The sequence below is a fragment of the Ovis aries genome, chromosome 19 (assembly GCF_016772045.2).
Source record: "Ovis aries strain OAR_USU_Benz2616 breed Rambouillet chromosome 19, ARS-UI_Ramb_v3.0, whole genome shotgun sequence".
Taxonomy (NCBI): domain Eukaryota; kingdom Metazoa; phylum Chordata; class Mammalia; order Artiodactyla; family Bovidae; genus Ovis; species Ovis aries.
The window spans coordinates 28,925,654-29,069,832 of record NC_056072.1 but is presented as its reverse complement, the minus strand read 5'-3'; the positions used below and the strand labels follow the sequence as shown (position 1 = coordinate 29,069,832).

The following is a 144,179-nucleotide window of genomic DNA, read 5'->3' as shown; positions in this document are numbered from 1 at the left end:
TGTTCATGTTATAGCATCCGCTGACTGCTTCACGAACTCCCAGAGACTGGTAAAATGTCACTTGGAGAACAACTCATTGCTGGCCCAGGCCTGTGGACAGGCTTCATGGGTCAACTGTCTTTGGGTTTAGTATTACATTTCCCATAAACAGCCTCCCTTTACTGAGCTCTGACCATGGATCAGACATCGTGTGAAGGGTTTGCATGCATTATCTCAAGGAATCTTCCTGCTCATCTGGAAGCTGGTATCATCATTGCCCCATTCTTTAGATAAGAAAACTGAGGCTCGGTGAGTCTTAAGTAACTTGCCCCAAATCACTCTGCTAAGGAGCTAAGGAGCCTCCAACTGGTCTGTACAGCTCCACATAATACATGAGTCAATATGATACACTGCTCTTTGTGAGGAGGCCAAGGTGTCCCACTTACCCATCCTGCCCCACTGAAGAACTCAGAAATAAGGAAGACAGAACTGTCATCTTGGAGTTAAACCATACAATCAGCGCACAATGGATCAGATCAGCAAACTGCAAAGTGGTTTTCAAGAGACAGTCTGTCTTCCAGGTTTGTAAGAACAAAGATATTAGTAAATTTAAAGAAAATAATTGTATCCGTTTGAAGGAAGCTTGACTACTATCAGTAGACACTTTCAAAAAGAGGACTGAGGACTTGCCTGGTGGTACAGCAGAAAAGAATCTGCCTGCCAGTGCTGGGGACACAGGTTCAGTCTCTGACCGAGGAAGAGTCCACATGCCACAGAGCAACTAAAAGCCCATGCAACCCAACTCCTGAAGCCTGTGTGCTTAGAGCTTGTGCTCCACAACAAGGGAAGCCACCGCGATGAGAAGTCTGCGCCCTGCAATGAAGAGTAGCCCCCACTCACCGCAACTAGAGAAAGTCTATGCAAAGACAAAAACCCAGCGTAACCAAAAAATAAATAATTTTTTAAGAATTAAAAAAGGGGGGACTGAAAGGATGGTCACCAAGTGCCATCCAGGAGAGAGGTGAGTACACCAAGTCTGCTCTGTAAGGCTATGCGTTCATTAAACTATCATGTACAGAGCACCTGACCGGTGTCAGCCATGGTCCCAGCACTCATGGATGGAGCCTACACTCTACTCAGGAGTTCACTTATCAAGAACTAATGAAGTCTGAGCATCAAGGCCCTCACCTGCCTTGGGCCCCTTTCAAGAGCCCTGTGTTCATGAGGTCATGTGGTTTTATAAAACTTGCCAGAGTAATATCCTTCAGTGGCCATCAGTTAAGGCCATTGCCTCCACTTTTATTTTCTCACTGTATTTAAAATAAATATTCACTTCTGTGCTGACTTAATTTGGTTCCCCTGGAAGCAGCCCTTGGGACAAGAATGGGAATACGGTTGGTTTATCTGGGAGGCGTATTGGCAGGCATGTGGGGAAATGAGACCAGGAAAGGCAGTCAGCCAACAAAGGCTGCATTATCAAGCCAGCTCCCACTGTGGGTGTCTGGAACGTAATCCCATGGGGGCCTTTGGGGAACAGAATGTTTTAAAATACGGTTTTTATTATTATTTAGCTAAGACAAGGCCAACAGATCAGGAGGCGACTGCCATTGAAAAGATAGCTTCTTACTCATAGTTCCCAAGAGGAGGGAACACAGTACATTGGGAGCCACATGGAGAAGCACCAGGAGGCAGAGGGAGGGGGTGCCATGAAGAGACTTTATTGAGGTCTCTTACAACGGAATGGTTGAGGCAGGTTAAGTACATTTGTGACTGGCTAACTTGACTAATTTCCATGGGTTCTGGGTACAGGGCTATTCTTAGTTGGCTGGGACCTGGCCCTGGGGTAATTAGGGAAAGGGGATGATGACTTGAAGTGTGAGAGCCTGATACACAAAGAAGGTGCTTGGATAGGTTGGTTTGAATGTGAAGGATACATGGATGGTGCAGATTTGCTATCTCTAAGACTTAGCTAACCCTAGGATGTGGGTATTCCCCCACAGTGGGTCAGCAAGGCCACCTGTATTGCTATTGAGCAATACAGGAAATAAAGACATGGTTGACGCCGAGGATAGAACATATACCTCACTGACGTCCCTCCAGAGGGGCGAGGCAGTCACTGGCCAAGGGCTTCTGAGTGTTGTGGTAGGAGTTATTTCCCCAGCACTGTTGGTGGGCAAAGGCCCCTGGAGACATCTGGGGGTTCTCACACTGAATGCCAGTGCCTGTGGGCCATGAGTGGGGCAGCAACAGCTCTGCTCCCTGCACTGAATTCTACATTCACAGTTGCATATTCCTTTTTTTTCTATTGGTATTTTTATTAAGAGTGTATAGAAATCATTTATGGGAAGTTGACACCTTCAAGGCAGCAATGTTCATTTGTAAGTAGACTAAATCATGTCATTGCTACTTAATATTCTTATTTTTCTGCCTACAATAGTAATAGTAATTTTATCTCATAATTTCTTTAGGAGAAAGGATAGTTAGGGAGTTTGGGATTGACATGTACACACTGCTATATTTAAAATGGATAACCAACAAGGACTACTGTATAGTACAGGGAACTCTACTCAATGTTATGGGGCAGCCTGGATGAGAGGGGAGTTTGGGGGAGAATGGATACATGTATGTGATATGTATGTGTATATATATTCTTTATCAAGAAGCCTTCCAACATTGTATAAGCTTCAGACTATAAAACTGGGTCTGTCCCTATGGGGAGATAATCAATATCTGATCATTATGAACTGAATTGTGGCCCCTCCCAAAATCACAAATTGAAGTCCTAACCCCAAGTACCTCAGTATATGACTATATTTGGTCTTTAAAGAGGTCATCAAGTTAAAATGAGGTTATTAGTGTGGGTCCTAATCCAATATGGCTGGTATAGTCGTAAGAAGGGGAGATTGGGACAGAGATGCACTGAAGAGTGAAAACATAGGGAGAAGAACAGCCATCTGCAAGCCAAGCAGAAGCCTCAGAAGACACCAACTCTGCTGACACCTTGACCTTGGTCTTATAGCCTCTAAAACTGAGGAAATAAATTTCTGTTGTTTAAGCTACCCAGAGTGTGATACTTGGTTACAGCAGCCCTAGCAAACTAGTATACTGAGGAAGTTCTGACAGGTTGGTACCCTTTCACACGGGGGTCCAAGAACCTCCCAGGCTGGGTCCAGCCTCCCTCTGCAGCTGTGGCATCATCTAATTCTTCAAAGAGCAGGCCTCCAGCTGGATGGGGCTGTGGCCCTCCAGAAGGTTCCTGTTCCTTCTAGAAAGGGCAGTCATCCTTCGCTCCAACTGACCGTTCCCAGATCCAGATCTTCTGGTTTCCCAGGAGAAGCCAGAAATCTGCATTCTATATGAAAACTCCCTATTTTTAAGAGTTGGTAATAAATTCAAACATTTTTAAAGAAATACTTTTCAGGCCAAACAAAACAACACTACAAGGAAGATTAGACTAGTGTACATGGTTTGCAACCTCCAGCTGTATTTCTTCCTCACAGGGACCTACGAGGTGCTCATCTGCTGGACATTTCCATTTCTTGTTGTCAGTGAATCACTTGGCATTGACTTGGGAGCCAGATCAACCTGAGTTAAAAACCCCAGCTCCACCACCTACTCCTGCTGGAGCTCACGCAGCTCACTTCACCTCTCATGCCTCAGTTTCCTCATTTGGAAAGTGAATGTCATGAGGACAGATGCGCTGTGAAGGTCAGAAGTAAAGTTTCAAAGGGCTGAGGGTACAGCAGGCATTCAGAAAATAACAGCACTTTACATCCCACCTCATCCATTTGCTTTACTGGCTGATCTCAGCCTCCCAGCACCGCTGCAACAGGCAGTGTCTGAGCCCATGTGGGGCCTGTGATAACTGAATCACAAGGTAAATATCTCCTGGTCATGACCTTGTCAGGCTGCTGTCCTCTCCAGGAGATGGTCTGACCTTGAGACACTCTCCAATGTCTGCACAGTGGAATGAATCACTGTTAGTTTGGCCTTAGAGGATCCCCAAAGCTGAGATTCAAAAGTTGGAGCTTCTTCCCTGATCAAAATCAGTCTTTAAACACACACTTGGACACTTGCTTCCTGGGCCCCTGATCATGATGTCAACTTATTCCAGAAGGAGGTCAGCTCCAAAGGCATGCCAGTTTCTGCTGTTGGATTCACTGCATCACACACGTTCGTTTTAAATTCCCAACCAGCCACATAAAGACAGGAAGAGACTGCCAAATATCGATCCTGGGAAATGAGACATAAATCAAGCTAATTCTGTCCACCCGGGCCCCATTCCCACAGGCAGGCTAGAAAAGCAGGCAGAGCCAGCATCTTCCTTTTTTTTTGGTATTTTTCATAAATTAAACCTGACGCTTGGTCCATGGATCAATCTGTGAACACAGGCAATAGTGCAGTTACGATGGGCCAAGTTTTCTGTAGATCTGGGGGATATTCTTGTGAGCGTTTGTTTGCTAGAAATGAGACAGCACAGCCAGGTTGTGGGAAACAAGTGCCTCAGTCATAGCTTGATTATTTGTGAGGACTTTGAGCAAATCTTTCTGAGTCTCAGTTTTCTTATCTGTGAAATGGGTAAACAGTAACACCTATCTCATTGAGAAGGTAAGAGGAATACACAAGGTAATGTTAAATACTTAGTCTAGGGTTGCCCTTAGTTGCTAAAACAATAGCGTGCAGCTCTTTATATGAACATGTATTTTCTAGACTACATGATTTTCATGGCAGGTTCTCTGGTTTATCTCATAGAACTCAGCAGACGTAGAAAAAGTTTTTAATTATTTGTACCAACACATGTCTTGACATGGATGGGCCTTGAAAACATTAGGCTAAGTGAAAGAAACCAATCACAAGAAAACACATATGTGATACTACATAAATGAAATGCCCAGAATAGGCAAATCTTTGGAGACAGAAAGTAGACCAGTGATTTCCTAGGGCTGGGACGTTTAGGGGGAAATGGAGAATGACTGGTAATGGGTATGGTGTGTCTTTTCACGGCAAAATTGATTATGGTGATGGTCTCACAACTATGAATACACTAAAAACCACTGGATTATACACATTAAATGAGTGAATTGTATACAATGTGAGTTATTTTTCAATCATACTGCTAAAAATTATTTGTTAAATGAACGAATGACTTAATAATTGGATGATTCCATGTATGAATGAGTTTCCTTGTTTCCTTGGCTATTTCTTGTCTCCTTGGCTGTTACCAATACACTTTGGTATTTATCTGTAATTCAGCTCACTTACTGGACGTCTGGTGCTGCTGCTGCTAAGTCGCTTCAGTCGTGCCCGACTCTGTGCGACCCCATAGATGGCAGCCCATCAGGCTCCACTGTCCCTGGGATTCTCCAGGCAAGAACACTGGAGTGGGTTGCCAGTTCCTTCTCCAATGCATGAAAGTGAAAAGTGAAAGTGAAGTTGCTCAATTGTGTCCGATTCTTAGCAACCCCATGGACTGCAGCCCACCAGCTTCCGTCCGTGGGATTTTCCAGGCAAGAGTACTGGAGTGGGGTGCCATTGCCTTCTCCACTGGACGTCTAGTAAGTACCAAATATGGTAATAAGGGTGAGGGTTCAAAGACAGAGGAGACACAGGATCCATCTTCTCAAAGACATACGCTTGAGAAAGGGAAAACAGATTGTAAATGCAGCTGCGATAGATAACACTGACAGATCACTTACTATGAGCCAGGCACTAAATATAAGTAAAAATATATGTTCTTTCATTGAATCTTCACAGCAACCCTTGAGGAAGGTACTAAAATTATTTGTAGTCTATAGACTGGAAGACGGATGCACAGAGGGTCAGTAACTTGCCCAAGGTCACCCAGCCAGTAAGTGGTCAGGTGGGACTTGCAGCCCAGAAAGCTTGACTCTATGCCCCTGGCCTTGTCTCCTGTGCTCCACTGCCCATTCAGGGTTACACTGCGCTAATGGCAAGGGTCCTAGTCATGGCAGTGACATGAGAGCCAAGGGCACAGTCTCATCCCCACCTTGGGCTTGGGCTCTCAAACCCTTCAAAATCTGTCTTTATACTCTTTCCCTGCCCCCTCTCCTCTCACCAACTGGCCAGCCTCTGGCCCTGATCACACTCTTGAGATCACAGGAAAGGACCCCTACTCCTATCTCTGGTATCAGGTATTGCCTCAACAACTGTCTGCTTCTCTTTCTTTCCTGCAGCAGAGCAGAAACACCACATCACTTGTTATGGACTAAGCAGTGGCCCTCCCAAACCCATCTCTTGATTTCCTACCCCCAGTGTGACTGCATTTGGAGATAGGCCTTTATGGAGGTGATTCGGTCATAAGGATGGAGCACTCATCTAATTAATAGGACTGGTGCCCTTACAAGAGGAGGAAAAGACACCAAAAAAAGGCCATGTGAGGACACAGCAAGAAGGTGGCCATCTACAAGCCAGGAGGAGAGGCCTCACCAGAACAATACTGATGGTGCCTTGATCTTGAACTTCTGGCATCCAGAACTGTGAGAAATAAATATCTGTTGTTTAAGCCACTCTATCTGTGGTATTTGTTGCAACACCCCAAGTAAACTAATATACTGCTCTGCACCTGCTCCTCTCAGAGAGGAAGCAGGCCTGACTGGGAGGGACAGTAACAAAGGAAGGAAGGTCTGAAGTGCTGTGGCCCTTCATGGACATCTCATCTGGCTATGGACAGTGGGTTGGATCTCATCAAACCACTGCTGTGCTGCAACCTGCTCATACCCTCCCAAGAGCTGACATTAAAATTTTTAGGAATTTTCCAAGCTGGTTATTAAACAGTCATAATAAAAAGTTAAATTATATAAACTTCTAGCAAATAACTTATATTAAAAATAAAGGTCATAAGTACTCAAACCACCTCTTCCTAACCATTTTACTACATTTTACTATTATGTGTGTTTCTGAGGTTATTTATATCTCCTGTATCTGTACAGTGGGTACACCATATAAGGGTGTACAACCACACAACTCTTCCTAAATCCAGTTTCACTGACATCACTTGGGTAGCTTAAAATAGGAAGGTAGGAGTCTTTACACCACAGATGTTGGCCAACTGCACATCAAACCATCATCTATTGTTTGCACATCAAACCATCATCTATTGTTTTGTTGATATCTAGATTTAAGAGGGTACTGGAAAAATGTCAGTAATTAGATGCATCATATATACAGTTGTTACACTGTGAGTAGCACAAAAATCAAGGAACTATTCTTCAAGTCTTCAAACATTGTTATCCATTTCAACAAAGAAATCACTCATGCCATTGATGAATGCATAATATCCTGACATATGTCTTTGTTCTTTCACTGTCATCTTCCTCTTTAACATAAACAAAAATATCAACAATATTCATGTCAGAACTACAACCATTTGTCAGTTGCAACTGTTGGTTGGATACTGATAGGAGAGTTGGGCAAAAATCAACAAAAACATTTTGTGAAAATCAGTTGACTTTGTGGAACGTATAATAGGGTACTCTATGTTTTATTATTTTCAATTAAATACTACACATCAGTAATATTAATAAACTGTATAATAAACACATGGTACATATGCAAATATATATATACATATTTATATACATACACACACACGTATACACACATATGTAATTTTTTTTGGAGAAGCATTTAGTGAGTATTAAACATTCACCAGCGCACTACTGCATCAAATCTTTCCCATGTGAGAAGGTTGGGGTCATGGAGCACAGCACCTGCTCCAGAAAACACACTGAGGCCTCCTGACCACCCACCCCCACCCCGGTTTGCTGCCTCCACCTAACCACAGCCCCCTCATCCCATTGGGTTAAAGAATGATAACCCAGTAAGATGAGAAAAGACTCTGAGATTCCATCATTTATATTTGTTTCTGAAATTCTTTCCATGCCATATAAACAATAAGCCATAAATCCTAAGAGGTGCATACTTTCATTGTTCTTATGATACTTAATTAAAATAACACTGAGTCTAGGTTAGTGATTAACTCTCTCTCCACTTCCCTCAGCCTCCCATTGGGGTAATTTGTTTCTGAACTCACCGAACAAGCACAGGCAGGGATTGTGTTTTTCCGCTGGGTATTTTGGTTATTTTTCATGATTATTTTCATACTCTTTGAGGGTCGTACTCCTCAATATGGACCTTACTTGGGAAAGTGTGGAGGAATGAAGGGCAGACAAACCTTGGATCAAAAATGGCTCCAAAATGGGACTGAGACACCATTAAGGAGATGAAAAGACAGGACACATACTAGGGAGTGGAGGCAGATCATATTACATTGTGTAAATGCGTGCACAATGCGTAAATGAACAAATGCATAAAGTATCACTTAATCTCAGTAACAATAAGATAAACAATCCGATTAAAAGTGAGCAAAATATATGAATAAATACTTCACCAAAGAGGATATATTACTGGCCAATAAGCACATGAAAAATGATCAATATCACTAGTTGTTTGGGAAATGAAAAGTTAATCCTTGAGGAAGTAGGGCTGGCATCCACTTCAAAGCTGAAAGTTAAAAAGACTGACCACACTAAAGGTTGGAGAGAATGTGAGACAGTTGGAACTCTCGTATGCTGCCGGTAGGAATGCAAAATGGTACAAACGCTCTGAAAAAGCGTTTGCACATTTCTTCTAAAGTTAAACACAGAATGGTTATACAATACAGCAAGTCCACTCCTAGGCATCTACCCAGGAGAAATAACAACAGATACACATACCAAACTTGTACATGAATGCTCACAGTGTCTTTATCTCTAACAGACACAACCCAGAAACAATGCAAATGTCTACCAACAGACAAATGGATAAAGAAATCATGTTCCACTCATATAATAGGACACCTCCCAGTACTGAAAAAGGAATGAACTGTTGATACACAGAGCAACATGGAAGAACCTCCAATTATTATGCTGAGCCCAAGAGTTGGGCATAAATGAGTACTTGCTATATGTTGCCATTATGTAAGATGTTCTAGAAAAGGCAAAAGTATAAGGACAGAAAACAAATTAGGGATTACCAGAGGATGAAGGATATTGTCTGCAAAGTAGCACAAGGGAATTGTTGGGGGTAACAGAGAGGTTCCACGTCTCAGTTGGGTGATAGTTATATGTATCCACTTGTCAATAATACATTGGATGTGGATACATTATAGGAAATTCATACCTTACCAAAATTCATTTTCAAAGTAGCTTTAAAAGTATAACCTTTGGCAACCTACTCTACTTTTCTGGGGCATAGTTTCCTCATCTGTAAAATGGTGATAATAGCAGTTGCAATGTTATGAGAATTAAAGGAGAGAATACTGCAAACACTGAGAACATGCGTGTGCACAATAGGCTTAGGGTACTTTCCTTGTTGGTTTTCATTACACTACAAAAGGCCATATAATGGGTTATTGGTCATCCATTCATGAAACAAATATTTCTTAAGCATCTACTATATTCCAGGCATTGTTCACAGCACATGAAACACCAGCAAACAACAATTCTTGTCTTCTCAAGACTTTAAATTCTATTTGGGGAAGACATAACCAATAACAAAGACAATACAAATAAATTATATATGTTATATATTATATTATATAGATATGTGAGAAGATGACAAGCACTATGGAAAAAAAAAAAGAAAACAGAATAAGGTGACAGATAAGAGCATTCAGGGCTCACAGTTCGCAATTTAAAGTAAAATAGCCACAAGGGGGTTTTAGTCAATAGATGATGTTTGAGCAAAAACTTGAAGAATGCATACTGATGAGAAAAACGAAAGAACTCAGGCAGGAAGCGGGTGAGGGAGGAATTATAGTTTCCCAATTCAATAATCTATCAGTTGCCTAAAGCTGAGTATTAATTCTACCAAGTGGGGTTGGGGATGGTCATGTTTTTCTATCATATCAGGTGGAATGATTTTGCCGGAGTATAAGCACTGAGAGAATGACAATCGAAGTGAAGAATGTTTGAAATTCACAGGAAGGCACCTTGGCACGCCAAAATCGAAACACCTACACTGAAAAGTCACCTCAGCCACCTATTAGCCATGTGACCTCTGGGAGGTCATTCAACCTCTCAAAGACTTAGTTTCCTACCTGAGGAAAGGTGACAAGGGTCCCCAAGAGTGCTTTGAGGGTTAAAGGAGCTAACAGAGTAACGTTCTAGCATAATCCCAGGTGCCCTTCTTGGCTGAGACCCATTTGGATCAGCGTGGCTGCCCCTACGTCCAGGGCCCCTCACTTTGCCCACCATGGGCTTCAGAACAACTGTCCTGCTCTCTGCAGTCCCACCACTGCTTCCGTGACTCACCAGTTAGCACGTGCAATTTCAGCACTTCTCCAATGAGATGATGTTAAGTTCATAGTCAACAATTTATGGAAATAGATGCTGGTATTTTCCCCTCTCCCTCTTTTTTTTTTCAACAACACTTTAAAAAGATGGCCCAATCTTCTGACACTTGACAGAGTCGATGAGCAATCTGCCTGGTGGCTGCATGGTGCCACTTCTGCCAGAGCTGGGCCTCCTGGGGAGACCCAGGAGGAAATAGAGCTTTCTCAAACATTTTCATTGTAAGTGGAGCGCATTAGTTTAGATCCGATTACAATAAATTATTAGCCACTGCTTTCAATCTTAACAAAATGGACACTACCATGATTAGAGTCTATGTTTATACAAAGACCCTATAATAAACCACACTTGATGATAACAACAGCAGATTGGTTCTCAACCAAACTGGCTATTTGTCCCAAGATGGAAGGCCCCACATTTGACGAGTAAAGTAGAAACCTGGTTTTCTTATGCTCAGAATATTAACAATGGTCCGCTGGCAAATCTGATCATAGCAGTTGTCAGCTTAAAACCTTCCACAGTTTCTCATCATGCTTAGGAGAAAGTTCTGTCAAAAAATCATATTAAGAAGATAAAACCCATCTCTTTTTTTCCCCAGTTACATTGAGATATAATTGACATATAACATTACATAACTTTAAGGTGTATAACATAATGATTTGATATGTGTATATATTATGAAATGATCACCACAGTAAGTCTAGTTAACATATGACACTTCACATAGCTACAATTTTTTTTTCTTGTGATGAGATGTTTAAGATCTACTATCAGTGACTTTCAAATATACAACAGGATTGTCAACTATAGTCACCATGCTGTACGTTACGTTACCTCTCTAAAACTTATTTATTTTATAACTGGAAGTTTATACCTTTTGATCCCTACACTCATTCTGCCCACTCCCCACACACCATCTCTAGCAACCACCAATCTCTTTCCTGTATCTTTTCTACTTTGTTTTTTCTTTTTTTTGGTTCCACAAAGAAATGAGATCATATGGTGTTTGTCTTTTCTCTGTAACACCCTTAAGATTCATCCATGCTCTCACAAAAGGCAGTATTTCCTCCTCCTTTATAATTGAATTATTGTTTAGTCACTAAGTCATATCTGACTCACTGTGACCCCATGGACTATATATAGCCCACCAGGCTCCTTTGTCCATGGGATTTCCCAGGTAAGAATAACTGGAGTGGGTTGCCATTTCCTTCTCCAGGGGATCTTCCCAACCCAGGGATCGAACTTGCGTCTCCTGCATTGGCAAGTGGATTCTTTACCACTGAGCCACCAGGAAAGCCTCTTATGATTGAATACTATTCTATTTATGTACTCTATATGTACACCATGTTTTCTTTATCCTTTCATTTGTCATTAGATACTGAGTTGTTTCCATGTCTTGGCTGCTGTGAATAATGCTTCAGTGACCATGGGGATGCAGATATATCTTTGAGATAGTGATTTCTGAAAACCCAACTCTTATCGATATAGAATAAAAACATTTTGGATGTTTACTTAACTCATTAATGAAAGAACCAGTGGTATGATAGACCTAAAAGCATTTGATGACAGGGGTTTACACTGCCCCTCAGAAAAGATGTAAGGAAGTTAACTGTTATTTACTGTCTTCCTTTTTCTTTGGCTACACTGCGTGACTTGTGGGATCTTAGTTCCCCCCAAGCAGGGATCAAACCCAGGCCCACAACAGTGAAAGCATGGAGTTCTAACCACTGAACCACCAGGGAATTCCCTACTTGTTCATTTTTTAAGTTAGAAACAAAACTGACTAAAGTCCTTCAGGACTATAAAGAGATGTCCTTAGGGGCCATCTTCTCTACCAGGCAGAAAACACTTGGTTCTCTGCAGAAGGACAGCTCTCTACAAAAGTACATACAACTTCATAGAGATCAGGCCCAAACAGTAAAGAGCAAAATCAAAGAAAGGTACAATCTCAGAGAATTAAGTCATTGTTTGGGTGGGTTTGGTAATGATGCTATAGTCTGACATCAGAAGAATCTATGGTCTTCCTTTTAGCTCTCTTTCTAAGTTTTGGATCGTTCTTTGTAAGAGTTCTAAGTTTTCAACATGGCTGACAACATCAGCTAATTCCCCAGCTCCAGCCCCATCCAATACTGCTGCCCTCCTAAGATCGGCTCCTCCTTCCCCTCTCTGGGCCCTGTGGCAGCTTCCTTTGTCTGGAAGACAACCCTCCTGCTTCCCTTCTCCTATGCTCACATTTCCCAGCTGAAGTCATGGCCTCAAGGGAACTTTCCTAACCCCCTGGACTAGGTCACACCCACTATGAACACCTAAGGCAGTCTTCTGTTGGCCTCCATCTGGCACCTCTACAACTCTGGTTAGCTGCGTTGTTGTACGGTTCGTTGTTGAAAGTCTGGCTCCTTGACTGGAATACAACCGCCTTGAGAGCAATAGTGGGTCTGTTTCACTCATCACCGGATACCTGGGGCCTAGCACAGAGCCTGGAGCAAGGCAAGTGCAGGAGGGTGGTCTCTCTCCATAGGATCACGAGGCTCCACACCCAGGGGTCTTGTGCCCAGTTCTGTCCAAAAGCCAGGCTAATCCTTCCATATTTCAGGAAGCTCACATGAGGCGAGCTAACTGGTCAGACAGACAGACACAGAGCCTGCAGCTCCGCCCCCTACCCTCCCTGGCTATAACTGCCTTTACCCCTCATCCCCATTTTGCTTGGCTCATGGAACGTTTTCAAACAGATTTCAATTAGTTGTCAACATTCAAGGTTTAGGATCCAGAATGTCCGGTTCCTCTTGGAAAATCATTAGGCCCAAGAGGCCACACTTGGCAGGAGCTGAGGAGCAGCAATTTCCTGCAGTCTCTTTGCTGACTGAGCTGAATCACCAACTGCCGCCAACGTTGGTGTAGGCACCCAGCCCATGTCACACGTGTCTCCCTGGTATGAGAGCATTTGCGTTTTCAAGCCTCGTGCAGAAGTCTCCAAGAACCAATGAGGTCATCAGAAAGAAACACATCACGCTGGCTCCCCATCAATATATCCTGCCCACCTCACTCTGGGACTCTGTGATGTCCCCTCTACTTTCAGAAATCACCCAGAGGGAATCTCCACACATTTAGAAAAACTAAATCATCTGAGAAATTTAAATAGTTGCCGATGAATCCTCCACTGTATCTCTCAGTTCCCCTTCCTCTTGGGAGGAAAACCTCCCAAGAATGTCTGCTTAACTTTAGTTGAGGAAAGCTTTTCTTTCCTAATAATCTGCTTTGCCTTGTTTTATTAGCAGATGAGAAACTCTGAAACCCACTCACATTTCTTTTTGAGCTTTGATTACCAGGAAACTCAGTGTTAAATTCTGAGCTTGCTTCCTGCTACATTCTTTGGTTTCTTTTTTCTGGAAGCTTGGACACTTTGCTCACTCTGCCCTACATCCTCACTTTCTTTTGGAGAATTATTCATCCTGCCCAGACCTCCCCTACCCTTACTCAGAAGCAACCAGGATGTCAAATGTGTTCCTAACCCACTCTGGCCAAAGATGATGGATCCAGGAATGGACTCCTGGCTCAAGACAGCCCCTGAGTCCTTAGATGAGGCATGCTGGAACTGAGAGATATATTACCCTTGAGATGCTGGATTGTGGAAGTCAAGTTTATATAATAGAGGAGCTGTTGGCTCCATGTGGACTGAGGTAGAGAGAGTACAGAGAAGACCCAACATGGGGGTGAAGAACCCCCAGCTCTACTCAAACCCAACTTTATTTTTGCTTGTAATTTCTCTGACATATTCCCACAGTCTTTTAAGAAATCCCTCCTTTAAAAAAAAAAAAAAAGAAATCCCTCCTTTTGTTAAAGCTTCCTTGAGTTGGGTTTCTAAATGTTTTAAAATGGTAAAGGAGACTATGCCATTTCTCTGCTTCAAGGGCCTGAAGTTCTGAAAATAATAGTTGAACACTTTATTATACTGGATAAGACCTCACAGGATCTGGCCTCATCCAACCAATACAAACTGCTCTCCTTCCCTCATTTTGTTCCAGCCACAATCATCTTCTTTTTACTGTTCTTCAAACTCTTCAAGCTCCCACATACCTCAGGGCCTTTGTACATGCTGCTCCCTCTGAATGGAGAGTTTTTGTCCCAGAGTGTCATGTGGCTGGTTCTTTCTTGTCCTGTCACCTTCTCAGAGAGACCTTTCCTGATCACCCAACATATATTTGCCCTCCATCCCACCAGGCCCTTTCTCTCTATCCTGTTTACTTACTTCACATCTTTGTCACTCTGAAATAATCTTATTTATTTGCTTGTTTTCTTGGACTTCGTACAAGTAATATTCAAATGTGAGCTCCATGAGGTCACTGCTGTAAACCCAATGATGAGCGCACTGCCTGTACCTGGTAGGAGCTCAGCAGACAGTCATTGGATGCATAAATGTTCCTTGCAGCCCAAAGAGCCTTCCTTAATACAAGATATGACAATCCTCTCTTCTTACCCCTTTCCTTATGTGGTGCTTGAATTCCTCAGTCTTCATTTTACTTGTCTTTGTGTATCTTCATTTTACCGGTCTTTGTGTATCTTCATTGGAGGACTTCTCAGAGCCCTTTTGGAATGGACAGAAAAATATAACAGAATTTACTTACTTGTGTCAGGTATGTTTCCAAGCAAATATTAATTCATTTAATCCTTCCAACAATGATATGAGGACTGTAGCATTATTATCACCCCATCTTACAGATGAACAGTGGAGACACCAGAGATGGAGTCACTTGTCCAAGGAAACCAGCCTATCAGGGGCAGCGCCAGGACTCACAACCAAGGAGTTTGGGTTTGAGCCCACATCTGTGAGCTCTTGGCCAGTGCCCTCCTGGGTGAAAGGGAGGAACCATCCTCATTCCTGGGAGGTGATCATAGGTCACATTCTACTTCCTTGAGTTCCTTTCTCTAATATTTGGGCTCTTGAGCACGGCCCAGGAAAGCGCATATTCAACCCAGCACAAAGCCAGGGTGAAGTGCGTCTGATTAGGAGTATGACAGATTGCAATGAGACACCGCGGGATGATTGAGGGCTTCCTCTAATCACACCAATTGATATAAATTACTATGCTGGCCGCCCTGAGCAGCATCTGTGGGATTTACACCTCATTAGATCGGTGGTGCCAAATGAAGCAACAGGGTTGGGTCGTCCCCTCCTTAGGAGCTGTGTCTGTGCTGGGCAAAAAAAATTGTCAAGGGGAATCAGAAAGTAGGATCCAAACCCTCCAGGGGATGACAGCAACCATGCTGGAGAAAACAGAAACCAAAGTAGGCACAATTTTGCATTTGGGAGCTTCTGATTTGAAAACTATTTACACTTCTGCCAAATTCCTGCTTTAGCTCTTCTGCAGTTGGAGATTTAGCCTGAAAACAAGCAAAATCACAGCCTCAGGTGGTTCAGGGAGAGTGTTGGGAGGCTCAGCATGTTCTGAGGTTTGGGGACTCAGCAGAGGCAAGGATTCAGCTTTGTTGGGGGTGATGCCAAGGGTTAGTTGAACCTCCTCCAAGTTTCCACTGGCCACCACCCCCATTAAATAAACAATGTCAGGGAAAACGACACACACAGCTTCAAGATGACCACCCCCCTCGCCCCGCAAGCCCCTCTCCTGAGCTTCGTGCAGTCACTCCCGATCCTGCCAACTCCTCCGGAGGTCTGTGGGATAAAAACAGGAAGGCAGGAAGCCAGGAAACCTGGATTTCCTTATTGGCTTCCGAATGTGGAGGGGAGGAAGGGAAAGAGGCAGAAAATGAAGAAAGGGCACATCAGAGCCAGGAACAGAGCCCAGACTTGATTATAAATTTGGGAGCCTTTATGTCATGATGATGTTTTAGCAGTCATGGGCCTTTTTTCCAAAAACAATTCTTATTTAGACTGTGTGAGGACAACATCACAGGTAAGTGCCTATATTTATACTGCAGTTGATGGATGAAGTTAGGGGGACAATAGTTTGGATTGCTTGGATCTGGCAGAACAATAGTTCTGGACACAGTGACAGGCTCACGTAGAGGGTGCCTAGGTGGATGCTGACCACACCCTGCCCAGGGCAGCTCAGCAGGAACAACTGTGACCTCTCAGGAGGACTATCTGCCTTCCTGAGAGCATAGCCTGTGGGCAGGGCAAGAGGAACAGCCGTTGAAAGCAGTGCTTAGTGATGGCCAGTGAGGCGCTGGAATGACTTCAGGGCAATGTCCTCTGCTGTTGCCCAACGCTCCCCAGCAAGCCTGGGCTCTGGCTGTCCACAACAATACCCACCTTGATACATACCTGGACAATTCTGGTTCCCCCCTTCCCTGTCTTACGCCCCTACTTCCTACTAGTGCTTCTTGGGATCATCTTCAAGACCAAAGACCTTTCCTGCAATACTGGTGTCTGGGTCTGCTTCCTGGAAAACCCAAACTAAGGCAGTGTCTTTGTTCAATTTATTATGAAGCACCTGTCTGAGAGGATGTGGTCCCAGGGGCACAGGACTTACAAACAGCACTCTCCAGTCTGATGAAGCCCAACACCAGGGTATGACTGGCAGGTGACATGCAGGTTGGATTTCAGCCCCCACCTATTCCTCTGCTGGGTATCTTTGCCCAACACAGAGGCACTGCAGCAGGTACTACTTCTCTCTTCTTGGCTTCAGGGACGGAACAATTTACTGGAAGGGACAAGTCTTCTATTTTTGAGGCATATCAAAAATTCCACCAACATACTCTTGAGAGCCTGAACATCCCTTTGAATTTAGGGCATGAGCAGAGTATGAAAAAAACAGTGCAGGGTTTGAGTGTAAATTCTCTGAATTCAAATCTCACCACTGCCAAGTCCTAACTGTGTCACTTTGGGCTCATCATTTTTACACTCTGTAGCTTCCACTGCCTCAGCTGAGAAAGGACACACAATTGCTTGAGGCATAAAGTTAGGAAGCAAATTGTGGGTGCAGCGCCTCGCGGCCAGAAGGTGCCCTTCCAGTGCTGGTCTCTCCTCACTCCTCCTGCACCCCTCTCTCGAAATAGCCAGCGGGGCTCACCAAGTGGTTGGGATTGGACTGGGACCCATGTGCATATGTCTCCAAGATCTGTTGATACTCAGAAATGGGTCAACCTCATGTTAGTTTTGAACGTTCACCACTGTTAGTGCCAGGCTACAAAATGTTAATGAAAGGAGACTACCAATCAGATGATGGTGACAAAGCTCCCGTCCCAATCTGTTCTTCCCTCTGCTTCAGCCTAGCATGAAAACAACTTTTCCAGTACTTCTCTGCTGGGTGAAGTGATACATGAACACATGCCCACCAAGAGACCCAGTACCAGGGGCGAGCACCTGCCTTCCCACTTAATTTCTTGACTTTTATGTGTCACTGGATTTCTTAGCAAGTCCTCCTAGCTTTGGCACCATCTGAGGTTTTCCTCACCTGGAGGTGCTGAGTGACCATGAGTCCTGGGCTTCCTTACCTAAGCACAAACCCTGTCAAGCTTATTGTTTCAGTCAAGGGAAAGAGCCAGTAAGAGCTGCAGAAATAAGACTCTGGAAGCCTGGACATCCTGGCAGCACCTCTTCTAGGTTCCCCATAGACTGACCCCTGGCCAGGCAATCTTGTTTTATCCCTTAGGAACATACATACACATATGCACACACAACACACATGCACACACACACGTCACCTTCCAGGTCTCATAAACATGTCAGGGATCACGAAAAAATAAAAGGAACAGGCTCAAAGTATTTAAAGAAAGATATGCAAAATCAGAATGAATAAATGTTTAATTCAACATTTACATTCAGTTCAGTTCAGTTCAGTCTTTCAGTCATGTCCAACTCTTTGCGACCCCATGGACTGCAGCACGCTAGGCTTTCCTATCCTTTACTATCTCCCAGAATTTGCTTAAATTCATGTTCATTGAATCAGAGATGCCATCCAACCATCTCATCCTCTGTCACCCCCTTCTCTTCCTGCCCTCAATCTTTCCCAGAATTAGGGTCTTTTCCAATGAGTCAGCTCTTTGCATCAGGTGACCAAAGTATTAGAGCTTCAGCATCAGTCCTTCCAGTGAACATTCAGGGTTGATTTCCTTTAGGATTGACTGGTTTGATCTCCTTGCCGTACAAGGGACTCTCAAGAGTCTTCTCCAGCACCGCAGTTTGAAAACATCAACTCTTCAGCACTCAACCTTGTTTATGGTACAATTCTCACATTCATTCATGACTATGGAAATACCATAGCTTTGACTATATGGACCTTGCAAACATTAGATCTATTTTGTTCATTGTCAAGTTTAGTTTTCATAAAGATTTTATTACATATGAAGAAAATTTGTGTGGTACCTTGCTTTGCAAGAACTCTTGAGTATGCATGATGATTGCTTAGAAAGTAGAGCCAATAGCAAATTAAATAAGTTACTATTTATAGCCTCATAAGTTCACAAGCAAACCTCTAAAATTTCTTTAAAATATATATAATACATAAAAATAAATATATATATATACATATGTTATGGGTACATTATATGTGTGGTATATAAATGTATTACATAATGTGTATTATCTGTAATATATAAGTACATATGATATGGTTTTAGTATAAATACTTGATACAACATATAATATAGGGTGAGGTTCTAAAAGTAAGAGTAAGTATAAGAAAAGAAACATCTTTAAATACTCTGCTATGAGGCAAAAGTCACAACTGCTATTTGTTCTTGGGGAACTCTTTACTAGAGTATACCCTCCTGAGGAAGCCTATATTTTACCCCCCTGGAGACCTTCAGTCACTGGTCACGAAAGATGTGGACAAATAAATCCTGCCTTATTATTTCAACATAGGAAAAGGGCCATTTTGCCCCTTAGAATTAAGAAAATTCACGACCGGCAACCCATATGTGTGTATATATATATGCCTTCCTTGGCCCCTTATCCTACAGATTTGCCGCCATACCTCTTACCTTCAGAGGTTTCTGGAAGTTGGTTGGGTTCACAGACAACTGAACCTCTATCTCAAATCTCTCAAATCTTACTGCCTTTCCCCCAGGAGCCTGTGGGGTTCACCAGCCCTCCCAGGACAGCCGCCACCAATGTGCAAGTGATCAGGGCCCCCATCTTCTATTCCTGGTTCTTGGAGTCTGTGCCCTGTGAGACTGCTGAGACTAGAAAGCCACGTCCTCCCCATCCTACCACACACACTATTCTGCCAACCTCTTCAGAGCAAATGTGTGAGGAGGCAGTTAGCCACAGGTCATTAGCAGAGCTGGAGCTGAGGTGGCGCCAGGGCAATCCCCTCACAGAGGGCATCCCTCAACCTTTTGTTTTCATGCCGCTTCAAGGAGAAAATTGATTTCAAATACACACTTTAGAGCCTCTTGTTCACCCCATCATCCCTCCAATTAAGACAAAAGGCTCAGGGAGGCTCATCTTCACTCTGAGGAAGCCAGAGGCAGGCCAGGGCTGGGGGTGCCCTGGGCAGTGTTGGGCACAGAAAGGTGTGAGCAGTGCTGACTGGAGACAGATGGGTGCTGGGTTTTTCGATGAATAATTCACACCCTCAGAGAGCCAGGTTGATACTTGGCATCAAAGAAGGATTCTTTCTGAGCCTGGCTGCTGTGCAGATGGGTAGGGGCTCCCAGGCAAAGGCCAGGACAAGCCTGGGAGAAGGAAGAGAGAGGCAGGGATGCAGCTGCATCCACTGACTGCTTTAGGACATGCATCCAGCATCTCCAGCACCTCCCAAGCTGCTTTCCCAGACTGGGCAGCCAGGGCTGAGTTCAACATTTCAGTCCACTAGGCCTGGCTCTTAGAGGGCTGTTGAGTGAAATGAAAGTGGATCTTTCTCCTCTTTGCAAAGCTTTGCTCCTGACCCTCCTCTGTCTCCTGGTCCCAACCAGCCCTTGGAAAGCCACTGCTAGTCACATGTGACAGAATCGCAGACTCACAGAAAGACAACTCACTCTAAAAAACATGCATTCAAGTTCTGGTGCAGGGAATACAGCATCAACAAAATGACTTAGGGAGCTGTGGACTCTCTGGAAACCAGAATGATCCAGTCTCCTCCGGTGAAAGAAAAAGTAAAAGGGATTGAGCTTCAACTGTTGCCCTAATGATGTGCCAGGAGCTTTATATCTCATTTGAAATTATCAACACTACTCTAGAAATGACAAAATCAAGGCCCAAGGAAGTTTGGTAAGATGCTCAAGGTCACAGAGCTAATGGGCAGTAAATCTTGATCATCTTCAAAACAGGTGATGTGTATCCTTCATGAAGCCTCTCCATTTCTCTAACCCATATGATGTCTTCCTTTAAAATAAAACCAAGTTTAGTTGCTAATGCCAATATTTAACAACTTCGTATGCTTGTGTAAGGGACTCATTTTTCTCATCTGTAAAATGGGATTGATGGCACCCATCTCCCTGGACTGTAGTGATGATTATACGAGATCAGACCTGTAAAGCCCTCTGTTCAGAGCTTGGTGCTGGGTAAGCATTCAATAAATCTGAACTGTTATTATTATTAATAGTATTTTCATATTTGATATAAACAATCTCACCTAGGGAGGAAATTATAATATACCTAGTAAATCACTCCTAATAAATGAATAAAAACTAAGTCACAGAAACTTTAATACTAAAAATGAAAGTGTACTAAGTCAGGCCTATAGAAGAACATATGGCAGTAATCATTATAAATTCATTAGGTGTTCAAACACTGCAACCTTTTGACTCTGATTGTCACAGCTTTAGGAAAGCCTAAGAGAAATTATAAACTGTCAGATGTGTATCTGACCACTCCATCCTAAAGACAAATCTGTGCTGGATGCAACAATTCCAGTGAATCCTGGCCAGAATGGCTGTCATGGGGCAGCCACGAGTGGTGCCTATCTAGGTGACTCCACTCAGAATTCAGCATCATGGACTCCATGCTTATTACAGCCGTACCTCATTTTACTGTGACTTGATTTACTGCCATGGGTTTCCAGAGTGTAGTGTCAGCCCTTCAGACAGACAGGAACAGAACACTATCATCAGAGAGGGGAAGAGGGATGGTTTCCCCAGGAAGATGCCAGACAGACCAAAAGGCATGCCCGCTATTGCCCAGGAGTTCAGTTGGTTACAGAAAGATGCTTTGTAGAAGCTTTAAAAAATGCTCAAAAAAGATGGGATGGGCCCTCCAAAATGGATCACAAAAGGGCCATTGCTTTTGGAAAGAGAACCTTGAAGCAGAATGCCACCATTCCTAAACCCAGGAATGATCAAATAGTTCTAAGTCACTCTCCATCCTAGAAAAACAAGTATGACCATGGCAGACCCATGTGACAACTACCAGTGGTTTGTCTCTGAAAGCAGCCTTCATCCTCCTCCGCTTGATGGCCCTCCCAGACTGGCACACAACAGCCTCCCCCCACCCCCACTCCAGTTTTCCTCAGAGTCTACCCGATGTGGGCCTGGAAAACCCAAAAGCCCCAAGCCAGGCACCTAAACTGCTACTGGATAAGTATCCATATCCCACTTCTCCTAAACCAGGGGTCAGCAAACTTTTCCTGAAAAGGGCCAAATGGTAAAATAGTCTAGGCTTTGCAGGCCAAGAGGCAAATTCAAGGCTATGACATGCAGAAAAACATACAATAAGATGTAACATACAACAACAACAAAAAATTTCTACAAGTTCTTTTTAATCATTTAAAAGCATACTTTAAAAAAAAAAATCTCAGTTTATAGGCCACACAGAAATAAGTGATGGGATGGATTTGGCCTGTTTGAGGTCTAGTTTGTGGATTCCTGTCATAAACCATTCAAGAGGGAAGGAGGCACAAGTAAGCTGAATTTATATTGAAGGGAAGAGGATACTGTAGGATCAAAATCACAGCCACAGAGGGAGAAGAAGGGAGAAAGGAAAGAAATGGTGGGGGCAGAGATTGAGAGTCAGGGAAATTTGGAAAGGAAAGGTGGACTCTTCATTTGGTGGTAGGTAGAGAGGATGATCAAACAGTGAGAAAAAGAGGAAGGGAGATGACTTACAGTATTTGCTGAGCTCTTACAATGAAATGCACCAGGGACTACAATATTCAATTGATTTTCAGTTATTGTGTATACTAGGTTTTCTACCTCCCTTCCCTGCCCCCTGCCCTTTCTTTCTGTGCCACAAAGCTGAGTCTGGGCCCACAAGTAGACGTGATTTTTATGGGTTGCTTCCCAATCTAGCGAGGCGGCTAACCTGCCCCCTTCTCTGTCCCCGCCATCAAAGCACTCTGGTTCCTTCAGCCATCACATCCATCCACCTGGGACATGCTTTTTCACTCCAACCTCCGTCTCCTTAATCAGCTCCTGTTCATCCTTTCTTCTCCACTGCCTGCTTCCTCGGTTCTTGCTTCTAAGTGCCTCCCTCGAAAGCCTGAGCTCCAGCTTTGAAATGGGCCCACTCCTGCCTGCCCCTGTTGAAAACCAGGCAACGGACAAGAAAGCGCTTTGCCAACTGTAAAGCTCATATTAGTCTTTGGTTCCAAAGACAGACTACTTCTGATCCTCTTCTCTGTGCCTTTTGCTCCAGGCACTACGTCCATGGGCCCCTTGAGTCAGCACTCCACACACACAGAAAAAATGTTATTGGGAGGAGAATGAAATATGCTTGTGATTTAAGGATCAGCTTCGTGCCAAACAGTTTAGTCAGAATGGGCGAGAGTAGGCGCTCTGAGTTCTCTATTAAAGCCTCCTGGGGTTCCAGGTGATTATTTTACATATCAAGAAATTCTGGGCGCGCCACCCCCAATTAAAGAAGCAGATGTCTCCTCTCCGCGGCAGCTTCCAGTCTGCTACTTCTCGAGCTCCGCTCAGAGCTCCATCTGAACCTGTCTCCTACAATTCTTAACTAAAACAGCCCCCTCCGTCGACTGTAATTAAACATACACTCAGCCACCGCTAGTTTGGCATCTGCACCTGCCGCTGGGATCCCCTTTCTCCAGGCACCTGCGCTCGGCCGCGCCCTGCCGCCTGGCCCTCGCCGGTGCGCACGCGTAGTCGCACAACCCCTGCCCGCGCCCCCTCGTCCGCCTCCCGTTGGCGCCGGAGGAACAGATGGAGCGATCATCCTCTTCATTCCGCCAGAAGGGCCTCGCTGCTCTGGGGGGAGTTCTGCGGTTGTAAGACACATAATTAGACACGTCAATGGACAATGCGGCGGATTAGAGGGGGGTGGGCTCGCGTCACGGAGGACAGGCGTCCTCATTGATGTGCCGCACGCCGATGCCCGATCCTCGGCGCTCACACCCGCGCCCAACCCGGAGGGGGCAAGGGCCACGCGAGCGCCTCCAGGGTAGCAGGCTGCCCGCCTGCTGCATCGCTTTGAACTCCGGCCCTCCTCAGCGACATCTGCATTTGCTTTATCTTTTAAAACACCGTGCCAGGATGAGTTATGCGCAAAAGATGACCGGCGCCTTGATGGCTCACCTGTCAAGTTCCCAAGCTCCTCGGGGCAGTGGGTCCCGCAGCTCACAGGGTAGACAGGCAGTGACGATCTCTACCGACAGCGCGAGTCATACCCCCCTCCCCCTCGGGTGTGAAAGAGTCAAGAAAATCCCTCTGGAGTGGGCACAGGCTGAGACTCACTCTCTCCTCCCACAAGGAGCCAGGTGACCTTCAGTGACTCAGGCCACCTCACCAGGCTCCATGGGGACAGCATCTAAGGTTGTAAAGAGCCCTGGATGCAGAGAGGGAAAGATACAATTTGGAATCCAAGGCTGTCCCTTGCTGCCTGGGGGGACATTAGGCAATTCACTCAGTCTGGAGCCCTGGTCTCCTCTTCTGTATAGTAAGGGAGGTAGTCTCTACCCTACAGGCACTGTAGGGTACAGTATATTTGAGCTGAGCTCTTTTTGTTAAATCAGAGGCTCACTCAAAACCAGTGTGTCATTTGGGTCCTGTGGGGAAGCAGGAGCCAAGAGATAATTACAAGCGCATCCTCCATGAAGGATAAAGAGAGGAAACAGGAGCAGGTGCAGAGGGCCTCAAGCAGAAAGGGGACTGACACACGTGAAAGAAAGGAGAGGAAGATTTGGTGGAGGGTCCCAGAGGGTCCGTAGCCTAAAAAGGTCTCAGAGCTATGAAGGCGAGTCCAGAGCAAAAACTGCCTATGCCCACACTGGGCAGCAGTGGCCCAGTGCTAGCATCTGGGAACAACCTGGGACAATTGTGACACGTTTGTGAACAGTGCTTGATCAGGAGGTGAAGGTGTCAGCCTGAAGCTGTCAGCTCACCATACTCCCCTGAAGGGTCTCCTTGGAGGGAGAGAACTGGTATGAGCTGAGCTGACACCACCCCCCACCCCCATCCCCCCTGGCTCTCCTGCTCCAGGGCTGGCCATTTGGCCGAGACGAAGTCAGCTAGCACACTTCATTGGGCAACCATGAATGATTCAGGGTTTCCCTAAACTGATCCAATCAGAGTAATCCAGTGACATCGGCTGAGGATTCAGTTCAGTTCAGTTGCTCAGTCATGTCCAACTCTTTGTGACCCCATGAACCATAGCACGCCAGGCCCCTGTCCATCACCAACTCCTGGAGTTCACTCAGACTCATGTCCATTGAGTCAGTGATGCCATCCAGCCATCTCATCCTCTGTCGTCCCCTTCTCCTCCTGCCCTCAATCTTTCCCAGCATCAGGGTCTTTTCAAATGAGTCAGCTCTTCACATCAGGTGGCCAAAGTACTGGAGTTTCAGCTTCAGCATCAGTCCTTCCAATGAACACCCAGGACTGATCTCCTTTAGGATGGACTGATTGGATCTCCTTGTAGTCCAAGGGACTCTCAAGAGTCTTCTCCAACACCACAGTTCAAAAACATCAATTCTTCTGTGCTCAGCTTTCTTTATAGTCCAACTCTCACATCCATACATGACTACTGGAAAAACCATAGCCTTGACTAGATGGACCTTTGCTGACAAAGTAATATCTCTGCTTTTCAATATGCTATCTAGGTTGGTCATAACTTTCCTTCCAAGGAGTAAGCATCTTTTAATTTTTTGGGTGCAATCACCATCTGCAGTGATTTTGGAGTCCCCCAAAATAACAGCCACTGTTCCCACTGTTTCCCCATCTATTTGCCATGAAGTGACAGGACCAGATGCCATGATCTTCATTTTCTGAATGTTGAGCTTTAAGCCAACTTTTTCACTCTCCTCTTTCACTTTCAACAAGAGGTGCTTTAGTTCCTCTTTACTTTCTGCCAGAAGGGTGCTGTCATCTGCATATCTGAGGTTATTGATATTTCTCCCGGCAATCTTGATTCCGGCTTGTGCTTTCACCAGCCCAGCATTTCTCATGATGTAGTCTGCATATAAGTTAAATAAGCAGGGTGACAATATACATCCTTGATGTATTCCTTTTCCTATTTGGAACCAGTCTGTTGTTCCATGTCCAGTTCCTCCCTACACCATCATAGTTTTCTTGCTTTTTCCTCATCTTAATTTTACACAAGTCTGAATACAGAGCTCTAGAACCCACTGTTTCTGAGTACAGCCTGGTAGAAACCCCTCTTCCCTGCTCCAATTCCTTTGGCTTTACTTGGATTCCAGGTTCTTCCAGCATGGTTGGCCCTGCTTCAGCAGGAGTTCAGAGGAGTAAAATTATTTCCAGCCAGGAAGAACGAAGGGTGACCTCCTGAAAGAGGTGGCATTTGCATGGGGCCTTGAAGGATGGGTGAAATGCAAATCTGGGCAAAGTCACAGGGAAAAGAGAAAGCATTATGCAAGCAAACAGGTGGAGGTGGGAAAACACAGCATGTACAGAAACATAAAGACAGTGAACTGTACAGTGGGCAAGGCTCCATGGGAGCCTCTGGGTTGCAACACAGCTCTTCTTTTCCAGGCATCTCTAGGCTGGTGGTCAAACTGTTGGAGCTCCAGGCCAGATGGACTATAGGCAGCGCTCTTAAGTTGCTCGGCTGTTCCTGCTGCTGCTGCTTCTGAATGTTCACTTCAGCAAGAGCAGTTGGGTAAGGTTGCCCTGGAAGAACTTAAGAGGTAACATCCTATCACTTTGAATACATAAAATACCAGAGGCAGAGCCTTCAGCATGTGATCCTAGCTAGGACTGAGGCTCACATGGCCAAATTGCTGCTTCCAGTATGTTTAAAGGGAAAGGAAAGCGGATACACATAGCCAGACTCTTCCAGGAGGTACATCCTTTCTGTTTTTTTTTTTCAAGTGCTCAAGCATCTGCTTTCACATTCATCCTTTTCCTCCAGCTTATCTTTTCATGACTTTGGAGAGAAGTCTTCCTTATCTAGGAAACAAATGGCTTTCACAGAGAGCTCACAACAGCCAAGTCATTTATCTGTTTGACATGTGTTTCCCTGTTTGTTTTCTCCAGCCTTGAGACAAGAGTTGTGTCAACTGTGGATGTCTGTGCCCCAGTCACTGGAGAGGCATGAATCAATTTCCAGCAGCATTTATCACTTGCTGCCTTAAATCAAGTCTAATCAATGCTTCCTTCATTTGGTATGGATTGAAACTATATATAACACACTCAGAAAATGGGCGGGAAAGGCAGCAGCCGATCACTAAAAAAAACTGTCAGGGATTTAGATGGAATGATGTTAAGGAAACATTTGCAATCTTTGATTTGCTTTCATGGAGACGCCTGACCAAACAGTCACAGAGATTTGTGTTTATGAAGCTTTAACTTCAATCTACCTGACAGGCAGTGACATTACATGACAGATCATTTTATACAAGAGGATGTCTGCATCTTCAAAGATTTTATAATTAACACATTCTGAAGAGTTGGAATATTTCTGATAGCGCGACAACTATAAAGCTGCCAAGAGTTTCCTATTATTGTCTTTCATTCATTTCCATTTCTTTTAGAGGTATCTCTTTTGTCACCATTGACTATATGGGTCAATTTCTAGTCACAAGATAGAAAATAAAAATCCCCTTATAACAAAAGAGATATCTAGGAGCCCCCTCTAATTTAGAATTTTATAAAGTCTTACGGCTGAGAAAACTTGACCCTTTCTCTCCTATGCCCAATTTTTGGTAATAGAATTTGATCCATGCATCCAAAATGGATTTTTCACTAGCAGGTGTGAAAACCACCCCCCAGCTGTTCAACCAATTTAGAATGTGGTAGGGAGCAGCCCTGTCTCATTTGTAAATTAATCCCATGCCAGTGAAAGATGATATCAGCATAGTCCCTGGCACCTAAAACCGATCATGCCCACAGCAAGGCCCCACATTGTTCTTCAAGGATAATGGGAGAAGAGACAGAACATAGAAAAATAGGTCAATAATTCCAACCGGATGAGGCAGTGCTGTGATTCACTGATACAATTAATATTTCTATCTAATCTGCTGAACTGTGCAGACTTTTACCACGAGCATACCTCAGAAGCGATTAAGAGGGCTCTCACTTTCCAAGTGCTGGCTCCCCCAGAGGCTTGTTGTCAGGTAGCTGAAAAGAGCCCTGTGCAGCTCTGGGAAGTGTGACAATAATAATAAACTCTTGTGCTGGTTTAATACTTTCTAGTTTATAAAGTGTTTTGAATATACAGTCTCCTCATCCTGTAAGGTGAGCAAGAAAAGTAGTTGTATTCCCATTTCCAAGAGGCTTCCCCGGTGGCTCAGAGGGTAAAGTGTCTCTGCCTGCAATGTGGGAGACCTGGGTTTGATTCCCTGGGTTGGGAAGATCCCCTGGTGGAGGAAATGGCAACCCACTCCAATAGTCTTGCCTGGAAAATCCCATGGATGGAGAAGCCTGGTGCAGGCTACAGTCCATGGTCGCAAAGAGTTGGCCACGACTAAGTGTCTTCACTTTCACTTTCCAAGAGGAAGAGAGAGGTTTCGAAGTTGGCATACCCCCAGCAGGCTGCTCACACTCGAACTGTGTCTGTGGGACTCAGTGCCTCATTTCCTCAGCCCTGTCACCGTGGTTCTTGCCACTAAGCTGCAGCTAGTCAGCTGCTAAATCCCCCTCTTTGTGCTTTCCCTAACTTTTTTTTCACCATCACCCAGGGTTCTTGGGAATGCATATGGTTATGAGATCCCTCGAGTTGCCTGCCAATTATCTAGTTAAAAATATATATATTAAAAGCAGCACCTTTGGCTGTGTTTTGTGTTATAGACATGGTATAGTGCTCTTAACTCATCTTAAAGACAGGGTAATATAATAAAGTTTTAACCCTCAGCAAACAAAGACAGGGTAAAAGAAACACTGCAGACATGGAATCTAAAATTAAAATGCTCACTCTCTTTGTCTTTCCAATGCATGAGACTTGTACGGTGACAAGAATGCTTTGAGGATATCCAGGAAGGATCATATTTGCCCCTCCTCTGAATAAGGGAGTCACAAATTTTTCCACCCAAGGTGAGTCTCACCAAAGTAAATCCTCTTTAGATTCCTAAGTAAGGGCAGAAGTTGATGGAAAGAGAAATTTCCACAGCTTTAAATTTTTAGACAAGAGTAGATTTGCTCAACTTGACATTAGTAGTAGTAAATGAGAGGAATAACAGATAATGCATTTTCAAACTGGCCTCAGGTCATGTGCTACTGAGGAGAAATGCATTTTCAGTGGTCATAGGGATTTTGAAGCTCTCTGGGAGCCTGAGAAAAGTCTTGAACATATTCTAACAAAGCTGTTACAGTGTTCAGGAGTTAACGTGCGTGTCAAATGGCACAGTCACCCCAACTATCCTGTTAATATAAACTGGAATTTACAGTGGAAATACAAATACTCGCAACCTACAGAGAAGTAGAATAAAAGGGATCATACCCTTTCCTGAAATAAAAATGCTACTGAGATTAATACATATCAGATTTCATTTCATTTCCTCCCCAAAGTAAATTGGTTTATTTCATTTGTTCATTCACTCAACAAATATTTATGGTGCACTGAGAATATGGGCTGATGATTCAGTGGTAACAAGACACGACACAGACATCATTCCCAAGGAGCTTACACTCAAGTGAGAAAATTCACATATAAAATATTAATGGAAGTTTATGTTTCTAATCAAGATGGAGTAACAGGGACTAGGTTTAACCTCCCCCCTTCTGATATAATCAAAAAAGAAAACAAGAAATAATACATGAAGCAATGGGTTTTTAAGGTACCGGACATCAGGCAATGAAAGACAGTGATCCTGAGGAATGGAAACCAAACCCTAGGAGGGTAAGAGGGCCTCACCTACTGTCCCAGATGATTGTCCAGGCTGCACAGGGAGGGGCAACCCAGAGAGAACCCAATCGACTCTGGAGTTCAGGAAACAGAGCTGGGGACTTGGGGGGCCAGAGTCTACAAGGCAGAGTATGGGAAAGGTGAGAGCTGTGGAGAACACCAGATACCAGGAGAGGGTCAACTACTCACTGAGGAAAGCCTGTCAGGGAGGCTGGGAAAGAGCCATGTGAAAGGATTAGAGGGACCAGTATTCACACAGGTGTCTATTTTCATCAGCCGGACTGGAAAACACATAATCCCTGGGGCATGGGAAAATCTTTCCTTAGGACTGGGAAATTGTCCTAGATGGAGCACTGTTTCAGACCTATGTAACAAGTTAAAAAAGCAAGACCCACAAGGATCAAAACTATTTCCAAACAACTGCATCCCAAAACAAAGCTAAAGAATACTTATGAGAATACATATATCCAGCACCCAATGAGGTAAAACTCACAATGTTATGCAATCAAAGATTATCAGGCATGCAAGGATGACTCATCTAATTTATAAAGAATTCTGCAAACTCAGAAATAAGAAAAGCAACCCAGGTCAAAAATAACTGGCAAGAGATTTGAACAGACACTTCACCGAAGATACGTGGATGACAAACACACATGTGAAAAGATGCTCAACACAAGTAGTCTTAAAATGCAAAATAAAATCACAATGAGATACCGCTTCACACTTATTAAAATTTTAAAAATTGACCACACCAAGTGATGATACCAAGTGGTGACAAGAATGAGAAAGCAGAGCTCTCACAGGCTGCTGGTGGGCGTGTAAAATGGTACAGTCACTTTGGAAAACAGTTTGGCAGTTTCTTACACTGTTAAACATACACCTACCATACGGCTCCATCATTCCACTCCCAGATATTTACCTAAGAGAAATAAAAGCATATGTCCACACAAAGACTTGCACACAAATGTTCATAACAGCTTTATTTGGAACAGCCAAAAGCTGGAAACAACCCAAAAGTCCATTCAATGAAATACTACTCAGATATGGAAAAAAAACAACAAATCCTAGATACACGCTACATTGATGAATCTCAAAATAACAATACTGCATGAAATAAGCCTGATAATATTAATTACAGTTTGTTTTAGAACTTTGTTCTTAAAGGTACAAGAAAACCAACTGGTGTCAATATTAGCTCACAAATAATGTTGTATATACCAAGGAAAAGTACAAAGTGAAAATGAAGAATTTTAATTCAGTCAATAAAACCAAATCTGACATAATTCTCAATAACAAATGAGACCACTCAAGAGTCAATCCTCAGGTGTCTTTCTGCTTTCTCTCTCCAGCACACTCCCCTGCTGTCCAGCAGCAGAGTCTTTGGGCTCGGAAATCTGAACCGAAGTCTCCAGTTGTTCTCCAAGCTCCTGGATCAGAGGCCCAGATGCTCTGGAAGCCCGGGGGGAGGCCAGCGGCTGTCCTCGACCATCATCAGACCCCAGGAAAGTGGTGCTTCTACACATCCCACCATCGTTAAGAAGCAGGGCCATGCTGCTTTCTTCAACAAAGGGACCGAACAAGGAATGCTCTGTCTCAGATTCACCGCCTCCGGGCTCCTCTTGTTCCGATTCTGACTCCTCAGTCTCAGGTGATGCACTGCTCTCTGATTCCTCTGAACCACTCGTCTCAGAGCTGGAGGCAGGTGTCTGCTGCCTGGAAGTGGAATGGACCCCTGCTTTTGATGTGGTTTCTTCCTCCTGGACCAGAAATGCTGCTGCCTCCAGCTCCTCCAGTTCTAACCCCAGCTGGGCCTTGGTTAGGGATGCTTTCTTTAAGGATTCAGCAAGAGCTGCCAACTTTTTGGACCTTGAAAACCATTTTAAGAACAATTATTAGGACTATTAACTGGTCTGGGGATAACAGGGTCCACAGCTTAAAGAGATGACAAAATTAAGTTGGATCCAAAGAGATGACAAAATAAAGTTGGATCCATACGTCACACAGCACAGAGGATGAACCCCCAAACAGATCAAAGATACAAATGGAAGAAAGGAAACAAGTATTACAAGGAAATGAAGGAGATTCCCTTTATGACCCCAGAATGAGGAAGGCCTTCTTATGATCAAAATCTAGAAGCCACAAAAGAAAGGCTAAGACTGATAAATTCAACTAATAAAAATAAGACAATTTCTGAAGGGTAAAAAAAATAATAATAATAATAAGAAAAGTCAAAAGGCTAATGCAAAATTGAGAAAAGTATTTGTGATTCATATCATAAAACAAGGCCTAATTCCCCTAATAGAGTTCTTAAAAGCAGAGATAACAATCCATGAGGAAAATGGGCAAAAGATACAAGCAGACAATTCTCACAAAAAGAAACAGAAATGACTCTGAAAATATGTGAAAAGGTGTTCAACAACTTCAGTCAAATAAAGAAATACAAATTAAAGTCATGCTGAGATATATTTTCATTTATCAGATTGGCAAAAATCCAAACATTTGGTAACACTGCCAGCAAGGCTGTGGACGAAAGGCGCTTTCATTCACTGCTGGTGAGAGAGTAAACGGTTATAATCCTGATGCAGGAGAACCTGGCAATAACTTTTAAAATTGAAAATGTACATACCCTTGACCCAGCAAAACCACATCTGGAAATTAAACACATATGCTACAGGACACAGGTCCAAGGTAATATTTACTGCAGCATTGTTTCTAATACTCCAAAATAAGAAATACCCAAATGTCCACCAACATGGCACTGGTTAAATCAGTTGTGGAAGAGCCACAGGAAGGAATAGTCAACCGTGACGTGATGTAGGAGGCTCTCCAGGGACTAACCCAGATATACTGTTTAACAATGACAAAAGGCTTTCTGTATGTATATGCTGCTTTTTATGTTAAACACACACAAAAAGTAAAGAAGCAAAAACATATTTGAAGTTGCTTGTACACTTAACCATGAACTCTGGAGAGCTACAGAAAATACTAATATTTATGTAGAGGGGGCACTGCAGGAGCTGGAAAGATGAAGGATGATAGTGAAAGGGAGACTTTTCATGCATATGGTTTATTTTTAAACTTATGGGAATGGAATACCTATTCAAAATTCTTAACTGAAAAAGAAAAGAAAAGCAGTATAAAAGAGCAACAGAGTGCTTTTTAACTGAAAACCATCTCATGCTATTTCAGAGGATATTTTTGCTAAATTTATAACATTACATGATAAACACTATACTAATACTACTACTACTAAGTCACTTCAGTCGTGTCTGACTCTGTGTGACCCCATAGACGGCAGCCCACCAGGCTCCCCCTTTCCCTGGGATTCTCCAGGCAAGAACAGTGGAGTGGGTTGCCATTTCCTTCTCCAATGCATGAAAGTGAAAAGTGAAAGTGAAGTCGCTCAGTCGTGTCTAACTCTTCGAGACCCCATGGACTGCAGTCCACCAGGCTCCTCCGTCCATAGGATTTTCCAGGCAAGAGTACTGGAATGGGGTGCCATTGCCTCCTCTGGATAAACACTATACTGAACAGATAAAACTTTTCCATTAACTTAGATGCATTTTAGTTGTTTTGTTTTTGAAGCAATGTAAAGCATACTGCAGTTTTCCAAAAAAGATGTCTTTGCTGTTCCGTACAGGAAAATCTGGTGTGACAAGTGAAAAACAGTAGCAGTGAGTGAAAACAGTTAAGCGTGCTGACATGGCTCCTGTATTTCTCTGGCTCCAAAGATGAAATGAGTGGCTTGAGACAAACTGAATGAGTTGAGTTCACAGGATACATTCATTCATCCAAAGTGCAGTCCACCCCATAATACTGGAGACTACAGGCTTCATTTCAATAGAGTGATGGATGGGGATTTTCATCTAAGTGCCTGGATATACCTGAGAGCCCTTTGTCTCAAAATATTTAGCATAACAAAAGATTCCACAGGGGTGCTTCCTCCACCCACAGCCCAGGTCTAGAGAGTGTAAGCTCCACTGCAGTCAGTGTCCAACGCTGGGTGGGACAAGGACAATCGCTGTTGTGGATGTGCAACTTTCTCTTAAACGAGGAAAACCCTGAGTTTTGGTGCTGGAATTGACGGAGCTTAGAAAAGGAAAGATAGCCTGCGGGTGAAAGGAAAGCTTGGGTGAGATTCACTGGAGTTAGTAGATGATCTACCAAAGGGCTGTAACTCTCTGGGTAAGCTCTGGTGGATTTGAGACATCTTTAAAAGCACAGTGATAAAATAAGATGTTTGCAATACAATCTACATCCATGTCCAAGACAGTTGTGGATGATATACATAATATATTTTGAAGCTTTGGCTACCGGTTGCCAAGGATCTTGGTCAGAGCTAGTGGACCAGTTTTAAACCTCCCTGCCACAAGGCTCTGCCAGCCTAAGGATTAGTTCACTGTCATCTTTCTCACTAAAAAAAAGGTCCTCTCTGGGTAATGACACATAGCCTTAAGAGATAAAAAGCCATGAACTTGGGAAAGAAGAGAATGCTTCTTATTAAATTATAATATCCAAAATAAAAATTTTAAATAAAAGCCTTTACACTTCAGTGACCACACATCTCACATTTTTAACAGACATAACACTTTTGACAATATATGAAGGATGACGTTCTACAAACATTGTTGTAATTGCTCCTATGACAATCCTGTGAATCAGCTTCATTTTCATCCCCACATGACAGATGGCAAAATAGAAGTTTGGAGGAATTGAGAGACGAGCTAAAGTTTGCTCCGCTGAGCAGGGGGGCCAGTCAGGAGCAGAAGCCCACACCTCTGAGCTCTAGTGCTCTCTCTGCTCCACCACAGGGCCTCTCAGGAATATTCTGAGGGCTCTGAAAAGGTTCCCATGATTCCTTCCCAATTTGATGCCACTCAACACCTTCCCAAGGAGCAAGTTCTCACTTGCATAAGGCCCAGAATTCTCCACAGAAACTGTGACAGGTCTCTTTTTAGCTCAGCAGTCTTAAAGTATGCATCTAAGCTTTACCTACAAAGACTGCAGGATCTGAGGAAAAAATGTGGGTATTAGTGAATACCACAGAAATATCTACTCAAGCTAAAACTATTTGGATTTTTATTATTGTCTACTATAAAAATATTACATCTGTCACTTATAACTACATAAATTTGGAATTCTGAAGTTCCTCACCTGTAATTTGGGCTCTTTTCGGAAAGCATCCCTCACAACACTGGGACCAAGAAGTGTCAACTCTAACAGGCAGGAAAGTGGCAAAGATGAGCCAAGTGATCTTTGCCTGTTACCAGCTGAGGTAAATTCCTATCCTATAGGGAAAAGTTCGTTTCTCACTTTTAGCCCAATATTATGTTTAAAATGATCCATTATATAATGTATTAAAAAATGGATCATATGTAGTTTTTTTGTTCCTTACCACTCTGATTCATCTTTATTTCTTATTATCCCAGTTTTACTACCTCAAGCTATCTAGTTTCTCAAATTTATATTAAACTTCTGATAGAAACTTAACAGAATAAGCACTTTGAACTCTCAAAGAATGCTAGAAAGAAAAAAAACTAATTAAAATTTCAAAATATCATTGGTATAGAATATGACCCAACTAATCTCAGGAATGAAAGTTGGGTTTGTTTCTGTTCAATTATTTGACACAGATAATTTTGCAGTCACTGTTCACAGAAAAGGAAATTATTCCTTTAGAGAAAAAAACCAAGCCACGAAAGAGTAACCTTTTTGTTCTTTTCAAACACTGGCACAATTGGAGTTGGTTCTAAGTCTGCCACTCCTTGTAAATTCTAGAATCTAACTGTAATGGCCTTTCCATTTCAGAAAGCACCTCATTTAACGCAGTTAGTGGCTTTTCACTGTCACACTCAAAACAGACCAGGCTAGGTCATGTCAAAATGCCTTGTCAAATGACATTATTAGTTAGCCAGAGTGCTTACAAAAACCAGGTACATGTGGATATACTCAACCGACACATATGTTGAATTACTAGTTGTACTTATAGAGTATATTTTACATCTACGTGAAGAATACCTATCTGTTGCTGCTGCTGCTAAGTCACTTCAGTTGTGTCCGACTGTGTGCGACCCCATAGACGGCAGCCCACCAGGCTCCCCCGTCCCTGGGATTCTCTAGGCAAAAACACTGGAGTGGGTTGCCATTTCCTTCTCCAATGCCTGAAAGTGAAAAGTGAAAGGGAAATCGTTCAGTCGTGTCCGACCCTTAGCGACCCCATGGATTGCAGCCTACTAGGCTCCTCTGTCCATGGGATTTTCCAGGCAAGAGTACTGGAGTGGAGTGCCATTGCCTTCTCCACCTATCTGTTAAGATGTATTAATTATGGAGTGAAGAGATTCAGCATCTAAAAGACACATGAGAGATCATACTAATGTCATATTTTAATAAAATTATACTCAATGCAGGTTTTTCTCAGAAAATTTTTGCAAATGTAATCCTGCCATATTAACTTTAAAAAGAAAAAAAAAAACCCTTCCATTCTGTTTATATATGTGAAATAATTTCCTATTGGAGAAGTTTTTTTAAATTAAAGACTGACAAGCTACAGTAAATCCAACTACCAATGAAGAGTAATAGTAACAGCTAAGGGTGTACGCCTTTACTGTGGCTAAGCTGATATAAAATTTCCTCAATTATTTTATATTTGGTGACTGATTTTAGGGGGGCAAAAAGGGAACTGTAACCTTATGAAACCGCCAAAACAAAGTGCAAAAGGAGCCCTGAAATGTAGGCAAAAGAAAACTGGGTATAAATAGAAAGCATACATCCTGTTTCTTGCTGTAGAATTTTGTCTCAAACCATCAATCAACTTTTCACCACTTCCTGCAATAGCAGGTCTACTATAAATCTCATAGTAACTGACTAGGTTTCATTTCCTCTGCCAAAACCTGCTAGCCTGCCAGCCATGACATACTGACACTAGAGCCAGCAACCGATAATGTAGGACAGGACTCCAGTGAGGCCACTCCAGACACATTTCATACTAGATGATGAATACAGTGACTTGGCTTTTAATTTCAAAGGACACAGACACACACACACACACACACACACACACACACACACACACACACACACACACACACCCTCAGACTCTTTCTGGGAACAAACCATATATCAACATTCTTTTTAAAAGACAATGATGACAATGACATATAATCATAATTCCTCTCTGCTGAAAAGAACCAGTTTGAAACTTCAAACTCCCCCACCTAATGTACATTTATGCAACCTGATCTAAATAAAAGGTAACGCATTAGCTTTAGGTAGAAGTTGCTGGTGAAACTCATCTCTGAAAACAGGCGTGAAAGACAAATACCAGTTCATGCACAGATGAACATAGAACTAACTGCCTGCCCTGACTCTGTAAGAATGAAAAGCATTACCAGCTCAGTCATTAACAGAAACAACTGATCTTTTTGAACAAGAAAATACCAATTTAATACAGAAAACACTGCAAGCTAAGAGTTATTTAGGCCTCACTGAGTATAAGCCAATGAAATATTTTTTCATCCTATTTTCAACTTGACTTAATACCCTTCTCTGGGTCTGCATTATGAAAAACAATACCTAGTCCATGGGTCATTAGATCAATTTTCCCCAAAACTCCCTCTATTAGTTACTAGTAACCATCATAACAAACTATTACTGGCTGGCTTAAAACAACAGAAATTTATCCTCTCATAGCTCTAGAGGCCAGAAGTCCATAATCCAGGCATCAGCAGGGTTGCCTCCTTCTGAGGGCTCTGAGGGGAGAATGTGCTCCGTGCCTTTCTCATAGCTTCTGGTGTTGCCAGGAACCCTTGGCTTGCAGATATATCACCCTGAGCTCTGCTTCGGTCACCACCTGGCGTTCTCTTGGTGTTTTTCTTCACAAGGCTGTCTTCTGTCTGGATGTGTCTCTTCTCCTAAGAATGCCAGTCATACTGGATCAAGGGCCCACCCTACACCAATATGACCTTATCTTAACAATTAATTTCATGTACAAGAACCCTTTTTCCAAAGTCATGTTCTAGGGTTCTGTGAGAAGATATGAATTAAGGGGAGGCACTATCCGACGATGCAGTCTGTCTTTTAGCCTCTGCCTCACCCCCAATTCATGTCTGTCCCACATGCAATATATATTTACTCATCTCAATACTCCCAAAGTCTCAATCCATTCCAACATCAATTTTAGGTCCAAACTTTCATCTAACTCTCATCTCAAACAGGTTTAGGTGGAACTCTGGGTATATTCTATCCTGAGGTAACATTCCTCTCTGTCCACAGATCTGTGATTAAAGAACAAGTTATCTGTTTCCAAAATACAATGGTTGTACAAGTGTAAAAAACAAAAATTTCTATTTTAGAAGGGAAAAAATGAAATGGATAAAAAAAAGGTAACCAATCTAAAGCAAATTCACAGTGCGGTAGGCCAAATTCCATTAGTTTTGAAGCCTGAGAACAATCCTCTCCGGCTTGATGCTCTGTCCTCTGGGCCCACCCACTAGGGTGGAAGCTCCACCTACTCTGGCCTCCGAATTCCTGGTGCTGCCCTCAGACCCATTCTCCCTTCATTTCCTCCCATCTCTGCCCTTCTCAGTCCAGGCTGGTTGTTCCTCTGCTGCTATAACATTCTCAAAAACCTTGTCAGTCTTCTGTGACAGTCAAGGGGATGCACACCATTAGACAAGAGAATTCTCTCCATATGTCCTTTCTGGATGAGCCCACCTCCATTCCTGACTTGTGCCAGATGGCTGAGTGGATCCAAAATTCACATGCTTAATCTCTTTAGCCAAAGGCTGTCTACCCATACCTGTGGCCCCAATTCCAGAGCACAGTTAGGTGAACAGGCTCATGATGATGATGAGTGCATGCTCAGTCCTTTCCAACTCTTTGCAACCCCGTGGACTGCAGCCTGCCAGTCTCCTCTGTCCATGGCATTTTCTAGGCAAGAATACTGGAGGTTGCCATTTCCTCCTCCAGGGTATCTGACCCAGGGATAGGATCTGCATCGCCTGTGTCTCCTGCACTGCAGGCAGATTCTTTACCCACTGAGCACTGGGGAAGTGTGGACAGGCTGGGAAGTTTCCAAATCATCAAGTGCTGACCCCTTTATACTCAACAATTTCTTCCTCAATTTCTCTTTGCCTTCTCTCATTCTACTCTAGTTAACAAGGAGAAAACAGGCTGCATCTTTAACCCTGTGGAAATCTCTTCAGCTAAATACCAAAGTTCTACTCTCCACATTGAATGGCTGGCCGGCGCAACACAACCAAGTTCTCCACCTTTGCAACAAGGGTCACTGTTCCTCCAGTTTGCAATAACAAGTTCTTTTCCATCTGAGATCTCACTAGAAGTACCTTTCACATTCCTGTTTCTAGCACCATTCTACAGGAGATGATATGTAAGTTTTTTCTAAGACTACAGAAGCTTTCTCTGTAGCTCTCCTCACTTCTTTCTAAACCTTCACAAGATTCACCTTTAATGTCCATATTTCTACTATGTTATCTCTTTAAGTAACCTAACATTCTTCCATTATGCACACATTCCCAAACTCTTCCAGCCTCTGTTAAGTCACTTCAGTCGTGTCTGACTCTGTGCGACCCCATAGACGGCAGCCCACCAGGCTCCCCCGTCCCTGGGATTCTCCAGGCAAGAACACTGGAGTGGGTTGCCATTTCCCTCTCCAATGCATGAAAGTGAAAAGTGAAAGTGAAGTCGCTCAGTTGTGTCCAACCCTCAGCAACCCCATGGACTGCAGTCTTCCAGGCTCCTCTGTCCATGGGATTTTCCAGGCAAGAGTACTGGAGTGGGGTGCCACTGCCTTCTCCTGATGACCTAACTCTAAAGCCACTCTTACAATTTCAGGTATCAGTTACAGTAACACCCCACTCACAGTATGAAAATCTGTATTAATTTCCTAGGACTGCCATAACAAACCATCACAATGTGGTGGCTTAAGGCAACAGAAATTTATCCTTTCACAGTTCTAGAGGCTAGAGATCCAAAATCAAGGTGCTGACAGGGTTGATTCCTTCTGGGAGCTCCAATGGAACAATCTGTTCCATGCCTTTCTCTTAGCCTCTGGTGTTGCCAGGAATCCTTGGCGTTCCTTGGCTTGCAGACGCATCATGCTATGCTCTGTCACCACATGGCATTCTGTGTGTCTGTTTCCTCACAAGGCTGTCTTCCTTCTGGATGCATCTCTGTGACTCTTTTTCTCCTTATAAGGAGAAAAAGTCATATTGGATCAAAGGGCCATCCTACTCCAGCATGATCTCCTCTTAACAACTAACTACATCTGCAACAACCCTATTTCCAAATAAGGCCACCTTCTTAGGTTTGGGGAGGACGTGACTTTTGAAAGAGAGTGGAGATGCTCATTAATGGAAGATAATTAAGATGAAGAAAAAAGAACACTTAAAGTTGATCAACATAAAATAGAAGTCAAAATTTAACAGTAAAAAGTGATTTTTAAAAGGTGAAGATTTCACCTTGAGACAAAATGACAAACTACACAAATAAGTTTAGAAAATATTTAACAATATTCAGACATAGGTTATAATTACAACTAGGCACTAACTCTCAAAATAAACAAAGAATGAACCAAATATTAATTGTATTTGTAACTATTCTAAGAAAGTTCTATTATAGTAATGTATGACATTTCAGGTTGTCTTTTAGAGCAGAATCGTAAGATAGTTTTTAGAAATAATTATGATGGCACCATGAGTTCAAGGGCCTCTCAATCATGTGATACTCAAATCAATGCTTTAATAGTCAAAATAAAGACTTTCAACTTGTAACTATTATTGTAGAATTTTCTGCTTCAGATGTTAATAACCCCACACATCCAAGCCTCACTGTCAGCAGTTCTATGTGTGGTTCAAATCCAGCTTCTATATTACTTCTGCGTTTGTGAAATCCTTGTCCTTTTCCTCAATCTGCAGTTTATCTGTACTATATAATATCAACCATCATCAAGAGGTTAAAGAAAAAAAATACTGGCAGGATGAGTAGGGGTGATGCTAGGAAGGAGAGTGATATACTAGAATGGGGACTAAATTTATTAAATGGTTTGATCAGTAGTGTGTATTTTTGTGTGCTGACTATCACCAGTTCTCTTTGTAATTTTCTAAGTGTGGAAACTCTAATTACAGCTATTCAGAAAGAATGACCACCTCAAGACATATATGTGGTATACTAGATATACAAACACCCTCCACACTCACACATTTTTAGAGCAAAGTAAAAGAGTTTCTATTAAAAAAACTGATATGGCAATTATACATACTTAAGTACAGTTAATAGGTAAATGAAGTAGGTGAATGAAGGTTTATCCAAATCCAGAGAAGCTATCATTTGCTTCACCACTTAGGTGGCAGCATCCACCTAAGAAGCAGACAATGAGGATGACAAATAGATTAAGAAGGACGCAGTGTCCATAGTTTGAGAGAAATGCACTGCATCCTGTCCTTGAAACCATTTTGCATTTATGCCAGACTGAATCAAATAGTAGAGACGGAAATGTTAAGTGTCATAAATTTGCCACATTTCCCTCTATGCCCCCCCTGCACCCCAGCAGAACTGTGTTAGGGAAATGTGCTTCATTGTAATCCCCAAAGCTAGAATTCAGAGCCAGTTTCAAAACTGGCCCCATGAAACACTTGGAACTATGCCAAGTCAAAAGGTCTCCCTTTCTACACCAGCAGTTGTGAAGTTCCAATCCGTGATCCACCTGCATCATGGGACAATCCAGTGGCTCCTTCTCACCTCTCCACTTCCATTTAGGTCTTTACCTCCCCTCTGCTTCTTTTACCCCAACCCTAATCAGCTCATCTTGTTTATGCACATAAGAAAGATGCTTTAAATAATTTCTGGTACAAGGCAGGAAATAAATATATAATCCTATCAGTGAACCCAAACAACTGGTTGAGTAAAACAAAGGACAACAACAAAAGACTTCTGTAGGGTATAAAAGGATATGGGAAAATGGGGACTATAGGTCCAAGGTAGAAACACATCTCTTCCATTCATTTTTTTCTCTAAAAGTATCCCATGAAGCAAGACATTTGGGGGTATGTCAGACTTGTACACTTCTGCCAATATTTCTACCTTTCATCTATGTGAAAAGGGCAGACCATACTGTTCAACCACAGAGGTACAGTATTTGGACCTACTAACTGTTCAGATGACATGGCTATCTGGATTCCACTAAACTGAGTAGAGGTCAATAAACTAAAGGGAGAAGGCACTAAGAAGCTGGTAGCAGAAAGAAGGTGTTCTGGTTGAAGTGTACCCCCCGCAAAGATATGTTCAAGTCCTCATCCCCAGAACCTGTCAGTATGACCTCAGTTGGGGAAACAGGGTCTTTACAAATGTCATAAAGTCAAGATGAGGTCATACTGTGTTAGGGTGAGCCCTAAATCCAATCACTTAGTAGGGACTGGTGTCCTTACAAGAACATCATATAAAGACACAAGGATACACTAATGGTGTGTGATGTCTATCTTCTTTGTGAATTATACTTATTATCAAAAAAATTTCATCTTTGTTTCATTTATAATAAGTAAGTAAGACACAAGGATACAGAGAAGACCACTGATAATGGTGGCAGAGACTGCAGTGCTGTGTCTATAGCCAAGCAAGGAGTGTCAAGGGTGGCTGGTAGTTAGAAGCCACAGAGAGGCATGGGCCAACTCTCTCTCAAGCCTGTACAAAGAACCAACCCTGCTCAGACACTGACTTTAGACCTCTGGCCTCCAAAACTGTGAGGGAATAAATTTCTGCTCTTTTAAGCTATCCAGTGTTCAATCATTTGTTATCACAGCCCAAGGGAACTAATACAGAGGTGTATACAGGGATTAAGATCTTTAGAGCCAAAAAGAATTTAGAAGGAACCTCATACAAGTTCCTGATTTTACAAATGAAATAAATGATACCACCAAGAATATCAACAGCAGCAAGACATAGAAAAGTTTCCTTCACATAATAAAACACAGTGAATGGTCAGTCTGTTTCTAGTCTCTGAGTATAAAATGCTATGCTTTTACACTTCTACATTATGGTCATGATGTTCCGCTGTTTAAAACCTGCAGTGGGTTCCCAGAACACTCAGGATAAAATCTAAACTTCCCCAGTGAAGACAAGGCCCCAGACACAGCCCTCTGGGCCTGTCTGCCTCTCAGGGGGGCTGCCTGCCATTTGTTTCCACATCATTGTGCTCTGGAGCTCCACTCATCACCCTCTCTCTGTCCCAAGGACACAATGGTACATTCTTTCTTCAAGGCCTTTGCAAATGCTCCCTCTTTCTGGAACATTCTTCCCCCAAGTCTTCCTAGGCTGGCTCCTACGCACTCAGTTTTAAGCTGAACTGCCCCTCAGACAGTCTTGCAGAGTCTATTTAAAGCAACGCTTTCCAAGCTGTTTCATGCCCTGGGACACAGAAAACAGTCTCCGTCTGGCATGGCACAAAAGTTACTGTCCAGGCTGGCTCCTATCCCACCTGCCATCCTGACGGCTGAGGGGGCCATTATTTCCATTTCTCCTGAAAGCCACCAGTGAGGCCGCAGACCACCAGCTGGGATGCTCTATCCCTTGTCCTCCAATTTCTTGCACAACAGTGAACTTGGCATTCTAAGACAGTCTTGAGGTCTACAGAAGCGCAAGTTCTGGCTGCGTTTTCAAACATGTCCTTTTTGTCTCCACTTTCCCATCTTGAAAGCAGAAGGAAAATGACTGTTCCCAAACTTCCTGGCATCCTCTGAGGAAGAAAGACTGGGACAAGTGATTTAATGTGTTTATTTCTTTGTAAGCTTGTTCTCAATGCTAAGATTTTCCCTGGTTACAAAACACAAAGTTTGTGCACTGCGTTGTTTTCACAGTACTGAAACAGGAAAATACTCGAGTGCCGGAGTGTTCACCACACACCCGATGCAGCACACAGCTCTCCAAATTATGAAGGAAGTCAAGAAACTTTGAAAACTCAGAATATTTATCCACTCGCAAGTATGATGGTCAATGAAATGTTTTCTCCAATGCATCCTGCAATGGCATGAATCAGTTAAAAAAGAACTATTCTGCGTTTTCTTAATAACGATCTTGTTCTACCAAATGAATGACAACCATGCACTGCCTGCTCCCTGGTATGGGTTTTCTGGAATTACTAAATGTCTGACATATCACATAAGCTCTCTGCCTCTTCCCACACACTTTGAACCAGTTAACATGCTCTCTAGAGAAAGTTGGGAACCTCTGCTTTCCAACATGATCAGACACAGTTACAGAACAGACCTCCTCGCAGAGGGCCAGTCATTATGCTAAGTGGCCACCTCCAGGGGCAGACCTGCAGGACCTTCCTGTACTCATTCTTACACAGAACGATTCCACAGAATGCCAATTGGTACAGCCTGCTGACATGATAAAGATAGCTCTAAAACTTGTCTCCCTCTGTGGGGAAGCCAGACCCAGGAGCTACAGCATTTAGCACTCAGCTTCTTAAATACGATGCATTGGGTTCTCCTCAGTTGAGGAAACAGTTCAGTTCAGTCGCTCAGTCGTTTCAGACTCTTTGCGACCCCATAAACTGCAGCATGCCAGGCCTCCCTGTCCACCACCAACTCCCAGAGCTTACACAAACTCATGTCCATTGAGTCGGTGATACCATCCAACCATCTCATCCTCTGTCGTCCCCTTCTCCTCCTGCCCTCAATCTTTCCAAGCATCAGGGTCAGGGTCTTCACAAATGCCATGAAGTCAAGATGAGGTCATAATGGGTATAACCAAGAAATTTTGCTATAGGAGCCCCCAGAGAGACCTTTAAAAACTGATACTGAATTAGACTTCCCACCAAAATAACTCTGAATAGATGAAGCCACATGCAAAAGAGTACACACTGTATTATTTTAGTTATACAAAGTTTCAAAGCAGGCAAAAACCAATGGGTGGTAACACAATGTGAGAAGGTACAAGGGACTTCTGGGTGGTTCTTGACTTGGGTGATACTTACACAGGTGTTTTAAAATTCATTATTTGGATACTCTACTTACTTAACAAAAACAAGTTCTGGAAAAGAAGCCTCAGGCTTCTGAACATTTGCTCAGGTAAAGGGGGCAGAGCCAGAGAGAGAAGGGTGCAGAGGGTCACAGGGATAGCTCTGGTTTCCTTGGGGCAAACAACAAGATTTCTGATACAGTGCTACTCATCTCAAACTACTTTTTAAAAGGCCTGGAACATTTTATCAAACACAAAGAGAATCTCAAAATATGCCTAGAGAAAGATCCATTAGTCATTTCTTTCAACAAGCATACTCTCCACAGAAAGCTGTTCTTTGCAGAAGTACATAGTTCACTGCAATGGAGGTGATTCCTATGATATTGGTTAAAGCACTGTCTGTGGGTCATTTCAAATACCATTTTTAAAGGCATGCACTCAGAGCCCCAATAAGACATTTGATCTACAGACCAACCTTAGTACTTGCCCAAGTAAGAATAAAAAAAGAATGTGTATTATTTTTCTTTTTAATACTGTTTTCAAGCCTTCAGCCTCTATGGAAGGGAGTTTGGGGAAGAATGGATACATGTATATGTATGGCTGAGTCCCTCTGCTGTCCACCTAAAACAATCACAACACTGTAAATCAACTATACTTCAATACAAAATAAAAGGTTTAATTTAAAAAAATTTCATCTTTCCCATTAAAACTCTGAAAACTAGCCAGCAGGAATCTATCACTTGTATGAATATTTTCCACAAAGTGAGCAATTTTATCAAATTTGTGTAGTACAGACTGAAGCTTGCTTTCTAAAACATTTATTTATTTATTTGGCTGCACTGGGTCTCAGTTTTAGCACATGTGATCTTTAGTTACAGCATGCAAACTCTTAGTTGTGGCATGTGGGCTCTAGCTCCCTGACTAGGGATCTAACCCAGGCCTCCTGCATTGGGAGTGAGAAGTCTTAGCCACTGAACCACCAGGGAAGTCCCCAGATAGTTTTGTTTTTAAATGAGTAAAAAGGTTTATAAGTGTTAACTGCTCAGTCATGTTTAACTCATGTCATGTTAAACCCATGGACTGTAGCCTGCCAGGCTCCTCTGTCCATGGAATTCTCTAGGCAAGAATACTGGAGTGGGTAGCCATTCTCTTCTTCAGGGGCTCTTTCTGATCCAGGGATTGAACCTGGGTCTCTCACATTGCAGGTATATTCTTTACTGTCTGAGCCATAACGGAAGCCCAAGGTTTGTAAGACTCCAGGCTATATTTTCAATTCCAATTAAAATTTATACAGGGATTAAAAAAAAAAAAAAAAAAAACAACTCTTCCCCTAGAGAAGGAGAAAAGACAACCAGATTCAGTTTCCGGGTGCTTCATTATAATAATTTTCTTTATTATTACTAGTAGAAGAGAAGCAGATGGGAAAAACTTTTTTTGGCAGACCTCTGATACTGTGGTTCTTTTGCTATGAATTTTTTTTTAACAGAAGAGTATGTTTTACAACAACATCCACTGGATCATCGAAAAAGCAAGAGAGTTCCAGAAAAACATCTATTTCTGCTTTATTGACTATGCCAAAGCCTTTTGACTGTGTGGATCACAATAAACTGCGGAAAATTCTGAAAGAGATGGGAATACAGACCACCTGACCTGCCTCTTGAGAAACCTCTATGCAGGTCAGGAAGCAACAGTTAGAACTGGACATGAAACAACAGACTGGTTCCAAATAGGAAAAGGAGTACGTCAAGGCTGTATATTGTCACCATGCTTATTTAACTTATATGCAGAGTACATCATGAGAAATGCTGGGTTGGAGGAAGCACAAGCTGAAATCAAGATTGCTGGGAGAAATATTAATAACCTCAGATATGCAGATGACACCACCCTTATGGCAGAAAGTGAAGAAGAACTAAAGAGCCTCTTGATGAAAGTGAAATAGGAGAGTGAAAAAGTTGGCTTAAAGCTCAACATTCAGAAAACGAAGATCATGGCATCCAGTTCCGTTACTTCATGGCAAGTAGATGGGGAAACTGTGGAAATAGTGGCTGACTTTATTTTTGAGGGCTCCAAAATCACTGCAGATGGTTACTGCAGCCATGAAATTAAAAGATGCTTATTCCTTGGAAGGAAAGTTATGACCAACCTAGATAGCATATTAAAAAGCAGAGACATTACTTTGTCAACAAAGGTCCATCTAGTCAAGGCTATGGTTTTTCCAGTAGTCATGTATGGATATGAGAGTTGGACTGTAAAGAAAACTGAGTGCTGAAGAATTGATGCTTTTGAACTGTGGTGTTGGAGAAGACTCTTGAGAGTCCCTTGGACTGCAAGGAGATCCAACCAATCCATCCTAAAGGAGATCAGTCCTGGGTATTCATTGGAAGGACTGATGTTGAAGCTGAAACTCCAATACTTTGGCCACCTGATGCGAAGAACTTACTCACTGGAAAAGACTTTGATGCTGGGAAAGATTGAGGGCCGGAGGAGAAGGGGACGACAGAGGATGAGATGGTTGGATGGCATCACTAACTCAATGGACATGAGTTTGGGTAAACTCCGGGAGTTGGTGATGGACAGGGAGGCCTGGCATGCTATAGTTCATAGGGTTGCAAAGAGTTGGACATGACTGAGCAACTGAACTGAACTGAATGTTTTACAAATATATTTTTCTGTGAAATGATAGTTGATTTGGACATTATGATCAGTCTTTCAAATATATCCTAAAATTCAAGGAATCTCTTTTTTTAATAAAAGACTCACATTTCTGATATTTATGATAAAGTCTTAAGATTAATCAACTCCTTCGCTTTTTATTTAAGCTTGAAGCTTAAATAAGATTTAAGCTTTCAATTAACATAAAGAACTATTCTCACCACTCTTCAAACTTACCCTGGGACTTTACTCTATACATTGTTCCTGCAGGAGGTAAACTATCAGATTATATTACTTAACCATCTCCTCATCTTCCAGAGGCCATAATCATTTATGTCTCTAATTTGTTTCTAAGTAAATTTGCTTCTTAAATAAAATTTCTACAGAAAATCCCTAATCATACTAAAAGTGAATAAGACATCATCTGAAACTCTTGGACCTAGATGAGTTCCAAAATTCCAGTTTGTTTTACATATCAGACAGGTGTTCTGGATCTGTAATATTATACTACGCATTACTTAACATCACCAGCATCAATCTGTAATCTAACAGATTAATATTTCTATGCAAGATGTATGGTTAGTCACTCCAAGTTGAATAAATATTATAAATAGCCTCAGGTCACCTGATGAATTTAGGTCAGTCAGGTTTTGCTGTCCATTGCCCTGAAAATACTTCTGATTTCAGAACTTTGCAGGTTTCAGAGCTGAGGAACTGAGATTAAAGGGTGGTGGACAAGGACCAGGAGCAAGTAAACTGAGCTGCAGCTTTTCAGTTCAAGTGCCCAGGTCCAAAGTCAGTCTTCTGACAAATACTTATGGACCATCTGCTATGTGCCAGGTTTGGTGGATGTAATGGTGAATATAAAACACAGTCTTTGCTCTGAGGATCATATCATCTTAGTCTGGACTTGGCAAGGAAGAAGACATCCTACTAGAGTGAAGGACATCTATGGGAAGGATCAGCCTGGGGTGCCTCAGGCATTGAAGAGACAGTCTGTTCCCACATATAATTCCACAGGAAAACCATTTTATGCCTTAAAATGAGGGTAAGATGAAAGTTGACTTACCATTGACTACTTCAATGCTTATCTTAAATTTTTAAATATCAGATTCTTGGAGAGAAGCAATAGTTACTTCTTCTCTTCTGCCCCTTCTGTGTAAATCTGTATACCAATGTTTACAGGCTTTATTATTCACAAATTCCGTACTGGTAAATCTGACTACTTGTCACAGTTTTCTGTAGCCTCAAGATCAATACTCCTCAGCATTATGTAGCCATTCGTGGCTGCACAGAGAGCAGTGGGCATCTTCAATACCCAACACACATATTCTGAGGGATGACTGGATATAGCTCTGCCTTCTTCTTTCAGTTTTCATACTGTAAATATGGTCCTTCTTCACGGTCAATTTAGTGCCATGGTTTTTGCATCTGGGGGCTTTTGTTGACAATTTTCCTGTACATCATGGCCTCCAAGTCCAGTGTCGAACTGTTATCTACTGCCCAAAGTCTAGAATGTGTCTTATGAACACATATAAAAACACTTGTTCTTAGATAAGCTTTGTTCAGGCATGAGTTATGGTGCTGTTGGCCATGAGTTCACTGTGAATGAATCTATAATATTGGTATATATGAAATAAAGTATCTTTAAGCAGAAACACTAGTAAGACAAGGATATGCGCTGATTGGTTGATGAAAATGCTGTGACCAGAGGCTCACAAGAAACTAAGCCTGTATTTCAATGGTTGCAAGTTTGCTAACTGAGTGTCTGCAACAACTTCATATAACATGCCTGCTGTAAATGATGAAAGGTGACTGTAACTAGGTATTGGCCATGAGACCAGAAGAAGGGGCAACCATTTCAGGTTTGGAATAATGGTGACAAAGTGAAGACAGTAGACAAGGTTTGCTCTTACAGAAAAGGTCATCTAAACTGAAATGGTCTCAAGGACTATGAGAAGCTGTCCAGGGGAGAGAAATGGGAAGAAGCTTTAAGCAACATGGGAACAGTGGCAGCACAGAACAAGGAGAAGAGCACCATTAGGTCCATGGCTCCATCCTCAGACCATGGGACAGGCTGATTGCATTCCACAGGGACTAAACATTCTATCTTGGTATGGAGAGAATGGAGAGATGCATGGAAGAGGGTCTATTTATAAGACATCTTGACTCTCAGAACACAAATTCCAAAATGCTCATGGTTTCATCTTTCCTACTTCTCTCTCTTAAGTCTTCCAGACAGCAATAATGATAAACGCATGGAGAGCCTTCAGTGTGAGTCAGGTGCCACCAACTCCTCTGTACCACAAGAACAGATTTCTCCTAACCCTGATCCAGGCCCATGTCAAGACCAGCTTGGTCAGTGGCTCAGCATACCACACTACATCCTGCTGGGCACAACCACCTCTTGCACGAAGGGAACGGACATAAAAGTCCACTCAACTCAGGCTTGGAGTACTCAGTGACTGATTTGGGAAGTCTTGGATTTGAAAGCCAGACTGGACAACAGTACCGACAATCATTCATCTACAGAAAATCAAAATTGGGGAAGGCTGATTTTCTGAATGCTTATTTATATTCTCTCAAAAATTACTTCAACTAAAGTGAAAAGCATTTGCCTATCAGAACATTCTCAAGTGGCAGCTCCCAGCCCTTCTAAGGGGAATTTTAAAACAGTTTTAATAAGAGCAATTGATATCAATGACATATTTAGCTTCTCTCTTTAATAAAGCCTTGCTACTTAAAGTACAGTCCCTTGCTACTTAAAGTATGGACCAGTAGCAGCAGTATTACCCCAGAACTTGTTAGAATTACAAAATCCCAGGGCCTGCCCTAGACCCTTGAATCACAATCTGTATTTTAACAAGCTCCCAGAGGACCTATTTGCTCAATAAAGTCTCAGAAGCACTGAGTCAGATAGCTGTGACCATCATTTTCATCAGAATGAAGATGATGACCACCTTACACTTTATGGCTTCAACATCACTGACTCAATCTGATCAAACACCTGGGAGGGTGGGGCAGCATGAGGCTCTCCCTGACTCCTGGGTCAGTTCTTGAGGGTGAAGCATTTGCTTTCCCTTTACAGGTTCTGGAAAGGGTGGCCTGACTTTGTCCTAGCCCTCTCTTACCTGGAGCATAAACCTGAAATCTTCAGCCTGCAGCCACTCAGCAACCATGGCTCCAGGTCAAAGGTGCAAGGAGCCCTTCTCTAATGGCCCTTTGGCTCAAGGTTCTCCCTATGGCCTTTCTTCTAGGCCAGCTTAATCCTGAGGCTCAATCTCAGAAACACCTTATCTCTCAGCCCTAATTCTACAAAGCTAAAGTCAGCTGCTATCTTGTACAGAATCTTCAACCTCCACAGGGACCTCTACCAAGGTCAGGCTCCCAAAATCTGCCCTGACCCCTCTGCTGTCCAAATAGCCCCAATCCCTTGCCTGCCTCCCCCAACCTCCACCCATTACTTCACCTGGACCCTCCTACAAGTAACTTCTACCTAGAGGTCTCAATGAAACAATGTAGCAGGTAAATTTTTTCATTCATTCATTCAGTAAACATTTACTGAAAATATTATGTGCCCAAGGACTGAGCAAAACACATAAAGATCCTCATGTTCATGGAGCTTATACTCTGCAAGAAAAGACAGACAATAAATGTGCCACATGGTATAAGTGCTATGAGGAAAATAGCTAAAAAGTGGCCTAGGAGTGCTAAGGACAGAGGAGGTTCAATTTTTATAAGTGTTTAGAAAAGACCTCACTGAAAGGTGACAAAAAGACCAAATATGCTGAAGAGCCTGAAGTGTGGGACCTGGCATTACTCTTTCTTTATACTAATCCATTTCTTCCTGGCTTGACCCTCCAGCCCACAGAGTAAGGCACTCAGACTGACTCCCTGTTTCCAGTCCTAAGAGCCATATGGATATCAATTCCCATGTGGTTGTCTAATCTCCAGATATATAGATCATGTATCCATGCTTAGACAACTGCTTCTCCTACCTGCCTTCATCTGAGCCTGATAGCCTACCTGTGTGGGCCCATGTTCATGGGACATGACAACATGTTACTTTGTTTCTAAAAAGGAAGACCCAGAGGTTTGGGAAAAGAGGAGAAAAACCCTGCCAGAATTTTACAGTATTTCATGTGATAAATATAAGCTATATAAAATTACTTGAAGGCTCAAGAATGTATCCTTCTACAGTTAAATTTTCTCTGCTAAGAAACTATGAAAGGTGACATAGGAAGACCTCATGCTCAGCCACCAGGGAAACGAGGGCAAAGATTACAGCAGATCCATGCAGCTGGTATGAGTGGAGGATGGGACATTAGAGGCACAATTAATTCTCCTTTTAAAAAAAATTCTCCTAAGGACTGAGCAAGCTACTGTTGAGGTCTACACAATTGCAGGTTGGAAGGAACCTATTGAGTCCAGGGTCACCTAGCGGAGCTTTATGAAATGATGCAAATATTCTAGATCTGTACTGTCCAACATGCTACCTATAAGACACACATGCCAACTGAGCACTTGAAGTGTCCAGTGTGCCTGAGGAGTTGAATATTAAATTGTATTTTAATTAATTTGCACTAAAATAGCCTTGGAAGGCTATCAGTATAAAATTGGACCACATAATTAAAATCTAAAACTCTAATTTTCTGTGACAAAGATGAGGCCTAGACAAAGCTAAGACCACTGGGCTACCTCAACTTGGAGCATGAATATTCAAGACGAGCACCAGACTGGAGGCTTTTCAAGCTGTGTTCACATGCATGAGCCCATGTGATTCTTTCTTCAGCCCTGCAGGCTAAGCCGGGACTCTCCACACTTAAGATTCTCCACACTTTACCATGGCCCACAGGGCAACGCGTGCCTGATACTAGAGGGAAAATCCGGGGGTAGCCTGGGCTTCTAACATACACACACCTGCTGTGTGCTGGCTCCCAGGAAGCAGTGACATCAGCTGGGTACTCAAAAGCCTATTACCCATGTGAAACAAGATGCTGGAAGACTGCACTGGCCAGAAGAACTACTGAAGAATCTTTCCTATGTTGGGGGATGCAATTCTTGACCAAACATTTATGCAAATCAAGTCTTCCAGGATACAATTATACTTGGTTCTCTATTTTAGGGTAGTAACCATGACTTTCAAAAACTAGGACTCAACTAGTTTGTTGGACATCTCTTTAAAATCCTATGTTCACTTTAGCATCAAGACATACAGGCAAAAACTCTGCTATAATTAGAACTGAAGAGTTGCCAAGATGTCCAATCAGACCCAAATTACTATCTACAAAAATTACTGATTACTAAAAATAAGAATGAAAAAGTGGATCCAAGATATCATTTGACTAAATACAGGCATACACAGCACAAGTGAAACCCCCAGTTAGACAGCTGTGAGAAACAAACCTGCTGGCTGAACAGCATTTCATGTTCCTACAAGAACTAGATGCAAAAGCCTAATTATGGTTTGATTCAAACGATGTTATCAAAACACTTCCCGCGTGGCATGAGAGATGTAAGTGCTTTTCTCCTTTCATTATTTGTCGGGGCAACCGGGTTGGTATTTTCCTGGAGCCACCTCACTCCAACGAGATGAATCCAGCCCCACCAGGAGCACTTGACAAAAAAGCAGGGTTGGCTGTCAGCAGGGAGTGCAAGGCTGGGCTTTGATCGCAGCTGAGCTCCCACCTGCTTAAAAAGGCAGCCGTGGAGCTTCCTCCTCTTGCTCAAAAACATAAGAAATCGGCAGAGATAAGCTGACAGGGAAAACATTACACAAATCGCTGACCCTGCTGCAGGCAGAGAAGAGCTGCCTCTGCTTGGCTTTGATTTTCTGGAGCCGAGCCTGAGGGTAGAGGCGGCTGGACTTTCTTCTTTCCCAGGGCTTCCCATGGCAAGGTGCATGCAGACAGAACCCTGAGGAATACCAAGTGTGGAAGAAAGGGAAAGAAAGACAAAAACAAAACAAGAAGCCAGACTAAACTAAACCGTGGTGGAAAGCTGCCATCAGCAGCCAGGAGGAAAGATCACATCCCTAGTGAAAAGCAACAAGGGTTTTACAGGTTTTGGGGAAACCATGTCAAGCCAGGAGCTCTGTGATCTCTGTCATGCTGCTGTCCTGCTGAGTGAAGCAAATAAGTACGTGCCCGAAGTCCTCCTGAAGCATTTTCTACTTCTATTGTTTAGTTTGTGTCCAAAGAAGAAAATAAGAGCATGTCTACCTGTGTCCAGGAGTAGTGTTGGAAACAGAGCAACAAACAACCAGCAGCTCTTTCCTTGACACACACCGTGACCATTCTCAACTTCATAAGTGACCTTTTTGCTGCTTAAGGGTCATCTACAGTTTGCCTTTTTAAGTGGATTTAAAATGAGCCACTAGGTTTACTGGTGTGTGCCTCATCTGTATTTAGCTTCCAAAACTGAGCCCACTATAAAGTGGTAACTGGTGCCATGAGATGTGTGGGACAAATTTCCAGCCTGAGCAGTGCAGTAGTGCATAAGCAAAGCTGGCTCCTGCTCACATAGAGCTTGCAGTTGGGCAGGAAGAAAGGACAAGGTCCTCTGAGCCATTCTCAGAGCCCGTATCCATGAGGTCAAGGTCACAAACTCTGCTGCCCTCACCAGCTAGGCAGATGGAGTCGCAAGGAAGTGGAGGGGGTCTGCGGCAGAATGAAGACACTTGTCCCACATGATGGAGACAGCTGGCCTCAGCTCCAGCCAACTGTCACCATGTGGGAATCTGGGCTCAGCAACTGCCAGAACTTCCATTAGTTCAGGAGCAGCTGTAAATCCAGACTTTGACATAAAATCTACCAATTTTTAAGTGCTGACAACCAATTAGAAGTTTTACAAAACTGAGTACCAACAGTGACCCAATGGCTGCCTGCTTGCAACCCTTACATTCTGCAAACTTAGATGCATCTTCCCACTGCTCCAACCTACTCTCAGTACCCCAACACGTCCCCGCTACACTGGGGCAACCAGTTTGCTACTTGTCTCACTCCCAGCACAACTGTTTTAACTGTGGGGATTTGCCTTGTACACCTCCCTCCTTTCTCTCTGTGCCTGGTTAGATCCCACCCATCTTTACTTCCCAGGTCAAGACCCTCCTACTGCACTCAGCCCTGTAGACCACTTCAAGTTCCCTCTTCTCTGAGTCAATATCTTTCTTACGACTGTATCACTGGCAACGAGGCAGGGATTCACTCAACAATCCTCTAATTCTTCCATTTGCATATCTTATCTCCCCAAGAAGACTAAATGCTCCATAATAGAAACCACACTGGAAATCCATCAACTGAGATGGAGTACACAGTGTTCATGGAGAGAGAGGGTTAACGATCTGGAAGACAACAGGGATTGACTGACCACAGCAAGGTGGTTAAGAGCTTAGGTTCTGAAGACAAGCAGGCATGGGTTTCTTCATCTCTTTGAGCTTCAGTTCCCATACCTGTAACCTGGGGCCACAATAAAATGGGGACATAACCCAAATCATATAAAACCTGTGAGATTAAGAGATGATTAAAAAAATATATAAGTAGATATAAAGCACTTAGCACAATGCCTGGCATGTAGTAGTGAAAGTCACTTAGTTGTGTCCAACTCTTTGCAACCACATGGACTATATAGGCCATGGAATTCTCCAGGCCAGAATACTGGAATAGGTAGCCTTTCCCTTCTCCAGGGGATCTTGCTAACCCAGGGATTGAACCCAGGTTTCCTGCATTGCAGGAAGGTTCTTTACCAGCTGAGCCACAGTAAGCTCTTATTATCATGGACTAATAGTCTGATTTAGTCAATATCATTGTTAAGCAAGCACTGCATCAATGGAGGAACTTTCTTGTTTGCAAACTATTGACTACTTATTTTTCGCTAACATTCTCTAAGCATACTGAATGTGTCAGCTCATCCACTTTCTTAATTTTACCTATTTTATGGATAGCTGAGGCACAGAAAGGTGAAATGACTTGTCCTGGCTACACAGATCTGAACCCAGCCAACTGGCTCCCATACTCTTAACAACAATATTCAATGGCTTCTTTATATTTCTAATGGCAAGGGACATCTTTCTGACCACAACCTTTTCAAATCAAAAGCAGGATTTCACTTTGCAGACAATCGTTTAAGAGGACAGAGTGATCAGGGCTTGGTTTGAGCCAAACTATATTTCAGAAGTTCCAAGAAGAGCAATTTGCTTCTCTGTTAGTTTGACCAAGGGCTATCTGTCCTATAAAATGAAAATAATGAGGAAAAAAGAAAAATGCTTAGGAAATACTATAAAATTATAAATATCATTATGGAAGGCAAAAACTCACATAGATTAATACTAACAGAAAAGGCATTTTGCTGACCACAGAAAAAACCTGAAAAGGAATCAACAATATTTCTAGCTCTCAATAGCCCCAGAGAAGACAGGAAAGAGGGAAATGCATCTTGCCTAACTTTCAGAAGGTGAAGAAAAGTGGTGAAATCACAGACAGTGAACTCAAAATCCATGAACTGTGGGGCATTAGGAGATAAAGTGGTATCCTCAGGAGTTGGTGTCAGTTCACGAAAACAGATGCCATCCCTTGGAGTGGCCTGGGCAAAGACTGTGCCTGGGTTTTAAGAAGGCATATGACAGTCTCCCATGGCTTCTTTTATGGATGAAAATAGAGAACATGGGATGTATGGTTATAAAGCTGACTGGACTCACATTTGACATCACAGATTAACTTCCATCTGAAGGAAGTAACCTAGTGGGAGAATAAAAAGTTTTGATATCAGACTTCTTCATTCAATATGTATTCACTGTCTTAGATGAAAACACAGAATGTTCATTCTAATTCATTAAGGTTAGAAGCCTTAGTAATTCCTCTTTAGTTCCCCAGTGCCACATCTCATGCTTCACACATGAACAGAGCTCCATTAATGGTTACTTATTGGATTTCAGGAGTCAAGTTTACAAAGAGTGTTACACAAGTAAAAATATCCAGAAAAGATCAGGAAATATCTGGGATGACAGCTTATAGCTCCAGAAAGATTTAAAGCAGGTAGACAGAACAAAACCAAATCCAGTAAGGTAAAAATCAAGGAAACAAAGTTCTTCATAGCTGATACAAGAGAAATTCTAATTAATTAAACAACAATGTCTGAGAAACAATCCTAAGGGTTAGGGTTAATGGTAAACGAAGAGTAAGTAGCGTGTTGAGGTTTCCAACTGTAAGTAAATGGGCTCCTAGACTGTATGAATACATGAATGGTGATAAAAAATGAGAGCAACAGCTCTTTTCTACTTTCTGGCCAAAACTAGAGGATTATATTTATCTTGGAGGATGCTCTGAAAAGATATTGACCCAAAAAAGGAGGAGAAGAGGTAATGACAAAGTACAGTTTGCTTTTTAAAAAGAGACCAAGAAGGGCAAAGTAGTAGAAATTTGGGACCTATAAGAATCATTTAAAGGCAGAAGAGCCTAATCTAGAAGATTTGGAAGGGATGCAATAGCAATCCTCTAGATAAATAAAAACAGCTACTTGAAGAGAAAATGAACTTATTCTGTATAGGTCAGAATTAAAACTAATAAGAAAAGAGTAGATTTCATCCAATTCAAAGGAGAACTTTCAAACAATCCAAGGTGCTTCTAAGTGGAATCAGTCTACTCTTCCATCAGTCAGTCCCTAGACATGCCAAGTGGTTCATGTGGGGGACTAGAAATCACACGCAACACACACACAGAGTTAGAAAACCAAACTCAGCATCACTATTTAAATAATGCATCTTAACCAAAATACACTTATCTAAGGAATGCAAGGCCCAATTTAAGTTAGAAATTTAAAAAAATGTCATTCATTCAGTTCAGTTCACTCAGTTGTGTCCAACTCTTTGTGACCCCATGAACCACAGCATGCCAGGCCTCCCTGTCCATCACCAACTCCCGGAGTTCACTCAAACTCATGTCCATTGAGTCGGTGATGCCATCCAACCATCTCATCCTCTGTTGTCCCCTTCTCCTCCTGCCCTCAATCTTTCCCAGAATCAGGGTCTTTTCAAATGAGTCAGCTCTCCATATCAGGTGGCCAAAAAAGAGTTTCAGCTTCAACATCAGTCCTTCCAATGAATACCCAGGACTGATCTCCTTTAGGATGGATTGGTTGGATCTCCTTGCAGTCCAAGGGACTCTCAAGAGTCTTCTCCAACACCACAGTTCAAAAGCATCAGTTCTTCGGCGCTCAGCTTTCTTTATAGTCCAACTCTCACATCCATACATGACCACTGGAAAAACCATAGCCTTGACTAGATGGACCTTTGCTGACAAAGTAATGTCTCTGCTTTTGAATATGCTGTCTAGGTTGGTCATAACTTTCCTTCCAAGGAGTAAGCATCTTTTAATTTCATGGCTGCAGTGACCATCTGCAGTGATTTTGGAGCCCAAAAATATAAAGTCTGTCACTGTTTCTACTATTTCCCCATGTATTCCCCATGAAGTGATGGGACCGGACGCCATGATCTTCGTTTTCTGAATGTTGACCTTTAGCCAACTTTTTCACTCTCCTCTTTCACTTTCATCAAGAGGCTTTTTAGTTCCTTGCTTTCTGCCATAAGGGTGGTGTCACCTGCATATCTGAGGTTATTGATATTTCTCCCGGCAATCTTGATTCCAGCTTGTGCTTCCACCAGCCCAGCGTTTCTCATGATGTACTCTGCATATAAGTTAAATAAGCATGGTGACAATATACAGCCTTGACGTACTCCTTTTCCTACTTGGAACCAGTCTGTTGTTCCATGTCCAGTTCTAACTGTTGCTTCCTGACCCGCATATAGGTTTCTCAAGAGGCAGGTCAAGTGGTCTGGTACTCCCATCTCTCTCAGAATTTTCCAGTTTATTGTGATCCACACAGTCAAAGGCTTTGGCATAGTCAATAAAGCAGAAATAGATGTTTTTCTGGAACTCTCTTGCTTTTTCCATGATCCAGCGGATGTTGGCAATTTGATCTCTGATTCATCTGCCTTTTCTAAATCCAGCTTGAACATCAGGAAGTTCACAGTTCACGTATTGCTGAAGCCTGGCTTGGAGAATTTTGAGCATTACTTTACTAGCATGTGAGATGAGTGCAATTGTGCAGTAGTTTGAGCATTCTTTGGCATTGCCTTTCTTTTGGATTGGAGTGAAAACTGACCTTTTCCAGTCCTGTGGCCACTACTGGGTTTTCCAAATTTGCTGGCATATCAAGTACAGCACTTTCACGGCATCATCTTTTAGGATTTGAAATAGCTCAACCAGAATTCCACCACCTCCACTAGCTTTTTCATAGTGATGCTTCCTAAGGCCCACTTGATTTCACGTTCCAGGATGTCTGGCTCTAGATGAGTGATCACACCATCATGATTATCTGGGTCGTGAAGATCTTTTTTGTACAGTTCTTCTGTGTATTCTTGCCACCTCTTCTTAATATCTTCTGCTTCTGTTAGGTCCATACCATTTCTGTCCTTTATCGAGCCCATCTTTGCATGAAATGTTCCCTTGGTAACTCTAATTTGCTTGAAGAGATCTCTAGTCTTTCTCATTCTATTGTTTTCCTCTATTTCTTTGCATTGATCACTGAGGAAGGCTTTCTTATCTCTCCTTGCTATTCTTTGGAACTCTGCATTCACATGGGTATATCATTCCTTTCCTCCTTTGCTTTTTGCGTCCCTTCTTTTCACAGCTATTTGTAAGGCCTCCTCAGACAGCCATTTTGCTTTTTTGTATTTCTTTTTTTTTGGTGATGGTCTTGATTCCTGTTTCCTATACAATGTCACGAACCTCCATCCATAGTTCATCAGGCACTCACTCTATCAGATCTAGTCCCTTAAATCTATTTCCCACTTCCACTAAATAATCATAAGGGATTTGATTTAGGTCATAGCTGAATAGTCCAGTAGCAGATTAAAGAAGAAAATCCTTAAGATCATCCCAAAAGATGAGGAAAATATGTGATAAAATTTGATGACCATTTGGGATTGTAACTCTTAGCAAAACCTATGAATAACGGGAACCTTTCTTAACATGATACAGGGCTATCTACAGAAGCCTGCAGCAAACACCAATTTAATGGTGAATTGCTGAAAGTTTTTTCTAAAAGATAAAGAGCAAGATAAAAAGTACTTTACCACTACATCTATTCAGTATTTCACTGGAGGGTCTAGTCAGTCTAATACAATGAAAAAGAAGACAAAAAGAAATAAAAGATATAAAGATTGGAAAAGAAGAAATCTAACTGCTATTATTTGCATTGCTATCATTGCCTATATCAAAACTGGGGAGAAACTGTATGTAAGTTGATAATAGAGTTTAACAAGGTAGCTGGATACAAAAATCAGTATTAAAAAATGAATTATATTTCTGCATATTTTAAACAAGAAGTTTGAAAATTAAATTTTTTTAAAAATATCATTTATAATAGCAAAGCAAAAAATAAAGCAGTAAATCTAGCAAAACATGTCTAAAGTCTTTATGGTATATTATTATACAATTTTATTAAAAGACATCTAAGAAAACTTAAGAGAGTCACACCATGTTATTGCAAAGAGATGAAATGTTTTAGTCTCCCCAAACTAATAAATAGATTCAAAGCAATTCCAGTCAAAGTGTTATTCATGGAATTTGACAAGCTGATTCTAAGATACAAAGCTGCAGTAATTAAGAAAGCATGGCATTGGCACATGATAGACAAGTAAATCGGTGAAACTGAAGAGACAACCCAGAGGCAGACCCGTGTATATATGTAAACTTGATGTATGACAGAGTGAGCACTGTCGGATGCATGGGGAAAAGATGGACTATTTAATAAATGAAGCCGGAATAAGGTTATCCATATGGGGAAAAAATGAAACCGGATCCCCTACCTCATAAAACATACAAAAATCAGTTCCAGGTGGACTAAAGACTTAGATGCTAAACCCAAGGGAATAAAAATTTTAGAAGATACTATATGAGACTATCTTTATGACAAGCAAATCAAAAACCTTTCTTAAACAAGAAACAAAACGCATACCCCAAAAGGAATATATTGATAAATCCTACAACATTAAAATTAAAAACTTCTGTTTATATAGACACTACAAGGAGACTGGAAGATAAACTACAAAATGGGGAGAAATGTTTGCAACATATTTAATCAATAAAGGACTAGTATCTAGACTATCAGAGAAATCTAAAAATCAAAAAGAAAAATTAGGCTTAATGAAAATAAGGCCAATACAACAGACAGATATTTCACAAAAGAAGGGACATGAATGGCTAATAAATACATGAAAGGATGCTTAGATAACACTTGTTACCAAGAAAATAAAAATTACAAAAGAAACTTTCACAGCCTTGAAGGTGAAGGTGAAGGTGAAGTCGCTCAGTCGTGTCCGATTCTTTGCGACCCCGTGTACTGTAACCTACTAGGCTTCTCCATCCATAGGATTCTCCAGGCAAGAATACTGGAGTGGATTGCCATTTCCTTCTCCAGGGGACCTTCCCAACCCAGGGATCGAACCCAGGTCTCCCGCATTGGAGGCAGATGCTCTAACCTCTGAGCCACCAGGGAAGCCTTATAGAATGTCAAATTTTAAAATCTGAACAATACAAGTATTGGTATGAAGGATGAGCTAGGGAATAAGTTGAAATAAATTGCTACAGCCACTTTGGAAAATAGTTTGGCATTACCCAGTAAAGTCTAACTGGCTTATAGCCATCCCCTAAATCCCAGCAATTCCACTCCAGAGTAAAAGGGTTTACTCAAAAAGTTGCACAAGTGCACCATGAAGCATGAACAAATATGTTCAGAGCAGGATTTTTCTCATAACCCCAAATGGGAACCATTCATCAACAATACAACACACATTACAATAGATAAACAAACTGCAGTCGATTCACACAGCAGGAAAATAAACTATACCTATATGCACCATCTTCCCTGGTGGCTTCCCTGGTGGATCAGACAGTAAAACATCTGCCTGCAATGTAGGAGGACCCAGGTTCGATTCCTGGGTCAGGAAGATCCCCTGGAGAAGGGAACAGCAACCCAGTATTCTTGCCTGGAGAATTCCATGGACAGAGGAGCCTGGGGAGCTAAAGTCCATGGGGTTGTAAAAAGTCAGACACGACTGAGTGACTAACACTTTCATTTTCTACATGCATCATCATGGATAAATTTTTTTAAAAAAAAGAAAAAACATTATGTGAGAATTGCAAGTAAAGGAAGAACACCTACAGTATGATTCCATTTACATACAGTTCAGAAGCAAGTGAAACTAAAACTAAACTTGGGATAAATACAATGGCAAAACCATAAGGGAAAGCAAGGTAATGACTAACACAAAACTCATAATTCTGGTTAGCAAAGGGAGGAGAGAAGTATGACTGGGACTTCTCCCATAGGGTGCCTCTAGGAAACTGGTAATGCTCTACTTCTTAGGATTGGTGGTAAATATACGCATGTTCACTTTTTTTATTATTCTTAAAGTATACACATATATCTTATATTATTGTAATATTTCATAAGAAAATATTTTTTAAAAATAAACTTTATAAACATACAAAAAAGGAAAATAAGCTAGATAACTGAACCCAATAGTTCCATTAAAGAAAAAAAATCCACAGAGGCAAAGAAAGAAAATTAACCATTAGTTTTAGCAGACCACCCCAAAAGAAGCTAAGTTCTGTAAATAGAGGAATTTTTCTAACTAAAGTCAACAGCCTGAGAATTATTTTTCCCAAATGTGTTCTCATCACTTCTTCAGCTGTGCAAGCCACAAACTCAGGCATAATCTTCCATGATGTCTTTTCCCTTTCTCCACAAATTCATGTTAGTTTCTAAATCCTAATTTCCTCGTCAGGTTACATTCATTCTTCACAAGAACTTTTCTAGCTGGTACAACATGCAATTCACACTATTACCCTAGTGATCTCCCATCATGTACCTACGACCTTTTTCCAGCTTCCCATTGCACTTAAGATAAAGATTCTTAACATTACATAGAAGCTACTCTACAGTCTGGGCCCTGCCTGAATCACCAGCCACATCCTGATCCATCCACACATACATACACCTTTTAGGCGTCAGACATTCTGGTTCCTTCAGTTTCTTGAACACATATAAAATTCCCTCCTGCCACAAGGCCTCTGCAAGTAGTGGACCTACTACATTCTAGGTGAAATTCTAGAATGTTAAAATTCACCACTTCTCTTAACTTCTGGTTGAGCAGATGCTCAATAATTATTTTTTCAAATCAGTAATTAACAATGAAATAACAAAATGATTCTTCACAGAATCATACATCTTGAGAAAGAACCTCTATCTCATCCCACTCCCAGATCTATATAATCATCCATTTCAAATTTCAATCATTTTGCCTCACAATGATAGTCATCTTCTTATTCTTTCATACAATAAGAAGCTCAAAAGCAAAAGACAAAGCCTCTGTAGTCCAAAGTGTCCAAGAAATATGTGCTACCATTGAGACAAAGGCCCTGCCTTCCAAGTCGGGCTTATCTCTCTCTACTAAGCAAGCAGGACATACAACTAAGGCAGGAAGGGACCGTTTCATAGCTAGCATGAATCTCACGCTCCAAAGTTGAGTTTCTATGTCTTCAACTAAGTTCAAGCAATTGGAAGAGCCTGACTGGAGTCCCTGAACCTCAACTCCAGTTTCTTAGGCAAAACAACCCCCCCAGCCATAATTCAGGCTGAGAATAAATATACTGCTTCCCTTTGGAAACAAGAATGGTTGTTCCTCTAAACTTCAGACCATTATTTTAAAAAGTTTGGTACCCACAAAACATAATTTTTGCTACTGATCCATATATTAAATATTAGTGAAGCTTAATATTTTTCTTAATAAACACAGATCTATACAGTTTTCCTGCATGCTAAAAAGACTGTTTTATGCTCTCCATGGCCTAAGATCACCTCACTCTGGAGGTGACTGCAATAGATTTGGAAAATAAACATCTAAATTGTAACCACAATTTTACAGTATTAGAAAACTATGCACAAAAAAGAGATAAATATAACATAAAAATAGAAAACAGTACTCTTCATGAAAATACTACATCATTTTAACAAAAGCAGAAGCTTCTATGAGGAAATGACAATACAAGCATGGAAAAGCTGACACTTCCCTTAGTGTAAACCTTCTAAAAGGCCACACTAAGTGAAAACGTCTAGAAATGGACCAGGAATTTGCTGAAACCCATCCGTTTAAAGAAGAATCTGTCAAATTCTTTCAATGCTCTATTAATATCTATATTTTACAAGATAAACACTATTTCCTGGACTGTTTAAACTGAGAACAGCAAATAATCAATGATAAAATTATCTACAATAAATGTTATACATCACTCACAATAGAGGAATAAACTTCAGAGGCCCTTTTCCAACATCATTTCCCATCCCAGGCACAATACTCTCTAAAGCTCTATTTATAATTTTCCCAGCTTCTATTTATTCAGGAAAGTAGTCCGAGCAGGAAATGGGACCAGTCAAATGATCACAATCAATCTCATCACCTTCACAACATGCTGTGAATGTAATTAATCCTCTATTTATTTAGGGGACTTCACACCCCTTACATTAAGACAGCAACTCCCTGCTGGCTTAGGTTGAGATAATTATGTTATAACAAGGATTGGGTTTCAATCATATTTAGCAGAAGAAAAAAGAAACTGTACTTGAAGTTGTCAGTTTTTTAAAAAAAGCTTTCTTGTGACTCCATTCAAAGGACGCTCTTGACAAAGCTCTTCTTAAACAGAGCACTTTCTAAGTACGATAACCACACATACACCACATTAATCAATGTAAGCCTCTTCTCTGAATGAGACATGAAGACCATCCGAGCACAGGGAAAATTCTATCTGAAGCAGAAAATACTGGTTTACAAAAGCTGACTACATCAATCCCCACCTGAACTCACTTGATCCTGCAGATCTTCTCCACTGAGAATCCTTCCAAGACCTTTGACATGCCTAAAGTACATTAGAGCAAGGGAGGTGAAGGAAAATACCAATTTGCTCACACAGTAGCTAATTATACTCCATGAAAAGCCAGGGCTCCAGCAAGCCAAAACCAAGGATTTGAGAAGTCTGAAGCCAAGTATCCAGAAATGAAACGAGTAAGGACAGAGACAAAAAATAAACACAGCCACCCAGCTGTAGCTCTTGAATGGGCGTGACACACACAAACCTCCATGTAGCAATAAATGCAGGCACTTTCCGGTCTGGGAGCTGCCAAGTCACCCCTGCAAGTTTCTTTTTTAACAAGAACTTGTATTCACACTTTTCCCACTAAATCCTCCACCTTTAGAAAATCAGTAAGAAAATATAAAGTCTTACTTTATTTTTACAAATCTGTTCTATTTTTATTAATCTAGCAAAATCACAATACCTACAGTACAGGTAGAAGTAAAAATAATAAATGAATTATGTCTTCAAATTTCTAAAAATTCTCCCACCTGCCAAACTATTTTCTCCCCAAGGTCTGGATTAGAATGTTTGTATGTATTAAGCCCCTCAAGTAAATCTTAACATATCTCAATAATATTTTATTGCCTTTTGATAACATTTAAGCTCTTGAAAAAACAAAACATGCAAGAAACAGAGCTTAACTGATCTGAGTCCCCGTTCTTAGTAAAAAACAAAACAAAATGTGATATGCTGAAATAGGAAAAGGATGTTAGTTAAGAAGTAGGAAAATCTAAATAAATCTATGGGCTTTAGCTAACAATAATGTATCAATAATGGTTCTTTGTGACAAATGACCATATGGATATAAAAAGTTAGTTATAGGGGAAACTGAGTCTGGGACATCTGGGAACTCTCTAAACCATATTCATAATTTTTCTGTAAATCTAAAACTATTCCAAAATAAAAAAGGCTACTTAAAAAAAAAGGATACTACAAATTTTAAAAAACAAGCAAAAGCAACAACAAAAAGCTCCACAAACCTTGGAACATTCAGATACAGGATTCTTTGACAAGTTTTCTCAATGTATATAGTTACAGGGAGCATTTGTATCTTTACAAAGGGTTATTTTGACCTGAAATCTTTAGGAACATTCATAATCCCATGACTCACTGGCACATTTCTTGTTAGAGAAGTCTAATGAAGAGCAGCGGTCCCCAGTGGGCATTGCTGAACTACTGGTGATAAGGTGAAGAACCATTAAGTAAATCCTTTCTATATGAAACCTCACTGAAGGGCTATAAGTGAATGGAGATTGGCATGTACTAATCTTTTCTTACAGAGATAAAACCCACTCCCATCCAGGATGAATTTGTGGATTTAATTAAAAATAAACAGTAAAACTGAAGAGCAACTTGACAGGCCAGAATAAGCACCTTACCAAGAATGATTTCAAATCAAGGGAGGTTTAACTTGCTAGAAATTCTGCACAATTGTTTCTTGAAATTTCTACATGCTAATCATTAGCAGCTAATGTAACACTTAACATTGTACCATTTGTCACAGAAGTAACTTCCCCTGAAGAAGTGAAACCACCTAGAGTGCCTGATTATCATTTGGTTACACCTGAATTAAACAGACCTCTGAAATCAGCCACAGCACTGTATTTTTATTGTGATCATCAGTGACATGGGCAGCAGGGCTCTCCCTCAGCTATGACTCAGATAGGTGTCATGAAATTACAGCAGTCCTCTTTGGAGGTCTGCATGCCACACATGCACCGCACCCTGCTCTGAGAAAGGCCACTCACTAGTGACAAAGTGGGCCCTGGGACTATGTGTATACCACTTTAGGGGGCACATGCCCACTGTCATCAAGGCAACTAGACCAGAAACAAACACTGACCCACACTGGATCAACCATGTGCCCCTCCCTTGGAATCATAAGCAAGGGACTCTAGTCCATCCCTACTGAAACTAGGCACGTGGAAACTCAGAGCAGTGGAAAAGCCATTCTCCTTCTCATGCATCAAGGAAGAAGAGCAGCAATGACTTAGAGAAAGAAGCAACATGAGGGACACAGGTCACCAGAAAGTCAGCCAACTATCGTACTTTGTGCCTTGAGCTCAGGGATTCAACTGCACTCCCAGCATCTGGGTCCCAGAAGATAACTGAAAGCCTTCTGATAACGTCCCCACTTTTACTATAAAAGTCCAAGTGGGTTTCTTGTTTGTAACCAGGCGATTTCTACACAAAAATACTGTTGTAGTCTCCAGACACTGAAGGGAGAAATAAGAGTTTCATCTCTGGCCCTGTTACTAAAACGCCGGGACCCCAGGCTAACTGCAGACTCTCTCATTCAATAATAAAGGGACACTAAAGGACAGATAAAACTTGTGATCCAAAAGCAAAAACGCCTCACATCCATTCTTCCCCTTCAATGACCAGAGCTACAACAGGAAATCTATTCTCCATGTTGCTTACATGTTTGACTTGTCTATTCCTCTGCATGATGCTGTTTGCCCAGCCTGGAATGCACCCACTCCTGATTATTATTATACTCATATGTGAAACAGCACTGTACAATCAGATACCATTTTTTATGTTTTGCTATTAATTCATATCCTTTCTTTGTCCAACTCTTCTCCATACATCTTTTCCAGCTGTGATCCAAATGTTCCTGACTCTTTTTTCACGGATACTCCTTAGAGATCTCAAATCAACATTTTAAAAACTGAACTCTTCTTACCTCCCTTCTCCTCCATCCTATACCCTTCTCCAATACGATTTAATTTCAGCAAATGCACCTCCAACCACCTGGTTTACTGGCCAAGTCAAAATTCAGATCTCATCTTTGACTCCCCCACTTCTCATTGTTGCCTGAGATCCAATTCTTACTTGGTCCTCTTTCATCTACCCTGACCACTCGTCTCCTGCCCCACTCTCACTGGCCTCACTCAGGCTACAGCTGCCTTTTGCTTCCATCACCTTTTCTTCTGAAACCAGCCTTTTCAGCTTGAATCTGAGCTCTGCCCCTATGCCAGTTCATTTCCCACAGTATGACCTGATGGACCCTCCCAGAATCTATATCTCACCATGTCACTCACATACATACCCCAGCACTTAAACTCTTTAGATTCTCCACACTCTTCCAGGATAAATTTCAAACATCTTCATGTGGCCAAGGCTCTATAAGAATCAGCCTTATTTTTTCCTCTCATTCCTGTACCAAGAGTCAACCAACCTGAGCTTTCAAGCTCTTTAAAAAGTCCATATTCTTTTGTCCCTATTGTCTGAAATACTCTCCATGCCTGCTTCCCCATCTGCATCTGACCATCCCCTACTGACCTTTCAGCTCTCACCTTCAACTCTTCCTTCTAGAAGCGGTTTCCAAGACCCTAAGACTAGGCATGTGGCCTTCTAGGTAGTTCCACAGCACCCGTACATTCCCACTGCAGCTGCTATTTGGCTACAAAATAATATTCCCTTATATCTGTGTTTCTTGCTAGAAGGTCAGCTGCAAGGTGGCGTGTCTCTTGTTCACCACAGTGGCTCCACCACCTCAGTTCCTAGCACATGGTAGGGCTCGATAATTAGTGATTAAAAAAATAAATAATTCCACTTTTACATCCAATGCTGATGTTTTACCTCTGCATCAGTTACCACCACTCTCATGGCTTTTGGCAGATAAACCAGGAACAAGAGAAAGCCAGAAGGAGGAGATCTACACTCTTCTCAGGAACATAATTCTTTTCCCTACCAAAACACATACATAGAAGAAGCAACCAAAGCAGTATGAAGCAATGATAAGGTTTTAAGTTTTCTAAAATCTTAAGATTTTAGTGCAGAAATAGCTTGAGTTTATTCACAATTGAGGAAATGTTACCGAAACGCCAGTCTGTGTGTCTGATACACAGTGAGGCCAAACAATGCCAAAACATCAGAGTTTGGAACAGATAAAGTTTACTGACAGCCTTGCAAGGAGATGGGTGGCTCCTGCCTTAAAACCCCCAAACTCTCCAAAAGCTTTCCTCATAGAAAAGGTGAGGGAAGAGAGTGATTAGCTGTTGCAAATTTTTTGGTACCAGATTCTTTGTTCTTGAGGTCATGTCAGTGATGTTCGTATAAATCTACACTAAAATAAACAAATGTTATTCTCTGTTCTGACAAGAAAGAGCAAGGTCCAGGTCCTGGCTTGAGAGGAGAGGTTCCCGCAGGGCCAGTTACTCTGCCCCAAAACTCTCACATACCACTCTGCCTGGTCCTCCTGCCAGCGCCCAGGTCTTGGCTAAGGAAGCAGGTCTCAGCTGGCAGCTTCCCCAGAGTCAGGTCCCCAGACGCTGCTCTGCTGCCATCATGGAGGGAGGCACCTAAGACCCAACTGACCCTCAGGTTCCTCAGGAAGTTGGAATGGCGGAGGCGGGGCCAGCAGAGTGCATGCCAGGCAGACGGCTGCGGCCGTCAGGTCACAGAGGCAGGGTAACAGAAGAGATTCACCCCACCTCAAAGCGGGCCCAGCCAGTGGGCTGCCTTGGCGAGGGCTTGTTTCCTTGTTTCCTGGACCACCCAGATTATGCGCTGGCCCAAGGCCAGGTGAGCTAGAGGGCACCGGGAGAAAGCCGGGATCCACCTCTTACCTCACTCTCCACCTCAGGACCACAGCTCCGCTGACGGTTGGCCGAATGGCTAACTAACGGTTGCTCTTTGACAATTATTCATTGTGGGAGGGGCCCAATGCAAAACTGACCAATGGCTGAGCAGGACCACTAACCGTCGCTCTTGGACAGTCATTCGCTTGGGGGAGGGGCCCACTGTGGAAGCTGACCAATGAAAGGCACGCAGCAACCGCCAGGTGTGCTAAGAGCTTCTGCAGAGCAGAACATGCTCTACTACAGAATCTGAGGTCCAGGATTTATCAAATAAAATTCTCTAGCAATGGAGTTGTTTACCTCTACAAACTTTGCACATTAGTGTCCAAGGGGCTTGCAAAATAAGATTTCATTTCATGGTGAGTGGGAACAATGCAAAAAAAGCAGTGAAAAAAACAAACGCACAAAGAACATTAATGAGAGTAAACCATTTATCGGTTCAATGTTCACTGTTTCAAAGACATATATTTTCTTTTCTCCCCTACAACCACCTACCTGAAAAAACTATACCAGAGAAAACGAAGATATAGAATCTGCACGGACAAGCTCTGACTTATAGTGAAGTTTAGTGGACTTTAGATTTTAACTACTTTAAAAAAAAATCCAAAATCTTTGACACAGAAAAACAACATCATATTTTATCCTGTGTCATTTTAAAATACACCATGCATTAAAATACTAACACTGAATGCATTAGATGAAGTAATGGAGTGACTTGCTAAAGTCTTATTGTCAATGAGAGGCAGGGCTGGAACATATTTTACAGTGTAAGCTTTTCCACTCCAGCTTATACTGCTGCTGCTGCTGCTGCTAAGTCACTTCAGTTGTGTCCGAGTCTGTGCGACCCCATAGACAGCAGCCCACCAGGCTCCCCTGTCCCTGGAATTCTCCAGGCAAGAACACTAGAGTGGGTTGCCATTTCCTTCTCCAATGGATGAAAGTGAAAAGTGAAAGTGAAGTCGCTCAGTCGTGTCCGACCCTTAGCGACCCCATGGACTGCAGCCTACCAGGCTCCTCCGTCCATGGGATTTTCCAGGCAAGAGTACTGGAGTGGGGTGCCATTGCCTTCTCCGCCAGCTTATACTAAAGAGTGTAAAATGCTAAACTTTCAGTAGGTCAGAACTACCAGTGCTACTGGTGAGCACAGCCCACTAGAAGGAAATCAGGGGAAAGGTGAAATCTTATATAGCTAAAATGTAGCTAAAAATTTCAATAAACATAGGTTAGAGCTGATTTACAGTTCGGTTGAGGGGGAAAAAAAAAAAAGAAGTGTTCCTTCAACTGGCTCTATGAGGTACCATTCTATTCAACTGAAATTTACTGTGCTCACAAGGGACTGTAATGGGCACTGAGAGGTGCTTATTCACATGGATTTTAAAATTTTAGAGGAAGAAAGAGATATGCACCTTAATTACTACAATGAGAGGCAGACACAATGTGTGCCCAAGTGATCTCTAAGCCAAGTGCTATGGGAACATCCCTGAGGAAGACAGATAAATTCTTAATCCCTCTTCCTAAAGGAAAAGCCCTCTAAAGGAAGGGTTCCCTCTTCACTCTCCACCCCACACCATATCATGGACAGAGACAACTGCTTGTCTAGGTAGTATATCTGGGAAAACATGCAACCTGGAGCCAGAAGACCTGAGATTATCATAGACATCTCTCTTATAAGATATATGACCTCAAGCAAACCACCTCTGCATGCTGCTACCCAGGGTGTGTCTCCTGTAGGAGCCACCACACTCGAAACTTCCAATGAAGCTTACAATGAAGGATAGCATGAAGCATTTTTTAGAAAAGTGATGTGCAGAGCCTATAACTTGAAATAAAAACACACGAGCTTCAGTTTTTAAGACCTGCAAGTGTGCTCTACAGGACACAAATGTCACAAGGAAAACTAACTATGAAGCACTGAAGCAAAACCTCATGGTAACTGTTGTCCTAACTTCATTAATTCACCATAAGAATGACTTTGCTGCCCATATTCCAGTAAGTTTTTGCCAAAGTAAATGTCTGACTGTGAAAATGGAATGCTAGTCAGAATGTAGCACTTGTCTGGTACTTCAAATAAAATTTTATACAGTCATTATTAAAAATAAAAAACATCAACTAAAGACTGAGGAAAATGCAGAACTATTTTAATACATAAAAATAAGGCACTAGATTTCACTAACAAATTGTTTGGAAAAGAAATGAGATAGAAAGTGAAAAATTAAGTAAGAAATTAGTTAGGAAAATTATGGACATTCACCATAGTATTACTAATTCAAAGTTCATAATTAAGATGATACTAGAAAGCTCAATTATGCTGTTTGAAAAATTAAGAATGAAATTAGAAAATTTAATTAAAATTCAGTTCTCTTATTTCAAGGGGGAGGGGAAAATAGTTAAAACATAACACACAAAGTGAAAACAACACAGTCTACTTAGAGAAAGGGACGTTACAGTCAAATGGTAAAGTTGAAAATTTCTTTTCCAAAGCAACTTCAAGAGTTCCTGTTGGTTTCTCTCTTCTAATCTGCTCCCTATACATTAACATCTTTTTAAAAATTACTGTCACCATAACAATGACAAGGAGCCTAAGAATGTTATTTGATTTCCTGCAACTTAAAACAAAGGGAAAAACTTTTAAAGCCAAAGAAAGTCCTATTAATCCCCACATCAACTTGAGGGCATTACACTCTTCTACTTCAATGAAATAAGATCTCTCTAGTCAATAAAGAATGCCACAAACAGAGCAAGGAGGCACTCTCAGAAATGGGATCCTAGCATAAACTTGAATGCTCATTACATGCTTATAAAATCCTCACCCTGAAAGAAAAAAGCAAAACCTAAACCCTCACAAATAGACTATTTCAATTTAATTTTATTATGAAAACAACAGGAAATGGCAGCAGGGTATTTGATAAGCTCAATTAGCAGAAGGCTCAAATGAAGTGATGACATACCATTATGACCTCAGGGGTTAAAGATGCAATTTTCCATCTGGTGAAATCTAGATTTCTACTTCGAATGCTGACACCACCTGCTGTATGCTATTAGGCATTATCTTGAGCAGTCCCTAAGCATTTTGCTTATAACAGGTACATCCTCAAGTTTTTTTCTTACGTCACTCTGCAATATAATTGCTTCCCCATGAACAGAAATCAAAAATAAATTCTATATAATGGCTTGTTCAAAACAGGCATTAAAAGCCATCCTAACGCATTCATTTACTATTCACAGTAATAGTAAAAATATTATCATTTATCTTCTAAGTCACAAATGATATTATGCCATTATTTTCTATACACCTAAGAATTATTCCAACCAAAGGCTCTTTTTGTATGTTCTCAATTAACAGTCTCCTACTACTAAAATGGATATTTTGGGCATGTCTGATAAGAATTAGGTCTATAGAACATTCTTAACAAAATGAAAATTCATTGTATTTTTAAACTTGATAAGCTTCCTTGGGTGAGACTGTGGTAAACAATTAAAAAATGTTTTTTTACATACCAAGTTCAAGGAGCTCATTTCTCAGTGTTCAGACCCTTAGATACACTTAATTAGGCTCTGAAAGTTGTTCTTATACTCTGAATAAAGGATTCCATTCGCCAGTGATTAACCAAAGAGGGCACAGTTATTTTCATTAGATCTGATTAGGTCTCTATCCTGTCATGTAACACATTTGCTAGCACACACACTCACATTCACACTCCCCTATAAATAAACTACAGATACAGGTTCAGATAGACCAGTCTTGCGATTTCATTGGGAACAGTCAACAGTGTAGCAATGAATAGTCACAACTGTTTAACATTTATTTTCCAAGCTATTACTAATTTTTTCTAGAAAACTTCACCTTTCTGTCATCTGCACCTCCTCTCTAAGCAACTTCACCAAGTACCCCATGTTGATCCAGTACTTCTCAAGTATTTGGTAGGTGTACAGGCTTCTCCCTCATTAAAACTAATCCTCCAGGTTATTTTGCTTTCTTCAGTGTTCCAGAAATGGGAGCACGTAGCATACATAACTCAAAACTTACTTGGCTTTCTGAATCCACACACAGTAGTCTGAGATGTAGAGATCATTTAGAATATAAGCTGGGTCATTTTCCTGAAAAATTTTGTGAATGTCCAGTAAACACTTTAAAACTGCACCTTTCCCTAAAAGGAAATTGAAAAAAATAAAATTATCCTCAAGAAAAAAGATCTGATTTTTTTTAACAGAAATTCACATACTGAGGAGTAACACATGTATAGCAGCTCAGAGTTTTAATCATTTTTAAATATTTTTCATATTCTTTTATTGCAGGATATCATATCAATATCATTAACTCCAAACCTCTTTATTTCTTTCCTGAAGAATTATAGAAAAGTCTTTATACTCTATTGTTATAGTCGATTAATTACTGTTACCATAAAAACACTGTAAGATATGACAAGATACATTAAATAACAAGGAGAGAAGTTATCATAAGTAAATGAATATTTAAATGTATTATAGCTTTAATTAGATAATGTTTCTCTAATTCAAGCTTTCAAAATACCATGGAAAATTATATTTTCAAATGTCTCTATTTCTTAAATCAATATTGTTTGTCAAGGAATTACCTAGAACAAACTTAAATTTTTCCACCTTAAAGAACTGAAGAAAACTCAGACTGAAAAATATAAAATATCATAACTCTACTTCAAAAACAAACTGACAAAATCACTTGCTAAAAAGGTATCAAGTATCGAAGTCTTGTCCAACTTAATTACTTCTTCCTGTTTGTTCAGTTCCATTCAGTTCAGTCGCTCAGTCGTGTCCAGTTCTTTGCGACCCCATGAACCGCAGCACGCCAGGCCTCCCTGGCCATCATCAACTCCAGGAGTTTAATCAAACTCAAGTCCATTGAGTTGGTGATACCATTCAACCATCTTATCCTCTGTCAACCCCTTCTCCTCCTGCCCTCTATCTTTCCCAGCATCAGGGTCTTTTCAAATGAGTCAGTTCTTTGCATCAGGTGGCCAAAGTATTGGAGTTTCAGCTTCAGCATCAGTCCTTCCAATGAACATTCAGGACCGATTTCCTTTACAATGGACTGGCTGGATCTCCTTGCTGTCCAAGGGACTCTCAAGAGTCTTCTCCAACACCACAGTTCAAAAGCATCAATTCTTCGGCGCTCAGCTTTCTTTATAGTCCAACTCTCACAGCCATATGACTACTGGAAAAACCACAGCTTTGACTAGACGGACCTTTGTTGACAAAGGTCTGCTTTTTAATATGCTGTCTAGGTTGGTCATAACTTTTCTTCCAAGGAGCAACTGTCGTTTAATTTCATGGCTGCAGCAACCATCTGCAGTGGTTTTGGAGTTCCAAAAAATAAAATTCTGTCACTGTTTCCACTGTTTCCCCATCTATTTGCCATGAAGTGATGGGACCCGATGCCATGATTTTAGCTTTCTGAATGTTGAGTTTTAAGCCAACTTTTTCACTCTCCTCTTTTACTTTCATCAGAGGCTCTTTAGTTCTTCTTTGCCTTCTGCCATCAGGGTTATGTCATCTGCATGTCTGAGGTTATTGATATTTCTCCCAGCAATCTTGATTCCAGCTTATGCTTCATCCAGTCCAGCATTTCTCATGATGTACTCTGCATATAAGTTAAATAAGCAGGGTGACAATATACAACCTTGACGTACTCCTTTTCCTGTTTGGAACCAGCCTGTTGTTCCACATCTGGTTCTCACTGTTGCTTCTTGACCTGCATACAGATTTCTCAGGAAGCAGGTCAGGTGGTCTGGTATTCCCATCTCTTTAAGAATTGTCCACAGTTTGTTGTGATCAACACAGTCAAAGGCTTTGGCATAGTCAATAAAGCAGAAATAGATGTTTTTCTGGAACTCTCTTGCTTTTTCGATGATCCAACGGATGTTGGCAATTTGATCTCTGGTTCCTCTGCCTTTTCTAAATCCTGATTGTTAAATGAACCTAATTTTAACCCAAACCCAAACCTACAAAAGGAACCTTTCACAACTCAACAACAACTCTCTAGGTGTTCCAAACTTCAAGATAGTCCCTGAAATTTATCAACTATAAGGCAAATTACTAAATCTACAGTAGTAGCACTTTCTTTGATCTGTGAAATACAGCATTTTCAGTTTAATTGCTTTATTCTTATCTTTATAGGCCTAAAATATGAAAATACTGTCTACTGATTTCGTGAAAACACTGGATGTGCTTTCACTGACATTTCCCACCTGACTTTTAGACATGATAAAAGCATCATGAGCTACCTAATAACACTTCAAGATGCCAAAATTGCAGCCACTAAATTTTTAGCACAATTAACCCTAGAAACTAAGCTTCGAGACAGCAGGGACTTCTATTTTTTTCAGTGGTTAATCCTCAGTACCTAGAACAGAACCCCATAGCAGCAGATTTTTTATTTAAGTATTTTAATGATGAATGAATGACACAGTAATCGCCTGCTTTGTTGCTGTTTAGTTGCTAAGTCATATCCAACTCGTTTGTGACCCCATGGACTGTAGCCCGCCAGGCTCCTCTGACCATGGGATTTCCCAGGGAAGAATACTGGCGTGGGTTACCATTCCTTCTCCAAGGGATCTTCCTCCAGGGATTAAACCTGCATCTCCTGCATTGGCAGGCAGGTTCTTTACCACCAGCCACCAATCACCTGCTTAAACCCTTGCAATTTCGCCAATCACCTAGCCTCACACACCAAGCCCTGATGATTTTTCTCTGGAAGTACCTTTCAGAGCTACCCTTCCTCCACTACTTCCCAACAACCCATCCTCACTCATCCTAGATTATAAATTCTTCTGCACCCCTCAGGTTGCAGACTCTCTCCTGTCAAGCCCTCTCATACATTTTGATGCACTGTTTTCAAGTGGTTCCCTGCACTTGCTTGCAAGGCTCTATGGACCAGTCTGTGGCTTGATTGATTCCCCACATCTGGAAAGCCTTTACTTTTTCATTCCACCTAGTAGAATCCTAGCCTGCCTTCACAGCTCAGTTCAAGTCTTCCTCCTTCAGGAGGCCTGGACTGACTTCCCCAAGTATCACAGTTATTGACTCAACCCTGCAAAGGAGAGAAGTGGAAAGAAAACACGGTTGATTCTCCCCATAACCTCCCTTGCTCATTTCAAAGAAAGAGAAACTGAGGCTCAAGGACCGTAAGATACAGTGCCCTTGAGTGGAGGATCTAAATTCTGATCATACTGACTCCAGAAGCTACCCACTGTGCTCTGCTACCCATGCATTCTTGGCCCATTTGGTTATATCACATTTTTATTATTCAATAGTTAAGGGGGTACTAAATTCAAAACAGAGACCATGTCTTTTTCAAAAGTGTTCATGATTTATGTGGCTTCCTTATATGCAAAGGGAAAGAATGTCAACAAATATTTCACTGCTCAATGGGTTAAGAGAAATAAATACTTAGAAGGCCTAAAACTACATTTGGTTAAGTCAAGGTCTTTGTGTCTTATCAAAGTGGCCCAGGGTTACTGTATCTAATAAGGAGTGTGGATCTCCATCTCCCCACCACCACAGACCTATTTTAATTACAAAGTAGGTAACCTTGAAGGCTAAGTTTGAAGACAGGAGGAAGGAGCCAAATCATAACTCACAGAACTGATGAAACCAAGTTAGTCATGTTATTCAAACAGGAAAAAATCAAGGGAGAACTAACGAAACTATGAGAATTTTGGGAAACAGTTTAAATTGCAACAGAGAAAAAAATTGTCAGGGCAAGCATATGCCAAGTTCTTACTTTCCCTCCCTCTCTTGTTCGGGGGGTCGGGCTGGGGACACGGAGTTTTATGACAACTACTGACTTAAAGGTTTCAAAGTCAACCAAAAAAACATTCACTTGAACCTTACATAAGCTCCTCTACGGCATGATGCCCCAGAATACTGCCTCTCAATACGACATGCCCTGCTAATACAAGAGAGTTAATAGAAAATGCAGGATTTGGAGCTAGGTTGCCTTAGATGGTAAAGAATCTGCCTGCAGTGCAGGAGACCCAGGTTTAATCCCTAGGACAGGAAGATCCCCTGGAGAAGGGAATGGTAACCCACTCCAGTATTCTTGCCTGGAGAATTCCATGGACAGAGGAGCCTGACGGGCTACAGTCCACAGGATCGCAGTCAGACACAAATGAGCAACTAACACTTTCTTCTTTCTCATAGAAAATAATTCAGTGAGTGAAGAAAAGGGGTAGGTATGCCAGCTTGCAGGGTGGCATATAAAGGAGCAGAGACTTAAAATGGGGTGGGTTAAGGGAACAACAGAAAGAGACCATTTAGATGGAGCGACAGTTCTAGTAGGGAAACAGGGGGAGTAAACAGATGAGTCTGGCAGAAGTGAGACTGTGACAAGGAAGAGAATATGAAGGTGATCAGGCAGGACTGTGGGGACAAGACCTAAAGGTAACTGTGGGCAGTAGTGATAAAAGACCCTACACACCAGAGATTTTTCTGAAAAAGAGTGTGGAATTAAGGTCACATGTTTAATGGGAATTCATTGCAACCATTACCTAATGAAATTATAGGAGTTCTCTTCCACTTACTAGATGGGATGCTGATTCACAAATCACTGAATAAAGCAAATTAAATAATTTTTTAAAAGAAATTTCCTAGTTTCATTTAACAGACATGCCTAAAGTGAGGTTGCCCCTTGCTAGGGGTCACAGGCAAGTCCAAATCTTCCAGTTATCACAAAATAATAACAATAATGATAGCAATGACCAAAGAAATTAACTTTTAAAATTTAAAGTGAAGTTACACTGTACTTATGTTCTGATCTCTATTTTCTTTCTTTAAAAAAAAAAAAAAGACAAATATACATGGGAAAAAATCTTAAGCATGAACACACTCATATTTCTATAGTCACTGAACAAATATGTGGGAGTCTGATGTGTGTCGGGCATTGTTTCACACATGGGATTACAGTTGTTTATTTTTCTTTAAACTTTCCCCTATTTTTTTAAAAATATAGTTCATACTTACTTTAATTTTATAGTTCATAACTATGTATAATCTTATTGCAATAAGAGCGAATTCTACAGAGATTCACAGGCCAATCACATTAGGCATGACTAGGACATTCAAAAACTACCTCATATATTGATGTACCTCATATATGGATGCAACTTCACTGATCTTGTAAGTTTGAGGTTTTTTTACAGCTTAAGATTATTTGCTATTTTACATGCAGCAGTATTCTTAAAGGCAACAGAGCCCTGGATATTCTCTTGAAGCAGAACTCACTGAGGGACACCGTGACAACTTGAACTTCTCCCACTGCTCAAGGCTATCATGGCATCTCCATGGACACAGAAATAACTTTCCCCTATTTTCAAAATTCTCCACAATAAACATTTAGTAATTTACCAAAATTCAGATATTCCTGACTACATAGCTAACCTTTGAAATATTGACAAAGAATGTTAAAATTTTTTAATTCCTATTTCAGTCTTCTTTACCTTGTATTTTTGAACAATAGACAAGCAACATTTAGATCAGGTGATTCTAGAAAATCACATGTGAGGCAGTTTTAGGCATTCTTTCAAAGTTTATGTTTTCATTGTAAGTCTTATTCAAACTACTTTTGCAGTGTGCTATGTGACAAATAAGCTAAAAGGCAACTAGGCTACTGGCAGCTGCCACTCTAGAACCAAAAGCACATTAAAACCATCCTGCCCCCAACAATGTATACTGTTACTCCAAGGACATATTTGATCCCATGTATTCCTACTAAATCACCATAGGTGACTGCAGCATCATAGCCAAGAAGCTTGGGAAGCATGCACTTTTTTTTTCTTCTCTGTTTTACATCTCTTACACTGACTGCTCTTTCTCTCAAGTTGCCAAACACTTACCAAGAGCTATGAGCAAAGGAAAAAGCTGGTCCATCTTCAGACTGTCACACGACCAGTGGCTAGAAGTGGACTCAATGTACCTGCCTTCTGTGGGGCTGTAGCTAGTCATGGGCTAGTTATACAACATATGGAGCTAAAAAATTGTTCAGACCTAAATCCAAAAGAATCATTTCTGCTGCAAGGCACTGCAGATGAGTGACCATTTTCCACCAGTTCACTGTCTGGCCTGGAGCACGATAAAGCAGGTACCTTGCATAGTAACCACAGTAACTAATTTCATTGCAGTGATACACTAACAGACCTCTCCGAAGAGCAGGGATTCTCTATGCTCGCCTGGTCCTCAGTGAAGCCAACTCTTTCCATGGAGGAAAGACTTTTGACACCAAGATTTCTCTAAGAGTTTTAAATCAGTGAAGGGACTTCAAAACTAGAAATATGGCACAAGTTCCATGCACGTTTCACTTCTGGGAAAATGACTATCTAATGACCACAGAGAAACACAACACCACCAACAACAAACGCATGATGGTAACAATCAGGTGGGCAGGAAACAGTATTTAACACAGTCTCTGGCTATGCATTCTCCAGCTTTCCTTTAACGGGAATGTAAACTAAGAACAATATGCTTTCCTGTTCTGGACAGATGTGGCATCTCAGGTTAACACATCTTAAACCAGAGACAAGATTGAACTGTTCTAAATTAGAATCCATTGGCTATCTGAGATCCTCCTATTAGCTGACCAGGTTTGACTATAATCATTCAGTGACAGGCCAGCTCATGGTTGAAGGCTCTTAAGAAATGGCTCCCATCTCTAGATTAGAAGAATAGTGGATATTTTTACTGGCTAAAAGCCAGCATAGAAAAAATAATATAAATTGCTAACTCTATACAGTAAGAGCAGAATTTCTTTTCAACTCTTGGCACATTATAGCTATGATATGACTGCGGTTTTCTGGGTATAGTTCTGTCCTTTAAAGTTTTGAACCATACATAACAAGAAGCCAAAAAGAGTAAAGGAGAAAGAAATGGTGATTCAAAACATCTGAAGGAAAGCACTGGTTGCCCTTCACTTGTAAGAGCATCTCAAAATAAAGCCCAGCATGGCTATCATCTTAAAATGAGTAACTCAGTAGATGCCTGGCTAGAATTCTGGGATTTTGATGAGACCATATTATGAGGAGGGATAATTTATGAATTATCTTTAACATTGATTTTCAGAGATCACTGGGCCATAAAAAGGGATGACAGAAGAACTATATCAAAGTAATCAAAATGAAGAGAATCAAAGTGTGGGAATTTGCTTCAATAGCAGGCCTGTTAGAAAGTAGCATAAAGTCCCTAACAACACAAACATGAGTTAGTTTAACTTTATGAAAGCTTCTCAGTCTATTTAGTATTTTATCCTTAACTTCTTCAGATGCCATTTAAGCTCTTACACTTTTGAGTTGCAATAAAGAAACACATATTGGAAGCAATGATAGTTGTTATTTCAAGTACAAATTTATAGCCTTAAATCAATTTTTAGATGCCTTTTTGTTATTAAAATTACACATATTATCTCTATAGCCACAAATGAAATCAGCACAAAGCAAACATATACTTTGTAAATGTTCCCTTTGCCTAGAAAGCACAAACCTCAACCCAAATCTAATTTTCCATCAAGTCTCAACATGGGCCATGCTTCCTTAGGAATTGGCTGCCAACTAACTGCCCAACCCTACCCTCCTCCACCCAAGCTAGTTTGGGTTCTTTCAAAATGCCTGTCACACTGTCTGTTAATTAATAGCTACCCACCAAGTACTCTCTATATACTGCATCATTTAACCCTACTAGTTTGGTGCTTTCTTGCTCATTTCATAAAAGAGGAAACTGAGGCTCAGCTGAAGGTGTTAGCCAAGAACACAGCTTGGAAACAACAGCCATGATGAGCATAGGTATGTCTGTGTCCCAGCCACTACATAATACATAGTGTCACTATTTATCACCTTCTGTGGCAAACCTCTTGATGGGAAAGAACACAGCTTTTCATTTGTCTTCCAGGGTCTAAAACAATGTCTGGCAAATGGTAGGATCCTGTTCAGTAAAGGCACCTTACTAATGTAACCCAGAGTACACAAAATTTAAGTTTAAAACCACTTGGTCAGATTGCTCAGTTAACTTGTACTAATTACAACACCTTTGTGATCTGTACCCAAAAGTCAAGGTGTCCTGACAGATGTGTGGTACACAACATGTTTACCTTCCCTTTTTATTTCTATTCCCAACAAGAAAAGGATGTAGCTGTGCCAACTTTCTTGTACCACCACACCATCTGAAGTTCAAATAAAGAATTTAACCCAAGGCTGCTTTTTGCCTTTTCTGCTCTAACAATCTCTGCTAGATTCACTGGTTTGAAAGGACAGCCTTGACATTCACTCTATCCTCCTCTTTAAGTCACCTGTCAAAGCCAGCAGTTGTGTCAATGTAGAAATACATGGCCGGATGTCATCAAAATTACATAATGGCAGCATGACTAATTTCCATTTCTTTAGACAGTTAAGAGTGAGGCATCCAAGTTCAAGGTCAAACATTAAAAAAAAAAAATCCACCCAGTAAGTATAAAAGTAGACAGGTCAAGAAGCTGAACATGCTTAGAAAAAAAGCTCTTAGAACAGCTGCGATCTAGATCTGAATTTTTAAAAAAAATCCATAAGCATCTAAAACTTCTTAATTATGCAGATAAAATTGCATTTCAACTATTCTGTCATGAATATGGCATGGATCTCAATGCCTGGTAGCTCAATTTAAAATAAACTCTTTGTATTGCTGCTTTAATTAATATTATACTTCATTTTTCCCAGTAGATATTAGTATGAAAAGTTCTGACTTTTTTGTGTGTGTGTAATTAGCTTAGTTTCAAATTGGGAAAACTGGGACTGGACATGCAGTCAGAGAGAAGAAACACACAGGAAGAAAGACAACTGGATTTCTCAAATGGCATGTAAATGGGAAGAACAAACCCGGTCTGACCAGATTTACAAGTCCCTTTTGGTGACATTAGAAAATTAAGCAGAAAGAGAGGTAAGGCATCCGGGTTTTGTTGTGTTTGGATTTTCTAAGGTTTCTGGTCATAGTCATTTAGAGAATACAGGACCTCTACCTCCTCCCTACACCTCATCTTGGAACCTACACTGGGATGAGACCGAACCTAAAGTGTGATGGAAGGAACAGACACCTGGTACAAGGCATCACTGCAGCTGAACATGAGCTTGCTAAGTCGCTTCAGTCGTGTCTGACTCTTTGAGATCCCATGGACATAGCCCGCCAGGCTTCTCTGTCCATGAGATTTCCAAGCAAGAATACTGGAGTGGGTTGCCATGTTGTCCTCCAGGGCATCTTCCCAACCCAGGAATCGAACCTGTGTCTCCTGCTGTTCCTGCATTGCAGGAAGAATGGGTCCATCTCATCCTATAGGGGGAGAAAAACATGACAGGATGCCCATCAACACCGGCCACTATTTAGGATGGAAGGCAGCCAAAGACCTTGGCTCACTTGGAAAGGGCTCTCCTCCAACCCCAAATACAGCTGATCTTTGAACAATGACAGGGTTAATCTGGCCTTCGTATCTACAGTTTCACCCATCCACAGATTCAACCAACCATGGACAGTGGGGCGCTACAGTATTTTCTACTGAAGAAAAAAATTCACCTGTAAGAGGACCTGAAAGCGTCAGTTGCTCAGTCGCGTCTGACTGTTTGCAACCCCAAGGACTGTAGCCCACCAAGCTCCTCCGTCCATGGACTTCTCCAGGAAAGAAAACTGGAGTGGGTAGCCATTCCCCTCTTCAGGGGATCTTTCCAACCCAGGGATCAAACCTGGGTCTTCCACACTGCAGACAGATTCTTTACTGTCTGAGCCACCAAGGAAGCCCATAAAAGGACCTGCCCATGTTCAAAGTCAAGTTTGTTCAAGGGTCAACTTCATATGTACTTATAGCAAGGGGAGGCAAATTTTTTCTCTAAAGAGCCAGAGAGTAAATATTTTGCTTTGCAGGCCACATGATCTGTTGCAGCTACTCAACTCTGCCATTATATCACAAAAGCAGCCATAAACAACACCCCAGTGAATGAGGACGACTATGTTCCAATAAAGCTTCATTTATGGGCACTAAAATTTGAAGTTCATATAATTTACGTGTGTCATGAAATGCTATTTTTGTTTTGAATTTTTTCAACATTTGAAGATGTTAAGATATTATCTTAAGGGACTATTTCTCCTTTGTATATTGTAAATACTTATATTTTGTATTTTTGTCTTATCATTCCTGTTACACGATAAACTCAAGAGCCAAAGCCAAGTCATATATATCCTCATAATTCTTTCCTGATTCTCTTTTAATGTCTTGCACAGAGAAGGGACTTGATTTGTGTCTGTTGAATAAATATCTGCTTGCTTGTTATTTTTCAGTATTAATTTCTATTTAAAGGAACCCTAATTGCAAAAATATAATTCTTCCATGATTTCCAGATAACATACAAGTATTTATTATTCAGTATACTTCATCTGGGCTTCCTTGGTGGCTCAGACAGTAAAGAATCCACCCGCAATGAGGGAGACCTGGGTTTGATGCCTGAGTTGGGAAGATACCCTGGAGGAGGACATGGCAACCCACTCCAGTATTTTCTCCTGGAGAATCCGATGGACAGAGGAGCCTGGGGGACTATAGTCCATGAGGTCACAAAGTGTCAGACAAAACTGAATGACTAAGCACAGCACAGCACATACTTCATCTAGGTCTCAAAATTACCATGCCATGGGACTTTCACTCTTCAGGGTAAATAAAATATTTTCTCTTTGTTCTCCCAAATTTGTCTTAAATAAATACATTTTTCTACCTTTATCAGATCAGAAACTGTAGAAATTAACAAAAAATCTTATATAAATAGTATAGGAAATACCATGTAGATTTAAATATAAATACCATGTAGATTTAAATTTAAATACTTAAAAGATCAGCAGTGTATCTTGAGCTATTACCCACCCATAAGATACTTTAAGTGATTTCTTGGGGGGAGCAGAATAACCATAAGATCTTAATCAGTTATGGCAATTAAAAGCAATTTATTATTTGTAAACCATACAGGAAATGCTGCCCCCTAAAGAATATTCTTGGATTAGGAAATGGCAACCCACTCCAGTATTCTTGCCTGGAGAATCCCAGGGACAGAGGAGCCTGGTGGGCTGCCATCTATAGGGTCACACAGAGTCAGACACAACTGAAGCGACTTAGCAGAGAATATTTTAAGAGAACAAAGAATGCTTTATACAAATGTAATCTAGCAATTTCCAGGCAAGCAATCTAAAAAAATTTCAGTGATTAACAATATTTAATGATTAATAAGATACTTAGAGGAAATATGTGTCCGTGGAGTTGATCAGAATTTTATTTTCTTCCCTTTAATGTTCATGCTCATATACAATACCCTTCCATACAAAAGTATATGTATAAACCCCAAAATGCTGTGAGGATAAATAATATAGATAGGCAGTAAGAATGTGCCAATTTAAGACTGGGAACACAGATTTAGGCTCTGAGGAAGCGATGGAAGTAAAAGAAGTTTGCTCTGCCTTGTCGAAGAATCCCGGAAGAGCAAGGCAGAAGATCGGCACACAGGGACTTCCCAGGGGAATCCTACACTCTCCTTCACGTGTCCCAGCTGCAGGTCACACTCTCCAGGGCTCCAGAGTCCCTCCTTTCTTAGGCTGGTTGGCATGTAAGGCAGCAGTCAGCAAAAGCAGATACCAACACAGCTTCAAATATCTGGTCTGAATTCCATGCTACTGAAATTGACTGAAAGCGCTACAGTTGCTCCATTCTTCAAAATGTTTTAACTGTGACAGGGAATTGACTAAGAAAGGAAAAGTTCAAGAACAATTTAGAATGAAGAGAGAAACAGAAAGAAATATCGTCTCCTGACTGGAGAGCAGGAGATTAAGTGATCATATTAGGGAAGCAGAGAAATCAATTCTGAAGACCAGTTGACTCAAGCAAAACTGTCAACTAATTTTAGAGGCTGTAGGGTAACTGAAGAACAGAGAAACCTGGTGTGCTAAAGTCCATGGGGTCGCAAACAGTCAGACACGACTTAGCAACGGAACAACAAGGGCAAATCACAGGGTCAGAGAGCCTATCAATTCCCAAGTTGCACTGATGAAACAGATGCTCATCTATAAACTGTCTCATGCCCCTCACTCACAATATTTAGAATACTTCCCTCCACCCTGCTCTGCAATACTACCGGTCCTTCAAGTCCCAATTCAAACCTCTAGTCCTGAATGAAGCTTTCTCTGATCCCTAACGAAACATCACCTCTCCCTGTTTTGAAACCACTCAGTCAGCATTTCCTGTAAGGTGCTTACCACTGTCTACTCTGTCTTTAATGTTTGTGATGGACATCTCAGCTCCCTTATTCATGCAGATGTTCCCCAAATACAGTCCGTGAACCTAATTCAGCTTTCTGCTGTGCTTCATATGGGCACTTTGTACATAATAAACAGCTTTATAGTAGGTACTGACAAAATACCTACTGAATGAATAACTTAACAGATGAACACACTAACCAATGAACAAGTACTTTAGAGCAACAGGAAACTGAGGAGGAGCCGAGAATCAGAAGTCAAACAAGGCAGAAGCTCTTCTGCAGGAAATGACATGTTATACATGACTTAAAGCTCAGCCAGTTTTCCTGGCTTTATATTATCATCCACTATATTTCTCCTTTGAACTACTTATTACAAAATGTAATTTTTTAAAAACCTGATAGCTGTGTTATTCTAGGACCCCAATAGAATTTTAAGTTCTCCCAGTGCAAGTCATGTCCCACCTGCTTACTCCAAGATCTCCAGACCCAGCTCAGCATCTTCACATAGCAAGTGCTCAACAAATACTTGTTGAATAACCCTCAAAATCATTTCATATAAGGCCCATAAGAAAGAACAATTAAAAGGTCTAATAGTTCTTTTAAATGTCCATAATTGAGAAGCCACAAAAATTAAGTGCAGATAACTGTAAACATTGAAAACTAGTGATTTCATCTTCTAGTTTTCAAGTTAGGATAATTTTTAAAATTCAATAAAAAGAAGCTGGGATCTCTCTGGTAGCCCAGTGGCTAAGACCTCGAGCTCCCAATGCAGGGGACCTGGGTTCAAGTCCTGCCTGGGGAACAAGATCCCACATGCTACAATGCTGCACAGTCTAATTAATTAATTAATTATTTTAAAAAAGAAGCATTTGGATACTGGACTAAAGAGAAATGAAATGCTAAAAATAAACTCATCTTCCAGGTTGCATGAGGTCTCAGAGCTCACATAATACACTTGCCATAGTTCTGTTTCTTAAACAACCATTTGCCTTAAAGGAAAAGATCAGCCCTAAGCCATTTACTATGGCTCTTTTCTTTCACATGGATTGTGCTATTCTATCTATTCACAGAAGAGGTTAGTAAAGCTGTCATTTCAGTCATTTCTGAAAAAATGATTAGCCCAGTAAGACTAATATGTAAGGGCTATTAATTACATGAAATAATGCCAGCTTTTACTTGGTAACAATAACTAATCGCCAGAAGGCTATTTCTTAGGTTATAGTCTGCCCACAGAACTACCAGACATCAGATCTCAAATGTTCACAGAAGGGTAGGTTTCTTGTTAGACCTAAAAACAAAACAGAACCTGAAATAATAACTTCAAACATGCATTTTTACTAGTCAAAAATTTTATATAATGGTCTGAACAAAGAGTACTATGTTTTCTAAAAAATGGTGAATAAATTTAAATTGAAAACACAGACATATAGGGGTTAAGACTCCAGATTCTTTTTTAAAAATAACTTTTTATAAAGGAAGATCACAACATGTACAAAGAGAAAAACCAGGGTGGAGAACCCCCAAGTACTCATTACCCAGCTTCAGCAAGGACCAACTCATGGCCAGAATTGTCTCCTCCATACCCTCCCACTTTCCGCCAACCCACTGTGGATTATTGTAAAGTCAATCCCAGTTTCATAAAATTTCCTTTACTATAACTATTTCAACACTTCAAAGGGCACAGACTTAAGGGTCAGGCAGACCCAGCATCCAATCCAGGCTCCACCAACTCCTAGCTGAATGAGCCTGGGAAACTGAACTGAACTTCCCTGAGACTGTCTTCTATCCGTGAGATGGAGACTGACACCCAACGTCTCAGGAAGACAGTGTGGATGTAATGAGGAACTGAGCCTCGTGCTGGCACACAGGAGTCACCAAGGTGCTGTGGCTAGAACAATTACTGTGCTAGCACATTAAGACAGGACTCTGTGACTCATTTCCAGTGTGGTTCACAAAGGACAAAATAGATATCAAGTATTTCATATTTTAAGAAGGGACGCTTAACCCTCTGTGCTCAACTCGTAAGACACTAGCCAAAAACTTGGTATGTCACCTCTGGACCAATATTCATCTCCAGGAATTTAAGGGTATCATGGTCCAGAAAATCTCTTCAGATAAGACGGTTGGGGTGCTATGGGATTTCTACCATCATTCATGAGGAAGGGAAAAAGGTGCTCTCCTGAAAGGGGATTTCTAAGGGGGCACCTTGGAGAGCATAAGATACCTGTCCTGGAAATTGTGGGGCACAAAGACTATTGTCTGACCCAAAACTGATAAAAGGCCCCCATGGAGAAGCAGGAAGGAGCAGCCTGTGGCTGAGTAGAGAGTAGCTCTGGAAGCAAGCAAGGCTCCCGCAGCAGGGGAAGGGGCCCCTCCCCACTGCTGGCTTCCCAACCTGAGGCAGGCCCAAGCTGGGGAAGGCAAGATTTATATTTTTAATCAAGTTCAAAGGGAACATTTTAAGTACTGAAATGAGACTTCTCTTATAATCTAAAGCAATATAAAAAGTTATAGAATATTTATCATATAGGATATATGTGTGTGATGTGATATTTATAGGATATATATTCCATCCATAAGCAATAAAAGAAACACTTCACAGAAAGGGCTTGAAGTGGGAACAGGGAGAAAAAATTAAGTTTTTTCCCTTTTACCCCTTGATGTTTAGCCCTTTCAATCTAACAGTTACATTATATGCTCAATAACCATACAAGAATGTGGAAGAAGAATAAAGAATGCCTTTAGAAAGATGAATGAAACACAGATAGTAGAATAAACAGTAAGTTGTATAAACAATGTATATAATCAAGTACTCAACTAGGTCATTTATAAAAACAATAAAATTTCTTAAGACATACTAGAAAATCACTCTCTTTTAATTCCTTTTTATCATTGATTTTCAGTGAACAATGGCAGCTAAGCGAAACTTCCATGAAGGATTCTTCCTACTCTTCTCAAAAGAATGGAGGAAGAAGTAAAAATTGCTAAAGATACAGGAACAGAGGGGGAAAACATGGGATGATCATGTGCCCCAAGATTATAGATTCAGACAGAGGAATTCCACATGCAAGGCCCGACATTGAGCACTAAAATAACACTTGAAAGGACAAAGTAGGTTTTCTTCTCTTAAAAGAATTTGAGTTATACGTACAGCAACAGTGAGTCTTCCAGGGGTGGGGAAGGTATAGCAGAGAGAATGTAAAATTGAAAACAGCCAAAGGCCCAGAAAAGAATTCTGTAAGGCCTCTGTGAAGTCAGGTAAAGCAAATGCATGGCTCTTTAAAAACTTAGCTCTCAGTCAGTCTGTAGATTCTGATACCAGCCTTCACATAAGATTTGCATTTCTTCTGGGGAAAGAGTTATTTATTACTTTCAACTCTGAAAGCACAACACTGACCTTCAGAATAAAAGTGTGATGGCTTTCTTGATTATAAGTAGGCATGAATTCATTCTCGGAAAACGTTAAATGCCAAACCAGCGAGACCTGCACTTAAACTATAAGGTGTCTGAACAACTGAGACTTTTCAATGGTATTAATGGCATCCTGGTGTCACCCACCAGTATGAACAAAGGTGTCAACCCTCATCCAGAGCTTGCCATCCCCATGGTTTAGGGCATGAACTCTAGACAACCTAGGTCTCTGTTTCAGCACTAACTAGCCACAACCCAAACAAGCCACAGAACATACTGTGCACGGATCATACAGGGTTGGGATTCATTTTCAGCAGGCTACCTCGGGTTTTCTGTTGCTATCACAACACAGCTGATAAGCCTTTTTTTTTTGTAGATAGATAATAATCTATTATCTATAATAGAAACTTATAGTCTAAACTTAAGTCTAAATGTTCAATTCCAACCTACTAAAACTGAGGAACTGACTACAGTGTAAGTCAAGGCAATCAAATTTATTTTTGGTTATGAATCACACAACTGATTACTTTTCAAATAAAAACCCGGAGAACTAGATTATTTAGCAGAATAAAAGAGCAAGAGAGAGTGTGTGTGTGCATGTGTGCGCACATGCTCATGCATGCTCATCCGTGCATGTGCACATGCACATGGGGGTTTTGCAAGTCTTCCATCTCAAAGCCACGATATAACAAGAAAATCACAACTGCATTCTCACTGTTTAAATCTATGAATAATGTGCAGATAATCTAGCATGACTTACACAAGAAATTAACTGTGACATGTACTCAAACTCAATAATCAGTCATTTACAGTAGATTGACTTTTCAAGATAATTTTTGCAGTTCAAAAAAAATATCTTGGGGACTTGCCTGGAGGTCCAGTGGTTAACACTCGCCTTCCAATGAAGGGAGTATGGATTTGATCCCTGGTCAGGGAGCTAGGATCCCACATGCCTCAGGGCCAAGAGACCAAAACATACAACAAAAGCAATACTGCAACAATTTTCACAAAGACTTTACAAACGGTCCACACCAAAAATATCTTTAAAAAAGTATCTTAGAAGGTAAAAAGAAAGAATACCCCCCCCCAAAAAAAAGCAGTGTGTTTCCCCTTGTTAAAGAAGACAGATTCCTCAAAGGCAATAGCTCTTCTGTTCTATAATCAACAATCCTTTAAAATAAAATACTGCTAGCCTAAACCAATAGGATGAACAAAAAGAGATCTGTCATTTAACTGTGATTCGTTTTTATGATTATTATCTATTTTAAAAGAATCTACTTCAAACATGACTTTTCCCCCCAGGGCGGGAAAACTATGGGTCACACAGAAGTCAAAGAAAAACCGAGATAAATCCTAGGAGGGAGAAAACATTACAGATGTGATTATTCCCATTAAGCCTAATGGTATAAAAGAACACAACTTCTTCCTTTCTCCTTCTTAACCTCAAGTCTGAAAACTAAACCTCCAGATGCACTGTTATCTAAAGACAAAGAAATGATGAGATTCCCTAAAAAAATTATAAGAAATGACCATAAAGTATACCAAGTGAGTTTTAATAAAAATGTGCCAGAACTAATACATACAAATGGATGTTGTCCCCTTAAAAAAGTAATTACCTTGGAAATTATATACTTATCCAGTGATGCTGTTATAGGCACTTCGGAATTTGTTTCAGAGCTTAGAATTTTCCACATCCTTAAAAATAGCAAACATTTGTCTTTTGGGGTTTCATTTAGCAATAATCAAGTAACCAGAGTAGCTGAACTTTCTCTGGAAAACCTTTCCTGATCTGCCAAATCCAGGTTCTGTGCCCCTCCTAGGACTGTCCTGCCTCCAACAGAGAACTTTTCACTCAGTGCTGGAATTGCTTACTTATTTACCATCAGTCACCTTGGCAAAACTGTAAACTTCACACGAGCAGGGAACTTATTTATTATTTTACTCACAACCCTAAAATAATGCCTAGAAAATTACAGGCATCTGTGTGATACAGAAATACTGAATGATACAATCTACTAAATACAAGATGTTTTGGAACACTGTCTGTATTTACCCTCCCCACTCCTCTCTGAAAAGAGCACCATACCTGTCTGTATGATTATATACCTATATAGAGAGACAATTACTTTATATAACACCTGAGAGGAAGAGTGTTTGGATTGGATGATTTTCATTACTTATTTTTGTAAAGGAAGAAAAGTAAAAATCAATGACTACATCCTCACAGACTAAAAACATTTAACTTTACACTCTCAAATTTGCAAGCATACTAACATCTTACCTAGCTGCAATATCTTTATAGTGTCTCTGTAGGCTTTCATCACCAGCTTAAAATGGCGGTACAGTGGATAACACAAAACTCTTCTTCCAAAAGACACCAGGATTTCATGAACATTAGTCCAAGTCTGTGAAGTATCATTTACATGAATAATCATTTCCATATTACACAAAACAAAACCACACAACAAAATGTAAAACTATTCTCAATTAAAAACCAAGTCTGAGTCAACATGAAGCCAAGTGGAAGATAAACACAGTGCCATGCAGTGAGACTCCTTCTGTAAACTTACAATAAAATTTTTATCTCGGTCTTTGTAATTCCTCATACTTTATCAACATATCACAAGTGCTCCTTAAAAACCACATTCATGGCAGGAAAGTTTTTAAAGTCTTTTAAGAATTACCACTATGAATGTAAAACACATGGTACTAACAAAACACAGACGCACATAGAATGCATTTCTAAATGATGCAAGCTTCATGTTTTTGTCCTGTAGGACCATTCGAGATAATACAGATGAAAAATACAGAACTCTTCAGTGCAATGTGTTCACAGTTCCCCTCTTTCCTCTCTCTCTTTGTTTTTCTGCTTTGGGCATGAGTAATACAGGGCATTTACTTCAGTAATTTACTTTCACTTATCAAAGAGAAAACTACCCATTTCTGTAAAAAGGCTTTATCTTGAACGGTATCAAACTGGTGCCATCAGCAATGTAAAACTTACTGAAAACACATTTTCTACAAAATTGTTTTTTAACTGGGTTTTGATTTAAAATGTATAAAAATGTTAACCTGCAAATAAAACTTAACATATTAAATTAAAGGAGTATACAACATTTCCATGTATATTCACCTTTAATAAATGAGTGATCTGATTAAGAATACTAAGTACTCAACAAAGAATACTTGATATAATATAAAAACAATGGTGAACTTCTAAAAACTTCTGGTGAAAACTAAATAGTTATAAAAGTTTGACAAAGCTGGTTACATGTATGGCAATAGTAAGTTATTAAAAAACAATAAAAAATGTCAAAAGAAAATCATAAATAGATGAATTTTTTCATGCAGATTTTAATAACTAAACTATGAAATGATCTAGTCACCAACTACTTTCTTTTCAATATTGGAATAATTACTGTGAGTATTACAAAAGCCAATTTATCCATTATATGCTGATTGTGGAAATACACAGAACCCAAGAGGAGTCCAGAGAAAAGCACTTTTCCATCTTAAATATGCATATGAATTCCTGGAGATCTTGCTACAGAGTCTAACTCAGAGGGTCTGCTCTGGGATTCTGTCTTTTCAACAAGCTCCCAGCAGAGGATACTGGTCAGGCAGTTGGTTCATGTACATTCTTGGAGTAGCAAGATTCTCCGCTAAAGTGAAGTGTTTCAGTCCCTGTTTTTATCTTAGCTATTATTTGAACAGATGTAGGGTATTTTGGAAGTTTGGGGACAATGTCTGTTATGGGAAGATGTATGCCAATATATGCCAACTTACATATATGCCTTCTCTATTATTTGAACAAAGTGATGCCATGAAACAACTTTGATTTTCCAACGGAAAATGTACACTATTTAGGATTTAAACTGGGGAAGAAAAAAAAAAAAAAAACAGAAACAAAACTAGTTGCCTTAATAGACGATGCAGTTATCAATTGTTTTAAATAAACACTTTTTTAAAGCTTCTGTTTTGATGGACAACAGCATGTTCGAAACTAGTAAATTTAAAGACACTATCCTTTGACATTTTTGGTGAAATACGCACAAGTGCTTTTTAGAAAACAGACACAAAAACAATTATGACTATATTAGAAGAGTTATGAGATCTAAACATACTAATTGTAGAACCTAGGATAAATTATTTAAGCTATATGACATATTTCTTCATCTGTAAAACACCAGTAATACTTATCTCACAGCCTTACTGCAAGGAATAGGTGAAGTAATATATATATAAGGCTTAGCACAGTCTCTGGTGGTAAGTGACAGTTAACAGTATTATCACCTAAGTTTGCTGCCTGTCTTTGAGCTCTGAGCCCCAATATATGCCAATTTATATACAGGCCTCAAACTTGACCCAGCATCTTCCCACAACAGACAATGTCCCCATCACTCCTTCAAACTTCGAAGATACCCTACACCTCGCCTTATTTATGTACTATGATTAGAGTAAGAGTAACAGATAAAACCAGAATTTTATTTAAAAATATGGGGGAAAAAAAAAAACTAGTACAATAAAGTTACCACTTTTCAGTCCAGGTTCGATGCATGAGAGGGGGCACTCAGGGCCGGTCCACTGGGATGGCCCTAAGGGATGGGATGGGGAGGGAGGTTCAGGATGGGGGACAAATGTACACCCGTGTCTGATTAATGTCAATGTATGGCAAAAACCGCTACAATATTGTAAAGTAATTAGCCTCCAATTAAAATTAATTAATTAATTTGCAAAAAAAGTCAAAGAATTGCTTAAATTACCACAAATGAACTAATAGCAACAAAATATAACTCTGAAGAAACAAAATCTAAACAACTGCAACTGAAAATCGTACCTCAAACCAGCACAGTGTTGGACTCAATTTTCTGATATTCCATGCAGATTCAACCTTTATTTGTTATGAAGAAAAGGATAGTGTCATATGAGAGGTAAAGTCATTTAGAAAGAAAACAATTATATCCACTTATTCAACTAGTATATGAATAGTATTGACATGTGTAAAACCTAAGAAGTGTCTATGGCTGTACTGATGTCAAGGTGATCAAAGGCCAAGTCTCCACTTTCTTCAGAATTTTATAAAGTAAAGCTTTTGCACTGAGAAGAATACCAGAACACAAGGGCTTTGAAACTAAAGAAAAGCAATGCATGCTCAATTTCTGTCCTTCTCAACTAGGTTACTTACCTCCCAAATATTTCATAAATAATCTACCAAAAGACTCAAAGATAATGTTGAAGTACTCTCTGTGCCATTTAAAAAGCTGCTGAAGAAGCTAGCTTTTCAGAGAAGGTCTGCAAGAATAAGTACATTCTAGAGAAGACCTTGAAGTTACAAGACTTCGTGATTTCAAATATGTGAATCTAAGAATGAAAAGTGCAAAATTTTATGAGCATAACTAAACACTCTCACTCATCTTCTCAAGCAATATGGAGCTATCTTTTCTGTCAAAGAAAACATTTTCTCTGACTATGGTATTCTAAAAAGATTAGTGGAACAAAATCCATTTTCAGTTATAGTATGCACTTAATACACTAATTAATATTCATTTTGGAGTCAAATACAAATCTTAGAAGTCACCTTTGAAATTTTCAGAATCCCAACAGCAAAAAAAATTGACATATATCAAATCCTTATCCCAATATTATGCTAATGCTATGACGTTAAGTAGGTGAGAAAAGCAGGTTAAATAATAGTACATACATTACAACCCAATATAAATACATATGTGCAATGAAAGAAGCCAAAAAGAGAAATATTTCCTTGTAACAATGGCTACCTTTGATAGCTGAGATGACAGGAAATTTTAATTATTTTCTTCCTGTATATTCCTTTACAATAATATGAATTATTTGTGTAATTTAAAAAGAAGGAGGGGGGAGGGATATGATAGGGGTAGGAGATGAACTACTATGTACAAAATAAATAAGATACAAGAATACAGTGTACAGCACAAGGAAACAGAGCCAATATTTTATAATAACTTTGAAAGGAGTAAAATATATAAAAATACTGAATCACTACATTGTAAACCTGAAATATTGTAAATCAACTTTATGCCAATTTAAAGAATTTTTTTAATTTAATAAATAAATAAAAAACAGGGAAGCATATGCACACCTCAAGTATTACCCCTTGAGCAAAAATTATTGTCGATAGATACAGGGACACATTAACTGGAAAGATTTTTTTTCTGGCTTTCCAGCCTTTTTTAAAAACATATATATACGATCAGTGATATAGGTGAGAAAGAAATTCAGCTCTTTATTTACAGAATTGAATGTGGTATAAGAAGAGATACAATATAATTGTATACATATTTTTTAAAGATCATTTTAAAAAGTAAGATCATCCTTACTTTACAAAAAGATTTACTTTTGCAATAGGGTTTCACTGAATAGCAAAAAGATAAAATTCAGGCTTTTAAAATGTGATTTACATACAATTTTTCAGAAGTACAAATACTATTTAAATTGAGGGACACCTGCAGATAAATGCTCACATTCCTTTTTGTACAAAATACTATACCTTACATCTGTTAATAGACAGCTCAGAGAAAGACTAAAAATGGTTAAGTTTACCGCTTTCCAATGTCAGGTGCCATGTGGCAACAGCTGTCTCATTTGGTCACTTCATCTCCTAAAAGAGATGAGAGCCTAGGATATCCTTCTTCCCTACCTTCAGCTTTACTTCCCCACTCTGCTACTGAGTGAAACTAGTGCCAAGAGAGAAGGAAAAAAAGACCAAATAAAAGCATTATGCTGGGGCTTCCACGGTGGCTCAGCGCGTAAGAATCCGCCTGCCAATGCAGGGGACACAGGTTTGATCCCTGGTCTGGGAAGATCCCACATGCCTTGAGCAAGTCAGCCCATGCGCCACAACTACTGAGCCTGTGCTCTAGAGCCTGCACGGCGCAACTACTGAGCCCATGCACCTTGGAACCCGTGCTTCTAAGAGGTCACTCCAATGAAAAGGCTGCACACCTCAACTAGAGCGTAGCCCCTGCTTGCCACAACTAGAGAAACGCTTGCGCAGCAATGAAGACCCAGCACAATCAAAAATAAATAAATGAATAAATCTTTAAAAAGCATTATGCTTTCATGCTGGCACCCATCACCAACACTCCTGTGCACCTCAGTTCGGAGTGTCCCTAAATAAACACGACTGGTCTCACTCATGACCTTAATACAGTTTACTCTGTACGACAGTCTATGCCAACGTTCACAGACACACGTGCACTTACATTCCTCTCTCCTTCGGTGACACGGGTCTCATAGCAATATGCCAGAAGGATATCAATCAAACTGTAGTATACCTGACGATGGGCTCTCTTGTCCAGCAGGTAAGATTTATTAACAAATTTTCGCAGCTGATATTTCTCTTCTTCAGAAAAAGACACTAGAAGAAAATGCATTTAAAACTTAGATGTTCCATTCTGTTTGGTAAAACCCCCACTGCAGACAGATTTGTCAAAATTAGAACTTTAATTATAGAAACCGAAAAATTATACTCTGGACATGGAAACAACTTTTTAATTAGACTTCACAATTTTTTTAACAGCTATGTATTTGTTCAAATTCTAGTAGGGCTAAAAAAAAAAAAAGGAAAAAATGTCTAAACAATATCTATTCCTTATTTCCCACACACTGGCTCTGTTTTTTTTGTTTTTTTGTTTTTTTTTTGCTACACAGTTCTGTACTCAAGACAGTTAAATGACAGAGTTATTGACTTTAAAAATAAGATAATTATGTTTTGATAACAGAAAACATGTGAAACACTCTGTAAATATTATTCACTTTGAAAGTTCTATACAGAGAAATGGAAGTATTCCCATGTATTAGTCAATTTTAAGGGCTTATAGTATTTTTCAAATATCATTTATACAAAGTTTTACATAAATATGCAAATATGATTATACCACACATACTAGACTGGTTAGAAGAGGATGTTTCCTTTTCTTCTTCTGCTTGGCACCCTTTATCCTCATCAATAACTTTTTCCATGTTAAAAAAAATCTAGTATATATCACTTCATATTTTTCTTTATAACCATAAGGACACACAAACATGCATACAAGGGAGTTGATACATTTTCCTCCCGAGAAAATCAGATTAATTTTTTCCATCTAGCCAGTCTAACTCAATGACACCTCCAGGAAATCTCCCCAAGTCACTTGGTACTTAGCTAATTTTGTGAAGGAGTAGAATATTCCATGGCGTAGTATGCTCTATCCAACCACTCCCCCTACTGATGGGCATTCACTCTGCGTCTGCTGCAGTAAATGTCATATCAGATGTCACTGGATACTGGAGGCCTTATTTCCATAAAACAGATCCCCAACAGTAGACTTACTGGGTCAAAAAATTTATCTCTTTTTAAGAGATACTTTATTTAAGGGCTACATCTCTCCTTTGTAATGGTCATGGACAGAAGTTCCCTTCCTTAAGCATATCTCTTGCTTGTTCCCAGCCATAAATGCTTTTTCAAAAACCATTTTCAGTTTAATGGATATGAAAGGACTGTGGTAAGAAAAATTCTAAAATGACCCGCAATAAGACATCACTTGAGTGTGGGCAGGAACTGTGACTTGCTTCTATTCAAAAGAATATGGCAACAGCAATAGGACAGTTACTGCTACGATTATTATGACTATGTTCTGATATTGGCAGAGACTCTCCCGCCAATCGCCAATCGTGAAGAAATAAGATGTCATGTCATGAGGGGGCCACGCGGCAGGGACCTGTGGGATCCTCTAATAGCTGAGAGTGACGCCCCAGCTGAAAGCCAGCAAGAACATGGGGGTCTCAGTTCTATAGTCGCAGGAATCAAGTTCTGCCAACCATCATGTGAGCTTAGAAAAGAACTCTGAGCTTCAGAAAGGAATACAGCTGTAAACACCTATTTTTTGAAAATGAAAAGATGGCCATATTTGTCTCCAGCCTTCCAAGACCCTGAGCAGAGGACCCCGCCTCAGCTTCTAAGCATCTAGATATACCGTTAAGTATCTAGATATATTATTACCTCTAAGTCAGTGTCATCAATCTCTTCCCTTACAAATTAATTCTTCATTTTCCTTCCATGCCCCATAAGAAGACCACTTTCAAATTCATTTTAAAAGTTGTTCAACTCAGTCATGAGGAACATTTAGCTTCCAGAGCCAGTGAATATCAAAGTAATGCCAAAATAACTTCGAAGCCTTTTTCCCAGGTTTCAGAATTGTCCATTATATGCAGGTCAGGACAGGCTAAACTGCTGTAAACAGACCGACCCAAAATACACTGGCTGATCAGTAAGACAAGTTTCTCTTTCACACTACTACTCGGAGTGAACAGTCCGGGACAGGTGAGTATCAGGGTCTCCATACCTGTCTCCTGACCCATGAAAACAGCCAAATCAGAACTCTGTTCCTGATCTGTAGTAACTTGGCATTCAATAAGAGGAAATTAATACAGTGGCATATCACTGTTACTTCAGTTAGTATTTCTCTAGCTGCTAAACTCTGAACATTATTTCATAGATTTGTTTGGCAACTTAGATTTGCTCTCCTATAAATTACCCATATGTTTTGCCCGGTGTTTTTCTGGATGGCTTGTCAAATATTTAAGAACTTCTCTATTATGGATTCAAACCCTAGTCATCTCTCCAAATCTACTGCCTCTGTACTGACTCTGTTTAGAGGATCTTAGATCATTGAATTATTTATGTCTGTGTGTAGTCCAATATGTCTTTTTTTTTTTTTTTACCAGATTGTGAATTTATAGTCTTCAATAAGGTTTCTCCAACTCCTGAATTGTCCATGGAGTCTCTATAATCTATCTGAAAATTACTTTTTTGTATTTTCCGATTTTGGTTAATTACAGATGAGGAGTTAATTGTGCCAGCACAGTCTGCTCAGTAAGCCATCTTTTCTACTGTATTGAACCACCAACTTTATCAAATAGATCTGCTGCTTTTCTTGCTAAATACTACCTCCAAGCACTTTAGGTTTTTGTCACCTGCAAATACAATATTTTTCCCATTCCCAATAAATTATCAACAGAAGAGAGAGACACTATCTCTTTCTATATATCAGTTACCTTACCAAGGACTTCTCAGGTGGCGCTAGTGGTAAAGAACCCCCTACCAATGCAGGAGACACAAGAGACGTGGATCTGATTCCTGGTTGTAAGATCCCCTGGAGGAGGGCATAGCAACCCACTCCAGTATTCTTGCCTGGAGAATCCCATGGTCACAGGCTCACAAAGAGCTGGACAGGGCAGAAGCAACTTAGCACACACGCGCATATAGGCATATAAAATGTACATACAGATAGACCCAAAATACAGTGGCTTCAGTAAGACAGAAGTTTCTCTCTCACACTACTACTTGGAGCGAACAGTCCAGAACGGGTGAGTATCAGCATCTCCACTTTCATCTAAGGTATAAGATGCTGTTTCAGGTTAAAATTTTCCAACCAATGTCAAAGTTCTAAGGAATTGATCCAGAAAGTGCACACAGCACTTTCACTCACTTCCTATCATCAAGGACTTACAAACACATCCAGGGCAAAGAAAGGCAGGAAACTTGCCCACTAGCTGAGAGGGCATGAGCTCAGTTTTAACTCAGGAAGCCTCTTCTTAGTGGAGAAGAGTTAATAAAAGCCACGTGTTTTTGACACCTTCTCAAAAACCAAAAATTATTAAACTACCTTTTTAATATTCCCAAGTCACTCTCTTGATAGCTAGTTAAGTCCCAGGCTTTCTGTCTCTGCTCAACAAAAGACTGCCCTTCTGTTCATTACAACTGGGCGAAAGCCCAAAGGAAAAGAATATGATTACTCCCTCATAATGGTCCCTTTTCACATATCGTTTTCATGTCTATACTCTTAGGAGCCTTAAGTTTAACATGGCTTCTTTTTGCTGTAAGGTTTCCTTCCAGCAGTTTTTGCAGTCTGTTCTCTTGGGAAAAAAAAAAATCTTAAATACCCTTACATGAAATTACTAGGAGCAATATTCCTTTACTTACTAAAATACCGTTAGTACTAAAAAAAAAAAAAAAGACAGGATATGACATACACTATTTTTTTCAGCCATGTTAAACAGTCTATGTTTTAAAAAAATTTTAATGTATTTGTACAAACATTGTTTATATAAACAAGTAACTATATGAACGTATTTAATTTGCTGGCCAGCAATAAAAAGAAATGTGTATATTTTAAAGTTTAATAATACAGGTGAGTATAACACAGTTAGGAGAAGCACTCTTTAAAGACTGACTTCTAAAAAAAAACAAAAAAGATTGACTTCTAAAAAAGAAATTCATGTGACAGATCAACTGGGTGTTGACTGTCCCATTACAGGGCTCATATGAAGATTTTTCAATTAAAGAGAAGCTCTCCATTCACTTTAAGTGGTTTGATGTGAGGAAGTTATAAAAAGGAACATTTCTTCACTGCATGAAGAACACATATCTGACAAAGTATTTGAAGACCCCTATTACTCAGCAAGAACACCTGAGAAGATATTCCCTTTGGAGTTTTACAGTTTTGGAGACGTTCATTAGTTTAGCTAATAGGAAAGTGCCAGGTGATCATGACAATAGTATCTCACTAGAGAAAAGCCTTTAGACCCTAGCTGGCTAAGAAAGACTTCTGCTTCCATGGAATTCTGAATCACAAGGTAAGTGTGCCCAGAACCAGTGAACAACACATCAAATCATTCACACACACATTTATTCCTTACTCCTAAGTCATCACACCTGTATGTATTCAATGATTTGTAAAGGTTGAGTTGGGAACTATGAGCTCTGATGTTATATGACCCACAGATAAGTCTTTCCATACATCACAGATAATTTTCTGTGACTGTACACACAAGGCTGACTTGAATGTACTCTTTCAAATTCCTGAATGCTGGGTGCCCCTAACCTTCCCTTACAACACAACCACCTTTTCCTGGGTGGTTTGAGTTCCAGTTCGGCCTAAGTAGTTCATTAATAATACACAGAAATATTTAAATTCTGAACTTCAAGCAAAGAAACCAGAGATAATAAATTACAATAACAACAAACCGGGAAATCAGTAGAGAAACCAAAAGTCTGAGCTCCCCCAGGCCTTTCACATTAGAGTTATAAATCATATCACCCAAAGAGAAACTTGGGGAGATTTGCACACAGTCAGGTCTAGCCAAGGAGAAGCACCACAAGTAACTACAGACACAGTACCAATAATACCTGGATGCTTGCCACCACAGTTAACATTTGTCAAGCATTCATGCGACTTTAGCTACACAACATAGCAGCTTTGCTATCCAGTTCATAACATTTTGGTTAATTATACTTCTGTAAACAATCTACAGGGTTTCCCAGGTGGCTCAATGGTAAAGAATCTGCCTGCCAATGCAGGAGATTCAGGGGATGCAGGCTCAAACCCTGGATCGGGCAGAACCCCTGGAGAAGGAAATTGCAACCCGCTCAAGTATTCTTGCCTGGGAAATCCTGTGGACAGCGGAACCTGCTGGGCTACAGTTCAGGGGATCGCAGAGAGTCAGATAAGACTCAGCAACTGAGCACACAACAACAAATAATCGACAGTCAAACAAAAGCCTATTTGGGCTCTATTCAGGGAAGAAACTGGTGCCTTAACATGGAAGCAAATGGCCGAAGATCACCTCCCAAGATGAGAAACTCCATCAATACGTTTGAAGACCGCCAAGTGGCTCCCACCAACGTGGAAAGTGACTTTGTTATTTCACTTCAAACATCATCTATTTTTATTACTTTTAAATCTTCTTTGCTGCCTAATTCTCTTCCCAAACATCCTTGTCCTCTGTGGGTCAACAAATCATACATGATCTGGCTCCTCTGAGAGAAATGCAAACCTATTCCATTGTATACTTTCTGGAAACAGATCAAGGGAATCAGAAGAAAATGTACTGCACTCAAACCCTTGGCTCAAATGGGCAGCCCCACAGTGTTGCAGCTTTCAGGGCTGATGCTGACAGTTTAGCTCCGCAAACACTGGTGCCAAACAGGATGTCCCTGCTAGGAAGTTCACCGACTATGAGTGTTACATGGTGTCATAACAAGCAATCACGTGCCAAGATTCTTGGGCTGAGATTAACCGCTGAGACACAACATGGGAAATGTGGTAAGCTCATCCTCGTGAAACCAGAGCTCAGTGGGAGCACTGCATTTAACACTTCCATTTACAAGCCTTTGGGGAGGAAGATCCGGATCATTATAGAATTGAAGACGGCAGGGAAAGTCTCCGTGTTATAACTCAGAGCGACGATGAATATGACAAAAGTCATAACCGAGGCAAAGACAGGGGACAAAGTTTATCACCTAAGGCTTATCTGGAAATCAAGACAATCCAGCTTAATGCTTTACGAGGAGGAGGAATCCAAGACGCACCCCTCACCTGCACTGTTGTGTCTGCTGGAAATGTCCCCTTGCAATGACAGAGAGGAAGAAGGCCTGGGAGCAAAGAGGGGATAAGAGGAAGAGGAGAAAGGGGGAAATTACAGCAGCAGCATGCTGCCTGAATGAGCTGAGAACTTCAGGGTTCATTTTTTGGTTTATTTCTTTTCTCTCCTATTTGAGCCTGGTTCGACACATTTCAATATGTGCCTCCAATTCTGAGTGTCTCAAAAAATTGAACAAGAAAAAAAAAAAACTGAAAGAAGAATCTTGTTAACAAAGAACTTGCCCTTTAAGCCATGTAAATGTACAAAAACTGTCATTTCAAAGGGAAGCCAGTCAATTCCTGGCTCTCCTGCCATTGACTTACTCTGTACTGATAATTTCTAACACACAATATGCTAAGATTTTAAGTAAATGGTCTAGTTCAATCCTCACGACAATTCTGTGAGGCAGATACAGGATTTCCACAGCATCCGAGAGTAGTCGCAAAGTCACAAAGCCAGCCTGTGGAGGAGCAGGGCATTAAACCCTGAACCCCTATTTACCTTATATCCTAGGCATAACCAAGCTTCCCTGATAGCTCAGTTGGTAAAGAATCCACCTGCAATGCAGGAGACCCCAGTTCAATTCCTGGGTCAGGAAGATCCCCTGGAGAAAGGAAAGGCTACCCACTCTAGTATTCTGGCCTGGAGAACTCCACGGAGCGTATAGTCCACGGGGTGGCAAAAAGTTGGACACGACTGAGCGACTTTCATAGACAAAACCATTACTTAGCACATTTACAAGAGGTACCATCTGTACAATACAGAATTCAAGTTCCTCTACCTTTATCACATGCCCTTGTTGTTTTCAAAAGTGATTCTGAGAATAAATCACTGTAACAGTTTAATGGGCTGGGAGTGTGTCTGAAGCACCAGTCTGGATTACACACCACAGAGACTCAGAAGGGACGGTGGTTAAAGGCACCAACTGGCTTACCCTTCTGTTAAAATTATACATAGAGAACAGCTGAGACAGAAAATAGGACCTAGAATACACTACAACTGATTAAAGCAGAGCAAGTTAAAATTTAAATTAAAGGTAAATACCATCTCGATTTTTAAGGCAGCTAGCTCACCCTTGTGGACAGAAAACTACACAACCACCAATTCCTTCCCAGACTGCTTCAGTAAGAAACCACACCAAAACTGGGGAGCTGATTCAAACCAATAGAAAGCACTGACGATTTAAGCCTGAACAAACTTTCTGAGCAGGTCCATATGGCGTATAAATCGTGTTAGCAATCCCATGCCTGAAAATTCCCCTACATGATACGGGAAGTCTCTGAAAGATTCTTAAACTCAAATCAAATATAAAACCAAGGATTTGCTGAAAACAGTGGAATAAGAATCATTATTTACAAATAAGTTTCCACTGTACGGGAGACTCAACTCCAAAAACTTATAGTGGCAATTTTTCAATCTGGCAGAGACCACCTAAATTCTAATGAAACCTAACTACAAAAATATATACTGCAATATTTATTTTATTCTACAAATATTTGTTGAGTATCCATTATATGATAGGTTCTTTCGAGGCTCTAGAAATAGAACAAATAGCAAGCTACTGCATTTCTATGCAGAGGATCAAAACACTGTGAAGCAACAGTTTCTTCAGAATCAGTGGTCAAAGAAGGTCACTGCAGACACGTAAACACCCTGAATGTCCACAAGTAGTCAACAACCCAAACAGTCACCAGTTATGACACAAAAACACACGGAACACTAGGCAGGTATTAAAAGCTTCAGGTAGAACTGTAAGCATTGATGGAAGATGTACAACATATATTATAAAGAAAGCAAAGTGAGAAGAGAGTGTATATGAATCTATGTGTATAAACTTCTAAAAGCAAATGCTTAGATGTGGGTATATGTGCTTAAAATACCCCAAACTGTTAACAGTGATTATTTTCAGGAAAAGGAATTTGGAGTGAGGAGATTCTATATTCCATTTCATGCAAGTGTGTGTGTGTTCCTTTCATTTAAACACTGAAATTTTTTTTTTTTTTTTGGAAGTAAGATTGTTCACTCTCAAATAATGCATAGGATGGATTTTTTAATACATGTATTTTTATCATATAATTTTCAAGTATACAGCACTAAAATTCAACATCTGCATATACTGCAAAGTGATCATCGCAACACAAGTCTAGGCATGGTATTTTTAATATGTAATTAAAAGCCAAATCAGTATAACAGAAAACACTAGCCCACTATTCTTGATCTATGTGAAACTGTTATAATTCTAATTCACAGACTTAACACACCAACCTCCCACTTAGAAAAGGTGTTAATAAAATCTGTGTGTGTGTGTGTGTGTGTGTGTGTGTGTGAGTGAGTGAGTGCTCAGTCATGTCGAACTGTTTTGTGACCCCATGGACCATAGGCCACCAGGATCTTCTGTCCATGGCATTCTCCAGGCAAGACTACTGGAGTGGGTTGCCATTTCTTACTCCAGGGAATCTACCCAACCCAGGGATTGAACCCATATTTCTTGTGTCTCCTGCACTGGCAGACAGATTTTTTACCACTGCATCACTTGGGAAGCCCAATAATAAAATGCCTGTCTAAAACTACAACTCTGTGTATAACATTTGGCTTAATGTTAAGCATGGCACAATCGTCTCTTGAGACTCATAAAACCCCCTAGCTCAGCCTTATTTGGTAAAAATTGCTCTCTGTAAGACAGAGAAAGGAAGATAACTAGCCCTGCTTCCACATGAAACCACCTGTGAAAAAACTGGGGAGAGCTTATCAAATTCATCCAACAGACAAAGGGCTGGAAAACTTGGTCTTGTCTCACCATTCAGTTCAGTTCAGTTTAGTTCAGTTGCTCAGTCGTGTCTGACTCTTTGCAACCCCATGAATCGCAGCACACCAGGCCTCCCTGTCCATCACCAACTCCCGGAGTTCACTCAGACTCACGTCCATCGAGTCCACAATGCCATCCAGCCATCTCATCCTCTGTCGTCCCCTTCTCCTCCTGCCCACAATCCCTCCCAGCATCAGGGTCTTTTCCAATGAGTCAACTCTTCCCATGAGGTGGCCAAAGTACTGGAGCTTTAGCTTTAGCATCATTCCTTCCAAAGAAATCCCAGGGTTGATCTCCTTCAGGATGGACTGGTTGGATCTCCTTGCAGTCCAAGGGACTCTCAAGAGTCTTCTCCAACAACACAGTTCAAAAGCATCAATTCTTCAGCTCTCTGCCTTCTTCATAGTCCAACTCTCACATCCATACATGACTACTGGAAAAACCATAGCCTTGACTAGATGGACCTTAGTCGGCAAAGTAATGTCTCTGCTTTTGAATATGCTATCTAGGTTGGTCATAACTTTTCTTCAAAGGAGTAAGTGTCTTTTAATTTCATGGCTGCAGTCACCATCTGCAGTGATTTTGGAGCCCCCAAAAATAAAGTCTGACACTGTTTCCACTGTTTCCCCATCTATTTCCCATGAAGTGATGGGACCAGATGCCATGATCTTCGTTTTCTGAATGTTGAGCTTTAGGCCAACTTTTTCACTCTCCACTTTCACTTTCATCAAGAGGCTCTTTAGTTCCTCTTCACTTTCTGCCATAAGGGTGGTGTCATCTGCATATCTGAGATTATTGATATTTCTCCTGACAATCTTGATTCCAGCTTGTGTTTCTTCCAGTCCAGCGTTTCTCATGATGTAATCTGCATATAAGTTAAATAAGCACGGTGACAATATACAGCCTTGACGCACTCCTTTTCCTATTTGGAACCAGTCTGTTGTTCCATGTCCAGTTCTAACTGTTGCTTCCTGACCTGCATACAGATTTCTCAAGAGGCAGGTCAGGTGATCTGGTATTCCCATATCTTTCAGAATTTTCCACAGTTTATTGTGATCCACACAGTCAAAGGCTTTGGCATAGTCAATAAAGTAGAAATAGATGTTTTTCTGGAACTCTCTTGCTTTTTCCATGATCCAGTGGATGTTAGCAATTTGATCTCTGGTTCCTCTGCCTTTTCGAAAACCAGCTTGAACATCAGGAAGTTCACGGTTCATGCATTGCTGAAGCCTGGCTTAGAGAATTTTGAGCATTACTTTACTAGCATGTGAGATGAGTGCAATTGTGCGGTAGTTTGAGCATGCTTTGGCATTGCCTTTCTTTGGGATTGGTATGAAAACTGACCTTTTCCAGTCATGTGGCCACTGCTGAGTTTTCCAAATTTGCTGGCATATTGAGTGCAGCACTTTCACAGCATCATCTTACTAATACTCAAACGCATTTACCACAGAGGAACATTCAGATCCCACAAGCAGATTATTCAACAACTACACATGTCCTGTATATTAATGTCCCTAAATTTGATAAAAATATTTTAACAATTAAGAAATTTTAGAACCCCAATGATTCAAAAGTAAAACATATTCCAAAAAGAATTTTCTGAGACAAATAAGTATAACTACTGTGTGGCACTTCCCAGTCCGGGGTGAAGCTCCTATTTCCAAAATTAGCAAATCAAAACAATACCTTCACTCCATGTGACAATTACAATTGTATATTTAAGAAAGGCAGTGCGTAAATGAGTCTTATTTTGAGTTTCTTACCTAACGCAGCAAAATTTTCTTCCTCCTGACCCTTTTCCAAAGAGGTCATCATTTCTGAATATAAATCAGTCCACCAAGGATTATATTCCAAAACCTGTTTAACTGCCTCATCTTCCATAAAGTCAGCTCTGGAAAAAAAAAAAATTAAAAAAAAAAATATATGAAGGGGCTTGTTACAAATAATCGGGCTGGTTTTCACTGTTTAAAATTTTACCTTAATTCATCATATTTGTACTAGAAATGCAGACTAATTCAAAGCACATTTCAAAGCAAGACTGAGTGCTGCTATTACTTTCACTGTGGTTACTAATCATCAAAAATGAAAAGTAAGCCTCAGACTAAAGGGATATTCGATATTTGTGATCTTTTTAAAAAGAAAGTACAGAGAAGACCAGTCCCCTCTAAAGTTCTATGTCCTATACTGCAGTTACGTGGGATGAAGCTAATCTGAACACACAATACTCATGAAGACCAGGCCTTGTGCAAAGTTGGCAAATATTACAAATTTTCATAAGGTTATAATAAATTGTATTTTAACTCCACCACCACCAACAAAAATAAACACATGAGAATATTTAGGATACCATATAATCACAGAGGTCTCTCACTCACACACACACACACATCTCATTTTTTATTATGTGCACTCATGTTTCCTTCCAAGACACAATCTATTTCATTTAGCTATGCTAATATTTATAGACCCTAAGTCAAAACTATTGCAAAAGATAAAAGGAACTTTCACAGAGAACAGAAAATTACTTTTCCTGTACTTTATTTTCTCAGTTTTAACTAGAAAAATAACTGCTACATTTAAAGTAAACTCTTTGAAGACACTTATTCAGAAATGATGCTGTCTTACAGCTTCCCAGGTGGCACTAGTGGTAAAGAACCACCTGCAAATGCAGGAAACAGAAGAAATGCTGGCTTGATCCCTGGGTTGGGAAGATCCCCTGGAGGAGGGCATGGCAACCCACTCCAGTATCCTTGCCTGGAGAATCCCATGGACAGAGGAGCCTGGGGGGCTACAGTCCATAGGTCCCAAAGCACTGGACACAACGGAAGCAACTCACCATAGCACACACAGCACAAATACTATCTTATATTCAAAGTTGGAAATTGGAAAAGAATGACAAAAAGTACAACTTATGGTGGAAAATTCATTGATATTTCAGGTAACTAGAACCTCAAGACACTGGTGGTTTTGATACACTGGATTTTCTAGTTCATAGTTTCAATACTTTAAAGACTTTAATAGACTTTAAAGACTTTCAATTGAGTTACTGAAATCTTTTTAAAATTAGAAAGATCACAGATAACTTACTGAGTTCTTTGGATGTGGCAAGCACTGCACTAAGTGCTTTTCATTCATTATTTCCTTGAATACCCACACCACTTCAACAGGCAACAGGTGCTATCAATACTCCCCTTTTACTCGAGTGGAAACTGAGGGCTGGAAAAGTTGTTTCAGGGTTAAGGTCAAAGAACCAGTGCGAAGTGGGGCCAGGATTTGGACCCGTTTAAGTCTCAGTCTGAAATCCAAGCTATTAACCAATAAAAACATTCCATTTTTATGAGTGAGGAAATAAAGCACATATTGGACAAAAGTGAACAGCAATTATCTTGAAGGAGTAATTCGCAGTGCCAGCTCCTCTCAGGATCAGGCTGTTGCCCAGGATTCTGGCCTGGACAGTTAGGTGGACCACAGTGCCCTCCTCAGAGACAGTGACACAGGATGCTAACAGACTCGACTGGAGAGGGAACGGCTTCTGCTTTGGGATGAGTTATTTGAGGTATCCTTGTCCCCGAGGCAGTCACGTATGCAAACCTGTGCTCAAAAGAGACACACAGAAGTCCTGAGCATTCACACAATTACTGAGGCGAAAGAAAAGGACAGAACATCCAGGGTGAAGTGGCCACATGAGAGGAAAGGGTGTTGAAAGCTGGAGCACCAAGGACGTTTAAGTCAGGGATAGAAGAAGAGCCCATCTGAAAAGATGCTGTTTTTTCCCCTAGGAAGAAAAATAATAGGGGGAAAACCCTCTTGTAAAACAGTATCTCTGCCACCTTCATGCACACCCCTCAAAAAATTCTAAATGTTTTGAGTAAAATCTCACTAGTACAGTCTCTCATCTAAACAGTGATGGTTCATTCCTTGTGATGCCCAATATCTAAGGTCAACTGATGCTCTATGTTCCAGAATAAACTATTTTCAAGTTTTAAAATGCCATGAGTTCAATGGGCATTCACTGAGTGCCCTCTCTGTGTGGCATAAGAGAGAAGACCAGTAAGATTCTTGCCCTGTCCTTCAGGGCACCACAATCCAATGGGAACAACAGACAAAAACACAGAATGTTACAAAACAATGCGGTAAAAACAAGATGAGCTATAAAACATGAGCACTTCCTATGCCAAGCTGGATGCGAGGGCGCCAGGGGGCGACAATTGAGCCCAGCCTTACAGGATAAGCCAAAGTTATGCAGGGAAAGCAAGAAAAGAGGAAACATCAGCTGGCAAAGGGAAATTAGGGGTGAAAAATGTGTGAGAAGCAGTGTGGTACAGGTGGGGGGATGCAAACATTCATTATTGTCATCATATGAAATGTGGGCAGGGGGTGGCAAAATAGACGCCACAGAGGCAGGTGGCATCCAGATAACAGAAAACTTTCTATACATGCTAAGGAGTAAGGCGTTTACGCTTTAGGCAAAGGAGAGCCCAGTAAGGCCTTAAGCACATTTTCACCCTCAGTAGACACTGCACTGATGGTTTTATGGTTGATGGATCTACAGAAGAGCAGGGCTGGAATGAGAAATGCCAGCTGGGCAGTTAGGGGACAGCTGCAGCAAGCCAGACACAGATGAGGGTCAGGAAGAGATGGAGTGAAGCAAAGCAGAAAGAGATAAATGGTACAATTTCAGGATTGACTGGAAGTGTAGAATAAAGAACAAAGTCCAAGGTGAATCCCAGGTTTTCAACCTGGGTGAGTGAGTAAGTGAAGTTGCTCAGTCGTGTCCGACTCTTTGCGACCCCATGGACTGTAGCCTACAAGGTTCCTCTGTCCATGGAATTTTCCAGGCAAGAGTACTAGAGTGGGTTGCCATTTCCTTCTCCAGGGGATCTTCCCGACCCAGGGATCGAACCCAAGTCTCCCGCATTGCGGGCAGACACTTTACCATCTGAGCCACCAGGGCAGTCCCTCAGCCTGGGTGACTGGGATGAAATAAAGGGCATCCTATCAAGCAGAAAACTCAGGAATATTTTACCGGTAAAATGATGCATTCGATTTTAAACATGTGGAAATAGCCCAGTCGCTCTCTAAACCCTTCACCTGGCTTTTCTTCAGAGCACTTATCACAATAGAAATACTTTTCATTTCCCCACTGGAGTGTAAGCCCCATGGTAGTGTAAGCTACCATGTATTCACCACTCTCTGCTTGCTGTCTGCAACACTGCCTAACATGGAAGTCATTCAAACAAATATTGGTAGAACAAGTAAGTATATACATGAAAGAATGAATAAGTGACATTTTATTCCAGTGTTTTTTCCAAAAGTTGCTATTTTGAATAAAGAACCACACTGGGAAGGAGGTGAACCTTTCTTTTCAGGCTTCTAATTACTACTTGTCATTTTGAGATCTCCTCAATAAATCCAGGAGCTTGATCATTCTATCGTCTTCTTTACCAAATGTATAGTGCTGAACATTACAATTTTACATGACTCCCCAGATTAAGAGGTATAAACTACCTTATATAAAATAAATAAGCTATAAGGACATATTGTACAGTACAGGGGATAGAGTCAACATTTTATAATAACTTTAAACCAAGTATAATCTATAAAAATTGCCAATCACTATGTTGTACACTTGAAATGAATATAATATTATAAATCAACTACACCTCAATTTTTAAAAATAAATAAATAAATAAAAGGTCTTCTCTTGGTCCCCAAAAAGGTACTTCAAATGCTATAAAATCATTGTTGTCCCTTTTCTTATCTAGTAGTTATTTTGAATGTTAACTAAAAATCCTTTTATTTTCTCCAATAAGGAAATAAGTGAGACTTTATGAACTGGTTAACGTAAAATATATGCCAACAATTAAAAAAAAAACCTTGCCTGGGAAGGAAAAAAAAAAACAAACTAGGCTCAGGTAGAGAAATATGGAAATTACAATAAGCAAAAGAGGAAGGACTATTAATGAATGTTTCAAAATTCCTTCAACATACTTTATTGTAAAAATAATACCAAAGAAATTTAAAATGGCAAGAAATAGATAATCAAAAAGTATAATGGATCAACTTTACATGCTCAGCATTCTGCTGGGATGCAAAACTTATGGGAGAAAATATCACACACTGGCACCCAGATTTTACAAGAAAGGATTTTTAAAACAATAATAACCTGAAGTCATTTACATGCGCCTTTGGAATGTATAAATTTTTGTATATAGTCAATTTACCTCACTGTGTTCTGCCTTAGGGTGAAATTTAAATTAGTTTTCCTTAAGCTACTGCAATGGAGAAGGCAATGGCACCCCACTCCAGTACTCTTGCCTGGAAAATCCCATGAGTGGAGGAGCCTGGTGGGCTACAGTCCATGGGGTCTCTAAGAGTCAGACACGACTGAGTGACTTCACTTTGACTTTTCATGTTCACGCACTGGAGAAGGAAATGGCAACCCACTCCAGTGTTCTTGCCTGGAGAATCCCAGGGACAGGGGAGCCCAGTGGGCTGCCATCTATGGGGTTGCACAGAGTCAGACACGACTGAAGCGACTTAGCAGCAGCAATAGCAGCAGCAAGCTACTGAAAAACCTGACAACATGAAGAGACATCATGACTTGTGAGAGCAGGTCAAACAGCTTGAAAACACCATGCATTATGCTAATGTAAAATCTACTATGTATTATGCATGCATATCACATTATATACACATAAATTTTAATACAATACATGCAGTGTATCGTCTTCATAGCAGGTAAGGATGTAAAATAAACCTTTCCTTCCACTGTATTAACCATTAAGAATGACAAAATAAGCAGTGATTTTTAACTGAAAATTTAAAAGAATTTTACTTGCACTTCACTTAATTCAACACATTTGGGCGAGTCAGTCAGCTAATATAAATAAAGAGTAAAACAAAAATGACAAATAACTGGTCTTATTCCTACCAGCTTCCGTTATAGCTCAGTCGGTGAAGAGTCTGCCTGTAATGCAAGAGATGTGGGTTTGATTCCTCGGTCAGGAAGATCCCCTGGAGAAGGAAATAGCAACCCACTCCAGTATTCTTGCCTGGAGAATCTCATGGACAGAGGAGCCTGGCTGGCTATAGTCCAAGGGGTCACAAAGAGTCGGACACGACTTAGTGACTATACCACCATCACCATTCCTACCAGAAAAGTCACAAAGAATCTTTACCTCCTGACTCTCGCCCTCCAAGTTGCCCGAAACTGAATTTAAACCGCTCATGTAAAAAGCACCCTTCCTGGAGTAATGCAAAAAACATTTCATGCATACTATTCAAGAAAATGTGCTTCTGGATAAAGACACAGAAGATAGAGAAAAATAAGGGCTGCTTCTAATATTACACTGCTAACTATAAATTCCAATTTCTTAACTCTCTCAGGCCATATCACTATTCTTGAAGTTTTAGAAAAGAAGAGATAGGCAGTTCTGCTAATTAAGCTCCCTCCCACTCAAAATTTCTGTCTTGTAAAGCTCAATCTGTTTTCATGCTTGCCCAGGAAAATTCGCTGACAATGAAATTTCCAATTTAAATATTCAGCATGATTTTAAATGGGTTTCTTCAAATTATTCTTCAGTGGACATTTAAAATCACAATTGGAGAGATAAAGGTAGTTAGAAATGGCAATGTAAACGGAGTTGAATCTCTCAGATACCCTCCAAAATATAACCCACCCTACTCTTACACAGCTTCCCTGAGAATGTCGAAGAGTTCCATCATTCATCATCACATATCATTCAACCCATTTGCACATCACAAGATATATTTCTGCCATTCCAATTAGTCTCCCACTGAGTCACAGGAGATAGAATGTTAATCACAAGAGCAACAGCAGTTAAACTGAAATAGTGTACATGAAAAGGAAATACAAAATGACAAATGGAAAGACTCTTTTCAAGTCCCAGATGAGTCACTTAGCAGTGGTGTGACCTTGGGTGAGTCCCTTAACCCCCTCTTCCTTACTGCTGTGAAAACTGAAATAATCACACAAGTGAACTCGATAAGCTGAGAGCACTATACAAGGGAATAGCTGCATACGTAACAGTTTAGAAACTGCCGGCCCAGAGTATGGGAAGAACATTACCTGAGGTCTATATCAAAACACTACTGACATCCTAAGAAAGCTGTCAAGTATTCACAGAGGCCTGGGGACAATCACTTCCTTGCAAGAAGTGCTGCTATTCGTGGTCAATGAAACACATCACAGTCTTTCCAAGGCAAGTGATTATTTACCCACCCCTTAGTTTTGTTCCTTCAACAAATATAAGCCTGACAGAGACACATGATAGCTCAAGACACAACTGATGCAGGTGGGAAATAAAGCAAAACGTAAAATTAGACTGTATTTATATCCTATCCCAATAAACAGTTATTTGTTCATTTGAAATGGATCCTCGATTACAGGTGCTAGTGGATAAAAGTGTTGGGAAAACCCACCCCTAGATCAGCCAAGAAATGCAGTACATGTAGATTCAAATTCTTAAAGAAACTGAAATGTGTTTTTATTCATATATACCATTAATCACAACAGAGTCTCCTGAAAAGAATGGTATGTATTCTCAGGAATGCAGTGTTCTATTTTAAAGCCTAGAGAGCAAAAAACTCAAAGAAGTACATTAAAAGAATTCTGTGGTGTGCTGAAACAAGGTAATGAAAAGTAGCACCTTACAAAGATCACCGAGGTATAACAGTTGTAGGTTAATTTAAATGTCAATTAAGGTCGTGAGCTATCACTCATTTCTGGAGTCCAAAAAGCACATGCCCAACATGGTCAAAAAGGCACTCAAATTTTTTTTAATACTCAATCTCAAGTAAATTATTTAAACCTTAAAAAATAAAACTCAATACTTACAGATAGTGATCAGGATCAAACTTGGCCAGCTCAGCAGCCAGGCGTTTCTGCCTTCGTTCAGCAGCAGAGGTGAAATCTGGATCCTTAATATCGATAACATCACTCAATTCATCCTAAGAACACCCAGGAAAGAAAGAATAATTGCTGTCTCCTATTTGAGCCATGAGATATGTAATTTTGTACAAAATACCCAAACACAAGAAGAATCTAATTGATCGGTAAGTCATTATACCACCTGTGACATTTAAATTCAAATCCAGCAAATGTTTGTTAAACATCTACTATTTGCCAGGCCCTGTTAGAAGCTTTCACATCAATTATTTCATTTAATCCTTACAACAAACAAACTGACTAACATGGATTAAAGCTATAAAATTTAACATGAAAACCAGAACAGAATAAACCTCTGCAAGCAAACAGGAACATTTAATTCTCCATTTATTCCCCCATTTACTCCCAGAGATTTAAAAATTATGAAAGGGCAAATTGAAATAAATTTCTAGACCCAAGATGGAGCTGCTGCTGCCAGGGGTGCCACGTCAGCAAACCAAAACTTAGACAATTTTCATGTCCCTGTAGATACTCCCCTTGAAGAAAAATGCAGTCTTTTTAGTCAGGCCCCCAAGGCCAAGCCAACTCTGGGCTCTGTCGTTATTTCCTTGCCCCTTTTCATCCCTAACAAGAATTTTTAAGGACAATTTTAATAGACATAATTTCCACTTGAAAATTTAAAAATCTAATCCAAAGTAATATTCAACATTACCGCATGTTTCCTAAGTCCAACTCTACAAAAAACACCTGTATTAGTAAAACCACCTACATTCCACATGGTCTTTTTCCTTTTGACTAGAATTATGAAGGGAAAAAACCTCATACAATACAAAATATTTCTAAAGCTCTTTTTTCTTTCTTCAATCTCCCCATTCCCACCACCAACTGCAAGGGATAATAAGCAAACTGGAAGCAGCTTGAAGATTATTAGTTGAAAAGAAATCAAGGGAAATAACTTGGTAGAGGTTTGTGAAGGCAAACTGTTAAAAGACTTGTAAATAGAATGATTGGTTGGTGACTGATGCCCAGGCTTAAAGCCAACAGCTGCAGCACAGCAAAATCACTACAATGAAATCAGCTATACAGAATCTGCCTGGAGAAGGCAATGGCACCCCACTCCAGTACTCTTGCCTGGAAAATCCCAAGGACGAAGGAGCCTGGTGGGCTGCAGTCCATGGGGTCTCGAAGAGTCGGACATGACTGAGCGACTTTTCACTTTCATGCATCGGAGAAGGAAATGGCAACCCACTCCAGCATTCTTGCCTGGAGAATCCCAGGGACAGCGGAGCCTGGTGGGCTGCCGTCTTTGGGGTCGCACAGAGTCAGACACGACTGAAGCGACTTAGCAGCAGCAGCATATGGAATCTGCCAGGGAGAGACTAAGATACAGAACTCTCCACACCATCAGAATTCCTACAATTAAAAAAAAAAAAAAAAAACTCTGAAAAAAAACCTCTCAGCCCTACCACAATCCATTGAGCTGAAGTAACATCAGCTATGGTTTTTCCAGTAGTCATGTACAGATGTGAGAGCTGGACCATAAAGAAGGCTGAGCGCCTGGCCACCTGATGTGAAGAGTCAACTCATTGGGAAAGCCCCTGATGCTGGCCAAGACTGAAGGCAAAAGGAGAAAAGGGTGGCAGAGGATGAGATGGTTAGATAGTATCACTGACTCAACTGACATGAAATCTGAGCACACTCTGGAAGACAGTAAAGGACAGGAAAGTCTGGCCTGCTGTAGTCCATGGGGTTGCAAAGAGTCAGACACAACTTAGCAACTGAACAACAAAACATCACCAACACTTAATGTAAGCATATCCTAGTAAAATGAAGGGGCCCAGGGGCTCTTTCATTTTTGGAAGTCACATCCAGAATATCTGAATACTTCAGAGCACAAACCTTCTGGGGAAAAAACAGATCCCCAAACTTGGAAAAATCTACATTCCAAGAGTTCTTTCACAATTTACTTTTGGGAGGCTCAGAGTGAATTTTCCTAAAGATACATGATTATAAATCATAGTTAGATTCTCTGGGCAGCCCACAAATTTACTCAATTCAAAATAAACTGGAAATACAGAGTTTACAAGCGTGAGTACTAGTTTAATTTTTCAGAAATATCTCTTCCCTGAGCAGGACAACCTGGACTCTTTCTCTCTCCTCTGCTTCCTCACCTGCCTGACATCACCTCCTCAACCACAGAGACAGGAGGGGCAGTGAGGCAGGCCTTGGGCAGCATGGTGGGGGGCGGGGAGTGTGAAACTGGAACAAACTAAAAAGTGAAGTTAGCTTGGAGCAGTGAAATCTAAGGCATCTGTCAAACAAGAGAAAGGAAGAGAAGAGGACGAGAAATGACACACTACAACAAGGCGAAAATGATTCTTGTTTTTCTTTCATTTTGAAAGTACTGCTAAGGTCAGCACTGGGAAAACTATTTAAAGATGGGCAGCGCCAAGAAAAGGTCATGTGGGATCTAAACAAGGCTAATGTGAGTTTCAGCAGAGTGAAGGCAGAGACTCTCCAGAGAGAAAATGAAGAACTGTGTGCCCATCAGGCCAGTAGGTCTCCTGGAAACAACAGCTTCAGGTCCCCAGTGTAGCTGAGAGAAGGAAAGGGCTGGCAGGCCAGCATCCTGCGGCTGCTGGCAGCAGTGGTCCCGGGAGCCTCTGGGTGGGAGTCCAGAGACTCGAGGATTGTTGCTGCTGGCAGCCACTGACGCCAGAAGCCTGGTTAGAAGCCCTGACTTGGAACTGCTAGGGCAGTTTTCCAAAGGCGCCCTGTGGCTGGCAGAAATTTCAAAAAGGAAAGAGTGTGTGTGTTGGCGGGCCGGGGCTGGTGGGCGGGGGGGGGGGGGGGTGGTGTGGGTGAGCGTGCACACGTGTGTATGGGGGCAGGGTGGTAACAGAGAATTTGTTTCAGCAAAAATAATTTTATTTCCTTCTTAGTATTAGTATAAAATACAGAAGTCACAAGCAAACCCTGTGTAAATGGCTGGTGGGAAATAAACATGAAAGACTATACACTATCCCCCAATAAAGGGTTAAATAATTCAATTCCGAGAAGATACCTGGGTACTGGAATTATGGATGATGTTTTACTTTCTTTCTTATATTGTATCTTTATAATGAATATATATTGCTTTTATCATCAGAGAAAAATTAAGCTGTATTTCATTTAATGGAGGGTGGGTGGAAAGAGACTGTAAAAATGTTAATAAAATATGAGTCAACAAAATTTTATGGATATTTTCTCATCCAAAGGCACAACCAGAGGAACTGTAAATGGTGGTTTCTTAAGCACATCATTTAAAATAGAAAATATGTTCTCAAAGTTTTTTTTTTCTGCAATAATGGTCTCAGTTTCCTCCAGCTCGTTTACTAGTAGAAAACGGTCTTGGGGATCACGTGGTGTGGACATAAACTAAGTAAGAGTTTGGTACTGACATATACACACTACCACATGTAAAATATAGATAATCAACAAAGACCTACTGTATAGCATAGGGAATTATAGTCAACATTTTCTAATAACCTATAACGGGAAAGTATCTGAAATATACATATATATACACCCATATATGTATGTATGCATATATAATTGAATCACTTTGCTGTACACCTGAAACTAACACAATATCATAAATCAACTATACTGCAATTTAAAAATTTTTTAAATAATAAAACTTCTAAAAATAAAAAGAATCTTTACAACCATAAAAAAGGTCTTACACGTTAATCTTACATGATTGCTCAGTTTTTCATCGCATGACATGAATCTTACAAACAGAACACTTATAAATGCAATTGAACTCTGCAAGTAATACAAGTTATGGAAGATTTTTGTGGCACAATCACATAAAACACATGTACCTTAATACCCCGAAGACAGCATCCTTTAATTACTGGCATCTTGATTCACACATGATTTTCAAAAGTTCTGACATTTCCAAACTGTCATGAAGGACACCGCAAACCTCACATTTAATCCATATGAGAAAACACAATATTTAAAAACTACACATTGGTTTGTCCAGTGGTAGAATATGCACGTACGATAGTGATGAGGCCACGACAGAATGGTGACGTGGAGCCCAGCCCAGTGCCTCTCAGGGACACACATAGCAGCTGCTAGCTGTCACTGGAGGTCCAGATACTGTCCATTAGCTGTCACTGAGGTCCACAGTCTACCCAAGTTCCCCAGAGAGGGCTGAGCTTCAGGATTCACTCTTAAAAGAGTTTAGAAAAGTAATGGTGTACCTACAATCCATGTGTTACTTAATCCCCTCTAAGAAGTCTGGGGCAGAACACCGCATTTAAATTCATTGCTATTTCTACTGCAAAATCTTTGAATAAGCACACTAAGCAGGATTTTTTCTTTTAATTAATGAAAAACTCATCAGCTCTGATCAGGTCATGTCATCAAACTCAATACAAAGAACTTTCAGTTTCAGAACTTTTTGTGATTCCCTACATTGTGCATGTGGGGTAATACACCTGCACTGTTAATAGTATTGCTATTTACATTATCCTTTAGAATTTTCTCAAATGCATTTTGTTTTTCCCTCTGTTGAAGACAAGAGGCATTCAAATTGTTTATAATAGCAAGGTTCAGAGGGATGCAGTCAGGAAGAGCTACAGGAAGGCTCCAAAAATGTGAGGATGATGCGCTTATGTTTTTTTTAAGCTAGGAGACAGGAATCTATAGAGATTCAGGGCATTAGACAAGACATTCAAAGATAAAAAGAATATTGTTTAATAACTTTTCTCTTAACTCAACCTAAATTACTAACTTAGTGAACATTTTCAACAGATACAAGAATTTCTGACCTCCCAGGGACTTGGCCTGGGCTCACATCATGGCAGCCTGCATCTTCTCAGCAATGCGGCAGAAACCCCTTGAGAGGCTTTTCCCTCTACAGTGGCAGTAATGAAGAAACCACGTTCCTTGGCATCAACAAGCACTTTCAGAATGAATGCACAATCTGTCCTTAGCCTGCAGGAGTCTTCTCTCATTCATTTATAGATTTAGACAGGTAATCTCCAAAAGATTAACCACAGACGACTCTCTGCCAAACAACTGAGGTCCATTTACTGTAGTTTCTGCTGTAGAAAAAACCTGATTCTATTCTTACTACCTGAGAGATAACCAGGAAATCTGGTTAGGGAGAGAGAATATGGAGAAACCATAACTCAGCAGAAAAACATATAAGGCGTTTGAATGAAATATCTCATTAGTATTATTTGCTCTTAAGTAAATCCCAATTTTGTTCCCTTTAAGAAGTTTTGACAGCATTTTAAATTTCTTAAGGGCAGAATTCTTTCAAGCATGCTAATCTTTTTTTTCAAGAGTTTTCAAATGTAGCATCTCCGTAAATTTTCTAAACAGCCTTATAAAGTAGGTGAGCAAATTTATCGCTGTTTTACAAAGAGGAGACAGAATTTATTTGTGGTCAAATAACTGGCCTGAATTCCAAATTTAAACAGAGGTACAAGTAGGACCAAAACATAGATCCTTTACCTTTCCTTAGCAGACTCAAATATGTCTCACTATAATAAACCACATACTAAGCCCATTTAACATCTGCTACCCAGAAGGAATGAAGTTAAAATAAAAAACTGTTCATCACATGTTTCTTTCATTAAAAAAAAAATTAAGGGGACTCCCTGGCAGTCCAGTGGTTAGGGCTCTGCACTTTTACTGCTAAGGGCTGAGCCTCTACTCCAGTCAGAGGAAAAAGAAAAGGAAAGGAAAAAAAAAAAAAAGAAATGAGCTATCAAGTCATGAAAATACATGAAGGAAACTTAAACACATATTACTAAAAAAGAAGCCAATCTGAAAAGGCTACATGTTTACTTGTTGCATGGTTCCAATCATGTGACATTCTATTAAAAAAAAAGTAAAACTAGACCAAAAAGTTCAATAAGTAAATAAATAAATAAATTTTTAAGTGAGACACCAACTATATTGCTTTCTATAATACAACTAAAGTAGAAAATAATCCAAAATTTCCATTTCATTCATGAAATAGAATTTCCTACATTGTCTGAGGAAGAGAGTGATGTCATTCCTTTTTCAGCCTAACTTAACAAAGAGCAGATTTTAACAAAAGATTCCATTCAAACCCCACAAAGAGTAAATACAGAAAGTGCCTACAGTACACTAAACACTAACCAATTTGATCCAAAGACAGAAACCTCTTCTCATCAAGAATATTCTGCTTCATTTACATATCAAACAGAAGAGACATCATGCCACAAGTAAACAATTTCCATTTCTTAGAAGCATAAAACATGCAGCTTTTCAGGAAGTATGAGGAGAGAGGGGTTCTGTACTGTATTTTGGAAACTTCATGTCTAAAATAACAATTGAAGTGGAGAAAAAAGAAAGTACCAGGACATCTTTCATGTGTAAGCACAATGAGACTGGGCCACAGAGACAGCGACACGGAAGGGAGTGACTGTCTGTGTAACGATCACACTCGAGGAGTTGTGGTTTGCGCTCTAAATACAACATCTCCTACCATCTTCATAAAAAAAACCTCCAGGTATGAGCAGAACTGAAATTAAACTATTCAAATGGTCAAACCCTTGGTATATACCAAGGTCTTTTAGAAAAACATACCTGCAGCCGCTGAAACACTCCTGAGCGCAAGTTTCCAAACCCGTAGCGGCAGTTCGGATTCAAGGCGCTTTCTGGTACCTCTTCATAGGGGGACTGTTCAATTTCCCAATCAAACTCATCATCGTCATCTTCTACTCCTTCCTCAGAAACCTCAGAAGCGCCTAAATATGTAAAGTACTAGTTCATTAAAGCACCAGATTTCCTAGGTACAACTTGGGGAAGAAAAAGTATAGGGAAAAAGTGTCTGTCCATGTACCCCAAAAGAATACTCCTGCTATTCTCTCTTTTTTTTTTTGAAATATGTTAATGTATCATACTAGGTCCATTCTGGGTGTACTACATAATAATTTGATTTTGGCAAACATTACAAATTGATCACCATCTGTCCCCATATAAAGTAATTACAGTACTATTGACCTGATTCCTTATGCTATATATTACATCCCCGTGGTTTCCTTATTATAAAATTGGAAGTCTGTATGTCTTAATCCCATTCACCTATTTTGCCCAGCCTTCACCTCACTATTCTTATTAGACAAAAAAAAAAAAAGGAACCAAGCCAAAGTTCCATCAACGGTAAGATATATAAATAATAACACAATAAAAACAAACAGACCTCAGCTATACATGGATAAATCTCACAAAAATGTTAAGCGAAAGAAGCTAGACAACAAAGATCATTTACTGTAATGGATTATATATATATATTGATCTAATTCAAAAACAGATAACACTGAAGGTAGTGGTTACCTCGGAGAGTCAGGAGTGAGAAATAACCAGGGTAAGATTCCAGGACGTGGGAGATGATCCACTCTTTGACCTGGGTGGTGTTTGCTTTCTGCTTACACTGAATTGCAGGCTTCTGATTTTAGCTCAAGAGGCCAATATTTTGCCAAACACAGAGACACTGCCTCAATTGGTCCCAAAAAATGACTGATCTACTGGTTTAACAGAGTTCTTTATGTCTTAAATTAAATGTCAACAAATGAACTATTTTCATATTGATGTTACATGATCTCATCTTATCATCTGAAGTATTTTCTCCTAATTCCTATGTGCTATATCCCTTTTCCCTGAGAAACACACAGCATTCCAAATATTCATTTACCTGCATTTTCTCCCAACTGCAATAAACATACCTATCTCTTCCACAAGTGGTTTTGCAGTCCTGGATTTTCTTGGTGCCAGCAGAGCAGTTAACATGTTCAGCCCTTCAAAATGTTGGCCAGGAGTTTCTTTGGGCAACCGAATGGTAAAAATTCCTTAAAGATAAATGGGTTCTATGCTTAGCTAAATTAAAATACTCAAACACTTCATAAACATATCTAAGAAACAGACATCTCAGAATTATAATTTTATTTCATAGAGCTCCAAAATTATGCCCTTATTACATAGTTAGTAAATAAAAATCAAGATAGGGAAAGGCTCAAACAAGGTTTTTCAGAATCACTGATTCAGCTGTCCCCTCTACGAGAATTAATCTGTTAAAGCTGCAGAATGCTTAAATCTAACCCAATATCATATTCACCTACTGATAACATTAAAAGTTCAGGTCAAAAACACAATGGCCTGAGAAGGCAATAGCTTAGAGTCAACTATAGCTACTCATAAGATTTATTTCTAGCCTGGGTGGGGAGGAGGTGAAATCAAGATATCTAGTCCAATGAAGAACAGCAAACTGAAAAATTCTTAAAGAGATAGGAATACAGACCACCTGACCTGCCTCTTAAGAAACCTATATGCAGGTCAGGAAGCAACAGTTAGAACTGGACATGGAACAACAGACTGGTTCCAAATAGGAAAAGGAGTACGTCAAGGTATATTGTCACCTTGCTTATTTAACTTCTATGCAGAGTACATCATGAGAAATGCTGGGCTGGAAGGAACACAAGCTGGAATCAGGATTGCCGGGAGAAATATCAATAACCTCAGATATGCAGATGACACCACCCTTATGGCAGAAAGCAAAGAAGAACTAAAGAGCCTCTTGATGAAAGTGAAAGAAGAGAGTGAAAAAGTTGGCTTAAAGCTCAACACTCAGAAAACTAAGATCATGGCATCCGGTCCCATCACTTCATGGGAAATAGATGGGAAACAGTGAAAACAGTGACAGACTTTATTTTGGGGGGCTCCAAAATCACTGCAGATGATCACTGCAGCCATGAAATTAAAAGATGCGTACTCCTTGGAAGAAAAGTTATGACCAACCTAGATAGCATATTGAAAAGCAGAGACATTATTTTGCTGACACAGGTCGATCTAGTCAAAGCTATGGTTTTTCCAGTAGTCCTGTATGGATGTGAGAGTTGGACTATAAAGAAAGCTGAGTACTAAAGTATTGATGTTTTTGAACTATGGTGTTGGAGAAGATTCTTGAGAGTCCCTTGGACTGCAAGGAGATCTAACCAGTCCATCCTAAAGGAAATCGGTTCTGAATATTCATTGGAAGGACTGATGCTGAAGCTGAAACTCCAATACTTTGGCCACTTGATGCGAAGAAATGACTCATCTGATAAGACCCTGATGCTGGGAAAGATTGAAGGTGGGAGGAGAAGGGGACAGAGGATGAGATGGTTGGATGGCATCACTGACTCAATGGACATGAGTTTGGGTAAACTCTGGGAGTTGGTGATGGACAGGGAGGCCTGGTGTGCTGCGATTCATGGGGTCACAAAGAGTCGGACACGACTGAGCGACTGAACTGAGTCGAGTCCAATGAAGAATAGCAGCCACTTCAAATATACACAAAATCTTAAATAAGGTAATGATGGCTTGATAAAGTTCTTTGATATCGTAAGAGATATATCCCTAAAGACTGTCTAATGCAAACCCAAATTCCATCTATGTACTTCTTTTTTTCCCTTAACAGGGTTTATCACTTTCATCTAGGTTCCCCTATGAATAGATTACATTATTCACTGCTGCTGCTGCTGCTGCTAAGTCACTTCCGTGGTGTCCGACTCTGTGCGACCCCACAGACGGCAGCCCACCAGGCTCCCCCGTCCCTGGGATTCTCTAGGCAAGAACACTGGAGTGGGTTGCCATTTCCTTCTCCAATGCATTAAAGTGAAAAGTGAAAATGAAGTCGCTTAGCCATGTCCAACTCTTCGTGACCCCATGGACTGCAGCCCACCAGGCTCCTCTGTCCATGGGACTTTCCAGGCAAGAGTACTGGAGTGGGGTGCCATTGCCTTCTCCGACATTATTCACTACTCTTACATTTTAAAACATTTTACCTCTTTCAGTGTACTTAGCCATATTCTAATATATCAAACACAACTAAATCCAAATATTTCCACATATTTAACTTTCCTAAAACCCCATTTACTTTCAAGATTTAATAACTATGCTTCAGTATGCAGCTTATCTGCAATTAAAAGCGGACTTACTACCTAGAAAGGCAGTCTCATTGTACTTCATCGCATCAGTTATACTGTGTTATGGGTTAGAACTTTGTCATTTAACTCTTTCATTCCACCTTTCCTCCATTACCCTAGTTCATTGAGGTCAATATTCACTGAATAAATCACATAACAGTACACAAGGTATTCTTATTCCAGATTCACTGACAAAGGAAAATCCAGTGACTTCTACAGAAGGAAAATAAACGGTTTCAAGATGAGCTGAAATGAAGGGCTTATCAATTACGAGAAGAAAATTCAATCGGTCTTTAAAAGTCCTGTATGGACAGTTTCTCTCTCACCTACACATAATTATATTTTAAGACTGAAAATAGTAATGGAAAAAAAGAAAATATATATACATCTGAATCACTTTGCCGTATACCTGAAACTAACAACACTGTAAATCAATTATACTTAAACAAAAAATAAATTTTTAAAATTCTAAAAAACACTGTCTTAGAAACATTTGACTCACAGCTTACAAAAATCATCCACTTCTTTTCTTATCAGTCACCTCCCACAACCTAACTTTAACTTTTAAACACTTACAGAATGTAGGGATAAGTAGGAAATAAAACCTTCAGAAAACAGAGCCAGAGTATTTAACTAATTAAACTTTAAAGAACAATGTGAAGTATAATTTAGAGGGCTGGGGAAACTGTAACTGTTAAGAACTCCATGAATAACAGGCACTGGACATTAAGAAAGAATAAAGAGTGGCAGGGACAGACTGCACTCGCCATTCACCTAAAGGGCGCCATAACCTGAGATTATTACGGAGCTACACCAACATGAAGAATTCAAAGAAAAAAAACGAACAGAAAATTCCAAGGGCAATACCTTTATCTGCATCATAGGATCCCTGCTCATTTCCATTTTCTACAATTCTTCCAGGAAGGGTTAACCTGCAGATGTAATAAAAGGTCTCATGAAGTCCTTAAATTACAAAGCATCATAAAGCATGATAGTAAGCATCAAGCACTGAAATCTATCAACCATTTAAAAAGATATTCCTCGGCACTTGAATTTTATAAACTAAATAACTTATATTTCTTCCCTAGCGAAGAAAATAGGAATCAGAGATGACTCATTTTTCTGTTTGAATAGGCACTAGTCACTGATAAAACACTTAAAAAAGAAAAGCCACAATAAATACTAGCTATCACTACTGTTATAGTACTTTCCCTTCCTAATATGAGTTATTTATATACCTGATGACTGACACAGGATGGGCTCAATAAAAGTATACTAATTGGCTTCCAAAAAGAAAAGAAACAAAAATATGAGAAAGAATAAAGAACCAACAAAACCAATTGTTTATATTGGGTAAGTTACTACTTTTTTAAAAAAAAAAAAGGCAGAAAGCAAAAGTGTTTTTGTAAATCTCATTATTACTGTATAGGGATTTCCCCCTCTTTCCTGCTAAAGAATATGAACTGATTTCCCTGTTCCCAGTTTTACTCTGGGTCAATCAATGCTCTAACTGAGTCCCCAAAAGAATTTTTCTAAAACAGAAATCTGTCACTTTTCTATTACAAAAGCTTCCATGGCTGCTTGATACTGGCTAGACAATTTAAATTCACCTGTACTATATACGAGGCCAGATCCATTCCACTCCAGACTTAAAATATGAACCTACTTTCCTCCCAAACCCCCCTCCTCCTTATTCCCTATTCTAACACCATCACCATTATCATCATCATCCATCTTGGCAGACCCCAAAAGGTACAGGGCTTTATCCCTACTTACCTTTGATCTTAATATTTCCTGAAGCTATAACACATTTTCGAAACAAAAATCCCTTCTAAACCTAGTATAAAAATTCAGTTATGAATAAATTTGTTATGCAATGGATACAAATATGAACTTTACCTTCAGAGTCTAAATTAAGTCCAAGTTGTGCCATTTACTAGCTCTGTAACTTTCTTTGTACCACAAGTTAATTAACTTCAAAGTTCATATTCCTCATTTATAAAAAGTAAAAAATAATAGAATCTATCTGAGGGTTGCTGTGAGAAAGAAAGGATAATACAAAAAGCTTAGTGGCTAGTACAATAGGCAACCATTCGGAAAATGTAAACTATTGTTATCATCTCCCTTCTCCTAAACTCTTTATAAGTACAGAGTTAAATTCTTAATGCATGATGGCGAAACAGTATCTTCGAACAGATCTGCCTTCCCTGCTAAACACTCAGTTCCTCAAGGAGAGGGGTAAGGTTTTATTCATCTCTGGTATACTGTAGCAAACTGCATTTCCAAAGATGACCTATCTCACATCATTCCTCCCAATAATGCAATCCATGTCCCCTCCCCTTAAAACTTAGTGGGCTTCTAGAATTGTTTTACCCAAAACAATACAGCAGAAGTGACACTGTGATTTCTGAGGTTAGATTATAAAAGATGATATGGATTCTGTCTTGCTCCCGGAAATATTTACTCTTAAAAATTTCAGCTGTCATGGTAGGGATGCAGCTCCCTGCAGGAATCACACGTGAGACCACACAGGGAGGTCCTGAGACCACATGAAAAGAGATTCCCTCCTTCACCTGCCCTGTAAGTCTCCAGCTGTGTTAGCCCTTCCTGCCCCAGGTCCAGCCACACATGAGTAAACTAAAGACCTTAAGCCAGAACAGTTCAGCCAAGCTCTTACCAAACTCCTAAGGCACAAAAACCAACAGAGGGAGTTAAAGAATTGTTATTTTACACAGGTTTGATTGGTTATTGGCAGCAGATAATTGCAACAATACGATCCCTTAATAAATAATAATACCTACCATTTATTGAATGTGTAGTTAATTACCAGGCACAGTAATAAGGATTATACATGCATTATCTCAAACCTCACATCAACTCTTTAAAATCACTAATATTAGTCCCACTTAACAGACTAGGAAACTTACAGAGACTGAATAACTTGCCAAAAGTCACAGAACTATAAGTGTGCTGACACTCACATGTGCCCAACCCCCAAGCCTCTGCTACTCAAGGAATGGATACATTTGTATAAAAAGTACTCTATAAACTGCTTCATATGTAGCTGCTTACTGGGTCTTCATCAAACCTCCCAAACTTAATTAAGCAAGTGACTTTTATTTTGAAATATTTCTTTCATTGTAATTACTTAATTTTATCATCCTATCTCATTTAAGATCTTTTCTCTGAGCCTCTGAGCCCTTATCTGCAACATGAGTATATACCAAAACCTACTTTGTAAGACTGTCCTAAAATCAAGTGAGTCACATAAAGCACTAAGTGAAGTAAAGTCACTCAGCCGTGTCCAACTCTTTGCAACCCCATGGACTGTAGCCTACCAAGCTCCTCCCTCCATGGGATTCTCCAGGCAAGAGTACTGGAGTGAGGAGCCATTTCCTTCTCCAGGGGATCTTCCCCAACCCAGGGATCGAACCCAGGTCTCCCACATTCCAGGCAGACGCTTTAACCTCTGAGCCACCAGGTAAACCCACATAAAGCCTAAGTAGGAGTAAAATGTCAATAATTGTTTGCTAACATCATCTTCTTCCCATTCTTCATGTTTTGGCTTTAATATCACCTCTTCAAACAGGCTTTCCCTGGTCGCTTTGTATAAATCCAGACACTCTTTTATACAACATATTCAAGTAGGTGGGTTAAGTTAAGGCCAAAGGGATACCTGAGCAGAACAAGTTCAGGCCAAGTACTTAATAGCTTAACTCAAGAAGAATGTCTGCACTGGAAATGTACTTGGGCAGGAAGGGTAGGCTGGAACTGCACTTGAATGAGAAAGATGAGGAGACTGGATTTTCACTTGGTAGAAAGGAGAAAAGAATGTATTGACAATGTTGAGAAAGAATAATATGGCAGTGTCTTCTAAAATGTCTTGTAAATAATGCCTATCTCCAAGGATTCTTAACCACTGGACCACCAGGGAAGTCAAAAACTAAGATCATGGCAATTGGTCCCATCACTTCATGGAAAATAGATGGGGAAACAGTGGAAACAGTGTCAGACTTTATTTTGGGGGGCTCCAAAATCACTGCAGATGGTGACTACAGCCATGAAATTAAAAGACGCTTACTCCTTGGAAGGAAAGTTATGACCAACCTAGATAGCATATTCAAAAGCAGAGACATTACTTTGCCAACAAAGGTCCATCTAGTCAAGGCTATGGTTTTTCCAGTAGTCATGAATGGATGTGAGAGTTGGACTGTGAAGAAGGCTGAGTGCTGAAGAATTGATGCTTTTGAACTGTGATGTTGGAGAAGACTCTTGAGAGTCCCTTGGACTGCAAGATCCAATGAGTCCATTTGAAAGGAAATCAGTCCTGGGTGTTTATTGGAAGGACTAATGCTAAAGCTGAAACTCCAATACTTTGGCCACCTCATTCGAAGAGTTGACTCATTGGGAAAGACTCTGACGCTGGGAGGGATTGGGGGCAGGAGGAGAAGGGGACGACAGAGGATGAGATGGCTGGATGACATCATCAACTCGATGGACATTAGTTTGAGTGAACTCCGGGAGTTGGTGATGGACAGAGGCCTGGAGCGCTGCGATTCATGGGGTCGCAAAGAGTCGGACAGGGCTGAGCGACTGAACTGAACTGAACTGATCTCCAAGGATCGCTATCCAGGTTAAATGAGATAATGCACACAAGCACTTAATCCTTCACTTAAACGCACCGCTTGCCCACCACACAGAGAGGAAGAAGAGGTCATCTGTTACCACCGATGTTACGGTTCTGCAGGGAGAAAAATGCAAACAAACAAGAGCTGAAGGTCCCTCCCTGAGGCTGGCGGGATGACGACGACAAGGAAGGGGTAAAATCAAACAGAGAAGAACCAAACAACGAAGAGGTGAAGGAGACTTTGGCATCAGCTGGACCAAGAAAGGCGAACATTTCAGGGAATAGAAAGCGTCAGCCAGGAGGTAGAGGAAAAGAACGTGGACTGAAAAAGTCAAATCGACAGGTCAGTAGGGAAGGCAGCGTGAGCTGTCTCGGGACAAAGAGGACTAACGCAGAGGGAAAAGAAAACAAGAAAAGGGACAAGAACTAGGGCGAAAGGACAAAAACAGGAAAGGCGATTATGGTCCCAAACTGCGTTCTAAAGTGGCTCCGGAATCTCCTCCAGGCGGGGATTTAAGAAAATATAAGAAACAATAAGCTTCTGCAGCATTCAGAGCTCACGCCTGAAAGAGTTCACTTCCTCGGCACCTGCTGCTGGTACCTCGGGAAAAGGCAGTCGAGATCCCGAAAAGTCCTCCTCCGTTCTTTCATCCTCCCTCGAATAAGCAGTTATCTAATGAATGAATAAATGAATCCCCAAAACATGCTCTTCTCAGAGCCAAACACCCAGAACTCGCCTGAGAAAGTAAGGCTTGGCGTAGAATTTGAAATCGACCCCCTCGAAATACACATCGAACTCAGAGACCCGGGCGTAAGGCACGCGGATGGCAACAGTCAGGAAGTCGGGGTCCTGGCTAAGATCGAACGCCGGGGTCAGCATCACCACGCCGAAATCGGGCGCCAAGTCGACCACTCTCGCAGCCGCCGCGGGCCTGCCACTGAAACTCTCCAAGAAGTCCCCACGCGCTGGTACCCGCTGTTAGACACGGTGCTTCCGGCTCCAGGCGGAAGTGCGCGTGCGTGCAAGAGGAAATCCCGCCTCGCGCCGGTTTCCATGGAGACGAGACGCTGTGCGCTAGGAGATCGAGAAGGGACCAGAGGAGTGAGGCTTTGAGCGCAGAAATTGAACCCAGGGCATAACTTGCAAGAACCCGGGCAAGAATCCACCTTAGAGCCACTAAGCTTCTTTGAAGGTTATTAGGAGAAGGCAATGGCACCCCACTCCAGTACCCTTGCCTGGAAAATCCCATGGACGGAGCCTGGTAGGCTGCAGTCCGTGGGGTCGCTCAGAGTCGGACCGGACTGAGTGACTTTACTTTCACTTTTCATCTTCATGCATTGGAGAAGGAAATGGCAACCCACGCCAGTGTTCTTGCCTGGAGAATCCCAGGGACGGGGGAGCCTGGTGGGCTGCCGTCTCTGGGGTCGCAGAGTCGGACACGACTGAAGCGACTTAGCAGCAGCAGCAGCAGCAGCAGAGATGATTTTAACAGCATTGGCTTTGCAGGCAGTGAAACCTGCGTTTAAATTCTTTCTTTCCAATACCCAGAAGTACGACTTTGAGAAAGCTACAGAACCTCTCTATGCTTCAGATATCTCGTCTATAAAATAAGGTTAGAACCCTAGCCTTGTAGAGACGGTGTGAAGATAGCATGCATTTGTGCTTGTGAAGCTCTGACAAGGTTCCCGGCAAGTTGTCGAGGCTCGGTGTGTTGGAGCAGTCACCGCAGAAACCACAGAAACACCGTTACTGTGGTTTTCCTTAGTTCTCACTTGCTTTGTCAATAACCCCTTTCTCCCTCTCCTCCTTCATTTTCTACCGATTTCTATCTCCTCCTCTTTCCCTCCATGCCTCTCTCCCTCTGTCCGTTTCTACCACTTTCTCTCCTCTTCCTAACTCATTAATTGAACAGAATTTGGTCGTTTAGTGAACGTCCATTCCACTCATCTCGTTTAATCTACACCACGAACGCCGAAGAACACGACTCACAAAGGTTAAGCAATATGTCTTGCAATCATGCATTTTACAGTTACCAAAATCCGTAACATCTGACTCTTAAATCATATTAGTGTCTGCAATGACGAATAGCAATGCCTCTGTACTTTCTTCTCTTTCCTTTTCTCACTTTTCTCCTTACACTTATTCGAGGTCCTCTTTTCTGTCTTTTTTATTTCTCTTCCTTGTATTTCTCCTTTTTATTCTGGCCATACTCTCTCAATGCCTCTCCCACTAGGCTCTCTCCTCCCCTACATATTCCCTTGGCCTTCCTTCCCTCTCATTTTATTTCCCGTTATTCCACCAGTTACTAGAATAGTCCAAGAAATGTTTTCATTTCCTGATTTTAAATATCAGTGAAAGACAAGTGAAAGTCATCTCCGGAGACAGTGGATCAGGTAACCTAAAAACCTTTTCAACCTCCAACTTTTTATGAGTCTTGAAAATGAATTAGGACTCAGCATATCAATAGGAGTATATAAAATTTAAAACTCAAAATAAAAGTCAATCTGCTTAAATCTGGGGGGTTTTTTGTTTGTTTGTTTAATTGGAGGCTAATTGCTTAACAGTGTTGTGGTGGGTTTTGCCATACGCTGACATGAATCAGCCCTGAGTGTACATGTGTCCCACCATCCTGAACCCCCCTCTCACTTCCCTCCCCACCCCATCCCTCTGGGTTGTCCCAGAGCACCAGCTTTGGGTGCCCAGCTTCATACATCCAATTTGCACTGGTCATCTACTTTACATATGGTAGTATACATGTTTCAATACTATTCAATGCCATCATCTCACCCTCACCTTCTCCCACATAGTCCAAAAGTCTGTTCTTTACATCTTTGTCTCTTTTGCTATCTCACATATAGGGTCACTGTTACCATCTTTCTAAATTCCATATATATAGGTGTTAATATACTGTATTGGTGTTTCTGTTTCTGGCTTACTTCACTCTGTATAATAGGCTCCAGTTTCATCCACTTCATTAGAACTGACTCAAATGCGTTCTTAAATCTGAGAGTTTTGATAAAGACAAGAGGTTTATGTTAAACAATTTAAAAAGTACTCTGCCCATTCATCCGTTCCTTGGGGAGCAGAGGGATTAATTGAATTGATTGAATACTCACTATGAGCCAGCACTGCACCATATCCTTTATAATGATCTCATTTTTCCATTCTGACAGCTCTGTGAACTAGAGATTACATATCCTCATAGTGTGCACAAGATTACAGTTAGTGAGTGGTGCAATGAGAATTGAAACCCAAGTGAGTCTGATTCCTGAGCTCAAGCTCTAAAATACTATAGAGTTGGCTCCCAATATACTACCTCCTCCCCAGCTTGTTTCGCATTGTGAGCGCAAGTCTTCCTGCTCTAGACCATATTTAGCCCTACAAATAACAAGTGCTCTATGAAGAGGAGCTTAAAAGCCTCTTGATGAAAGTGAAAGAGGAGAGTGAAAAAGTTGGCTTAAAGCTCAACATTCAGAAAACAAAGATCATGGCATCCGGTCCCATCACTTCATGGGAAATAGATGGGGAAACAGTAGAAACTGTGTCAGACTTTATTTTTTGGGGGCTCCAAAATCACTGCAGATGGTGACTGCAGCCATGAAATTAAAAGACACTTACTCCTTGGAAGAAAGTTATGACCAACCTAGATAGTATATTCAAAAGCAGAGACATTACTTTGCCAACAAAGTTCCATCTAGTCAAGGCTATGGTTTTTCCTGTGGTCATGTATGGATGTGAGAGTTGGACTGTGAAGAAGGCTGAGCGCCAAAGAATTGATGCTTTTGAACTGTGGTGTTGGAGAAGACTCTTGAGAGTCCCTTGGACTGCGAGGAGATCCAACCAGTCCATTCTGAAGGAGATCAACCTTGGGATTTCTTTGGAAGGAATGATGCTAAAGCTGAAGCTCTAGTACTTGGGCCACCTCATGCGAAGAGTTGACTTATTGGAAAATACTCTGATGCTGGGAGGGATTGGGGGCAGGAGGAGAAGGGGACGACCCAGGATGAGATGGCTGGATGGCATCACGGACTCAATGGACGTGAGTCTGAGTGAACTCCGGGGGGTAGTGGTGGACAGGGAGGCCTGGTGTGCTGCGATTCATGGGGTCGCAGAGAGTCGGACACGACTGAGCGACTGAACTGAACTGAACTATAATGAAAATGAACTGATGCCAACATGGAATTAGTGTAGCCCTCAAAAAAATCCCTTGAGATAGGCCTTTGGCTGGCTCATTCCAAATTAGCTTTTCTAAAAAGAATCTTTACATCTGTCATGGCACCTCATTCCTAGAGGTCACAAGCATTAATGTTTTTAAATGATTAATGCCAAAGAATTAACTGAGGCTGAAGCTACACCTGAGGAAAGTCTATTTGAAAGCACTTTACACAATAGAGCTATGCACTTCTTAGATATTTTACTCTTTGTTTGGCAACACACACAGACAAATTGTTGCAATACAGCTAAACAGACCATAAGGTACATTGCTGCTGTTATATATATATTCAAAATATATATTGCATTTGCTATATCACAAAATACTGATTGATACATATAATAAAACAGGGATTTATGACTTTATTTGCAAGTTATAGTTCACTCTGTTTGGATTTCTAATTAATGGTTAATTACACAAGTGAAAAGTTCATTCTCTTTTCAAAAAAAAAATATTACAGAAAAATTCCCTTGACTGCTGTCTAACTTTGGTTATTTCTTCTGCTTCATCACGAGTAACCCCTCTAGCCACTCTTGCAGAGATTTTTATATTTCTAAATATATTTCTAAGTACCCTGTTACATTATGTGTCTAATGCTTGGGGAGCATTATCACACTATAAATGAATATCTGCAACTCTAGTTTATTGTTTTTCTTGGGTACTTTTTTAGGCATATCAATATTGGTTCAAAGATCCAGTTGAATTCTTATTTCTAACAATGCTTGAAAATAAAGACATCATTTCAACATTTCATGTTAACTCTGCTTTGGAGGGAAAAAAACAAGAATGAAAATTTTTGTCTCTTTTGAGCATTCAAAGTTGCCTGGGGTTTGTTTGTTTTTCCATTATTTTAAGCCTTATTTTTGGATGGCCTTTCTCTATTTTAAAAATAGCTTTTTCCTGTGATCAGTTTGGTAGGTTTCCCAGGTAGCTCAGCTGGTAAAGAATCTGCCTGCCATGCAGGAGATGCTAGTTTGATTCCTGGGTCAGGAAGTTCCCCTGGAGAATGGATAGGCTACCCATTCCACTATTCTTGGGCTTCCCTGATGGCTCAGATGGTAAAGAATCTGCCTGCAATGCAGGAGACCTGGGTTTGACCCCCTGGGTCGGGAAGATCCCTTGGAGGAGGGCATGGCAACCCACTCCAGTATTCTTGCCTGGAGAATCCCTTAAACAGAGGAACCTTGCCGGCTACAATCCATAGGGTCACAAAAAGTTGGACAAGACCTAAGCAACTTAGCATGCACAAGCATGCATATAACCTGCCATCTCTGATTGAATTAAATTATCACCTCTTCTAGTCTAATAACTTGATTGTGATACACATGATTCAAAATTAAATGTTTATTTAAAAATATTTTCTAAAAACAATCCCAGTTCCAGCCGTATTACAAAATTCTACTATTAGAAATCTTTTAATGATGAAGTCCCCCTTGCTTCCAGAAGGTGGCAGGCGCTTAGGCAAGTAAGACGATGTTAATGAAGAACAGAGTTTTAATCTATGTTGGAAATAGCTTCCTGTATAAGCTGTTTATAACTCTAGTTCATTCTCTGAGCCATTTTTGGGAGATGGTGGGATCTTATACAGAACTTGCAAACTACACTTTAACCACTGTTATTATTTTGGCATACATCTTTATGACTTTCAGTGTATTCATAAAATTCATTAAAAGTATCTTCCTATTCATAAAAAGTACAGAAAGAATTTAAACAAAGATGGTATCATATCTTATTTTTTCATTATTTCCACCCAACATGGCATTATATCTAGTATTTCTTTTTTTTGGGGGGCAAGAATATTTTACCAAAACTGTACCTTCCTTATTTATCACTGTTATTGTTAATTCTTAAGAAGTGAACAAAGTAATGATTTGTTTCAAGAGGGGAAAAAAAGTGAGACCAATAAAATCATAAGCAAAGATCAGAAAACTAGAATAAAAATATGAAAGTTAGAATACAAACTAGATAACACATTTTGAAGTTTGAAAAACAACTACCCTTCTATATACAGTGGGACTAGATATCTGAAGTTTTGCAATTTTGAGTTATAAACTAATTCTAAGAGGGCTTGGATGAATTCCTGGATAGAAAGCAAGCATTAGCAGCTCAATCATGTCCAACTCTTTGCAAAGCTATGAACTGTAACCTACCAGGCTCCTCTGTCCATGGAATTCTCCAGGCAATAACACTGAAGTAGGTAGCCATTCCTCTCTCTAGGGGTTCTTCCCAACCCAGGGATCGAACCTGGGTCTCCCTGCATTGCAGATGAATTCTTCACAATTTGAGCCACCAGGGAAGCCCTGAAATTTGGATTGTAAAAGAGGATTAAGGGATGGGCCTAACAGGGTACATGAGCATGAGTTGGACACTAGTGATGTGCCCAGTGTTTTCTAAACCCCTTTATTGTTACTATTTTTATCTTTGCACCAATCTTTTAGCCGATTCAAGTCACAGCTGTTAAAAGAGCACAGTGTTAGCAATAAAAGAGCACAATCATGGGTATTTCAGTTAAGACTTAGTCCAATTCCAATTGTATGCAAGCTCAATAAAGTTCTGAAAAAAACCTAAAACAGTTACAGCTAATCCTAGGGTGTTTTTTGTTTTGTTTTGACATTTTTTGTGCAGAGTTCAGCTAAGGGCTTAGCAACATACATTCCAAGATGCTAGTCCCATTCCATTTGATGAAATACAGACCATGGGAGAAATGCTAACCAAATTGCACTTTAAGCTTCCTTTATTGTTTTCTGTCATATATATAAAAGATGTCTACAGAAGGTACTGTTTTGATGCCCTGCCCAGGTATTCTTCATGGATCCAGGAGGCCCATCTGTAACTGGCCACAAATATTTGGGATGACCTCTCCAAAGACTTTCCTTATTTCAGGGTTTCTCCACCTCAGGTATTTGGGGCCAACTAATTCTTTGTTGTGGGGAGCCCCCCTGCATATTGTGAGATGTTTAGCAGCATCCCTGACCTCTTATTTCTCAATTCCAATACCAACCCTGCTATTGTGACAACCACAAATATCTCCAGACTTGGCCAAAAGTCTCTTAGGAGACTTAAATAGCTCATAGTTGAGAATGACTGCCCTAGACTGATGGAAGACTCCCGGAAGTAACTATTGCTGCCACCACCGCCTACCCCAGATCCACAACCATGAGGAATATTATGGGGTACAGAAGACTGCCTTAAAGGGCAGATGACTCCAGTGTGGCTTACACTCCAGAATTCTTAAGGGCAAATTTTTGCTGAGCCCACATCTTTGCTTAGCTTCTCCCCTTTCCCTTTCCTTCACTTCGTTCCTTACAGATTTCTCCTGAGTAATAAATACTCTCACAGCGAGTCACATGCATCGGAATCTCTATCTCACGCTCTGCTTCTAGGGAATAGGTTGAGGGTACTTGACCTATGTATACAGCTTGAGGAATCCCTTACCATTCCTTATAGTCCTTCAAAACTTCTGGAGAGAAGTTATCTGCAATATCTACAGGAATACATGATACACGTTTTAATGTTACTCTTTTTAAAGTTCTTATAATCCAACTATCCTTAACAGAACTAATCTTTTCCTTAATTCACAGAGAACGTGTTTTTAGTCCTTCATGCAGAAATCATTTAAATGTACCTCTTTTGGCAGCAAAGACTGTGATGGGATTGTAAACTGGTATAACCACCTTGAACAAGAGTCCCTTGAACAGCAAGGAGATACAACCAGTCCATTCTAAAGGAAATCAGTCCTGAATATTCACTGGAACAACTGATGCTGAAGCTGAAACTCCAACACTTTGGCCACCTGATGCGAAGAGCTGACTCATTTGAAAAGACTCTGATGCTGGAAAAGATTGAAGGCGGGAGGAGAAGGGGACAACAGACGATGAGGTGGTTGGATGGCATCACTGACTCTATGGACATGAGTTTGAGTAAACTCCAGGAGTTGGTAATGGACAGGGAGGTCTGGCATGCTGCAGTCCATGGGGTCACAAAGAGTTGGACATGACTGAGCAACTGAACTGAACTGAAGTGAACATTAAAAAATTGTTTGGCAGTATTACTAGAACTAAACATATGTATGCCCTAGCACCCTACAATTCCTCTCTTTGATACATAACAGAAATGAATGGTAATTGTCCATTAAGAGGCACAGGAAAGTTCAGAGATGTATTATCCATTACACACTACACTAGATACAATTCAAGTGCCCATCAAGAGTAGAATAGACAAATTGTGGTATACTTACTCAATATTGCTAAACAGAAATAAGAAAGAATGGACTATAGCCATACACAACATGTAGAATCACATAGGCATGTTAAGTTAAAAAGACCAGATCCAAAAGAAGATGGAGTATTGTTATTTAGTCACAAAGTTGTGTCTAACTCTTTTGAGATTCCCATGGACTGTAACCTGCCAGGCTTCTCTGCCCATGGGATTTCCCAGGCAAGAATACTGGAGTGGGTTTCCATTTCCTTTTCCAAGGGATCACCTCCACCCAGGGATCAAACCTGCATCTCCTACATTGGCAGGTGGATTCTTTACCACTGACCCACAACAAAAGAATAAAATAATGCCATTTGCAACAGCATGAATGGACCTAGGGATTTTCATACTAAGTAAGTTAAAGACAAATATGCGGGATCACTTACATGTGGAAACTGAAAAATAATGACATAAATGAAGTTATTTACAAAACAGAAGTAGACTCACAGACATAGAAAACAAACAGGGTTACTGAAAAGTAAAAGAAGGGGGATAAATTAGGAGTTTGGAACTAATGGATGCACACTTGTATGTATAAAATAGATAAACAACAAGAATCTACTGTATAGCAACTATATTCAATATTTTGTAATAATCTAAAATGGAAGCAAATCTGAAAAAAGAACAAATATATACAAACCACTTTGCTATACACCTGAAACTAACACAGTACTGTAAATCAACAAAATTTCAATTTTTGAAATGGTGAAAAGTTTAAAAAATCCAAAAAATAGATACCCTCTGCCTTTTTAAGTAATAAAATCACGCAGATAAGAGAGTTATTAAAGAACATTTATATGTCAGGGGAAAAAAGACTAGAATCAAAAGAGTTCATACTAGATGTTTCCATTTATATGAAGTTCAAAACAGGCAAAACTTAATCCATGATCACAGATGTGAGAACAGTGATTCCTTTTGTGGGGATGGTTACTGACTGGGAGGAGGTGTGAGAAAGCCTGCTGGGTGCTGAATATTTAATCTATATCTTGATTTGGGTGAGAATTACGTGGATATATACATATGGAAAATTCAGAAAGCCATACGCATATATAAGATTGAGCAACTTACTGTATGAAATTTATCAATATATAATAAAAGAAATCCTGTGCATGACTAGAAAACGATCAGAAGAGATGACTCACCCCTGGATGCTGGGAATACAGACTGCTGATGGCTCACAGTCATATCCTTCACAGGGCATTGTCCTTGACTGCAGAGTAGTGCCTCGTCCAAAGTTACCCACTTCCATGAGGCTAATGCAGGATACAAAGGTCCTGGGTTCCTTACCTCAGATGGGACAAGTAACTTTGAAAGCCATCCCGGCTCCAGGGCTCCCTGCAGAATTGGCAGAGGCCTTGGTTGCAGTGGCACTGTGGGCCTCTGTCCCGTGCCTTTTTCTCTTTGCAGGTGTGTCTCCAAAGAGCATCCCCTCCAAAACCATCTGCACTCGGTGGTCCTTCTTAGAGTCTGTTCCCAGGAGCCCCAATATAAGATGCTGTTTGTGCTACAGGTCCACTCTTCCAAATAGACTGGAATGCCCACTTTACTTTCAATATCAACATTCTTAAAATTAACTCAACAGCTCCCTGAGTCTTCTGCAGTGTCATTTCCTGATGTTCCTTCACCAAGGGGTCTGGAAGCCATGAATTTGCCAATATTTTTAAAAGACTGTTGCCAAGACTCTCTTTCTTCCTGAATGCCTTTTGATTATTGCAGTCACTCAGAAGAAAACCAACCTCCTGAAGATAACACTAAGCTAAACTATGAGCTCTAAGGAGGAGGAAAATAGGTCCCCTACAATTTGAAACAATTTCTGTTGATTATGTCTATTGTAAATTCATTATAAGTACTTCTCTATGAAGTTGATATAAGTATTTCTCTGTAAAGTTAAAACAGCATAACTGGGTAATTTTATGTTATTTTCCCAGGGGAGTTCATGTTAGTTATCTTTTTCCTAAGTAAAAGTACATCCTTTTCAACCAGAGGCCATGGCATTTGGAATGTAGGTAGTAATTATGTCATTGTCAATGGTACATAATTAAGACATAGCCTTGAAACTGTCTCCCAGTCTTCTCCCTTCACTTTTCTCCATTCTGCACTCTGGTTTTTGCAACGTTTCTAAGCGTTCATTCACCCCTCACTTTCTACTTACACTTATTTTTCCTGCATTGACATTTTCTCTGCTTCAAATCAATATTTTTCCTTGTGGGTTTTGTTTATTTACACTCATCTCGCTTCATCACTTCAGTAGTTAACATTTTTATGGTGATTTTTGAAAATCATAATTTGTAGCCAGTTAAGTGTCTTCTCTCTTTATATAAAACATGAAGAAATAAGAAAATTTTAAGTTCTGTCTTCGTGGCATCAGAGGTCTCCAGCCAGTGAGAACAGAACCTGTTGCCTTCATTATCACAGTTTACGGAATTGTTTTTCATCCTGGAAAATAATGCTTATGCTCTTTTCTTTGCCTCTAGGTAATACTTCCCCCAAGTTATCATAAACTTATGGTATAAATTTAATCAACAATAAAATTTATTGTTTGCTTATTATATATGAGCCATTTTTCTAAGTGTTTTGCAAACAATGTCATTATTTCAGCTCTGGGAGGAAATAGACTTCTTATTACCAGTGCCTTCATTTTATTCATGAGAAAACTTGGACTTAAAGAGGTTAAGTGACTTTCTGGGTCTCATGGCTTATAAGTAACACAGTCAGGATTGGGACCTCTGAGTTTATCCGACCTTTAGTTCTTTGCCTGTCTTAGTACCTCAGACGGTAAAGCGTCTGCCTACAATGCTGGAGACCCGGGTTCAATCCCTGGGTCGGAAAGATCCCCTGGAGAAGGAAATGGCAACCCACTCCAGTATTCTTGCCTGGAAAATCCCATGGACTGAGGAGCCTGGTAGGCTACAGTCCATGGGGTCACAAAGAGTCGGACACGACTAAGCGACTTCACTTAGTCCACCATCTATAAAACACATGTTTCTGTTCTTGGTGATCTAGGAGGAAGAGAGAGAAGAGATAATACAAGATGAAAGAAATGATCTCTAACTTCAAATAATTTAGACTCTAGTTGTGAAAATGAAACACAGAATTAGCAATTGCAGTAGCCAGTTTCCAAAGCTGCATCTTCCCATACCCGAGTGTGAAGCTGGGTTGGCCCTGTGGTACCAGTGGTAACACTGCATTACTTTGGAGAGCCAGGTCATAAAAAAACCTTGCCACTTCCAACCAGACTATTGAAACACATGCTGTAAAGGAAGCCAGCCACCGTGCAAGAAATCTAGCTACCCATGAGATCACCATGCTGTGGGGAAGCCCAACCTGCCACTTGGAGAGGCTGTGTGGCCAGCAGTGACTGCCTCTGCCATCCCAGCCCAGGCACCATTTTCAAGAGTGAAGAAGCCATCTTGGACATCTAAGCCTCAGCAGATACCATAGGAAGAAGAACAGAGGAATCTTGCTGTTAGCCAGAAACACAGCTCGAAGCTTACGGGCCCATCCCAGCCACCTCTAGGATTTGAGCCACCCCAGCTGAGGCCCCAGTTACATCAGAAGAGAGACAAGCCGTCCCCACTGTGCCTGCCCTAATTTCTGACACACAAAATTATCAGCCTAAGAAAATGATTGCAAGATTTGAGGGAGGTTTTGCAATGCAGCAGGGGATAAACAGAATAGCAATGAAAGACAATCTGGTGTAAAAATCCAGTCAGAGAGATCCAGAGATAGAGAAATGTGTAGGGGGCTGAACAATTAGAAAAATCTCATTCCTGATAAGTCTGACAAGTCTAAATTATCTGAGCAAAGGCTCCCAGGGGAAAAAGTACAGATAAAAGGGGTGGAACCAGGTCACTTTATCTGATGTAGAGGACACAAAAACTGAAGCAACAAGCATTAGGACTAGATAAGACTCTAGGGCAATCCTTGAGAGGGGTGAATGCCCAGGAAAAGAATTCTGCAGCTGAACAGGGCAAAACCATTTAGCACAACTCATGCTTTTGTAAGATAAAGAAACTGAAATTCAGAAAAATGAAGTGATTGGGAGAAGGTCACATAGCAGGTTGGTGGCAAAAGTTAATACTTAAGGCTAGGACTTAGTTTCTTTTCTCCAGGAACCCACAGTTGGTTAAGGAAATGGCATCATGATTCTTTGTGTCTAAATCTAGATAAACTTTCTTCCCTGGCATCAAAACAAAAAAACATGGTATATCCATCCTAAATATCTGGACAGATAACCATGGTGTATAAAGCCAGATTTTCTCCTTCACAGCTGTGAAGTCTCTAATCACTCTTTCTTCATCCTCTTCTTCCAATTTAAAACCAAAATACAATAAAACCTCTAAATCTTTTAGTCTCTGAACTTTCACCAAATTCTCCATTAAGTTTTTTAAAAAAACTTTTTTGAGGCATAAATTACATTTCATGAAATTCACTCTGTTTTAAGTGTACTAGTCAGCGGTTTTTACTACTGAGTTGAGCAATCATCACCTTAATCCACTTCCGGAATATTTCTATTCCCTGCAGCAAAATCTCTCTGTGCATTTACAGTTAACCCTTCTTCCTGCCTTGAGCTGCAGATCAGAAATAATTTACTTTTGTCTCTATAGATTTGCCTTTCTGGATATTTCAGGTTAATAGGACCATGCAATAAATGGCCCTTTGTGTCTGGCTTCCTTCACATAGCATGTTTTTGAAGTTCACCCATCCCGTAATGTGAATCAGTAGCTAATTCCTTTTTATTGTTGAATAGTATTCCATTGTATGGATATACCATATTAGTTTATCTATTATTATTATTATTATCTATTATTATGAGTGGACATTTGGCTTGGTTCTACTTTTTGACTATTGTGAATAATTCTGCTTCCACTTATTTTAAATTTAAAAGTAGTAAAGATTGGTTAGTAGAGAGAAGTCTCACAGAAGTTTTGAGAGTTTTGTGGAGATTGTTTATTTAAATAAGAAAATGCAGAAAAATAGGAAAAATACAAATTCACCATTCAGAGATAACCAGAGTATTAATGTTCTACACTTTTTAGCTAAGTATTATGAAGAGTTTTTTCTTATAATAAAGTTAAACAGTATATACTTTTTTGATAGCTCATTTTAAAATTAATTATGTCAATAAAAACCTTTCTATGTGACTGCTGCTGCTGCTGCTGCTGCTGCTAAGTCGCTTCAGTCATGTCCGACTCTGTGTGACCCCATAGACGGCGGCCCACCAGGCTCCTCTGTCCCTGGGATTCTCCAGGCAAGAACACTGGAGTGGATTGCCATTTCCTTCTCCAATGCATGAAAGTAAAAAGTGAAAGTGAAGTCACTCCATCATGTCTGACTCTTAGCGACCCCATGGACTGCAGCCCACCAGGCTCCTCCGCCAGTGGGATTTTCCAGGCAAGAGTACTGGAGTGGGGTGCCATCGCCTTCTCCATTCTACATGACTACATTACATTGAATCAGTGTATCATCATTTGTTTATCTGATTTGATAAAAATTTTATTTCAGTGATTATATAATTCAGTTACATCCAATTTCTTGGCCATTATAAACAAGAATGACTTTGGCTATGCTCACAAAAGCTGTCTTCAAACTAAATTCATGAAACTATTTACTTCTGTTTTCTTTCACCTCTTTACGGTTAATTGTTTATATTCAACTTTTTAGTCCATCCTGAAAGTATTTTGGCACTTGTTTACCCCAAAGCCATTCTTCCACACTGACTTAAAAAGCATTCTTTCATTCACAGTACAGATGAACACTGTCCAGAACCATTTCTTAGGTTTCTACTCTATGTCATCACATGACTTCAAGTGCCAACACCATCTTGCTGTAATCAGAACTGACTGGAGCATGATAACACATAGCAGCATTAGTCTTCCTTCAACGTTGCCTTGTTTCATACCGTCCAGTTTCACAGCAAAAATTCTCAAAAGTCTAACTTTATTTAATATGTATATACTGAAATTTTGGATAAAAATTCACACACTTAAATAGCAAAAATTTTTTCTGATTTCACCAAGAGAACTACTGGTCGAAGTGACCTTGAAGTGACTTATTTGTAAGCCATATATCAATAGTCCCCTCTAGTCCCATGTTGTCAGTCATCATGCAATCCCCCACAGGACCACCACATTCTATTCAGACCAGAGTTCTGAGCTTCTTCCCCTGTCCCTGTGATGAGAGGGGCATGAACAGTGAGTCAGGTTGTTCTAAAAAGCAGATGGATCTTGGGTTATTTGTAAAGTCATAGACAGACCTAGAGACTGTCTATAGAGTGAAGTCAGAGAAAAACAAATATTGTATATTAATGCATATGTGTGGAATCTAGAAAAAATGTTATCAGTTCAGTTCAGTGGCTCAGTTGTGTCCGACTCTGTGACCCCATGGACTGCAGCATGCCAGGCTTCCCTGTCCATCACCAACTCCCGGAGCTTGCTCAAACTCATATCCATCCAATCAGTGATGCCAATCAACCATCTCATCCTCTATCGTCCCCTTCTCCTCCTGCCTTCAATCTTTCCCAGCATTGGGGTCTTTTCCAATGAGTCAGTTCTTCGCATCAGGTGGCCAGAGTATAAAATCGTATAGATGATCTTATTTGCAAGCAGAAATAGAGACACAGATGTAGAGAACAAATATTTGTATACCAAGGAAGGAAGGGGGAAGTGGGAGAAATTGACATATATACACTATTGATGGGCTTTCCTTGTGGCTCAGCTGGTAAAGAATCTGCTTGCAATGCAGGAGATGTTGATTTGATCCCTGGGTTGGGAAGATCCCCTGGAGAAAGGAAAGGTTACCCACTCCAGTATTCTGGCCTGGAGAATTCCATGGACTCTGTAGTCCATGGCGTCGCAAAGAGTCGGACACGGCTGAGCGACTTTCACTTTCACATTATTGATAGTATGTATAAAATATAGGTAACTAGTGAGAACATCCTGTATAGCACAGGAAACTCTACTTAATGCACTGCGGTGACCTGAATGGGAAAGAAATCCAAAAGAGAGGGCAATATATGTATATGTATGACTGATTCATTTTTCTGTACAGAAGAAACTAACATAACATTGTAAAGCAACTATACTGCAATAAAAATTAATTTTAAAAAAATTAGATGGATCTTAAAACCCTAGTGAACCCAAGAAGCACCAGTACAAGCTGAATTAGGTATGAACTTTCAATGCACACAACTCAGGTGTGAAAAAATGTAACTTTGATTCTTCCTTGTCTGAATTTAATTTCTTTGTCTGGCAACAGTTTGCCAAATCAATTTGTGGTCAACTCAGTCACTTCAGAGTTTTTCCTTAATCTCTTTGGTGTAGACTCAAGGGGTTCAGGTTTTTCTCCACCTCCTTAATTCACCCCAAGGTGTCATTTTACTTCTAGGAAGTTTTCCAAGAATCATAGAACTGAGTGGGGTGGGCCTGAGGAAGTATCTGAACCTTGGAGGTGTCCAGCCCTGCGTGGTCCTCAGACACAGTTGTCTCTCCACACCAGCATCTACCGAGGCATCCAAAGTCCTATGTCATAGCTACACAATCTGTTCCAGTTTCTGCTAAGACATTCCCTCATCAGCGTA

General features: G+C 40.6%; 1 protein-coding gene across 1 annotated transcript; it reads right to left on the bottom strand.

Annotated features, from left to right (window-relative positions):
- Window positions 1-30,435: 30,435 nt before the first annotated feature.
- On the bottom strand, window positions 30,436-129,131 carry SHQ1 (SHQ1, H/ACA ribonucleoprotein assembly factor). Its single transcript, XM_027958164.3, has 11 exons — window positions 128,867-129,131; window positions 124,370-124,434; window positions 121,265-121,387; window positions 120,126-120,286; window positions 113,457-113,569; window positions 106,360-106,487; window positions 95,589-95,743; window positions 93,185-93,238; window positions 90,629-90,752; window positions 72,693-72,813; window positions 30,436-31,347 (listed from the first exon to the last, which is right to left on the bottom strand). The coding sequence occupies exons 1-11, from the start codon at window positions 129,007-129,009 to the stop codon at window positions 30,795-30,797; spliced, it is 1,740 nt and encodes a 579-aa protein (XP_027813965.2). The 5' UTR covers window positions 129,010-129,131; the 3' UTR covers window positions 30,436-30,794.
- Window positions 129,132-144,179: the final 15,048 nt, after the last annotated feature.

Excerpts from the sequence above, each read along its gene's own strand:
- SHQ1 (XM_027958164.3), bottom strand. The coding sequence starts at position 129,009 with ATGCTGACCCCGGCGTTCGATCTTAGCCAGGACCCCGACTTCCTGACT. Across the intron at positions 113,570-120,125 it reads GAGTGTTTCAGCGGCTGCAG|GATGAATTGAGTGATGTTAT; the intron begins GTATGTTTTTCT and ends GGGTGTTCTTAG. Across the intron at positions 90,753-93,184 it reads CAACACTGTGCTGGTTTGAG|ACTTGGACTAATGTTCATGA; the intron begins GTACGATTTTCA and ends GATACTTCACAG.